We start from the raw sequence: 144179 nt of genomic DNA, 5'->3' as shown, positions 1-144179 counted from the left end.
ATAAATGGAGAGATATTCCATGTTCATGAATAGGAAGACTCAATATCGTCAAGATGTCGGTTCTTCCCAACTTGATCTGTAGATTCAGTGCAATCCCAATCAAAATCCCAGCAAAGTTATTTTGTGGATATCAACCAACTGATTCTAAAATTTATATAGGGAGGCAAAAGACCCAGAATAGCCAACACAATATTGAAAGAAAAGAACAAAGTTGGAGGACTGACACTACCTGACGTTAAGACAGTAATCAAGACAGTGTTTTATTGGCAAAAGAATAGACTGATAGATCAATAGAACAAAACAGAGAACCCAGAAATAGATCCACATAAATATAGTCAACTGATCTTTGATAAAGGAGCAAAGGTGATACAATGGAGAAATGATAGTCTTTTCAACAAATGGTTCTGCAACAACTGGACATCCACACGGAAAAAAAATGAATCTAGACACTTACACCTTGCACAAAAATTAACTCAAAATGGAACATAAACCTAAGTGTAAATGTAAAACTATAAAACACCTAGAAGATAACAGAGGAGAAAAATAGAGATGACATTGGTTATGGCAATGACTTCTTAAATACAATACCAAAGGTATGATTCATGAAAGAAATAATTGATAACCTGAACTTCATTAAAATTAAAAACATTTGCTCTGTAAAAGACTCTGTCAAGAGAATGAGAAGACAAGCCACAGAATGTTATAAAATATTTGCAAAAGGTAGCTGATAAAGAATTGTTATCCAGAATATACAAAGAACTCTTAAAACTCACTAATAAGAAAATGAACAACCCAATTAGAAAATGAGCAAAATATCTGAACAGACACTTCACCAAAAAAAGATACACAGATGGAAAATGAGCATATGAAAAGATGCTCAACATCATATGTCATCAAGGAATTGCAAATTAAAACAACGAGATATTATTAAACCTACTAGAACGGCAAAAATCCCAAACTCGAACTACACCAAATGCTGGTGAGGATGTGCAGCAGCAGGAACTCTTATTCATTGCTGGTGGGAATGCAAAATGGTATAGCCACTTTGGAAGACAGTTTGGCAGTTTCTTACAAAACTAAATATACTCTTACCATTAAATCCAGCAATCATGCTCCTTGGTATTTACGCAAATGAGTTGAAAACTTCTGTCCACACAAAAACCTGCACATGCACGTTTATAGCAGCTTTACTCATAATTGCCCAAACTACAAGCAACCAAGGTGTCCTTCATTAGGTGAATGGATACATAAATTGTGGTACATCCAGATAATGGAATATTATTGAGGGCTAAAAAGAAATGAGCTATCAAGCCATGAAAAGACAAGGAGGAAACTTAAATGCATATGACTAAATGAAAGAAGCCAATCTAAAAAGGTTACATACTGTATGATTCCAACTATATGACATTCTGGAAAAGGCAAAACTATAGAGACAGTAAAAAGTTCAGGGGTTGGGGGAGAGATGGATGACTAGGCAGAGCACAGAGGATTTTTAGGGCAGAGAAACTATTCTATATGATATTATAGCAGTAGATACATGTCATTATACATTTGTCAAAACCAACAGAATATACAATACCAAGAGTGAACCTTAATGTAAACTATGGACTTTAGCTGATAATGATGTATCAATGTAGGTTCATCAGTTGTATCAAATATACCACTGTGGTGTGGGATGTCAATAGTGGGGGAGGCTGTGTATACACGGGGGTGGGGGAAATATGGGAACACTTTGTACTCTCCTCTCAATTTTGCTGTGAACCTAAAACTGCTCTAAAAAAAATAAACTCTGTTTAACAACAAATGGAAAAACCAAAACATCAAACGAAGCAGGACATAAAATAGTATAGCATAACATGAACTTAGACTGGAGAAAAGGACATTAAAATGTTAATAATGACTATCTCTGGGTGGCGAAATTATTGATTATTTTAATTTTATATTTTATTTTGTCTTTCCGAATTTTCTATAAAGAATATGTATTATTTAGATAATCAGAAAAACAACAACAAAATTTATTTTTAAATAAGAGGAAATGAAAGAGCACAGACTTGAACTCAGGACTGAATTCAGTCAAGGCTCTACTCCTTAACAGCTATGTGATCTGGCAAGGCATTTAGCATTGCAAACCTGTTTCTGCGTCTGTAAAATGAGGACAATAAAACCTACACAATGGTTTGTGCGTGTGTGTGTGTGAAGATAAAACTATACAAGGGGGCCGGCCCCGTGGCTTGGTGGTTAAGTGCACGCACTCCGATGCTGGTGGCCCGGGTTCGGATCCCAGGCGTGCACCGAGGCACCACTTCTCCGTCCATCCTGAGGCCGAGTACCACATACAGCAACTAGAAGGATGTGCAGCTATGACATACAACTATCTACTGGGGCTTTGGGGGGGAAAAAATAAATAAATAAAATCTTTAAAAAAAATAAATAAAAATAAAACTATACAAGGAATATGAGTGTGCAAGGTGCCTAGAGGATGCTTCAATATGGATTAATTTCTGAGTGCTTTAAGGATGTCGATAGTTTCCAAGGAGACTTTGCTGGGCATACACAAAGCCTTTTGTTTATCTGTCTCCCCTTCCCAGCCCGAGATTCCTGCTGAAACAACCAACCAGGCCCACGGCAGCCCACCACCACATCCACCAAGGGACTCCATTTTGGAGCAGAGAAGGGAGTCCTGGAAAGGAAGCCACAGTAAACGTTTCCACTTTGAAACTTCAGAAAGTGCAAGGCTCTGAGCCTGGCTGATTTTTGTTCTTTTTCTCCCTCTGCTATCCTTTAAACATGTTTCTGTGCTTCCTGTCCCAGCCTGAGGGAGAAGCCAAGGGTATACGTCACCAGAAAATAGCTGCAGGGCCAGTCTTGAAGGAGGATTTGGATACAGAGTGGAACGGGCTTTTGACAGACAAGGAGGAGATGGTTGCCAGCGTGGGGCAGCAAGGAAGGGTGCCCAGAGCCACAGCGAGGACAGGAACAAAGGACTTAGTCTCCCAACAAGCCTGGGCCAAAGCAGGCGGAATTGGGGGGTCATGAGCGGGAAACAACCCGGCCACCTCCAGCCAAGAGTGAGGTGTGGAATGTGGAAGGATGGTGAACAGAATGTAACGAAGGGACTTTGGTTCTTATTCACATCCAGTGTTACTCTGAAGCATTCCAAACATGGCGGGAACAAAGCCTGCTTGGAATGGATTGTTATCTGAGGCCAGGGCAGGATGGAAGGGAGGGGGAGGCGCTCACAGTGGGGGTGATGGCTGACGGCTCAAGAGAGCATTCCAGCTTGGAGATAAGTGAAGGCGGAAGGTCAGGGATGATTCAATGGAAGTCCACAGAACTGCTCGTTTCACTCCTGATGTGGGTGAAATGAGATAAATCAGCAAGAACTTTCGATGCTACGCGGGCCCTTTCATAATGCTGGAATCGACCAGCTGCTGCCAGATTTCCATTAAAGACAGGTTCTCTTACTCTAAATTTTAATTTCAGAAAACTTGCTTGTTCTTTTTTCTCTAATTTTCATTGGCAAAATAGGGTTTTAAAAGGTAAAAAAAAAAAGCAGTAAAACTACCAATATCCCCCTTCAATTAGCTGATGGTCATGTTACTGGGGCTGATCCTGACAGGAATGTAGAAATAGATGACAACAAAATTCCATGGGTACCTTTTAATGATAAACTTGTCTCCCTTGTCCTTGTCACCTTACCTGCCTCCAGCCAAAGTCCCTTTTGTCCCATGGGCTCTTCCTGTGCTTTTGGGTACAAGCCATTTTTGGAGGGGAGATGAAGGAGGATGGTGGCGAATGCTACCCTCAGCATCACCCACAAACATTCACTGACTGCCGTGAAGGTATAAAGAGATAGGAGACTCATTCCTTGCTTTCAGTGACCTTATATTGTGCTCTGGAGAAATGTAAGAGTCTTTGACATTTTAAATGGATGGACCATGAGGTTATGGAGGACACCAAGAATAAACTCACTTTGAGATGTCCGAGAGGTGGGTGAGTTATTTCTGAGCCTACTGCATCATTCTGTTGCAGACTCTCTCTCCTTGACCTTCCAGGCTTACTATATTAACTCACTAAAATGTTGTTTTGAAGGAGCAAGCGGGGCCTTTGTACTTGCCGTTTCCTCTGTGATTGTGACCTTCCCCAGATCTCAGCCTTACTCCTCATCATCAGACTTTTGCTCGAATGTCATCTTCACAGTAACATCTTCTGTTATAGGTTGAATTGTGTCCCCACAAAAGATGTTGGAGTCCTAACCTCCAGTACCTATGAAGATGATCTTATTTGGAAATAAGGTGTTTGCAGATCAAGGTAAGATGAAGTCATTCATTAGGGTGGGCTCCTAATCCAATACGACTGGTGTTCTTATAGAAAGGGGAAATTTAAAAATAAAAAAATATATAAATTAAGAAAAGAGAAAGGGGAAATTTAGGCACAGAGACAGACACATACAAAGGAAAGATGATGTGAGGACACAGGGAGGAGATAGCCATCTACCATCCAAAGAACACCTGAGGTTACCAGGAACTCAGAGACAGACGTGGAACCAATTCTCCCTCACAGCCCTCAGAGGGAACAAACCCTGCTAACACCTTGATTTCAGACTTCTGTGAGACAATACATTTCTGTTATTTAAGCCACCCAGTTTGTGGTACTTTCTTACAGCAGTCCCAGGGAGCTATTACACCTTTCTTGACCCACACTATTTAAAATTGCACTCTCTATACCCCTTCTTTTCTACAGAGTACTGTCAAACAATATATATGTGGCTATTTGCTTATTTACTCACATATTTGTTTATAGTCTGTACCCCCCACTGGAATGTAAGCACTCTGAAGGAGAAGATTTTTGTATTTTCTTCATGGATTTCCAGCACCTAGCATCAGTCCTGCTTTTACACCTGTCAAACTGTAGGAGGCCCTCTCTGGCCCTCCTCCAGCCCTGTCCCACTCCACCAGGTGAGGAGTCTGTGGGGCCAAGTGGATGTGCCTTCTTGATGCAGGCGGCCCAACTTGGTCAGCACTTACTGACTGCTCACATTTCGTAATGAAAATGGTTTACTTTTTCGGTAGAGTTCCTAATAGAATCATTGAATGTTGAAAGCTGAAAGGAGTCCTCATTGATCATCATGTCGAAACCCCAATCATATTAGTTAGGAATCTTTTAGTTGCAGGTAACAGAAAATCTAACCCCAACTGGTTACACAATAAAGGCAATTCACTGGCTCATATAACTTAAAAGTCTGGATGTATTTTGGTTTTCAGGCAAACCTTGATCCCAGGCTTAATCATCTCAACAATGGTCCAGTTTATTGTCATGTCCTTCTCTGAGTTCTACGCTGCCTATTGTATCTCAAGGCCAGCTGCTCTGTTATCACAAGATGATTACCAGCAACTTGCATGGACTTATGCTTTTTCGTTTATGGCCAGGTAGAAAAGACCATCTCTGTAGGTCGCTTCCACAGAAGAGTGAGAAAGTTTCTTTCCTTGAAATCTCCAGCAAATGTCCTCTCATCTTGCATTTCATTGGCCTGGGGTAGGGTACTTGCCCATCTTTGACCCATCACTATGGCTAACAGGGTGACAGGATGTGATGACTGGTTTAAGACAAACAGGGTTTGTCCCTTGTGATAGTTAATTTGATGTGTCAACTGGACTGGGACATGAGGATCCCAGATATTTGGTTAAAACATTATTTTGAGTGTGTGTAAGGGTGTTTCTGGATGAGATTAACATTTGAATTGGTAGACTAAGTAAAGGAGATTGCTTCCCCAATGTAGATGGGCCTCATCCAATCTTTTGAAGGCCTGACTAGAACAAAAGGTAGGATAAGGAGGAATTTGCTCTCTCTGTCTGTTTTTGAGCTGGGACATCAGTTTCCTCCAGTACTCAGACTGGAAATTGAACCATCAGCTCTGCTGGTTCTCCAGCTTGCAGACAGCAGACTGTAGGACTTCTTAGCCTCCATAATAACACGAGCTAATTCTTTAAAATAAATCTCTTTACATATATATTAGTTCTGTTTCTCTGGAGAACCCTGACTAATACATACCCAGAGCCAGGAGTAGGGTGAGATTTTCCCAAAAGGCAGAGAATGCATAAGCAAGAAATGCATAACTGGGATTGAATGAAAATTGGGATTCTGTTATTAAAAGAAAAGAAGAACAAAAACTGGCATGAGAAAAAGAACAAGTGTCTGCTATACTTGAGTTTATCTTGTCTTTAGTGGCAGAGCCAGGTCTAGTACTTACATGTCTACACTCCTTACTACCTCTTATTATTTATTTCTTATAATGGACAACACACTGTGCTAGGTGCTGTGGTAAAATAATGCCTCAGAATGTCCAAGGAACCAGAAGTTTAGTATAAGATAGAAGGCATCCACAGACAGCTAGAGTGGAGGGTGGTGTATAATACATGCCATCAAAGAGAAATAAGTAAGGTGCTTTCCCTGTAGAAAAACTTGCCCCTGCAGACACGTGGCGCTTTCTTCCCTAGCAGAGTTGCACACCACTCTTGCACTGTGTGCTGGGAATCCTTCCCCCAGGGACTGTGGGTTTCACAGAAACAGCACATTGCACAATCTTTCCTTAAAGTTAATATGTAAGATGAACTAATATGGAGAAAATGCAAATCTCTTACACCCAGGACACTTACTACGTTCTTTAGAGGAACTAAAGGCTTAACTGAGTGGGGTATTATTCAAATTTCAGCTTTAAAATGTGCCCTTGAGCCTCCAGGAAATATTCATGAAATATTTTTCCCTACATGGGTTAATGTCTAGTGAGAACCTTTCTTCCTTCCTTAGTCCTAAAATAGTTTTCTTTTTTCAATCTTCCTGCTCAGTGCCAAAGAAGGGGCATAATTCTTTTGTCCTGAATTTAATGGATTATGTTTTTAACAATGCCAAGCCTAGTGCCTAGTGCATAATGGGTCCTCGATAAAGGCTAGTTGAACCTGAATCTATAGCTACAAACGATTATCATGCCTGTCTTCTCTTTAAGATATTCTGCTTGAGCAACACCTAATTTCAAAGACTTCCTGGCTGAAGGTTTCATTCCCTTGTGCTATTTAAATGGAAGTCACCATCCCCCATTGGGCTCATTGTCTTGGGTACCTAATATTATCATCCTCATCAAGAGTTGCAAGCTCAAACGCGACAGGGGCCAAGCAGGTAAACAAAATAGTAAAGCATGGTTGGCTTTCCATGGATTGTCTAATGCCAATCTTGACGTCATATTCATTAACTATTTTTCATCCCCCCAAACAGAGACAATTCAACACAACAATGAGAAATCACTGATTTATAGAAAATTTTATGGGGAGACAGGGCAGAGCATCTGAATACCAAGAGCAGAAATAATCAAATTCTCCATAATCCCCCAGAAGATCTTTTTCCATGCTCGTTACCTTACCTCTCTGCCTTCTCTTTCCTACATAGCCTCTATATGGATGTAGAAGATTCTGAAATAAAACAAAGACAGAACTTGACTTTGTGAGGTACAAGTGCCCATCTCTCTTTAGGTAGATTCCACTCATGAGGAATAAAGTGTGGTGAACACTCCGTATATCTACCATGATAGAAGGCAGAGACCAGGGGGGATGGGCTGCAATAGGCAGGTCACCCATCAGATATTTCCTCTTTCCAAGTGTGGAGTTTAGACGCGGAGTGAACCCTTTCGGTACAGGATGGAAGAAGTATTTGGGAGACTCCAGAATGGAAATTCTGCCCACCACAAAGTCCTTTTAGATTGATTTGCCTCAAGACAGTTATAAACCTCTAGTCCTCCAAAGACCATTAAATATTTGACTGACACAGAGTGGAGGCCTTTGCCTCACAGTAGAAGATGCAGTGTTAGCTTCCCCGAGAGAAGTTAAACTGGCTGAAGGCCTGAGGAGCATTCACTCTATGTGGCCAGACATTGTCCTTCATGGTAAGTCATGTCATTCAGAGATACCTTTTGGCTAAGAGCATCTAAAAACGATGATTAAAAAAATGTTTTAAAATCTTCATAAAAGCATCAATTACTGATCAAATAGAAAATAAATATCAGGCCAAAAACTAAGAGAAAGCAAAAATCTAGAAGTTAGCAGAACACCCTGAACTACATTAGTCCTGACAGTATTTGCCAAATTGGTCTGAGAAACTGAGCAGTGGTTTTCACAGACTCTCAGTGTGAGAGGGACAGACACTGAAGTCCAAGACTCTCTAAAGGTAAAGATTTAATGGAAGCCTCTACATTAAATGGGACTCTCAAAGGTGAAGCCACCTTCCTGTTTCCACCCCCAGGAAGTTTGAGGAAATTTAACTGGGCCAGGAGGAGCAAAGGAGAAAAACAAAATCCATGAGAAGTTATAATTACAAGCAGTTACTCCCATGGATTAAAAAAACATGGGTGGTCTAAGAAACCTTAAACCCCGACTGAAGTTTAAAGTTGTGCTAGACAGAAGGGTGTCTATGTGCCTAAAAGAAGCAAATGTAAATTCTCTTTGAAGAAGGCCGCCTTCATCTTAGGCCACAGAGTATCTCCACAAATAATTTCCTAAGGGCAGTGAGCAGCACATAATGAAAAATATCCAAGCACACAAGGAAACCAACAGAAGCAACAGAGAACCATGAAAAGACCCATGTAGACCTTAGATTATTGAATTAGTGGTTATAAATTATAAAACATTCATGCTTAGTGTTTAAATTATAAATTTAGAAATATCTGCAGGGAATGGTAAACTAGAAAAAGTGTCAATGGATTTAAAAAATAACTAAGTTTAAGTTTTAATCAAAATTAAAAACTAAGGGGATAAATTAGACACAGTTAAGGAAACAATTAGTGAAAGAGCAAAATAAACTTTTCTAAATGCAGCACAGAATCAAAAGATGGAAAATATGAAAGAAGGGTTGAGTGACATGCAAGATAACACTAAATAGGAATTCCAAAAGGAGGAGGAGAAAGAATTGGGCAAAGGCACTATTTGAAGACATAATAACTGAACATGTTCAGATACTTATCCAGAGATTTGGAAAATCCATCAAATCCCAAGCAGGGGAAATAAAACATACTTAGACAAATCATAGTGAAGTGTAGAAAACTAAAGATAAAGAGAAAAATCTTAAAGGCAGCCAGAAAAAAAGAGATAGAAAAGATTGCCTTTAAAGGAGCAGCAGTTAGACTGACAGCAGATTTTCAACAGCAAGTAATGGAAGCTAGAAAAACAGTGACGTGTCTTCAGTGTACTGAAAACATAACTCGCCAACAATCTAAAACTGTATATCCAGTGAAGAAAAATCTTTCAAGAATAAGGACAAAGTAAATAAATATTCCAGAGAAATATAAATTATTTCATCACTAACAAAAGCTCCTAAAGGAAATGCTAAAGCATATACTTGAGGCAGAAAAAAAGTGATCCTATATGGAATGTTTGGGATACAAAAAGAGTGAAGAGCAAAGAAACTGGCAAATGCAAGTGAACATTGACAATATAAAGTTGTAATTAATAATTTTGGGTTGTGTTTTAAAAGTCAATTGTTAAAATGTACTAAAAAAATCAATTCATAAGTAGGTAAGGGGGAAGGGAATTTAAGTATTCTAAGCTCTTTGTATTGCCTGGGAGGAGAGTAAAGATATTGATTAACTTAGACTTTGGTGGGTTAAGGACGCAACTTGGAATTTCTAGGGTAACCACCAAAAGAATAGAAAGAGTGTATAACTTCCAAATTAGTGTGTGTGTGGGAGATGGAATAACTTCAAACTCTCAGTTAAACCTAAAGAAGGACACAACTGTATAAGCGTCCCAGATTAAATTATTTCCATCTTGTTTTGAGATATGTTGGAGACATGAAGAGGAGACTGTCCGACTCAAATGATTTTGCCATAGGCCATATCTGTACTATCTGGCTGTCCACAAAGGGGAGAGACCTCGGACTCCAGCTGTACTAATCAGATTCTTTCACAGGAATTTGAAAACATGGACAGAGATGATAAGTAAGTAGGGCTGAAACACATGATAGCAGCAGCCCAGAAAAAATATCCATGAGCTCTGGCCTCTGAGGTCCCTGGAGGAGCCCTGGTCCCTGTCCCCCTGTCCTTCCCAAAGCCTAGCTGGTCAGCTTTTCCTTTGAGTCTATGAGCTGTCCCACGTGCTTCCAATACAGTCTACCACCAATCCCTTCCCCCACATCCTCCTTTTCTTTCTGGCTTAATTGGCCTTGATTTGCTTGAAACAAAAGAAACTTAACTAATGCCAAGAACCATTGTGGCTCATGCCAGAAGTATCTTCACTTTCTTACACAAAAATCCAAATGTTTGACATGGATGGTGAGGTTGTCTTCTTAGCAATAACTTAACCTGAAATGCAGCTGGGTTCTTTAATTTACATCAAATTCGCAAGATGAGGATCCCCAAGATGTAACCCAGATGGGTGGGCCTCCCATGGGGGAACTTGGATCTTTCTTTACACTCACTTTGAGGCCATTCTCACCACTTTGTCATATCCTCCAAAACACATCCAATACCACAACACGTTAAGGAGAAAATTGATGTTTTATTGAAGATTCTTCAGAGTCCGTGAAAGAGGGGTCACATCCCATACATATCACCAGGCAGAAACTTAATCCATTACCCCATCAGACATCTTTTCCCTTCCCACAGAAGAGCCCACCTCTGCCAGTTGCCTCTTCCCTCTTCTTTCTTTTCTCCCCCCCGACTTTAAAAATTCTCTTTGTTATCTTAAGAAAGTCAGCCTTTGCCCTCAGTTTGTATACTCCGTTCAGCAAACAAAAACCCTAGTAGTTAGCAGAACAGCATATCCCTTGGGGTTGGGGATCTTGCTTCCTTTTACACCCTATCTCATGTGTTCTTCCTCAATAAACTGTGAGTACCTCCAGGGTGGGAACTCTATAGCACTCCTAGCACTTGAATAGTGCCTGGCACAATAGGCTTTTCATAAAGAGTCATGGAATGAATTTCATACATCTTTGTACACCTCAGAGAGTCTAGAAATATGCATCGCATGAAATACGTGCTTGACAAATGGTTCTTGAATAGATGACTGCATCACCACTATTTAGGAGCATGTAAGAAGACTAAAGGTTGTGATACTGGACTAAGAACTACAATGTATTTAAAGTTAGAGGCAATCAATTAATAATGGGCATACTAATAGAATAGCTCATTAACTCAATTTATCTATTGATTAAACTACAGGCTGTAGTGCTCCATGCTAAGGGTGTGGGCCACACAAAAGAAAGTTTGGAATTGAGGAAAGCAGTCTAAATTTCCATTTCAAGATGGTTGGACAAGTAGATAAACCATGGGAAGGGCTTCATTCCTATGGATATATATCTTTTAAAAATCATTATTGGCTTAAACGTAAAATTCAGGCTGTGTTTATACAAGGCCAAAATATCTGTTCTAAGTAGAATTACCGTATAAAATACAGGACCACGGTTAATTTGAATTTCAGATAAACTACAAATAATCTTTTAGTATAAGTATGTCCTAAGTATTGTATGGGACATACTTATACTAAAAAGAATTCATTGCTTATCTCAAATTCAAATTTAACCAGGCATCTTATATTTTTATTTGCTATATCTGGCAACTCTAAATCTATGGAAAAAATATTCAGTGCATTGTCTAGATATTTGACCTGTGTGTCATCTGGATAAATTAATCTCCTTTTCGTATGGATGTTTGGCTACTGTGTAAAGTGTTAAAAGCCAACTTTCTCCTCTCCTTACATCTCTTCGCTCATTTCCTCCCTTAACCATAAGAGTTCAGTCGAAACAAAAGATTTTTCTTGCCACCCCCCCAAACTCTCAAGGACTCAAGGACCAGAGGTTCTGGGTAATTCAGTTGTTATTGACTTTCAGTGGAGGTGACATTGATAAAAGGGGTCAAAATGACTACTCTGGATATTAAAGATCTCAAAGTGTGAAAAAGCTCAAAGTGACAAAACCAACTCATCCTCGACATACTTTCCAATCTGAGTCACACAGCCCTGGCCATAAGGGACCATGCCAGAAAAGCCAGTCTTAAGGAATATGTTCATAATTTTTTATAACGAATAATGACCAATGTGGGCAAAAGAAACAAAGATGCTCTTCATATAGCAAATCCACAAATGCTGGCATTCAAAGTGTAGGATGGTGGAAGTGGAGGAAAGGAAATTGGTCAAAATACAGAGAAATCTGTACAACAAAAAGCTGTAATTGGGCTTGATGCCAATTTTTCATTGAGGGCCAGATATATATCCACGGAAACTTCATCAACCCATTTTAGTTGGAGGTAAGGCCTATTGAGGTTGGAAGAAAGCTTGATTTTAAAGGTCCTTTAAGAAAAAATCAATTTTATTGCCTTCAAGTATATATTCTAACTGGAATTAGATTGACCAAGGGTAACTATGAAAAATCCTGCTTTAATGAATAGGTAAGAATAAGGTATGTGATTAAAATGACAAAGAACCACCCTAAGCAGTGATTGACCTCTCATGATACTACAACATAATTCATATGAGTTGATATAAATATTAACAACACAGATTTGTTAGAAATTTATTAGATATAAGTGTGTTATAATGCTTGGGGTGCCTGCCTGGCTCATGCAGATTCCTCTTTTCTAAAAATGGATCCAGAACTCAGGAATGAGCTCCTAGTAGACTGAGTCATCCAATCCCCTGGCCATAGCTGATTGGTCCAGGGGCAGACACCTGACCCAGGCTGGACCAATCAGAGTACTTCTCTAAGATTTTTTTCACACTGAAACTTGAATCCAAGCCCTCTTTGGATGTAGAAACCTGGTATGTGAGACTTGGGAGTTCTTGGTGCCACCTGGAGGAATCTTGACTGCAACAGGAGAATGAATCCAACACGTAGAGAGAAGCAAAAACAGAGCGCATGTGTCCTGTTAAATTCCAGTTCCTAGTTCCATTTGTCACTGAGGCCCAGCTGTTCCCCTGTCCTTCCTACTGCTGTGTGAACTGCTGTTGTATTTATCTAATAAACTCTCTTTTTTACCTATGTTAGCTATGTTCCTGTCATTTGTAATAAAAACTTCCTGAATGGTCCAGCATTGTGTGTCACGTGCTGTGCTGTTGCTAGGAGGCATATAGAGATGTACAGAATAGGGCCCTTGTCCTTAAAGAACTTACAGTTTTGTGTGTCAACCATAATACAGGGTGGAAAGTTATAAATGCTGCCAGAGGATTCAAGAGCTAAAAGAAAGCAAAGGTGGGAGAAATCACTTCTAGGAGGAAGGTTTAGAGACAACCTCTTGTCTGAGAAGGCTTTTGAGCTTGCGTTTAAGGTAACATAAGATTTGGTCATGTGGCAATGATGGAGAAAAAGCCCTCAGGACAGAGAAAATAACATGAACAAAGATTGAGTGGCAGACAAAATGGGGTCTGTGTGGAAAGCAGCCATGCCCGGCAGGTCAAATTATTTAGCGGCAATGGGGAGACCTGAAGTTTTTTTTTTTGCTGAGGAAGTTTGCCCTGAACTAACTTCTGTTGCCAATCTTCCTCTTTTTGCTTGAGGAAGATTCACCCTGAGCAAACATCTGCGCCAATCTTCCTCTATTTTGTACGTGGGTTGCTGCCACAGCATGGCTTCCAATGAGTGGTGTAGATCTGTGCCCAGGAACCAAACCCAGGCCACCAAAGCAGAGCATGCTGAACTTAACCAGCCATGGGGCTGGCCCCAAGACCTGAAGACTTTTAAATAAGAGGAATGTGGTCTCTGGAATAATAAATCCAATAGTGGATTAGAATGGAGGAGAGAATGTGGTCGTGCAGTTAGGAGGTTATTACGTTGTTCCAAGCTGAAAGTGATAAATAGGAGAAGGCCAACAGGGAGTGGAGAGAAAATGAAGAAACTCCTTACTTCAGATAATCACAATATTTTCAGTCAAGAAGGACATCTCAAGAGCGGAGGACAGAGATGGACTGGGAACTGAAGGAGTGAAGTAAAGCCTGTGGTAGGCTCTGTGGAGCATCTGAGAAGGGTCAGAAGTGACTAAAGGACTGCCAAGGTCGACTGAAGTCTTCTCTGAGGTTAAATAATAATAACTAGAAGTAAAACCAGCACCCAGGCTCCTCAGTTGGTGGCCTCCCAGCAGAGGAGAGAAACTGGAAGTGCAGGTTACCCAGAGTAGGGACCTCATGAAGTCTGTGAAAGAGGAACACAGAGGGATGAAAGAACAGGGATGCTGGAGGGAGAACTTTATGGAAACAGTTGAGGCCAGGATCGGCCCAGCCAGGGGATGGCATGGCTTGAAAGTGGGAAGTCTCTAGCCTGGGTAAGGATGCAGGTAAAGTCAGGGAGACACTCAGAAAACAGTGAGAAGGAAAGTGATGGGATCGTTGGTTCGGTAGGATCCAGGGAAGGTGAGATCGTGCAGAACTGAAAGGAGAATTTCAGGGCTTCAGAGCGTGGGCCTGGAGCGGTTCTGTGTGATGATCTACTTGTGTCTTGATGACATAAAATCAGTGGAGATAAAGGTCTCTAGACATGCAGAAGCTGAGGAACTGTAAGAAATGGACATCTTACGGATGTTTCTAGAATGGGGAGGAGCAAGAGATTAGGACATCTGAAGAATATCTTAGAGAGTGGTAGGCAGGAAGAAGGACTGGGAAAGGTATGTAAACAGAATGGTGTGGACTTCCAGAGAGGTTACTGAGAGTTGATGATGGAAAAAACAGGCAGGAAAAGGAACTGGGGAACGAGGAATAAAGAGAGGCCCTTAATGGCATGCCAATTTGGAATGGGGAAGGTGGGGTGTAAGGTATGTGTGTGGAATGCTGTGCAAGGAGAGGAGGAAAGTGTCATCCTGCAGATAAAGTCAGATTTTGATTAAAGTGAGGTGATGAAAGGAGCATTTGAAGATTAAGGATATGGGATGGTTTATTTCCAAGAGATGACTGGTTTCCCCGGGTGCCCTGAGAAGAGCTCAGACTGAGCTCTACAGAAACAAGAATGCAGAAAAAAGATGAGCATGCTTGATAATTTTCCATAGTGAGTTTAATGAAGTGAGAGGTAGCTCGAGACTCACATTAATGATAAGAAAGCAGATATAGGAAGATGGATTCTCCCAAATTCTTTTAAAAAGATTGTTTTTACAAATGGGTACATATCTCCCTTCCCATCCTAGAGCCTTTTATCTGCTTTGCAAATCATGCGTGTGCGTACCTCTGCATGTGTGTGCATACGTGTGTATGTATGTATGTGTGTGCGTGTGCGATAACAAGGGCTCACCAGACCTTTGCTGTGTTTGGAGATAGGGGACCTGTATCCCCCTTTCCCATCACTGCAGTAGATGGATGCGTGTAAAAGATTCCACAGCAAATAGATGCTTCCCTGACTCTCTTATTCAGTCTTCTGGGGGAAAAAAAGGAATGCCAGGTCTGACCAGGTCTAAGAGCTGAAAGTGGAAGCAAAGGTTATCTGAGGGCCACGTTATGCGATAAGCCCATCTTCCCTTTATGGCTTCTTCTTTCCCAAAGCCTCACGGTCTAAAGATTATCACCCCCTTGTCTCCTCCCTGCAGCATGGATGTAAGATAACCCTGCTCCACTCATTTTCAATCCTACACGGCAGTGCTTTGGGCGCGGCCCCAGCTCCTGTGCCCCAGATGCAGGGAGTCCAATCTGGTGAAGGTGGAGTGCAACACACAGGGGAATTAGGCATGGGTCCCAGCACTGCACTCAGCGTCCAAGAAGGCGCCCCACTCTTCAGATCCCTCCCGGCATGTCACTAATGGAGCCTCAGCACAGTGTGATAATTAGGATCTCCAGTTTCATTACCCATTGGCTGTGTGACCTTTGGCAAGTCATTTGACTTCTCAGAGCCTGGGTATCCTCTCCTGGATCATGGGTATCACGGTCGTATATCTCATTTGTGGTGATTAATGGACATGGGGTACCTAATTAACATGGCGCCTGCCGCAGAGTTGAGTGGGTTGCTAATATTATTATTGTAGATTCAATAAGCTTTCAGTGGGAAGCAGGAGGAAGGCCGTGTGCATGGTGTCACCCAGTCCTTGAGTAGTACAAGGACAGAGATGTAGACCAGGAGCACCTGGGCAGCTGGGTGAGCCCACATCTGTGGAGAGGAAGAGGAGCCTCACAAACCCAGGGAGGTGGAGGACAAAGTCTTCAGGCATGCCCTGGGTTGCTCTGTGTTTCTATAACAAGGTCCCCCAGGGCTTCGCTGCTCAGAGTAGTGTGTGGACCAGAGCGCCAGCATCCCCTGGAAGATGGTTAGAAATACTGACTTCAGGCCCCACCCCGGGCCACTGGAGTCAGCATCCGCATTTTTAACATTTGTTCAGGCAATTCGTGTGCATGGTGGAGTTTGAGAAGCCCTGCTGTTGGGAGCTGAGGTGCTCTACTGACTTGATTTGCTTAATCAGCACAACCTCCCAACAAAGGTGGGGGGTGCTCACAACCTTCATGTTGCTTCTGGGGAGTGACTGAGAGGAGGTGATGGTCAAAGACGAAACCTCTAGGCTGGCCGCCCCTACTCAAATACATTCACTGGCCCCTCTCAGGGAAGGCCATTAATGTGGAAAAAGAGTGAGACAGATCTTTTCCAACACTCAGAGGTGTCTGGTGATTTTCGGCCTCAGAAAAGCATTTGCAAAACTTTAGGGAAGCAAATTAACGTAGTGCCAAGAGCAAAGTCATTGTTGCCTAGGCCAGCCCCATACAGGCTGTGTTTGCCAAGCGCCTAGTGCCCTCCTCGCAAGTGAGTGTGTGTGTGTGTAAACAATCCTCTCCCATAACACGCATGGTCAGGAAAAAGTCTGCTTTTTTCATAAACAGATCCAATATGCCTGCATCAAAGGGAATACTATTTTATTAAGACCTCTTCTGAGGGTCCAAAAACCTCTCCCTCCAAAGATGGGTAAGGGATTTCTCTTTCTTGTGAAACATAACTGGTCTCCAGGTCCAGCTCTCCTTCTCTCTTTGTCCTGTCCACAAGAGATTTTCCTCCTGTTGTTATTTTTTAGCAGCAAATGTAAGTTTCCAGTTAACAGAGTCAGTGCTTAGGTCCTTCACTGAACATTGCACAAGCAACACAGACCTCTGGCTGCCCCATAACCAAACAGGACAGGGGACACCAGAGTGTTCCAGCACAAGCATAACCCCAGCCCGAGTCCTCCTGAATGCCCCTTCAGGCAGCACAGCTTTGTCCTGGAGTCCTGGCGGGGCCCCTGAGCCTGGGGCCAGCCCTGTGGCTGTCAGCAGAGACCCCCTGTCTGTCAGCACTCCTCTGGGATCTGTCCCGTTTTAGTCAGGAATGTTCCTCAGATAAAGAACTGAGCGGAATGCAGGCTCTCCATCGATGTTACCCAAGGACGTCGGATCTTTATCATGTGGTGGGCAAGGTCAGGCATGCGACTCGGACTGCTCAGTGTGAAACCTGAAAACAGTGATGACACTGAACTCACGGAACCGAATTGCAGGAAAAGAATGTGCCAATGGTGCTTTCTCCAGGATACCTTTGACCTGGAACTGCAAACAACCACTTATTTCCATGCCTGGCTCCTCCTATGAGAATGACCCCAGAGGACTGCAGGTTACTTAACAGTTATATTTAGCAAGTCATGGAAGGGACTAGCCAGTTCCAGCCGACTAGCCTTCCTTCAGAGGCCTGGATTCCTTTGTCTTCTCCCTTTGCCTCGCCTCCCAGGCCTTCTGCTGGCTGACTCTTAACCCCTTCGTGCCTCCAGGATTCCCCTGCTGGCCTCAAATGTCGGCAGAACAGATAGAAGGTGAGGGATGCCACCCAAGTGTGGCGTTTGCACAGCCTGAAATTCTGCTTGACAAACTTCTCTCTTGGAGCCTGTATATTTTTTGTCATCCAGTGTTTCTTAATAAAATTATGCAAGTACCCTTGGGAAGGGAAATGACTTTAAGCTTTTCATTTATCAGCTCACAAACTCTGAAGAAGCCACGTCAGTCCTGGCTTTGGAGAGAGGGCTGACTGGAGATGGAAGGAGCCGACTTCTGGTGAAAACGGGAAGATTGATTACTCCCCCAAATCCACTAAAATGGAGCAAAGGAATGAAAAAGGGCATAAATCCACAAGGACAAAGTGAATGAAGAGAACACACAGGGGAGCACACATGACTTTGCCTCAGCTGTGAATAAAACCAAAGGTCATAATAATGGAAACCCTAAATGTTGATTTAATCAAAATTTGTGAGCGGGAGGAGGGGAAGAGCGTGGTAGGCAGTGCAGATGAAGACCTGGAGACCTTCATCTTCCATACTGGAGAGGCGGGAGTCAATGTCTAAAACTGAAAAATCAAGAAATAGCTAGGTAGGCTTGTATGTTAGAAATAACGGGGCCCGCCCGGTGGCGCAAGCGGTTAAGTGCCCGCGGTCCGCTTTGGCGGCCTGGGGATCCAGTTCGGATCCCAGGCGTGCACCAAGGCACTGCTTGTCAAGCCATGCTGTGGCGGCGTCCCATATAAAGTGCAGGAAGATGGGCATGGATGTTAGCCCAGGGGCCAGTCTTTCTCAGCAAAAAGAGGAGGATTGGCAGATGTTAGCTGAGGGCTGATCTTCCTCACAAAAAAAAAATTGGGCCGGCCCCGTGGCTTAGTGGTTAAGTGCACACGATCCGCTGCTGGTGGCCGGGGTTCGGATCCCGGGCGCGCACCGACTCACTGCTTCTCCGGCCATGCTGAGGCCACGTCCCACATACAGCAACTAGAAGGATGTGCAGCTATGACATACAACTATCTACTGGGGCTTTGGGGGGAAAATAAATAAATAAATAAAATTATAAAAAAAAAAGAAATAACGGAGTAAACATCAGAAAAAACAACTTAAAAGACGGGGAATTAGAAGTGCAGAGGAATGCAGCCAGGACTCTTGTTTTCCTTTCAAATTCCAGCACTTTTCAGTTTTTAAACGATGTCATGTGTTTTTTCATAAAAATAAGATTCAATTTAAAAAAATGAAAGAAATGAGAAGGGATAGAAGAGAAAGGCCTCCGATTTCAGGTTTCTACCCAGGGCTGCTCAGCTGGGCTGTTCGCAAGGCTGAGCCATTCAGAGCTCCACCACACCCTGGAGAGCAGAGCGGAAAGCCTGCCAGTGTTTTTCGGAAGAAGTTGACTGAAAAGATAGAATTCGCCTTTGTCCCAGTTTGGCTCGGAAGGGAGCAAACCTGCGGTGAATCCATAGGACTCTGAGCTGCAGTTCTGGGGCGAAAGAGCGCTTGCAAAAGACCAATTCCAGTGGAAGCATTTGCTTCCCAGGGATTTCTGGTTTCCTGTTCACTGACTCCACCCAGCAGGCAGACCTGTCTCCCGGTGACTCCTCCCCAGGGACTGCACCTGGGGACTCCGCCGGCGCCTGGCCGGCTTCAGTGGGAGGCTGAGTGAGTAGCACAGACGCGCTGAGCCTCGGTGGGGACCTGACGCGCCTCTCTCCTCGGGGGTCTGGGATCCTGGCCTGGGTGGGGGAGCCGGGCGTTGACTTTGGAAACCCAGCTTCCCCTTTCACGGCGCAGTCCTTCACTTGAATTCGCAGAAGCGCGTTAAAACCCGGGACCTGGCTGCTACGATCCCCAGCCTGTAATTCAGAAGCCGCTATGGCTCAGGGGCATCGAACTCACTTGGCACACATAATGCCCATGAGAAAAATAAATTGCAACACTGTGTATGGGCAAGCCTTGCAAAACGCATAAAATGAGAATAAAATATGAGATGGCATACAGCACTTGGTAAAGCCCCTGACATATAGGCAGCACTTAGTAAAATATCAGTTACTACTACGATAATAATCGGGATCACTTACTGATTGGCCAGGAAATGTGCTAGAAACTGTGATAAACTGACATTGTATTCTCTTACCACAACACACGCCTTTCATTTCTTAATTAATTAAAAAATAATTTAATCCATTGTTGAATGAGAAGTCCCTGGATTCCAGAGCTTTCAGATTTGTAATGTTGTATGTAAAACAAAGCCCTGCCCAAGCAAGCTGTAAAGGAGAGTTACTAACCTTCTCCAACCGTCTATCTTTGTCCTGCAGCCAACGGGGTGTGCTGGCTGCCAGTCCTTTAAGACAATATGATATTCTACCAGGTGAAGCTGTCACAATTTTGATAACCATTCCCCAAGTGCTAGATACTTGATTGTTTCTTACTTTTCGTGTTATTTATGATGCTGGATGAGTGTTTTTTCTCAAAAGCCTTTTTTGATATTTAAGATGATTTCCTTATGTTAGAGTCACTATAGCGAAACATTAAAGGGGACCGAAAATTTTAAAAGGCTCTTGAATTTTATTCCCTAAGAGTCATTTATAAATTGCATAATTTATAGTCTCACTGGGAGTATTCTCATTCTTGCTAACATTGAATTCTATCATTTAAAAAATAATTTTAATTATTTGAAAAATAAATATGGCATTTTCTTTTGACTTGTTTTTCTTAGCTGAGTGAGACTGAACATTTTCTTATATGCCTGCCAATTAGTTGTATGTCTATGTTTGTGATTTTTCTGCTTATATCTTTTTTTTTTTGTGAGGAAGTCTGGCCCTGGGCTAACATCTGTTACCAAGCTTCCTCTTTTTGCTGAGGAAGATCTGCCCTGAGCTAACACCTGTGCCCATCTTCCTCTATTTTGTACACGGGATGCCACCACAGCATGGCTTGATGAGCAGTGTGTAGGTCCACACCCGGGATTCGAAGCTGCGAACCCAGGACCGCTGAAGCAGAGTGCATGAACTTAACCACTATGCCATGGGGCCAGCCCCTCTGCTCATATCTTTAAAGCAATTGTGCCTATTTAGAACCAAATATGATAAATATAAATATTAATTACCCAGATCCTAAAACATCGCACTTTTAATTACTTGGAGTTTTTGCAATTTTTTGACTCCTTGGAGAAAGTGGTAGATCGTAGACTACCTGGATGAAGCTGACGGAAGTTATATTGAGTCAAAGAAGCCAGACACAGAAGAGCATATACCGTATGGTTCCATTCAAACAAGCTTAAAACAGGCGGAACTAACCTCTGGTGATAGAGCTCCAAGTAGTAGCTCCTTGACAGGAATATTGTTTGGGAGGGGGCAAGAGGAAGCATTCTGGGGGGCTGAAAATATTCCCTCCCTCCCTCTCTCTCTTTTTCTCTCTCCCTATACATACATATATACATACGTACATGCATGCACTCCCCCGCTGCCCCCCCATAAACTTACTTTTACAACTTCCAAGAAGCATCCTAAGGTCAAAACTCTAAGGATCCCACAGTAGCCCAAGGGGTTGGTGTTTCCACTGCAGAGTATGAGGAAGAGGCAGTAGACAGCCTCTTGGGTTTTTCCCCCTGTGTGAGAAACTAAGAGCAACAAAAGTCTGTTGTAACACAAAAGGGAAAAAAGCTCAATTTTCACGAGGCTCTGAACCAGGAAATATTATGAAGTCTACGATATTCCAGTGCTCGCTGACCACAGACAATGTAGAGCAAGGTCTGGAGCAAATGTTAAGTCAGAACAGACTAGAAACAGCTGGGAAGAGAGCTGGGAAGCTGGCTGTGCTGACATTTTGTCAGAGACCAGGGTGTCTGTGGAAGATCTCAGGTTGGTCTCCAAGGACCCCTCCTGAGAGGAAGCAGGCAAGATGCGGACACTCCTACAGGACACGAGAATGAAAGTTTAGAATAATGACGCCCTCGACCCTGCAAGATCCTCCATTAAAAGAAAAGATTCATTTTGCTGGATCTATGCAGGGCAAGTAATTTAAATACTTTAAGGCTTTTCATTGAAATCAAGGTTGACCTGAGCGTTTAGTAACCAGATGGCCAGAAGACACCCTTCCATAAGCATGTGGATCTCCAAGATCTGGGTCTATGTTCCCTCAACTGTCAACAGCGTAACCTTGAGCAGCTGCTTCACACCTGGGCCTTCTTACCTTCATGTGTAAAGTGAGGGGTTTGGACCAAATAATCTCTCAGATTTTTTCCATCCTTTCCCATTCTATAATTTTATGCAACACGTTCCTGGAGAGTATACAAAGACCAGGGTATGATGGGTACTGATGTTTTGTCCCAGGGACTGCAGTGTGTTTTATTACTATAATCCAAGTTGTTCTAAAACTCCTGCGTGGTGAAGGCAGGGACAAAACAATCCTGGCCACCAATGAGACATTTTTCTGGTGACCTCTAGTTTAACTCATTGTTGTTATTCTTTAAAAAGAAAAGCTGGAAGGGAGATTGCCATCCTTGGATTTGTTGAAAACTGTAGACCCTCTCCATAAACAAAAGCAAACATTCACATATTTCAAATTTTCCATAAAATATCAGCCATTCATTCATCCCCAGAGGTCTGTCTATGGAACCAGGTTAAAAACCCTTTGACCTGGTGACGGGCATTGGAATTTATTAATCTCAGGTTCTATCCTCAATTCCTGCTCTGTGTATCAATTAAAAGCCAGAAAACAATATTAAGTTTCACGATTCACACTGTCGATGAGTATTTAGAGATATTATTTTGTATACAGAAATTAAACACTGCTGTTTGGAGAATAAACTACCACATTGTTCCTGGGCAATATGAAAATAAGGATCAAAATCCTTAAAAATCTTTAAAAATTTTGACATTTGTCCCAATATTCCTTTTCTGGGGAATTTACCTTGAAGATAAATAATTATGGATGTGGCCAATGATTTAGCTACAAATAGTTTTATTTCTCCTTTAAAATCTTGATGAATTGGAAGTAATATATACATGTAAAAATAATAGATTGGTTAATGAAACTATGGGGTCTTCATATGACAGAATACTATGCAGTGATATAAAGTCATAATGAAGACTCTCAAAATGCTCTCTTTGGGGTCCCTTTAGATGGTGACTGGTGGGAGAGGGGGCAGAGGTAGAAGAACTAGGGAACATGTACACAGGGCTCTGCGCTCCAAAAACCTACTTTAATCAGATGAGGTTCACTGTCCTGTGCTTTAAATATTGTGAGTCTGCATAAGATTTTATTGGAAAAAGAAAGGATTTTGTAGCTAAAAAAGATTTTAAAAATACTAAGTCATAGACTATTTCACGATGTGGGAAAATGATATACTGATAAATGAAAAGGCAAGTCTTAAAACAGCATTATGAAATTCTAGCGAACTGAATTCAGCAGCATATTTAAAGAATTACACACCATGCAATTTATCCCTGGAATTCAAGGATGGTTCAACATATGGAGATCAATCAATGTTATACAACACATTAAAAGAATGAAGGAGGGCCGGCCCCGTGGCTTAGTGGTTAAGTGAGCGCGCTCCACTGCTGGCGACCCGGGTTCAGATCCCGGGCGTGCACCGACGCGCTGCTTCTCCGGCCATGCTGAGGCCGCGTCCCACATACAGCAACTAGAAGGATGTGCAGCTATGACACACAACTATCTACTGGGGCTTTGGGGGGAAAAAATAAATAAAAATAAAATCTTTAAAAGAATGAAGGAAAACACCCACATGATCATCTCCATTGATGGAGAAAAAGTATTTGACAAAATTCAACACCCTTTCATGATAAAAACACTCAGTCAACTAGGAATAAAGGGGAACTTCGTCAACATGATAAAGGCTATGTATGAAAAATCCAAAGCTAACATCATACTTAATGGTGGAAGACTGAAAGCTTTTCCCTCAACATCAGGAACAAGACAAGGGTGCCTGCTTTCACCACTTCTATTTAATGTAGTACTGGAAGGTCTAGCCAGAGCAATTAGGCAAGAAAAAGAAAAAAAAAACGTATTCAAATTGGAAAGGAAGAAGTAAAATTATTTGTGATTGCAGATGACATAATCTTACATGTAAAAAACCCTAAAGATCCCACCGAAAAACTTCATTAGAGCTGATTAACAAATTCAGCAAAGTTGCAAGATACAAGTTCAACATAAAATCAGTTGCATTTCTATATACTAGCAATGAACAATCTGGAAAGGAAGTTAAGAAAACAATTTCATTTACAATAGTATCAAAAAGAATAAAATACTTAGGAATAAATTTAACCAAGGCAACAAAAGATTTGTATACTGAAAACTACAAAGCATTGCTGAAAGAAATTAAAAAGATATAAATAAATAGAAACACATCCAGCGTTCATGGATTGGAAGACTTAATACTGTTAAGATGACAGTACTACCCAAAGCAATCTACACATTCAATGCAATCTCTATCAAACTCCCAATGATGTTTTTTGCAGAAAGAGTAAAGTCCATCCTAATATTTGTTTGAAATCTCAAGGGACCCCAAGAAGCCAAAACAATCTTGAAAAAGAGAACAAAGTTGGAAGACTCGTACTTCCTGATTTCAAAACTTACTGCAAAGCTACAGTAATCAAAACAGTGTGGTACTGGCATAAGACAGATATGTAGGTCAATGGAATAGAATTAGAGTCCAGAAATAAGCCCTCACATCTATGGCTAATTGATTTTCAACAGAAGTGCCAAGACCATTAAATGGGGAAAGGATAGTCTTTTCCATAAATTGTGCTGGGAAACTGGCTATCCACATACAAAAGAATGAAGTTGTACCCTACCTTATACCATATATAAAAATTAACTCAAAATGGATCAAAGACCTAAGCATAAGAGCTAAAACTATAAACTAAGAAGAAAACATAGGGGAAAATCTCCATGACATGGGATTTGGCAATGATTTCTTGGATACAACAGCAAAAGCACAGGCAACAATAACAACAAAATAGATAAATTGGAGTTCATTGAAATTAAAAACTTTTGTGCGTTAAAGGACAGTATCAAGAGAGTAAAAAGACAACCAACAGAATGGGAAAAAATACTTGCAAATCATATATCTGATGAGGGATTAATATCTTGACTATATAAAGAACTCCTACAACTCAACAACAAAAAATAGACAAATATTTCAAAAATGGGCAAAAAACTTGATATTTCTCTAAGCCAGAAAGAGAAAGACAAACACTGTATGATCTCACTCATATGTGGAATATAAACCAACACATGGACAGAGAAAACTGGACTGCAGTTACCCGGGCAGTGGGGGTGGGGGGTGGGCACAAGGGTTGAAGGGAGTCATATATGGGGTGATGGACAAACAAAAATGTACAACCCAAAATTTCACAATGTTAGAAACCATTAAAACATCAATAAAAAAAAAAAAAAAAAAAACTTGATATTTCTCCAAAGATGGTATACAAATGGTCTATTTGTACATGAAAAGATGCTAAACATCATTAGTCATTAGGGAGATGCAAATCAAAATCACAGTGAGATACCACTTCATATCCATTAGGATGGCTATTATTCAAAAAATGGAAAATAAGTGAGGATGTGGAGAAACTGGAACTCTTGTACATTGCTGGTGGGAATGTAAAATGGTGCAGCCACTGTGGAAAATACTTCAGTGGTTCCTCAAAAAGTTAAACATAGAATTACCATATGATCAATTTTATTCCTAGGTAAATACCCAAAATAACTGAAAGCAGGTACTCAAACACATACCTGTAAACCAGCATTATTCACAATAGCCAAAAGGTGGAAGCAACCCAAGTATCCATCAACTAATGAATGGATAAACAAAATATGATATATCTGTACAGCGGAGAATAGTATTCAGCCTTAAAAAAGAATTAAATTCTGACACATGCTACAACATGAACTTGCAGACGCAATGTTTAGTGAAAAGTCATACAGAAAAAGACAAATATTGTAAGATTCCACTTATATGAGGTACCTAAAATGTGCAGATTCATAGAGACAGAAAGTAGAATAGATGTTAACTGGGTCTGGGGTGATGGGGGAATGGGGAGTTAGTGTTTTGTGGTTACACATTTTTTGTTTGAGATGATGAAAAAGTTCTGGAAATAGTGGTAATAGTTGCATAACATTGTGAATGGAACTAATGCCACTTAATTGTATACTTAAAAATGATTAAAATGGTACATTTTATGTTATGTATATTTTACCACAATCAAAAAGGGTTATAAAATAGCATTGTGCAAAATAATTCTAAGTTAAAAAAATAAATATGCTTGGAGAAAAGACTGGAACAATTTGGTGCATCAAAATATTAGTAATAATTTTCTCTGGAGGTGAGACTATACTGGTTTTCATTTTGTTCTTTTCATTATTTTCCTACTTGACCTCAATGAACCCTTATGGCTTGGTGGTCACAACTTTTTAAATTATGAAATAGTTCATGTATACAAAAGAATACATTATATACGTGTAAGATGTAAAGATTAAAAAATATCACCAGACTTCTGCTTATGACTATGTTGGAGGACAGGAACCATTCTACCCTAAACAACTAAAAACACAGGGAGAAAATATATGGAAAACAAACAAACAAACAAACCAGTTTTCAGGCATTGGACAACTGACAGTGCATGGCAGTGATCTCTGGAAGAATATAAACTAATGAGATGAGCCCTAAAATCGCTTGCCTTATTACCTGGAGAGAATTTCCAGGCCATAGCGTAGGGTTGGACACAGCCTGAGCTGAGGAGACAGAATCGAGCATTTGGGGAGGCCAAGACAGATAGAATGCGCAGGGCAGAGTAGTGTAGAGGAGAGAGCGGCTTAGAGAGAGGGCTCTAGAGATTTGGAGATGGTCCTTTACATTTCTGCTGCATGCTAATCATGGGGGAACAGTACCTGAGGCTGGGGGCAGTTCTTTTCATTATTCTTACAACTTCTCTGCAAATTGGAAATAGTTTCAAAATAGACAGTTTTTTTTAAGTAAAGCAATGTTAAATGATATATCATGCTAACATTCATCAAAAGAAAGCCAGAGTGTCTATATTAATATCATACAAAGTAGATTTCAGAGCAAAGAATATCCCCAGAAATAAAGAGTATCGTTTTATAACGATAAAGGAGTCAATTCAACAAGTGTACATAACAGTCCTAATCATTTATGCATCTGTAGATATTTAAGTTGTTCCTATGTTCTCATATTATGAATTTGGAGGGTACAGAATTTTGTAAATGACCAAATTCACATGTATAATAAAAGGCAACTTTATTTTTCTGTAGATGAGTTTTGTGTCTCTCTTGAGTCTCCATTTTCTCTGATGTCAAGAGATAGTGTAATCAAGTCTAAATGTTTTCAGTCATTTCAGGTTTAAACTCAGCCATTTTACAACTTTTCTTCACTTTCCACCTCTACAGAGATGATTCTAAGTTCTGGGGTCTTATGATATTGCCATAAGGTAGATGTGGCAGTAGCATCTAGGCCTTCATTATGGGTCCATCCAGGTCACTGCTGAAGAGTACTGTTTCCCATCTGGTCTTGTTATCAGCATCTATCTTCCTGACATGCACTAAGATGTCCATATACAACCATGGTCTCTGGTGCTGGTCCACACACTCTCCACCCTCATTGTCATGACCACAGGCCATTGGTGCTGGAGAAAAATTGAAGGGTTACCTCAGACTGTTTCTGCCTAACCCTACCCCGTGGCTCCGAGGGTTCCAGTAGAAAGTGCGGCAAAAGACTCATCTACTCTTAGATTCCCCTAAATATATATGGAATTCTATTGTTGCTTGAGCATGAAAGAGGCAACAGAGTGCAAGGACCCCTTAAGAGATAAGTAGCACCTAATTCTTTTGTTGCCTTTCTAACTTCTTTCTCTAGCCTAAGAAATCCTTATCTGTCCTCCCAGGGGTTAAGGTAGTCCAATTCTACATCTATTCTCTTTTCAGTCTACTGTTTATGGCACAAGTTTTATGAACCAAACTTTTGGGACTAAAAACTCTGTCTCTCAAAATGTCTGTCACTTAAAATTTGGGTTTCCATTCTTTGTCCACAGAGTCCATGCATTTCAGGGGTGGGTCGTTGATTTAGTTTCCTACGGCTGCTGTAACAAATTACCACAAACTGAGTGGCTTAAAACAATACATCTATTATCTTACAGTTCTGGAGATCAGAAGTCCAACACAGGTCTCAGTGGGCTAAAGTCAAGGTGTTGGCAGGGCTGTGTTTCTTCTGGAGGCTCTAAGGGAGAATCCATTCCTTGCCTTTTGCAGCCTCTGGAGGCAGCCCACATTCATTGGCTTGTGGCCCTCTTCCTCCATCTCCCAAGCCAGCAGCATAGAGCTAAGACCTGCTCACGCTGCCATTTCTTCTGCCTCCTTCTTCCACTTGTAAGGATCCTTGTGATTATATTGGGCCCACCAAGATAATCTCTTGATCTCAAGATCAACTCATTAGCAAACTTAATTCCATCTGTAATTTTACTTCCCCTTTGCCATGTAATCTTACATGTTCATAGATTCCAGGAATTAGGACGTGGTGGGGGGGCATTATTCCGCCTACCATGGTCATGCCTAGCTTCAGCCAATTAGTACAATCCCTTCCCCTGGCTATAGTCTTTGGTATATAGCTATGGGCATATAGCCTAATCCTGGCATATAGTCATTGGTATAGTGATAGGCATACAGCCTGATCTCATCCAGAGTGAATGTCAACTCTAGCTAGGAATGCTAGGACAGGGCTCTCTGTCTTCTTCTAGACCTGTCCTGTCCAGTACGGTAGCCACTAGCCACAGTAGGCTATTGAGCGCTTGAAATGTGGGTACTGTGACTTGACAGATTCTGTAAGTATAAAATACACACTGAATTTTGAAGACTTAGCACAAAAGAAAATTAATGCAAAATATGTTATTAATTTTTAAATGATTACACATTGAGATAATATTTTGCCTATATTGGGTTAAATAGAATATATTATTAGAACTAATTTAATCCTTTTCTTCTTGTTTTTTAAAAATATGACTACAAGAAAATTTTAAGTCACACATAGGGCTTGCATTATATTTCTACTAGACAATGCTGTTCTAGATGGTGTAGTGAACAGATGTGAAGCCTGGAAATACTGTGGCAATTTTTGCGAGAATGTGGGAAGTCAGCTTTGGATGAAGCTGAAGGTGAAGAAGGCAAAACAGAGAGAGAAAGAAATTGGCTCCTTGATAACATCATTGGACCACTGTTTCAACCAACCTATATCCATCCAACCATAATCTTTCCAGTCTAACATCCTCACAGACTTTGTATCTCCTCTTCTTCAGGCCTCTAAGTCAACACTTTGCCAGGCTGTGCATCCCCTCCCCTTAGTCTCAAATATAATGTCTAAATAAATCTTTGAACAATTACAAATCTTTTTTTAAAAACTAGTGCTTTTTAAAATGATAAAGTACCACACATTCATCGTAGAGAGTTTGGTCAATACGGTAAAGTAGGAAGACAACATCCATAACCCTACCACTCAGAGATTGCCTCTATTAATGTTTATTCTTCCTAAGTTAAGCAAACATTCTATTCTGGAATGTATAATTTACATTGTGTTTAAGTCGAAAAGTACAACAATCATTACATCATCCAGTGAACAGCATCCAGAATGTGTTTGCTTGCAAGATTGAGCAGCGCAGAGGGGTGACTTCCCCCTTGCTTCTTCTGGCACCTTCTCAATTTCACAGTCCCTCTGTTCATCTGCAAGACTTTTGAGGATTTGAGGTCTTTTCCTCAGACTATGCCATTGCCAACTCATTCTCACAACATACGGCTGCCAGCTTCTTGAAGATGAAGCTTAGTGGCTTCCCTTGTCTTTCTGCCTTTCCTGGGCCCTCAGGCTGTTCAGCTTCGGTCTGTCTTTGACTTCTGCCATGTAGAATTCTATTCTTTGCTATAGGACTCCGCAAATTCATCATCAATATCAGCAGCTCAAGCTGTCTGTAAACTTCCTGTTATTGGTGCCTCCTTCCATCCAATGGCCTTAACACTGTGTCTGTTTGCACCTAAGCAAAGTTTAGGATGCCTTAGAAAACTGTAGATGATTTTTCAAATTTAGAATAAAGCTTTGCCAATAATAATACAGAAATCCCATTGGCACAGGGTGAGACTCTCACAATAACAGAAACAGCATGAGGCTGAAAGCAAAAGGCCCAGGGGAGCCGTCTCCTGCCGTGTGCTCTTGCTTGTAAGAAGTTGTCCAAGCCCAGAGAGCTTTGTGTCCCCAAACACGATGCAAAATTTTCTGTGTCTCTAAAGTTGTATTGTGCACCAGACTAACAGTGACCCAGTTTACGTTTTTTTTCTAGAGAGGCTTTCTTTACGGGGGTAGTGGCAGGGAAGAATCACAGATCTGAAATAAGGATATTCTAGGATGTTTTCTATTCAATTACATGTTATTTTTTACTAAAAATTTTAAATTACTGTTTAACAACTCGAGGTTATTTCACTCATAAATAAATTTAAGATTAAAGTTATTCTAAGACTTCATAAAGACTCTATATTACTTAAACAAAGGCAGTATTTGAAGTTAGAAGTGAGATTTTGCCAGAGTTTGATTGTATTATAGCCATAGCATAGGACTTCCTCAATCCCATGGCCCACACCTCCAAGGGACTTATATGCGGGGAAGAATGGCCAAATGGGAAAAAAAGCATGACTTGGTAATAGTTGGCCAAGCCCTCCATACTCCCAAATGTGGGTCATCCTCTGGGAAATGGATTGGAGAATGTGGCTTAGGCCAGGAAGACACAGTAGGACTCTCTGCTCTCTGCCCTCTTAAATTTGGGAAGGCTGTCTGCAGAGCAGGCTTAAGCTTGTTGACCTGCCCCATGGTAGGCAGAGAGGAGCAAGAACAGAGAGACTTGGCCAGGCTTGAGTGCTCAGTGACCTTGGCCCTTTCTGCTTATTATCTCAGGAGGCAGAAGTCAGACAGCGCATGAAGCTGCCTCGAGGATGAAGCCCCTGCAGGGGGTGCTCACCAGGGGAGCAGAAGGGATGAAGGGGAGCGCCGTGATGCTGCTGACCTTTAGGGTGGAGACGACAACTTCTACAATGTTTCACAATGAATCAGAAATTTCCCCTCCTGTTGCGTAAAGCAGAGGTAGGGAGGGGTCCTAGAGGGGCAGAAATGTGAGTTTGGGGGAGTCTCCTCTCTGGAAGGCAACACCCAGTCTAGCACTTCGTACTTAGGAGTGAACTAGCAGGTATTTGCTACTCATTTGACTGTTGTGATGGAATGAGCATCTTTATTCTTATTTATGATGGAGTTACCAAGTCGTACCTTCGTGTAATGCTTTATTGAGTGTTGCAATTTTTAAGCTATAAGATCTAATCTCTCCCTTCAAAGAGCTTGTAATCTCATTGAGACAATACATAAACGTAAAAAATTGTATACATAAAGATTTACATAAATGTTGAAGACACTAAGAAAAGATATAAAGCAGCCAATGGTTAACGGTCCAGTAAGTTATAAGGACAACACTTACTAAAGGCTTTCCAAAAAAGGATGCACCATTGTGAGCTAGGCTGGCCAGGAAAAGACCAGAGGAAACAAGATTTCAACTGGACCTTGGACCTTACAAGACAGCTATAAGTTAGGAAGGACAATGTTCCAAGAAGGTGTAGGCAAATATAGAACAGATCAAAGTAGATTTCAGAGACAGTGAATAAAATGGTTTGACCATAGAGTGAGTTCATTGTGGAAATTGTGGAAGGTATGATTGACAGGTTGTGTTGGCATCAGATTTTGAAGGAGTTTGAATGCCAGGCTAAGGAATTTGAATTTTATTTATAGGCAAGTGGAAGCCGCTTAAGGCTTCTAAGTAGAGTAATGATGAGATCAAAGTAAGGTTAAAATCAAGTCTTTGGAAAATAATGCTCAAAAATAATGATATGGTAGTGCTAGGACGGTTCTATTTTACAAACATTCTGCAATTATTTAATTTTTATAATTCAAAATTATAACCAGGTCTTTTCTTACTAAAAAGTATGAGTAATTTTCTTTTTGGTCTCTTTAGGTTATGTTTTCTCTTCCAGAACCTTCTTGGTTTTAGGCGTTTGGTTTTGATTACAATAAGTTGAGGTGTCAAACTAACTTGCTGTCCTGCTTGGGATTCCAGTCCAATGGAGTGTGGATATCCCCTCACCATAGGCATCACATCTCCACAGCACTTGGCTAGCCGTTCCCTTGGCATGAGCTTTCATGAGTTGTTCCTATAAAAACCCAATTAGAAAGCTTTCTATTTTCTTCCTTCATAATCTCATCAGAAGAAAGGAGCAGATGTTTTTTAATTCAGTTCATTTTTTCCCGCTAAACACATATAGAGGACTCATTGGCTTCTTACTGGACTGACTTCTCTGCATGGAGCACAAGTTTCCCTTATAAGATGCTCTGCTGGTGCCTTTCTTTCTCCTTAGCCCATCCTCAGCCTAACTTCTTTCATCCCCATAGGCTAATGGGAAAACATCCTCACAGACACACTCAGAAAGAATGTTTTACCAGCTGTCTGTGCTTACCTTAGCCCAGTCAGCTTGACACGTAAAATTAACCATCACACTACCTAACCTCTCTGAGTTAAGGTTCTTCACGTTTAACCAGGACTAAGACTTTCTCCATCATGGGGTACCTGTGAGGATCAAGGCAGATGATGAATGGTCCACAGTAGGGGCTCAGTGATGGTTGTTCCCTTTGCCTGCCCACGGTCCTGTTTCTGCCTTCTAACAACCGGGATTCCCAAATGATCCTCGTTACTTCGGTGAAAGCCTGAGGCTGCTTCATTCCTTTCTTGACTTCTCTTTAAGTGTACCTGCCTTGGACACCCATTGCTTCTGTGGTTTGTCCATTGCTTCTGAGGTGACCCAAGATGGAGGGATTGCTGGGCAGTAAACTCATCTATTTTCTTGTGTATCTCCTTCCCAGCTGAAAAGCATATATCTCCAGAAGATTTCTAATTGGTGTTCCTAACAGTACGAGTTCTAGGGCCTGGGAAGCTCCAAGGGAGAAGTATGAAATGGGACGTTAAGCAGGACTTTTCCTGCCAGACTGGAACTGTGGCTAAGGCTAAAAGCTGAGGACAAGAGGAGCTAATACTGAGAGAATTTGCCAATAACTGGGACCAGACACATTCCCCTAGAGTTTACCAGGAAGTGGTAGGACTGGCTCTGTTCCCATCACCGTCCCACCATGGATTCTATCAGAGAAGACTGGGGAGAGGTTCAGGGTTCATAAAGAGTGGTGATTCTCTCCCCACCCTCCAAGGGAAGGAGATGCTTCTGTTCTGTGAACCCAAGCAAAGAGAGGATACCCCTGACAGCACTACTCACAGGCAATAAAGGTGCCCGTGAGAAGCCCTGCTTTGGGCATCTCATTTCCCTGTTGGACATCGGCTTAGCTGGCCAACTTGCTGGCCGCTCCTGTGCTGGTATGAACAGGGATAAGGGAGTTGGAAAGAGACGGCTGGGCTCAGGGAAGGGGTGGCAGCTGCAGTCCCACGCTGGGAAGGGAGCGCCGCTGCCATCCACAGAGCTGTCGGTATTGTGGTGTGGCGGCTTTGCAATGTCAACTTGGCTGACCTGAACTAGGTTTCCCACACTCGTTTTCTTATATGTTTCTGGTTAGGGCTGGCCACAAGGGGAATTTGCACAAGATTTGGAAGACAGAAGTGGAGCAGCAGCCATGTCTACTCTTGGAAGGTCCAGGTAGGTCAGGCCCTGTCACAGCTCACACTGGTTTTTGTGGATCCAATGGCTCCATTGTTGGTGGGGAAGCAAACTGGCTAACGCTCAGCTCCCGTGGGACCTCGTCCTTCAGCTCTCCTGAGTCCCAGGCCAAGAGCGAGCATGGCTCTGTAGCCAGAGCAGCAGCTTCTCCAGCAGGTCATCCATGGCAACAGAGTCGGAGGCTTGGAGATGGGAGGGGGCTGATGTGGAGTCCAGTGAGAGGCAGACGTAGGTCCAGCTGCCCCCATCTCTCCCACTTTGCATTCGTCTCACCTTCCTCATCACCAGTCCTGTGACTTCGGGCACCAGACACAGGAGGAACAGCAGGACTGAGGCTGTTTTTACCAGTTCTCTCTGTTGAGTTAAATCTCGACGGTAAATCCCTTATTCTACATCATTCCCTATGGTTCTGCTTCTCCGGTTAGCACTGCCTGGTACATGTGGTTTCCCCCCAAAAGCAGTCCTGATACTTCTAGATTACATGGAGTAACTTGGTAGAGTAAAAAGACTACAGTTTTAGGAGTCAGATAGGCGTTCCAGTTTCATCTTTTCAACCAACTTGCTGTCTGACTTTGGTTTTGTCAATTAACCCTCCAAATCTCAGTTTCATTACTGGTTTAAATAAAGGGAGTTTGGATTAGGTGGTCTCTAAAGATGTTTCCAAGTGTAAACATATAAAGAAACATACGATACTAAAGTTTATTTTTAAGAGTGTCTGAACTCTTTGAAAGCAGTTGTGAAAATTAAATTGTAAGGGAACTATTACCAACTGGTTAATTCCAAACTTTATAACAATTCTCCTGCTACTCAGTCATGGTAAACACTTTTTGGGGCACATGCAAAACCCACAATTCCTCATTCTTTGGGAACTGCCCCTGGTGGCTTTGTTAATGTTGTATGACGACCTTCTCTCCGTGGCTATTGCTAGTTAGACCGGACACTCGGCCCAAGGAAGGCCCTAGAGTCTCCCTCCTAAGAATTGAGAACTGGGACCAGGAAACTGCCTGTCAGCCTCTGCTGGTGCCTCATCCTCTGGAAACGCTGGGGTGGCCATCTTCTCATAGTCCTCCATGAGGGCCACAAGAGGCAGGAAAAACGTGTCTGAATTGAGAAGGACACAGGAGAAGGAAGCACATGCTGAGCAAAGACAAGAACTAGAGGGAAAAAGTCCTGTTAGTTTCTGGTCCTAGCCTGGCTGCACTCCTGCCCCTTGCTGCCTTGAGACAACCTGTGATTTTATTTATTCCTCCTTTCTGTTTATGCCCGCCCACACTCATCTTTATCACGTGTCCCCAAAGAACTTTAACTGATAAGCCAGTAGGAAGATCTGTTTTTCTTGATAAAAACTAGTTAAAAACTGATTGCTTATTGATTCTTTATTATTATGCTTCTTCATCCCAAACAGAAATTTTGGTTTTGAAAAATTGCCTAGCTCTATTAGAAAATGGACATTCTTGAACTGCTAATAATATTATATTTGTCTGATGGCAAGAGTGAAAACAACTTCCTTAGCATCAGTCTCTCTATGGCAAACAAGCATTAACCCTCCAACTGAACATTCTCATACAAAAAATCAATGAGTCACCAGTCTCATGTTGCAGAGCTGGGCTTGGCACATAAAGGTGGGATTCAAGTCCCAATACTGCTGTTTACCCGCTGTGTGCCCTCGGATAAGAGTGTAATCTCTCTAACTTTCAAATACTCCATCTATTAAATAGAAACAATGCCTTTCACACAAAGTTGTTGTGATGGTTACATGAACTGCTATACGCCAAAGCACTTCATAGACCATCAAGCTCTTTATGAATGTGAATTCCGAATACTGAATATTTGAATGTCTGTGTTGAAATATAATGGAAAACACAAGTAAATGATGGAAGACAAAGGAAATACTGTCAGACAATGGGCTTCCAAGGGGAGGGCCGAAACCTCAATGGAAAATTCCCCTTCTCCTCAATTAATCTAAAATAAGAGCGACTATAATCACATAGTAATGAGTTCCTTCTTCACGTTTACACTGTGAGAGAAGTAATGTTGTTCTTTTTCATGATCCAATCATGTGAACATGGGCATGAACAGAAAACTGTAGCATACAGACTCAAAAACACGTTCCCATAGATTTAGCTTAATGAGATGTGGCTCGTCATCTATACATATAAACACTTCTGTGGATGGACATGACACCCTGTATATGGTGTACACATATTTACACAGATAGTGAGGATTCCGGAGTGACAGCCTGATTGGGGTACCTACCGGGAAATCAGACATGTTCAGGCTTGTCTGAAGGGCCAGGATGTGAGACCACCCAGGATCTATTTGTATGAGGGCCTGAGATGCCACATGCAAGGGACAATGATGGGACACGCTGGGACAGAGAGTAGACCCCCCCAAGAATAAGATCACCTGCCTTTGGGAAAAAAGAGATCTATTAAGTCCTCCTTGACCCAGACAAGCGTGCCTGAGAGGGAGAGGGGGCTGTATACACAAGCCCGCTGGAACTGGAACTGTAGGTTAGGGTGCAAGGGACAGCCAGTTCCCTACAGCACCAAGGTGCTGCACTGGTGTCACTCAGATGTCCTCAGTATCCCTCTCTTCTGACCAAGAGCTGAAAAGACAGCTATGTCTCTAGAGTCTATGTGGGCCAAATAAAGCAGTCAGAAAATACTGATGGAAGTCATTTCCTCCCCACTTCAATATGGTGCCTGATTATTAAAAGCTAATGAGGCCCATGAAAACAAGGCTGATTAGGAGCAGCTCCTGCTCATTGTGATCTGCCCCCAGCTCACTTTCCCTCTCATCTCCCCTTACTCTGTTTATCTGGCCCATGCTCATGGCAACTTCCTCCCCACCCAAGAGTGAGGCTGCTTGTACCCTCTAGAAAACCCCATGTGACTCAACTTGAATGCAGAGGTTCGCATTCGCTGTGCCACAGCATCCTGGTGTCCCGTGATGCCCTCACAAGGGTGATGTAGTCTTAAGGGCAGACAGGGCCATCCTTTAACACGTAAGTCATGTCACTTCTCTGCTCAAAACACTCAAATGGCTTCCAACTCACTCAGAGGAGAGTCTCTGCTACCTTCCTGTCCTCATCTCCTTCTCCTTCTCCTACCTGTAGGAGGGGATCCAGGGTTTGTGGGGCCTGAAGCCTGTACACTTTGGAGGGCTTTTTAAGAAATATCATACAAAATTATGTAGGAAAATGATTATTTACAATGAGAAAACAGATCACAACAGATTAAAAATCTCTCAAATCGGGCTGCCTCGTGGCCTAGTGGTTAAGTTTGGCATGCACAGCTTTGGCAGCCCAGGTTTGGTTCCCAGGCACAGACCTACACCACTCATGGGTGGCCAGGCTGTGGCGGTGAGCCACGTTTAAAATAGAGGAAGATTGGCGTAGATGTTAGCTCAGAGCAAATCTTCCTCAGCAAAAAAAACCCAAAAAAACAAAAAAATAACCCTCCCAACTCAATTTTCCCTTCACTGGATCTCGAAAATGCCAAATGTCAAATGTCCAACACCATTCAACTTGGGAGGAAGTGTAATGGAGGGGATTGAGGGGTGGAAGGAGACAGCAGTCCTAACCAATTGCAGTTGAAATATCTTATTTGTGTAAATTTTACAAAATGTATGACCATGTCAATATACCGCTAGGCTTCTCTCAGGCTTGAAGGGGGCCTGTGCAAGTGAGGGCTCCTGAAGCTTCGCAGCGAACCCACCTCTGCCTAGGCCCGTTCTTGTCTCCACTCCAGCCATATTGGCCTCCTTCGTATGAACACATCAAGTCGGTTTCCTTCTCAAGGCTTTGCCTTTGCTGTTCCCTCAGCCTGGAATTCTCTTCCCTCAGACATCTGAATGGTTTCCTTCAGGTCTCTGTTCAAATATCACTGTATCACAGAGTCCTTTGCAGACATTCTGTAAGAAAAATAACCTCCGCCATTTTCTATCCCTCTCACTCGGCTTTATTCCTCTCCCTGGCGTGTGTCAGCATCTGATATGATATCTACTTGTTTGCTGGCTGTCTCCCTGCTAGAATGTGAGAGCAGAGACTGTTTAGTTCACTACTTCATCCCCAGGACCTATCACAGTGCCAGGCACATAGTAAATGATCAGTAAATACTTGTTGAAGCAGCAAATATTTTCATAATTACAAGTAATACGTTGCAAGTATTTGTTGACTGCCTCTACTAGGTGGTACAATTCTTGAGAGCAGGGGACTTATTCATCTTTCTGTTTATTTATTCAACAAAAGTTTCTGAGCATTCCATGCGTCTTAGTCTGCTCGGGCTGCTATAACAAAATACCACAGACGAGGTCGCTTAAACAACAGAAATTTATTTTCTCACAGTTCTGGAGGCTGGAAGTCAAAGATCAACCAGCCATAAGGGTTGGCTTCTGGTGAGAGCTCTCTTTCTGGCATGCCGATGGCTGCTTTTTCACTGTGTCCTCACGTGGCCTTTCCTCCGTCTCTGTCTCCTGCTGTGTCTTCTCCTCTTCCTATAAGGGTACCAATCCCATCAGATCAGGCCCCCACACTTATAATTTCATCTATGACTTCAACCTTAATTACCTCCCTAAAGGCCCAATGTCCAAATATAGTCACATTGGGGGTTAGGGCTTCAACATATGAATTTTGGGGGGACAATTCAGTCCATAACAGCATATTAGGCAGTGGAGATGCAATGACAACCAAAATAGTCCTGACCCCCACCTGCAGGGAATCTGCAGCATATCCTACAAAGAGTAAAATTTTACAAAAATGTTCATAGGTTGGGGTTGCTGAAGATAGTCACAAAGCACCGTAGGGAGCAAGAGATATCAACAACAGCAACAATAATAATAGCTAAGATTTATTTTGCACTTCCTATGTGCCAAGCGCTGTTATAAACAACAGTGAGGTAGATACTATTATCCTCATTCTGCAGCTGAGGCACAGAGAAGATACAGTAGTCCCCCCCTTATCTGCAGGGGATGTGTTCCAAGACTCCCATTGGATGCCTGAAACAGTAGGTAGTACTGAACCCTATATATACTATGTTTTTCCTATACATACATATTTGAGGTGTGACAGCAAAACTAGCACAAATTTATTTTTCCTTCTTCACAATTTCACGGATAGAAGATACATTCTTACCGTAGATCTTCACAATGTCAGCATATGATTTTTTTTCTTTCCTTATTAAGTCAAGAACCTTCATCTTTACACTTTAAGGAAGCACTTTACAGCTTCAATTAAGTAAAATAACTGTTACTTGAATACAAGCACTGTGATACCACAACAGTTGATCTGATAATCGACGTGGCTGCTAAGTGACTTAACAGATGGGTAGGTATATAGTGTGGATCTGCTGGACAAAGGGATGATTCATGACCCAGGCAGGACGGAGCAGGACAGCAGGAGGTTTCATCACACTGCTCAGAACAGCCCCAAATTTAAAACTTATGAATTGCTTATTTTGGAATTTTCCATTTAATATTTTTGGACCACAGTAACTTAAACCACAGAAAGCAAAACCGTGGATAAGGGAGGAACTGTTGTACACACCATGCCAAGTTCACGCAACTACTACATGGCAGAGACAGGATTCAGACTAAGGCAGTCTAGTGCCATGCTCTTAACCATTGTGCTCTAGAAGGTCCGAGAACCACTCCATCCCCTTCACCTCACAGCTGAAGACCACATCTTTCATTTTCACATCCCTTAGCTTACTTAATCTTTATAATAATACTAGTTGGTAGGTCATGTGACCCCATTTTATATGAGAAGAAATTGAGAGTAAGAAAGGGAAGACACTAGTGCAGGAAGCAATGGTTTTTCTTAGAGTGAATGGAGCCTATGGTTGACCTCCTTGGAATCCCTGATCTCAGGCTTGCATTTTGCCAGCTGTGAGGTCTTGAGCAAATTGCTCTGTCAGGGGTGTACTTTCCTGAGCCCAGGCTTGATATCTTAAAGCAGGGCCTCTCAACCTCAGCACTACTGATATTTGTGGGGGCTGTACTGTGTGTTTAGGATGTGTAGCAGCATCCCTAGTCTCTACCCACTAGATGCCAAGAGCATCCTCCTCCCCCTAGTTGTGATAACCAAAAATGTCTCCACACATTGACAAATGTCCCCTGGGGATAAAATTGCCCCTGGTTGAGAATCACCTTAGAGGCAGCCAGGAAGAGCCAGCAGTCATGGAAGCTCATCCCCAGGGACATGGCCATATGTAGAGATGAATCCCCTAGATCCTCGCAGCCCTGCAGCCCATCAAAGGCCTCCTTGATCTTCAAAGCAGGAATCCACACCGTGTGCTCAGTATATGTCTTATTAGCATGTAACATTATAAATATTTATACTGTGTTTTGCCATAGACCCCTGCATCAAGGGGATTGCCAACACACAGTGAAGAGCCTCTCCCTGCAGCTAGGAGGGAGGTGACGGATGGGCCTAGGCATGGAGTTCACAGAGCCAACGATGGGCTGAAGGTCTGGTCAAGCGGGTGGTTCCAGGGCCTGCCTGGCCTAGTAGGCTGGTATTGGGCCCCAGCGAGCCCCGTGTGCCTTCCTAGATAGTTAATTTGAAGACCTGGGTTCTAGTTCTGGTCTTGCCATCTGTCTTCATGAAGTCCTAGTTTGCTCTTCTGTAACTTAGGGTCAATTACACCTGCATACTTGCTCAGTTGAGATGAAGCAGGTAGGGGCTCTTTTAAACAAGTGTGTTGTATGTCAGCTATCAATATGAAAAGTATCTGCCCTTGTCCCACAGGCCTCCCGATTATTGCCAGGGATTGTGCCATAGAAACATTCTTTTTGTTTAAGGCACAGTCCAGAACTAATGTAAAATTGGTGCCAACTTCCTGGAACTCTGTCCCAACCTCCAGAATTCACTACCATTCAGCCCTGCCTTTACCAGCTAGCTGGTCTACCTGCCCACACATTTTCCGGGGACAAAATCCACCCGAGCCACATACCCTTCCAGAAGAAGGCCAGGAAAATCTGGAACTAGGTGTGGCTCCAGGGGCCTCCTGCCAGCCACAGCCTGCCCAGGTGATCAGCAGACTGTGGGCAGCCCTGATTGGCTCTACTTTGAACAACTGGGGAAACTAAAGAAATAGCACTGTCCATTTTTGAATGAGCACATGTGGCATGAACTTTATAGTGTTGCCTATGATTTCTGTAACCTTGAATTAATGAGAAATGGTTCTAAATACACTTCTTACCTCTCTATATTTCATATGGATGTTAAATTGCCACTTTAAATTTTAGTGTTCTTCTCAGAAATAATCAATAAAAAATCTGCCCTTCCTTCCTTTCTGTTGGAGATTCATTTTTCTTTTTGTAGAAAACCCCATCAACACTGCTTAAATATACCATTCAAAGATAGCTGGGGATGCCTCATTCAGTGTGCGGACTTACATTTAATTTTTTTTGTGTGTGAGGAAGATTAGCCCTGAGCTAACACCTGTTGCCAATCCTCCTCTTTTTGCTGAGGAAGATTGGCCCTGGGCTAACATCCAGGCCATCTTCCTGTACTTTACGTGGGACACCTGCCACAGCGAGGCTTGATGAGCAGTGTGTAAGTCCCCGCCCGGGATGCGAACCTGAGAACCCCGGGCCGCCAGAGGCGGAGCATGGGAACTTAACCACTACACCATCGGGCTGGCCCTACACTTAATTTTTTTAAGTTCATTTTTTAACTTAATTTTTGCTTCACCCTTGTCCTCCACTGTGCCTGGTATCGTGAAAGTCCAAACCATTTATGGTTCAATATCTCTAGAGACAAAAACGTCCAACTCCTGCCTTTTTTAACAAATTTTCTTCAGGATAACTTACTCCCAATTGGACAAGAAAATTTAAATTCTTGAAAGCAATGCTGAAAGGCGTAGAACAAGCCATAGGATAGAAGGCTGTACTGTGGGGTAAGACTCTTCCCTGTGGACTCAAAATTGTTGATTAAAAACTATGGGAAAAAAATCAATAAAACAAAATTAAAAAACAAACAAGCAAGCAGAACAGGCTGAAATGAATCAGAAATTTTCTAAGTCAAAAATTTGACAAAAACACTTAAAAGCACAAATCAATTTTAAGATTAGTTTTTAAGTTCACAAATTTTGACCTATTTGTTTAACCAAAACATCTGCTTCTATGAACTCTTCTTTGTCTTTCAAATAATACGCAATTCATACTATACATTGTTTATCACATTTAATGTTTCACTCCCTAGTTATTCACTGATTCTCCTCAGGGTCCCTGGCAAATTGTGAAGGAGCTCATCTTTGGCCTCGCTGACCTCTGCTCATTCATTCATTCATTCAACAAACATTTGTTGAGAGCCTGCTGTGCTTCAGACAATATACAAGGCAGTGTAGACCCAGACCAGGAAGAACTCATAATAAATGGAGAACAACAAATAACACACAGATAAGAGCTGTGGCAGAGAATTATGTATAATGTATTATGTGACTAAGCTGAGGAACCATAGACCTTCCATGAAGAGCATGGGGTGGTTTGGCCATCAGCTGAACTATTTTAAAATCTCCTCCGCCCATATCATCTGGCTCATTCATCTTCTCCATTACATGCTAACAAAAATAAAGCCTATTGTGCTTCCCATTAAAATAAAAATATGGGTGGGAGTTCTCTCATGAGCTGCATCCTTTTTCATACCCAAGGTCCTCCCAGGAGGAGCCTGTGACACAATGGAAGGTCACAGACTTTGGAACAAAAATTAGAATTTCCCGTCACTTAATTGCTATGGACCTTGGGCAAGTATAAATCACTTGACCTCTCTGGACCTTAGATTCCTCATCTGCAATAACGGATGATAATAACAACTATGTGGCAGGCTGCTCTCAGAATTAGCGACAATGTATATAAAATTACAGACTGTTACACTGATGGCTCCCAGTGAATCAGGTCCACTGGTATTCATGGTATTTATGCCCTTGGGTAGTCTCCTCCCACATTGACTCTGGGCTTGGCCTTGTGACTTGCTTGGCTAATGGGACATAACAGTGACACAAGCAGAAGCTTGATAAGCATTTGCACTTTGGGGCTTACCTTCTTGGAATCCAGATGCCATGTAAGGAAGTTTACCCTGTGTAAAAAGAGAGGTCCCAGTCTCCCCGCTATCCCTGCCAAGTGGAGACATCTTAGACCTTCCAGCTCCAGCCAACTCACCAGCTGAAGGCAGCTTCTTGAGTAGCCCAGGCAAGACCAGCAAAAGAACCACCCAGCCAAACCACAAAATCATGAGAAATAATAAATAGTTTTGTTTTAATCCACTAAGCTTTGGGATAGCTTGTTGAGCAGTAATGCAAAATAGGTAAATTCCTACTACTATGATCTGTTTTTACTGAGAATACTTCTGATATCAAATGTGTGGGAATTTTTCCCCACACCAACCAATTCTCCAACTCTTTAGACACCAACTGGGTTTCCTACAATTTAATTTGATTCTGACACTAACTACCTGGAGTTATCACATACCCTGCAGGCTAAGGTCTCAGTCCCAAAGACTGCCCCCATTTCAGAGGCCAATTACAAGTCTAGGCCTCCCGTACTTCTGACCAACCAGCTATAAAGTTGAGGTGGGGGTGTAACCATGGGCCCGTTTAGAGCCAGTTTGAAGAGATCTCATCTCTTGTCAACAAAGCGATTAAAGATTGTCTTTCAGAAAGTCTGCAAAGTCACATAGCCAGAGCATGCACAGAAGAAGAAATCTTGACCTGAAATGATCATGGAATGAAAGATCCTCCCCACCACGGAACAAAAGGACTGGGATACAACTGGAACTTACAAGTTGGACTCATCAGAAGTAAGGCGTCCCTCATTCAGGAAGATCGAGTGTTAAAATTATTTTCCCACCTTATCATAAATGTTTAGAACCCTGTCATAAATGTTTAAAACCTTTATGAACTTAATTATTACATAGGCATGATTGATTAAATCATTGGCCACTGGTGATTAACTCAATCTCCCCAGAGATCAGGAGTTGGGACTGAAAGTTCCCACTCTCTAATCACATGATTGGTTCCTCTGGCAATCAGCCCCTATCCTGAAGCTACCTAGGGACCCATCAAGAGTTACCTCATTAGCAGTAACTCAGGTATGGTTGAAAGGGGTTCATTACGAGTAACAAAAGGCACTCCTCTCACACTTATCACTCAGGAAATTCCAAGGGTTTTAGAAGCTCTTGCACCAGGAACCAGAGATAAAGACCAAATATATATTTCTTTTTATATCACAATATCACACTCATATTTTTAAAAAGTTATGTGTGTCTACTATGAGCCAAGCACTGTGCTAGGCTTTAGGGATACAGTGGTGAAAAAGACCAGTATAGGCCTTCCTCTCATGAAGCTCACATTCTAGTGGGGAAGACAGATCAAAAAAATAAATTAAATCATTGCACATTGTTTTGTGTACTATGAAGAACAAAATTTAGAAGGTGAGGCAGAGAATAACAGGGAATGATGTCTGCTCTCAATAAGGTGATCAGTGAAAACCTCTCTAAGGTGAAACTCAAGCAGAAACTTAAAAAATGAGACGGAGGTAGCCATGCAAAAAGTTATATAATAGGCCTTCAATAGGTGATATTTATTATTAATATACATATAAAATTATTGATATTTATTAATTACTTATGTACTTGAAACATAGTAGGAGCTCAATATATATTAGTTCTCTGCCCTTCCCCTTCCCCTGTATCACCATCAGTCAGGAAAATAGAAATCACATGAGGTATATAAACAGTGAGGATTTAATATAGAGAATTTGTTATGGGTGTTGGAAGGCTAAAAGAGCACAAAGGACCGCTGACATAACCTAGAGGGCTATGGGAAGCAAATAATACTTCTAGTGCTAGAATAACTAAAGGGAAGAGGTTGGGCTTTACCAAAACCTAGAAATGTGGAGGAGGGGCTCATGGAGAGAAACCATCACTCAGCTACTATTGACATTTCTGAGGGGGCTTGATGACTTTGGTTCTCAAGGAGCACCCAAAGTAGAGAACAGCTGGAACCAACTGCTGTTCCCAAAGCAAAGTGCTGCTGTTGGGGCAGTGTTGACTGGAACAGCAATTTATCAGAAAGAAGAAAGTCTCTTTTCCCCCTTCTACTACCTTTCAGTCTCCCTATAGTGCCCATTATTGGCAGAGCCTAGCAGGGAGCCAGCAGGCAAAGAAGACTGTGAAAGATACATTACAGAGTCCCAGGCCTAGCATAATAGAGAAGAGCATTCACAGGTAGATTTGGAGCTGAGAAACAACAGGCAAGGGACTAAGATTATCCAAGTCCATCCTAGTTAGCACTTGTTTTTTTCTAGCATGTGATCCAGTATTGCATTTGTCCTGAATATCTTTTTATTTTTTTAAGAAAGAATTTTTGTTTTTGAAAATAGTTTCTGAATATAACTGTTTTTTATGTATACCAGTATAAGAAAACTGTGACCAAATATGTATATCTAATACATAGAGTAATCACTGAAAAAGCTAATCAAAGAGATATACTAAAATACACAATAGTAAATAGAAAATGGAATTCTGAAAAATGTCCAAGTAATGGAAGTTAGGGGAAAAAATAGAAAAATGAAGCAGAGAGAACAAATAGAAAACAAAAAATAAAATAGCAGACACAAGCCCTAACATATCAATAATTACATTAAATGTAAGTGGTCTAAATTCACCCATTAAAAGACAAAATTTGGCAGAGAGCGTAAAAATGTTGAACTCAATAATGTCTACAAGAAACGTACTTCAAATATAATGATATAGGTTGGATGAAAGTAAAAGGATAGACAGGATATATCATGCAAACATTAATGAAAATGGAGCAGAAAAATAAAGACAGACAGTAACAAGTGTTGGTGAGGATGTGGAGAAATCAGAACCCTCATACATTGTTGGTGGGATTATAAAATGGTACATTCACATTGTGAAAACAATATGGCAGGTGATGTCAGCATCATGGCAGAGTAAGTTGTTCCTTTTGTCTCTCCCCTCTAAGTTACAACTAAACAGACATTCATTAACCAACAAAGGATTCCCTATGCAGGATGCCTGAGAGATCCATGCAGCGATCTGTGGGTGTGAAGGTGGGTGGACTGGATCCCTGGGAAGCAGTGGAACTAGGTGAACACACCCTCCCCCTCCTCAGCAGCAGCAAGCCAGGTCAAAGATCCTCACACAGTGGCCAGCGCAAGTGTAAGAGGAGGCAGGGGCAGCCCAGCCTGCATGCGAATGCTTTCATAGTGGTAGCCTGGCCCACAGGAGTGCCCACTGTGCCACAGTGGCCATGCTCATGGGAATGTTCCCCATTGAGTGGCAGTGGCTCTGCCCCCATGTAGGCACCCTTCCTGCCTAGTGCTGCAGCTCAGCTGAGCCACCAGAGAGCACAGTGATGACCTGCACAAGGGAAGGGGACTGTCCCACCTAGTGCAGCAGCTTAGCCAGTCCCCTGCCAAGCACAGAGGCCCCACCTACATGTGCATGCACAACCCATGGTGCAGCTGTGGCCAGCCCACCATTACATAGGACACCCCTACCGACACAACTACAGCAGACGGGGTGGGATCAGAAAACACAGCCCCCCCGCAAGCAGTGGCACGTGGAATCTGCAATCTGATACTACCACAAATGCACCAGCAAAGGATCAATTCATCAAACACCATGAAACACTACAGTAACACTTCAGAACAGAAGGAAAATGACAAGTCTCCAGAAACCATTCCTGAAGTTACAGAAATTTACAATCTAAATGACAGAGAATTCAGAATAGTTGTCATAAAGAAATTCAATGAGTTACAAGAAAACTCAGAAAGATAGTTAAATGAGCTCAGGAATAAAATTAATGAGCAGAAGGAATACTTCACCAAAGAGATTGAATCCCTTAAAAAACAACTATACAGAAGTTCTGGATATGAAGAACACAATTAATAAGATAAAAAATAGTCTAGAAACCATAAAAAATAGAGCTGGCCTTATGGAAGAGAAAATAAGTGACCTAGGAGACAGAAATCTAGAAATGCTTCAGGTGGAGGAGGAGACAGAAGGAAGATTTTTAAAAAATGAAGAAGTTCTTTGAGAAATATCCAACTCAATTAAGAAAAGCAACATAAGGATTATGGATATTCCAGAGGGAGAAAGGAACAGAGAGCTTGTTCAAAGAAATAATAGTTGAGAACTTCCCAAACCTGGGGAAAGAACTGGAATTACAAGCACATGAAGCCAACAGAACTCCTAATCACATCAATGCAAAAAGACCTTCTCTAAGGCATATACTACTAAAACTGGCAAAAGTCAATGACAAAGAAAAAGGGCAGCAAGGCAGAAGAAAACAACTTACAAAGGAACCCTTATCAGGCGTTAAGTGGATTTCTCAGCAGAAACCTTACAGGCTAGGAGAGAATGAAATGATATATTCAAAATACTGAAAGACAAAATCTTTCAGCCAGGAATATGCTATCCAGCAAAACTATCCTTCAGATGTGATGGAGAAATAAAAGCTTTCCCAGATAAACAAAAGCTGAGGGAGTTCATCACCACTAGACCTGCCTTACAAGAAACAATGAAGGAAGCCCTCCTACCTGAAACAAAAAGGCAAAGTTTTACAAAGCTTTAAGCAAGGAGATAATTAGACAGACAAAATAAGAAAATTGCAGCTCTCTATCAGAACAGGTTAGCAATCACTTAATTATAACATAAAAGATAAAGGGAAAGAAAGCATCATAAATAACTATAAACACTTCAATTTAGTCACAAACTCACAACACAAAAAAGAATAATTTGTGACAACAATAACTCAGAAGAGGAAGAAGAAAGGGATGGAACATGCTAAGAAGGGATATTCTTATATATGTAGTTATTATTTTAATAGAAGACAGTTCATATTTTAGTAATCTGAGCTTAGTATTATTTATTCCTTTGAGCTAGATTTTCTTTTGCTTAAGTATATAATTTTAGGGCCGACCCCGTGGCTCAGCGGTTAAGTGCACGCACTCCGCTGCTGGCAGCCCGGGTTCGGATCCCGGGCACGCACAGACGCACCGCTTCTCTGGCCATGCTGAGGCGGCGTCCCACATACAGCAACTAGAAGGATGTGCAGCTATGACATACAACTATCTACTGGGGCTTTGGGGGGAAAAAATAAATAAATAAAATCTTAAAAAAAAAAGTATATAATTTTATAATTATTTCAGGGACAGTATTAGAATGAGAAAAAATTTATAACTTGAAACTGTTTAAAAAACAGATATGCTACTTTACAAAGCAGATGCATTTATGGAACATATTCCTAGTAAGAATAATATAGTTATTAAAATTTCATATAAATTTATGAAGAACTCGGGGAAATTAACTAAGAGATCCCAAAATTGAAATCTGTAAATGTGGCTAACGTTTGGAGGTAAAGTCATAGCAAGTGTTTTGTTTAAAGTCTGTGCTGCCACTGTTAGAATAAACACCCTAGCTGGCCAAATGCGTCATTGTTCTCAACTTGTATGGCACTTTAAGAATTTCACATCTTGTCTTAACCTTTACTTGTTGTTGAATTATGACTGCTATTAATAACTTCTTATGGTTGACACTTACGATGTGTTAGGCACTGTGCTAGGTGCTTATCACATATTATCTATAGTCTTTACAAACCCATGAAATCCCATGAGGCAAGTATTGTCATACTAACATTACAGAGGAGGAGACTAAGACCTAGAAAGATTCAATTACTTGTCCACAGTCACTGCTAAGGAGTGGCAGAGCTGGGATGGGAAATCAATTGGCTTTTACACGGACCAGGTTCTGCCACAGTGTTGAGTTCAATATGATTGTTTAAATGACAATTTCCTCCTAATTTTAATTTCCACTATCATTTTATTATAAATATACTTATGCTATGAATTTATTAAATGAATAGTTAACTCAGTACAGTCTTAAAAATGAACAGAGGAGACAAACCTGATGTCCTAGAGTTAAAGTTCTGTGCGCTCCACTTTGGTCACTTGGGTTTGGTTCCCAGACGTGGAAGAACATCACTCGTCTATCCGTAGCCATGCTATCGTGGCGGCTCACATAGAGGAATCAGAAGGACCTAGAAACAGAACATACAGCTATATACTGAGGCTTGGGGAAGAAAAAAAAAGGGAGAGGAAGATAGGCAGCAGATGTTAGCTCAGAGCCAATCTTCCTCAGGAAAAAGAGAAGGATTGGCAATGGATGTTAGCTCAGGGCTAATCTTCCTCACAAAAAAGGAAAAACAAAAAAAACAACAAAAAAAACACACACATCACTGAACTGTACACTTTACAAGGGTGAATTTTATGGTACATGAATTACATCTCAATAAAGCTGTTTTTAAAAAAGGAAAGCAGGACTGGCTATATTAATATCAGATAAAGAAAAATTGAAAGCAAAATAATTACTAGGGATGGAGAGGAATAGAAAGACAGAAAGAGAAAAAGAAAGGAAGGGAGGGAGAGAGAGAGAGAAAGGGAAAGAGAAAAAGAAAGAAAGGAAGGAAGGAAGGAAGGAGAGAGAGAGAGAAAGAAAGAAAGAAAGAAAGGAAGAAAGAAAAGAAAGAAAAAGATAAAAAGAAAGAGGTATATTTGAAAATACTTCTGACTAGAACTGCTTTCTAGATGTACTGATATGGTAAAACTAATTTATCAGTCTATAAAAAATCATTTAAAACTATGATTTTAAGATTTTTTGCTCTTTTACATTCTCAAAAAAATTTGGGTTGGTTTCATTAATTTTCTTTATTGTTTTCCTAGTCTTTATTTCATTTATTTCTGCTCTAATCTTTATTATTTCCTTCCTTCTTCTTCCTTTGTGTCTAGTTAGCTCTTCTTTTTTTTTATTTCTTAAAGTGGAAGATTAGGTTATTGATTTGAGCTAGCAAGGAGATTGAATCAGTAATCAAAAACCTCTCAACAAACAAGTCCAGGATCAGATGGCTTCACTGGTGAATTCTACCAAACATTCAAAGAAGAATTAATACCAATTCTTCTCAAACTCTTCCAAAAAATAGAATAAGGAGAAACCCTTCCAAAAATATTTTATGGGGCCACCATTACCCTGATACCAAAATCAGACGCGAGATCTTTCCCTTTTTTAATATAGGCATTTACAGCTATCAGTTTCCCTCTAAACACTGCTTTAGCTTCATACCATAAGTTTTGGTATGTTGTGTCTTTGTTTTCATTCATCTCAAAGTATTTTCTAACTTTTCTTTTGATTCCTTCTTTGATCCATTTCTTGTTTAGGAGTGTGTTGTTTAATCTGTATGTATTTGTGAATGCTCCAACTTTCCTCCTGCTATTGATTTATAATTTCATTCCATCGTGGTCAGAGGACAAAAAGGTATATAGGTACCTGTACTGGTGTTCTTTATTTCTTTGTGTGGATTGGAATTACTGTTTAGTGTCCTCCCATTTCAACTTGAAGAACCTCCTCGAGAACTTCTTGTAAGGCGGGTTTGCTAACAATTCTTCTATTTTCATATATATATTTTTAAATCTGTGAATGTTTTCATTTTGCCTTCATTTTTAAAGGATAGCTTTGCTGAAAATAGAATTCTTGGATGAAAGTCTTTTTTTCCTCGGATGACAGCACTTTGAATGTCACTCCACTGCCTTCTGGTCTCCATAGTTTCTGATGAGAAATTGTTAATCTTATTGAGAATTCCTTGTATGTGATGAGCCACTTCTCTCTTGCCACTTTCAAGACTCTGTCTTTGGCTTTAGCTTTCAGTAGTTGGATTATGATGTGTCCAGGTGTTGATCTCTTTGAGTTTCTCCCACTTGGAGTTTGGCAACATTCTTAGATGTATAGATTTACGGGTTTTTTTGTCAAATTTGGGACATTTTTCGTCATTATTTCTTCTTCTTTATGCCCTTTTCTCTCTTTCCTCTTTTTTGGACTCCTATTATGTGTATGTTGGTATACTTGACACTGGCCCACAGGTCTCTGAGGCTTTGTTCATTTTTTTTCTTTCTGCTCCTCAGATTGGATTATCTCAATTCACCTATCTTCAAGGTTGCTGATTCTTCTGCCTGCTCAGATCTGCTGTTATGCCCCCTAGTGTGCCCCCTTTTTCATTTATGTTATTCTTTTCAACTTCAGAATATCTATTTGGTTCTTTTTTATAATTTCTACATCTTAAATTGATATTGTCCATTTGGTGAGACACTGTTCTCATACTTCCCATTAGTTGTTTAGACATGGTTTCCTTTAGTTCTTTGAACATATTTGTAATAGCTGATTTAAAATCTTTGTCTAGGGCCGGCCCCGTGGCTTAGTGGTTAAGTGCGCACGCTCCGCTGCTGGCGGCCCGGGTTCGGATCCCAGGTGCGCACTGACACACTGCTTCTCCGGCCATGCTGAGGCCGCGTCCCACATACAGCAACTAGAAGGATGTGCAACTATGACATACAACTATCTATTGGGGCTTTGGGGGGAAAATAAATAAATAAATAATATTTAAAAAATAAATAAATAAATAAAAATAAAATCTTTGTCTAGTAAATCTAAGGTCTGGATTTCCTAAGGGGCAATTTTGATTTACTGCTTTTTCCCCTATATATAGGCCATACTTTTCTGTTTCTTTCATGTCTCATAATTTTTTGCTGAAAACTGGACAATTTAAAGAATATAATTAGCAACTCTGGAAATCAGATTTCCACCTCTCCAGGGTTTGGGTTTGTTGCTGTTTCTGTTTTGCTATTTGTTTGTTTAGTGACTCTCCTGAACTAATTCTGTAAAGTCTGTATTTTTTGTCATGTGCGGCCACTGAATCTTCTGCTCACTGAGCTTAGTGGTCAGGTAGTGATTGGACAGATATTTCCTTAAATCTCCTGAACCAATAAATTTCCCAGCCTTTGCTGAGGGGTTCTGTGTGCATGTTGGGGCCCACCATCAATTCTCCAGCAGTTTACAACTGTGCCTTAGCTTTCACTTCCTGCTTGCACAGAGCCTCAAGTCAGCCCAAGTGAGAGATTAGGTCCTCCGATGTCTCCTGGACATGTGCACAGCCCTACACATGCCTGTGGCCTTCTAGATTCCTTTGAATATGTCAGACTTTTAAAAATCTCCTGAGAACATCTCATTCCACAGCTTTTCCTTTAAGGTTTGGTCAGCCTCTTGTTTGCCCCAACTGTTATCACTATCTTAAGCAGCTGTGATATTAAACAATTGCTGCTGATTGTTTTTGTTTAATGCCCCTGGAAAAAAGCTGTTCACATTGAGTGAGATCTGAATTGGGGAAATAAAGACCAGCCCTGCATTTCATGGTTTCCAGGGAGCTGCCAGACAAGTCAAATAAAGACAGTTCTCTGGGAGTGGGGCTTTTAGGAGATCTCCAAACCCATTCTGCCTCCCCCACTTGCTGTTAGGCTGCTACTGGTTTTCACAACTATAGCAGTTACAAAACTCTTGGTTTTCAAGACCATTGCAGAGCTGGAAAGAAGGGATGGGACTAGGGCAAGTTCAAATGCCATAAAGTGCACTATTCTTACCAAGATTTAGCTGTTTTTCTTAAATAAATGCCCTTAGGATTGTTGCAAGATTTTGTTTAATTTCCAAACTTGTGACAAAGTTGATTTTGACAAATTTTTCCAGTGTTCTTATTGCTTTTATGGAGGAGTGGATTTTCAGAGGTCCTTGCTCCACTATTTCAAAAGCTGAAGGCCATCATACCACTTTCTATGACCTAGTCTCATAAATCAGGTAGCATCACTTTGTTGAGGCAGTTACAGAGGCCTAGCCAGTTTCAAGTGAGAGGCCATAGATTCTGTCACATGATAGGGCAGTGTCAAGGCTCTGGAAAAGCATATGGGACTAGAAATGGGCCATTTTTGGAAAATATAATCTGCTACTTTTGCTATTTTGGAAAATCAAGCACCAAATCAGTTCTTGTAGTATTCAAGTCACCAGTTCAACACACTTGAATCAGTCTACATTTGTGCTATCACATTTATGGAGATGATTTTTCTAAGTGTAAATCTGCAAGTACATTGTCTTCTGAAGTTTCAGTGGCCAAGAATTTTTATATTAAACTACTTTTGATAAATTATTTTTCCTTTTATTTCCCTTTTATAATAGAATTAAGGCATTGCATTTTTATTCTGTATTAAGTTGATTGTTAAATTTAAAATTTTTTTATTGTGGTATTACTTAAGTATGGTAAAGTGCACAAATCTTCAGTGTACAGCTCAATGAATTTTGTTTTAAGTAGTAGTACTCATTTAATATTTCTCATAGTTGCTGTTAGTCAAGAATTCAGAAGCAGCTTGGTTGGGTGGTTCTGGCTCAGGGTTTCTCACGAGGTTGAATTCAGACAACAAGTGGGACTGCAGTCATTTGCAACCTTGACTGGGGCTAGAGGATTCACTTTCTTTTTTTTTTTCAGCTTTATTGAGGTGTAATTGGTACACAAAAACCTGAAAATAATTAATGTCTACAATTTGGTGAGAGGATTCACATTCAGTGTGGCTCATGTGGCTGGCAAGGTGGTGTTGACTTGTGGCTGGGGGCTTCAATTCCTCCCTCCAGGGACCTCTCCATGGGGCTGCGTGAGTGTCCTGACAACATGGTGGATGGATCTTCCCAGAGCAAATAATCTAAGAGACCAAGGCGGAATCTGCAAGACCATTTATGATCTAGCCTTGAAAGCCACATGCCATCGTTTCCACCATATTCTATTGGCCACACAGGACCAGCTTTAATTTACTGTGGGAGGAGACCACACAGGACATGAATATCAGGAGGCTAGGATTACTGGCGGTTGGCTACCACATTGCCCTATGGATGGATTCTATTCCTGGTTCCACAATTGTGCCAGTGTCACATCACCTCTTAACCTCCTGTGTCTTGAGTGTTGCATTGGTATTTTTCAACAGTCACCCCTGGCACCTCAGGGCTGTGCCTTCGTTAGCGTGTTCAAGAATTTTGAGAAAATTGTTTATAATTAGCCAAGCAGTAATCCCCACCACTGAGACAACTCTCAGGCTCATCTGCTTGCTCCTCTGGAGGTTTTTAAATAGACAGGAATGTATTAATAACATAGTACATTATCTGTCTGTTACAGTTTTGGCAAGGAACATGGGAAGATGATGTTTTTAAAGAAAAAAATAACATTTTTATTTTATTCTTAAATAACCACAATTACTTACTAATGGTATGTATGTGCCTGTTGGGCACCTCACAGTTCCTCAAACCATGGGATCAAATTAGACATTTCCATGTCTAATTTGACATGTTCCCTGTTGACTTTTGCACAGTACTTGCTTTTTATTTTTAAATAAAAGAAAAAACTGATGAACATTTTATTTGTTTTCAATTTTGTACCATTAGTAACAATATTCCAAAGAATGTCTCATACATATATTCTTGTCGTGCGTGGGAGTGTTTCTCAATTGTGTATTAGCCTTGGAATTGCTGGCTCTAGGGCATTTACATTTACAGTCTTAGAGGTAATACTGAATTGTTCTCTGTAGTCGTACTAATTTGTGCTCCTAACCAGCGTTTAAGAATTTCTCTTTTCTCCACATTCTTGCGAAATTGACTATTATTAAACTTCTCAATTTCTGCCAATCTGATGGGTGTGAAACACATCTCATTTTTTAAAAACTTGTAGTAAAATACACATAAAATAAAACTTACCTGGATCCCATTTTTAATTGAAATATTTATGGAGATAATTGTAGATTTACATAAAGTTATAAAAAATGAAACAAAGAGATCCTCTGTTCGACGAATTTTTATATACAAATATAGCCACGTAATCTCCACCCACATCAACACACAGAACATTTTCAACACCCCAGAAGGCTTCCTTGTGTTCCTTTCCAGTCAATACCCCATCAAAGGCAAATTATATCGATTTAAAATTTTATTTCATGACAATAATAAAAAGTGCATTTATTGTAAAAAGGGGGAGTTGGATCCGGGGAGGTTGAGAACCACTGTGTCTAGTAAGACTTTCTAAAGCTGATTGGTTAGCGGTACCAGGAGATGCACCGCCACCCTTTGCTTATTCCCATCACCTGTCCCAGCCTGTCACTCTGGCCCTGTACCTAGACAGGTGCCACGTCAAAATGGAATGATTAAGTATTTTTTGTTAATAATTGACGATAGTCTTAGAACTCCCCCCACCCCACGCTCTTTCTTATTCCTGCAGCCTTCTGTGTTTTTACTGGGAAAGGAGCAAGGGGAGGAGTGTGGGCAGCAGAGGATGCCATCTTTGAGCCCCCAGCGGCCCGTAGACGCCGTGAGACCACAGAGACAGTGACGCACAGGCTGACTGTGGCCCGGGCCAGGCCACGTTCTCGGTACTGTGGTTTATTAGGGGGTGGCCATTCTTGGCGGCAGGGAGAAGGGAACTAAGAGTTTCTGAGTGTGTACTCATAGCATCATGCACGGGAGCTCTGCTGGGTGCCTTGTGTCGATTTGCTCATTCGATTCTCACAACTACCCTCGTACGGCAGGTGTTTCTCTCGCCTTTCTCTGGGTGAAAAAGTGGAGCAGTTATTTTCAAGTCAAGCAGACAGGGGTTTACATCCCAGCTCTGCCAGTGAACCGACCACGCACGTGACCTCGGCCAGATCACCTGCCTTCTTCAAGAGAGGGTCCTTTCACATCTCACTGAGTTGTTTCTTGTCTCAAATTGGATAACATATGTGAGGGACTTTTATTCAACGAATGGGTATATGAAATATTGTCAATCATTTTTAAATATCTAAGACACATCTTGCTAGAGGCCTAGCAAGGGATTTTAGCTTCTGGACTCAATATGTGAGCAGAATCCCCCAATCCAGAAATGAACGCCTCTACAGATTGAAGCAACGTGGGGCAAACCTCAGCCGTATCCTCTTCCTTGCCCTCCTCTTCACCAACACAGCCTACACCACGAAGATAAACACTCTCTGCGGCGCAGAACTGCCTCACCCCGCAGCCCTACCTTGGTGGCCCATTGCAACTGGGGGGTGGGAAAGGCTGGGAGGGGGCTGCTGCTAAGTAGCATCTTAACATTCCAGCCTTTGCATATCACTGCCACACTTCTGGGCCCTGGGTGCTCCCTGCCTGTGTGGGTCACTTGTCAAGCTCTGATTAGGTGTCTCTGACGAGGAGAGAGCATGCCTGCAGGATAAATATTTGCAGAGCCAAAGCAGAGCAAAATGGTGAAACGAGCTTCGGGGCCTCCCTTTCTCTGTTCATGACTCCCCCTTCCTCCTCCTCTCTACCTACACTCGCTGTGTGCTCCCTGGTGGCCCTGGGGCCTCCTCTGCAACAGAGCACCCGAGTCAGAGGAGAATGTGCATGCTTACTCTATACCAGAGGACTTCAGTCTGGAACTCATTCCCTCAAGGGCCTGCTCAGCTCTCCAGTGGTTTGTGTCACTCTTTCGTCTGTGCCCTCAGCGCTTTCTCTTAATTACAGTGCTTATTTCACAGTGCATTCTTTTCTCCCACTTTAAGCAACTAGTCCTTAACCAGAGCCTCAAACTTTCATATTGCCCCTTTGAGTTCACTGATAAAGGCACTCCCTCTGGGCACGTGTACACCATTTGTTGCAGGACTTGCCTAGTGAAGTATGAACTGGGTTTCGGCATATGCTCCTTTCCTCACAGGCACTTTTGTGCAGTGCACAACTTGCACAGCTGTACAGGGAAACCCTGTTATCAGCTGCTGTGTTTTATTCATCTCTGCATCCCCCATCACCTACCATTCTGCCTGATATTAATGAATATTTGTTGATTGAATACATGTATACATGCATAAAAGGATGGATGAATTATATCTTCTCAGCAATGCTAGTGACTTACAGGCTAATAGGCAGCTACCTAAATTATAAATTTAGTATGAGCAGGGGCAATTATGCACACAGGATGTGTAGTATAGCTAAGACGGTGGGTGTAGACCACTCTTTGGAGAAGCTTGGTTGCAAAGGGGATTTGTGTGGAGATGACGTGTCAAGGGTGTGTGTGTGTTTTGTTTTGTTCTTATTGGAAATGACCTGTGCATGTTATGGAATCAACAGAAAGGATCCAGGAGCCAGAGGCTGAGAACAGGAGAGAGAAGGGGTAATGAACAGTTTTATGTTCTTGCTAAGGGCTCTCGGCCATGATTCATGCAGGAATGGAGGGCCTAGCTTTTGGCAGGAGGGACAGTGCCCCTGTCACAGCAAGAGGACAAGGAGAGGAGAGGGCAGGTTTCCACTTGGTGTTGAGAAGAAGAAGTGGCAATCACTGACTCAACTACTTCTATTTCTCTGCAAGGTAGGGGCAAGATCATCTACTGAGAGTGAGGGGATCTGAGGAGAGGAGAGTGGATTTGAAATTGTGCTTGTGAGAGTAAGAGAGTGAGTGGACCCCCAAAGCCTAGTAGTGTTACTCAGAAGGTCTAAGGGACCATTTGCAGAATGGAACTGATTTGGTTAGGGTCAAAGTCAAATCTGTCTCATATACGTGAATACAGTCTGAAGAAAAGGCACTACAAATGTAAAGATAGGGCCGGCCCTGTGGCTTAGCGGTTAAGTGCGTGTGCTCTGCTGCTGGCGGCCCGGGTTCGGATCCCGGGCACGTACCGCCGCACCGCTTCTCCAGCCATGCTGAGGCCGCGTCCCACATACAGCAACTAGAAAGATGTGCAGCTATGACATACAACTATCTACTGGGGCTTTGGGGGGAAAAAAATAAATAAATAAAATCTTCAAAAAAAAAACAAAAAAGAAATTTAAAGATAAGTACAAATCAGTCCTTGCTCTCCAGGGCTCACAGTCTACTGGAAAGTTTCAAGGACATGAGTTGTAGGGTAAGAATTAGGTCTGGCTGGGAGTAACAGAGAAGCCCCAAACAACGGTGACTTAAGCAAAGTAGAAGGTTACTTTTCTCTCAAAAATAATACATGTAGTAGCCCAGAGCTAGTGTGGCACAGCATGGTGTTGTGAACCAGGACTTCTCTCTTGTTGCTCTAATGCATGGCTTTCATTCCCAAGACATCTCGTGGTCTCAGATGGCTGCCATATCTCCAGCCATTATATTGTTATTCCAACCAGTAGGAATGTGGAAGAGACGAAGAAGCGGAAAGGGTTCATGCCACCAGTCTTTTATGAAGGTTTCTCGGAAGCTACCACACATCACTCCTGTTTGCTTCTCACTGGCCAGAACTTAATCACTCGGCTGCACCTAGCAGTAAGGGAGCCTGGTAAATGTCAGCTCTATTCCATTTGGCCATGTGCCAAACACAAAACTTAGGGGAGGGGAATTTAACTACTAAGGAAGAGAAAAAGAACAGAAATTTGATATAACTAGCAGTCTCTTCCACATGGGTAAACAGGTGAATACGGTGCAGTGATACAGCCTGAGAACCAAGTGCAGAAAAAGGAGAGGTCAGGGGCCCGCTGGGGGTGTCGTGGTTAAGTTCAGCGTGCTTCGCTTCAGTGGCCCAGCATTGGCGGGTTGGGATCCCAGGCGCGGACCCACATCACTCATCAAGCCACGCCGTGGTGGCGACCCATGTGCAAAATAGAGGAAGATGGGCACAGATGTTAGCTCAGGGCGAATCTTCCTCGCAAAAAAAAAAAAAAAAAAAAAAAAGGATAATTGAACTTCATCAGAGTTAAAAAAAGGAAAAGAAAAGAAAAGGGAGACGTCGGCTCAAACTGAAGAGGTTGAGAAAAGCTTCGCGGAGGAGTTCAAGTTGGGGATCTTTGGTGCAATTTACAGAAGCCACCTTGGGGTAGACAGCTAATTATTCCTCCATGTCCCTTCTCTCCTTCTTCCATAGAATAGAGTTTCTGCTGGAAATGTGGCTACCTAGCTAAGGCCCATGAGTCGAAGTGTTGTGTGCTGTTTCTGGGTCTTGCCCTTAAAAATCCTGGGCATATGCCTTCCTGGTATCTTCTTCCCTCCTCGTGGCTAGAATGCAGGTTTAGTGCTGGGAGCCAGCTTTGAGAGAGAAGGGCAAACTCTAGGAGATGGCTGAGAAACAGGACAGGAGCCTGGGTCCCTGGATGTCTAGTGCAGCAGAGCCCCCCAGCCTCCCTAGGCAGCCTGCCCACCAAGAAATAAACTACCTTACTTGAGCTACATTTGGGGGTCTATGGAAGGAACGGGAACTAGGAATTGGACAGCGGGCGGAAATCCAAGAAATGCCTTCCCTGACTCTCATCCCCGCTCTGCTCTGCATACCAGCTTCCGCCTGCTGGCCTCTGCAGGCCGACTTTGTCCGACTCTGCATTCACATGGCTCTTAGGGCCGCCCCACAGCTTCCGCGTGTATTTGTTATAGTTCCAGCCATGAGTAGGGATGGACTGGAGGTTTCGGTCCCACTTTCAAATTCCAAGGAGGGAGGATCTGATTGGCTTGTCCTGGGTCAGGTGTTTATCTCTGGAGCTGTCAGCTCACTGTCTCGTGAGTGAGACAGTGGGGTCAGATACGACACACTGGCTCCCTGCAGCCCACCCACATGGAGTGGCAGCGAGTTTGGGGACCTGTGTGTTGCTCTTGTACCGGGAAGTTTCCCCAAAGCATCTGCTCTGCAGGGCAAATCCACGTTCCTTAGTTTGGAGTGTAAAGCTTAGCACAATCTGATTCCACTCCGTTTCTCCAGTTTCTCTCCTGCCTTCCTTCTCCATACTCATATCTGCTCCTTATAACAAATGTATGACTGTGTCTGGCCCCACCATGACTGCAGGCCTCTACACATGCTGTTCACGTTCTGGAATGTTCTTCCTCCTTTCCCAACTGGCCAGCTTATACACATGGCTCAAGATGCCAACTCAAATGTCATAGCCTCATGAGTAGAAAATAAACTTGGTTCTAAGTTTCACTTCACTGGAATTTTATCAACTCAATTGTCATTGTGATAATACTGATAGCCTGTAATATATGTCTCACGAATATAAAATGTGCATAGTAAGCTGCTATAGGACATTCTATTCACCTCAAATTTCTATGAATGGGCATTTCTAAACCCTGACAGTGCAATTACAATTGATAGCAATGCTAGAAGATACGAAATTGTTTCATGAATCAATTAAAAGTAAAGTTAGATTGTGTGAAAAAGAGATGCTTTCTGACCAGGCTGCTAGTTGCAACTTATGACTACTAGGTAGGCACACCACTGCCCAGCTGAAGACCACATTTCCCAGCACCCTGGCAGATAGACGCGGCCGCATGAATAGGTCCATGCCCTAGAATGTGGATAGATGGGTAAACTGAGCTTCCACGGAAAGTTTTTAAGAAGGCAAAAAGCACTTCGCCTTCTCAGGCTTCTCGGAATCGTGTTCGTTGGCGGCACCTACTGGCAAATTGAAACACTGCAGCCTCATTCGGGCTATAAGTTCAGACAGGAGATCAGGGAAGCAGTTGTTAACATATTGTAAGTTACAGATTGACAATGCAAATGACAATGTGATAAATAACAATTTGGAAGTACTCTGGGCCAATCACTGTGGTGGGTGCTGTAGGGGGGTTGCAGCAAACTGTAGACGTGGCTCCTGCTGTGGCGGTTTTAGGTTTTGTTTTTTTACAGGTACGTTTCTGTCCTTTGATCTTGATAAGCTATAAAATGCCTCTCCCATCCTCTCCCTCTTCCTGTGATTCTTTCTTGTCCATTTGCATCGACTTATGGTTTTCTCATTTCTACTAAAGGAGTTTGTCACCATGGCAATGTTAAGTTATTTGAGCCAACTTGTGGCTTTGATCAAAAAAAAAAAAAAAGGAACAACCACCAAAAAAACAAAACAAAACAAAAACCTCACGTTATCATGAAAAATTAGCAGTCTTCTCCGATGAGATGGGGCAGCAGAGCTCTTTGGCTGGGCCCACGGGGAAATTTTTCTCCGTTCTCAGTTTTGAGAGAAGATGTTCTATTCCTAAAGGCCAGTCTGATCATACCTCAGGACCCTGTGTGGCCCCTGCAAGGATAGTTTGCCCATTAGCTTTGCACTCCAGGGGACTTAGAGAAAATTTCTGGCCCCTTTCTAGCAACTGTATAAGACTGTGCTTTTCACTGTGCCAATACTATATCTCAGTTTTTTATCTTTATGTTTTTGTAAGACACCTGAAATCTCTAATACAACATATGACTAAACATTAGATGAATGACCCAGATAAAAATCTCCTAGGGGATGACAGAAAGGGGAGATCGAAGTGAGCGAGGGCCCTTAGGAAAAGGTCTGTACATGGAGGAGGGAAGTGGGGGACTTGATTAAGCCTTGGAGGGTAAACAGTACAGGGTGGGCTCCTTCCCATTCCTATCAATTCTGTCACCTTTTCCATATAACTCTGCTCCTAACCTCTGGAAATGACAAAAGGACTATCTTTTGAGTTGTCTTTCAAAATACCTGGTGAACTTTCCTGGTAACTAGCCACCTCCGCCCACCCCAGAGTCAGTCTAACGGGCACCAGCATTCCTCCTCCAGGCGTCACGCCGTCAGGAAGCCCAATTGTGTGAATGTCTGAAATAAAGATACGTGCACCCCTATGTCCATTGCAGCATTATTCACAATAGCTAAGACATGGAAGCAACCTAAGTATCCACTGATGGATGAATAGATAAAGAAGATGTGGTATATATATACAATGGAATATTACTCAGCCATAAAAAAGAATCTTGCCATTTGTGATAACATGGATGGACCTAGAGGGTATTATGCTAAGTGAAATAAGTCAGACAGAGGAAGACAAATACCATACGATTTCACTTGTACATGGAATCTAAAAAGCGAAACAAACAAACAAAACAGAAACAGACTCACAAATACAGAGAACAAACTGGTGCTTACCAGACCGGGGAGGGGTTGGGGGTGGGTGAAATACGCGATGGGGATCAAGCACTACAAACTTCCAGTTATAAAATAAATAAGTTACAGGGATGCAATGTACGGCATAGGGAATAGAGTCAATAATATTGTAATAACTTTGTATGGTGACAGGTGGTAACTAGACTCATCACGGTGATCATTTTGTAAGGTATATAAATACTGAAGCACTAGGATGCACACCTGAAACTAATAGGATATTGTATGTCAATTATACTTCAATAAAAAATAAATGAGGTGGTAATAAATGAATGTGAATCAGAAATAAAATAAAGGCACTCAGACTGCTGGAAGCAGGAGGGCGGCCTTCACTGCCTAGATCATGCAGAGCTTTTCGAGGGACGAGGGGGCTCCTACAATGAATTAAGTCACAAATAGCAGGCAGGTGCGGCGGGAAGGGGCAGGAGTTTTCCGCCCAAGTGTTGAAATCTGTTTTGATAGCCACACATCTCTGGGCACTGAAAGGGTACTTTGCTGATTCTTTGCTTTCAGCCACTAGACAAGGGGCAGAAGGAGATGCTGGCACTTGTTTGTGAGGCCAGGCTCTCAGACATGGCGGTAACTAAGGCTGGAATGAAGTCTTCAAAGTAAATGTCCAGCTCCTTTTGCATAGGCCCAGACTGTTCCCAGCAGGCAGGTGGGCAGGGCTCGCTGGGGTCCGATGCTGCTTCACCAGATCGGCCAGGCCCTCAGCCGGACACGGGCTCTGTGAACTCTATGCCTGGGCCGGGCCCTCACCTCCCTCCCAGCTGCAGCGAGAGGCTCATCACTGCCATGTTGGCAATGACGTGATGCAGGGGACTGTGGCAGAACCGAGCACAATATTTAGAATGACCAGGAATGAGAATGACCAATTACGGACTGGAGCAAAGTGTATATATCTGCCCTGAGGCCAGGTGAGCAGTGAGGTTGGGAAGGATAGCAGGGGTTTGGGGTCGAGGAGGAGGCCCCTTTGGCTTACCAAGGGCTCGGAGCAATAAGGCTGCAGGGCTCAGAGGGCTGTGAGTCTGCATCCAATCATGGCGTTACCTGGGTGGGCCTCCATAGCTCCTACCTCACCCGAATGGAGACTCAGTGTCGGGCTGGTGGTGGGAGAGAATCAGACCTGAGTGTGAGGCTGCTGGTGTGGTGTATGTGTGTGTGTTTATATTGGAACGATGTGTTTACTCTTAGCCCAGGAAAACTTTCCGGTGCCTTGTTGGGGGAAAGGACTGAGAGGAGGGAGGTTTATTTAAACAGTTGGATGTAAATACAAAAAAATGAGGAGGGGGGATTATTTCCATGTCTATGGCTCCTTGAGGAATGGACAAGAACTCTTTCTCGTCCATCACAGAGGTTCATCCAAATGACCCCTGGGGAGGGGTGCATGTGAGCATGTGGGGCGTCATGTGGAAGAGTTGGTCACTAAAGAAAGGGAAGGAAAGTTCCTATAAATAGAGCTGAAATAACTGCCCAGGAGGAGTGGGGCAGGTTTAGGAAAGCTGGGTGACCTCCCAAGTCAGGGCAGAGTGCACACTGGATGGCCGTGGAGAAGTGAGGGGGAGAGAGAGGAGAGGAAGGGGCCAAGGTCAGAACAGCCGACCCCATATTCCCAGACCCCACCACACTTCCTGAGATGTGCATCTGCCCTCTCTAAAGAACATTATTGGAGAAACTGAATATGGACTATATATTGGATAATATTATTGTATCAATGTCAAGTGTCTTGGGCATGACAATGGTATTGTGGTTATGTAGGAGAATGTCTTTGTTCTTAGGAGCACATGCTGAAGTATTTAGATATCTGCAACATTCAAGGGGTTCAGTAAACAGAAAGAAAAAGAAACTGAAAGAAAGCAAATGTGGCTAAACGTTAATAATTGGTGGATCTAGGTCAAGGGTATATGGAGGTTCATTGTACTATCTTTCAGCTCTTCTGTAGGCTTGAAATTTTAAAAAATAGTGTTAGGGGAAACAAATTACTGGTGCATGATGACACGAATGAATCAACATGCTGATTAAAAAAGAAACCAGGCACAAAAGAGTACACAATGTATGACTGCATTTATTTGAAATTCTAGAACACAGGAAAGTTTATGGTGCAAAGATATCAGAGCAGTGGTTGTCTGAGCGTGTGTGTGCACGTGCGCGCATGTGCATGCATGTGCTGGGTGGGTGGATTGATTGGGAAGGATCATGAAGGGACTTTTTAATATTTCTATGGGCTTTGGGTTAGGCAGGCATGAGGCATTATTCAAAACTGGGTAAATGTACACGTAAGATTTGTGCATTTAATGATATGTAAAATTTATATCAAAAGAAAAAAATGATTAAAATGGAGTCAGGGGAAAATGTTGAGTAAAGGTAGAGTAGGCTTGTCTTGGATTTCTGACCTCTGTAGAATAACTCTCAGGATCTCCCCCAGGTTCCCAACATGGCTAGGCATATTTTGAATGCTTCACTTGCAGGGTTCAGAATGAATACATTGTTGCTCAGGTTTTCGAAGTTCCTAGCCCCAGAGTTGGTCTCTGAGCACTCAGTCAGCCGTGGATCCAACGCAGCAGCCACACTCACAGCCTACTCAGCTCCGTGTAGAGTGTGTCTGCCAGCTTCCAAGATGGCGCCCAGTGATCCTCACCTCCTGGTTTTGTAGCCCCTCCCACACTGAATAGGGCCAACCTGTGTAACCAGTAGGATATTGTGGAAATGATATAGTGTGTGACTTCTGAGACCAGGTCATAAAAGACATTGCAATATCTACCCTGCTCTCTCTTGGATCACTTGCTTTGGGGGAAGCCAACCCTATGGAGGAGTCCACTTGGCAAGGAACTGAGGCCTCCTGCCAACAGCCAGCACCAGTTTGTCAGACGTGTGAGCGAGCCTTTTGGGAAGCGGATCCTCCAGTCCCAGTCAATCCTTCACACGACTGCAGCCTTGGCTGACATCTTGACTGCAACCTCATGAGAGATTCCAAGCCAGGATTATCCTGCTAGTTCACTCCCGAATTCCTTATCCACAGAAACTCTGAGGTAATAAATGTTTATCACTGTGTTAAGCCACTAGGTTTTGAGGTTACGTGGCAATAGATAACTAACACAGAAAGTGGCGCTGGGAACTTCAGAGAACAAGAAGGCGCCTCTCGGCAGGTGTGGCCTGCCTTCCTGTGGTTCACCGCAGGAGCCCTCCCTTCTGCCCACAAACCTCCCCCTCCCTCCTTGGTTTTCATTCACAGCAGCCCAGGGAGAGCCTGAGAAGTATTTTCTCTTGCCATTCTGACCCCATAGTTGTACTAAAAGTCATTCAACTTCAAGACTCTGCTCTCTAGCACATCCCCACCCTACCCCCACCCCAGCTGCCTGAGAGGAATTTATCCCTCACCACACACTCACCTCAGGACACCATGATACCTCATAGCACCGTAAAGACAATTACTTCTCGGACCTGAGAGGTCCCCAGGTCTCACACACTGAGAAGTGATTGCCAACATCTCACATTTTCCTCACCAACCCCTAGCCTCTCATCTGAGGAGAATCTCTCCATCCACAATCAGGTTTTGTGACAGACGCAACACCCCTCTTGTAAAGGAAATTTTATAAAAATGTTTTCTTTATATAGCTAATACGAGCTTATTTTAGAAAAATTGGAAAATACATTCAGCAATTACCAAGAGTTTTTTTTGTGTGCGTGCGTGTGTTCTCAAAGGAAATTCACTATAAATAATTTAAAAGAAGTGAAATGTTGAAGTAATTTATTTTGTCATAGCCGAAGCTCTGAAATCAACATACTTTCAACCTGGAGGCCTTGTGTAACGAAGACATATTCTGGCAAACAACAACTTAAATCTTCTAGAAATGATATGGACACAGATAAAAGGGGGGAAAGTGATTTTTGTGGTCTTCTTTCTGTCTGACGGGAAAGAAATGGCCATAGGTGGGAAGGATCGAAGAGAAGGGAAATGGCATGAAACACCTGCACTCTGATTGGGCCTGTGCTCTGGCACCTGTGATCTCTGTGGTCGCCTCCAGATACTTCACTGCTCCTCACAGTGAGAACCATTGTCCCCTCCCCCACACAAGTGCCAGAGCTCTGCTCAGACCCAAGTCCCTCTGAGGCCACAGCCTATTCTATTTAGTTTCCCAGGGCTGCCGTAACAACATACCACCAACTGGGTGGCTTAAAACAACAGAAATTTATTCTCTCACCATTCTGGAGACTAGAAGTGCAAAATCAAGGTGTCGGGAAGACTGATTCCTTCTTAGGGGCTCTGAAGAAGCATCTGTTCCATGCCTCTCTCCTGGCTTCTGGTGGTTGCCAGCAATCCTTGGCCTTCCTTGGCTTGTAGATCCAGTCTCTGTCTCTATCTTCACATGGTGTTCTCCTCTCCGCGTCTTCACATGGCCTTCTTATAAGGACACCAATCATTGGATTTAGGGCCCACTCTAATCTAGGATGACCTCATCTTACAGAATTACATCTACAAAGACCCTATTTTGAAATAAGGTCCCATTCTGAGGTTCCAGGTGGATTTGAATTTGGGGGGGACACTATTCAATCCAGTACACCAAGGTTCAAGCATTCCACATTTTAGCTATCAAAATGACAATACCTGGGTTATCCTCAGTGGATTATAAATCCCTACATCATGAGAAATAAAGGCAGGGGAGAGATCAAGAAAAGAAAGGCTTTAAACTTGTGAACTCTGCTGAAACACATTTGACTAAACAAGTTTTCCGGAGGTCCCAGGAGAGCATGGATGAAGGTTTTGCTGTCTTCCTTGTTGCTTGGAGAAAGCAGAGGAGCAGTTCTTTTCAGGAGGAAACATTCTAAGACGTAGGTAAGGAAAGAAAATCTGGAAACATAAGGGCTGGATCACAGCTAAATCAGGCAAGAAAACCGTGCAATGAATATTATGCAAGCTATGAAATTGTCTTTACAAAGTTTTTAAGGACATGGAAAAATGCTTATGCTGTAACGCTAAACAAAAAAGCTAGGATTCAAAATTGCATTTGCAGCATGAGCTCAACTATGCAATAAAGAGGAAACACTTCCAGAAAACGAGGCTGGTGCCAACTATGAGGTGGGGAGCTGGAAGCAGAGGGCTATTGCCTTTTATTTTACACACTTCCGTATTGTCTGAATTTGTTCCCCAGTGATCACGTAGCACCTTTTAAAAATAAACTTTAAATTTGAGAATAGTTTTAGATGTACAAAAAAGTTGCAAAGATAATGCAGAGAATTCCCATATATCAGGTATCTAGTTTCCCCTCTTGTTAACATCTTACATTTGTGACAACCAATGAACCAATATCGATACATTATTATTAACCAATGTATACTCTTCTGTGGGATTTTTACAGTTTTTATCTAATGTCGTCTTTCTGTTCCAGGATCCCATCCAGGATACCCCATGACGTTTAGTGATCATATCTCCTTAGGCTCCTCTAGACTGTGACGATTTCTCAGATTTCCCTTGTTTTTGATGACCTTGATAGTTTTGAGGAGTTCTGGTCAGATATTTTGTAGAATGTCTCTCAATTTGTGTTTGTCTGATGTTTTCCTCATGATTGGACTGGAGTTATGAGTTTTTGGGAAAAAGACCACAGACGTTAAGCGCCCTTCTCATCACATCATATCAAGAGATATATTACTGTTTAAATGAAACACATACAATAAAATACATTTTAAATAAGGATTATGCTAGAAAAATAACAGTGAGTGTGGATTATGAGAGTTTTCTTAATATTTTTCTTTATAGTCTTCTATAAAAAGCATAAAATATATTTTATAATTAGAAAAATTAACAAAAAACTCCTACTGTAAATACCCAGGAAGGGCTGCAGGGGCGCTTGGCTGTGGGGACAAGGGAGGGAGGGAGGAGTCTGGCGCGGGAACAGAAAGTGTCAGCCTGATGGGGAACACACCAGGCCTGGCTGCGTGCTGAGAGCAGTCAAGATTACTAATGGCAGGACAGAAAGTAACAACAACAAAAGGAGATCGAGGGCCCAGGGCCGGAGCTGGGAAGACAGCGCTAATGAGAACATTGAGAAGCATTCCAGGCGAAAGGGTAACCCAAAAATGTAAGCAAGCCTGGAGCTGAGATTAGTTATAGCCAAATAAGTCATGCAGGATTCAGAGGGCGCAGGCAGCCGGGTGGAAGCTCGGGCACCTCCCCGTCTCTGAATCCGGCGACGTCATGCTTTGTATAAATACTGACTTTTTAGGGAAGACAGAGAGGAGCCTCTCTCTTTTTCCACTGCAGGGATTAAGAAAAGTTTATTGATTTTTAAACAAGCTGTTTCTAATCAGGGCTTATTTTAGATCTAATAAAGCTGCTATTATTATTTTTTTAATTGGGTGCAGACAAGGGAATTCAATGTCAATCTATGGGTAAACTATTTTTCATTGCTTTGGAAGATGTTACGTTGAAACCAAGATTATAGGTCACATGCGAGCCTCAGGGCACTGGTCCCACAAGGATATGTGACCAGTATGTGGCGCCAGCTCTTGGTCTGGCATTAAAATGGCTGAGTGGATGGGTTGGTGTCCATATAATGGGGTAAATGACCATCACTTCCAGGGAACGCATTCTTTCAGTCATGATTGGCAAACTTCTACTCATCCTTCAAGACCCAAATCAAGTGTTCTGTGAGTCTTCTCACATTCTCTCAGGCATCACAGTGGCTTTGTCCTCTGCTTTCACTATATAATGCTGTAGTTATTTTAATCATTGCATTTATTGCATTGTACTAAATCATTAGTTTGTGGTTCTGCTCCCCCAGTAGACTGTGAGGCTTAGAGAGAAGAGCTGGTAACTTATTCTCGTTTTGTATTCTTTTCTCTTCCAAAGTAGCTCAGTTACTAGAATATAGCAGGCACGCAGATGCATTTTTTTCCTGAGTAATAGACTAGCTATGCTTCTGTGGATCCGGTTTGCCTAGATCCACCTTCATATGTGTATATAGCCAATTCTTGATTGACTAAATTTATGAGGGTTAGTTGTTGGGTACTTCCTGTGGGCTTAAGTTCTGTCCTAGGATATATAAGGGTTATAAAAGAACTCTGGGATGTCATCTTGCTGCTGTGTAGCCCTTAATTTTTAAACAGATTCAATAGAGGAAAATATTGTACAATCAGAGAACAATAGGAGAGTATGTAACTATAGAAATGTAATTCTAAGTCAAGTGGCCCAATGCGTGGTAAAGGTAGCTCATGGTATAGGATTGAGGAGGAGAAGGAACCATAGGGTTGATGTCATTGGGGAGGGCCTTGGGCTGAGGCATGGAAGATGAAGACAGTTAGCCAGATGGAAGAAATGAGGGAGCATGCTTCAGACCCACAGAGCAGCTGCCAAGGTGGGACTGAGCGCCAGGGGGAGCAGACCATGAGGAAACCAGCCTGGAGCTTTCCATAGATTTTGGACTCCTTGGGGTGAAGGCCTGGGGTGATGTCATGGGCCACTGCTGACTGACCAAAAGGCCGGGTGCTGAAACCACAAGCGGGGCGTGAACCAGGTCAAAGTGGGGTGAGGGATGCAGCATCTGTGAGCAAGCAGGGGGAGACCTCAGAGGCAGCAGCTGAATAACCAAAGGGGCTGGATCCAGGGGCCATGGGGAACTGGGGGATCTGGCAGCGCAGGCCCCAGAGCCCCAGGACGCCGTGGAATGCTGTGGGTTGATGCGTCCCCACTCACTCACCTGTATTTCTTCTCCTCTCTCCGAGAGAGATTTCTGCTCCCTAAAGCACTTACAGGCCCAAGGCCATTCCTGAGGACAAGAAGGGGCAGCAGGAAAGGAGGGATGGATTAGGAGAAACCCAGAAAGGAGAAATAATTCTCACTGGAGGGGATGAAGGCAGCAGCGTGACACTTGGAAAAGGCTTTGGTGACAGCTGCGGTGGTGCTACCTGCCAGCGCCGTGCCCGTGGGCGAGCTGCCTGATCTCTCTGGGCCCTAACCTCGTTTGTAAGACCAGGACGCCCATCTGCACCTTGCAGTTGTTGTTAGGACATAAAGCGTATGAGGCACTTTTGGTTGCAAGAAATCCAGACTCACCGAGATCACCTCAAGTATGCAGAGGGTCATAGCCAAGTTCATTGCAAACATCTGTGTGGTGGGTAGGAGGACTAGATCTCAGGGCGGCCCCTCCCAGCCTCATGGCGCCGGAGGGCAGACACCTCTGGGACTCACTCAGAGAGCCCTGGAAGTGGGCCTGGGATCCAGAGCACTCTGGCGGCTGGGGCACCTCTCTGTCACTCAGGAGAGGCTCATTGGTTGCCTCTCTGCCGTTCATTCACCAAATCTATCTTGAGTACCTACTGCGTGCCAGGTACAGCGTGGGTGCCGGAGACGCTGCATTCCCACAACTCGATTGGTCTCTGCCTCTCTTTGTGTCTTTTGGCTTCTGCTCCCTGTTCTTACTGCTCAGCTCTCTATTTATGCATTAGTCAGTATTCTTTATTTGCAAGTTACTGAAACCCAGCTCAAAGTAGCTTAAGGAAAGGGAGCTATTGGTGGCTCATACTATAAACAAACCATGGGAAGGCGGGGGTAGGGGGAGGGAGAGGGAGGCAGGGGAGAGTGAGCAGTCCTCAGGGTTGCCTGGGTGCAGCTCACCGGAGAGCAGGCCGGGATGTAAAGGGAGCTGCAGATTTCCTCCGAACAGATAACGCTTAGGCTGCTGTGGTGGGAAGACACGACACAGGAATCGGGATTCCTTTTTTTTTTAACGTTATCTTTTCTCTGGATAGTTTTTTTCCCCAGTTTTATTGATATATAATTGACAAATAAAAATTAGATATATTTAGGTTGTACAATGTCATTTTTTTAAGGTGTACAACATGGTAATTTAATATACATATACAGTATGAAATGATTACCACAATCAAGTTAATTAGCACATTCATCACCTCACATGGTTACCTTTTTTTTTTATGATGAGAACACAAGATTTACTTTCTCAGCAAATTTCAAGTATATAATATAGCGTTATTAACTATAATCACCATGCTGTACAGTAGATCCCCAGAACTTTTTCACCTTATAACTGGAAGTTTGTATCCTTTGACCAAATCTCCCCATTTCCCCCACCCCCCAGCCCCTGGTGACCACCATTCTGCTCTCTGGTTCTAGGAGTTCGACTTTTTTAGAGTCCACATATAAGAGAGATCATACAGCATTTGTCTTTCTGTGTCTGGCTTATTTTACTGAGTGTAATGACCTCCAGGTTCATCTACGTTGTCACAAATGGCAGGATTTCCTTCTTTTTTATGGCTGAATAATATTCCATTGTATGTATACCACATTTTCTTTATCCATTCATCCATTGACAGAGGATTCCTTTTTCTACTCCCGGATCTGCTACTTATTAACTGCACGATAGCATTTATAACATTGCTAAGGCTTCATCTGTTACATAGGCATAAAAACCACCTTTCTTTCTACCTCACAGGTTATTCTGAGAAACAAGTGAGCCAGTGTTTATGAAAGTGATTTGGAGTCTGCAAAGTGCCATATAAATACTGAGTGATATGATTATTATAAAAATATCTACATGTTGGGGCCAGCCCCATGGCCTAGTGGTTAATTTTGGTGCGCTCCGCTTCAGTGGCCTGGGTTCGGTTCCTGGGCACAGACCTATACCACTTGTCAGTGGCCGTGCTGTGGTGGTGACCCACATACAAAATAGAGGAAGACTGGCACAGATGTTATCAGGGTAAGTCTTCCTCAGCAAAAAAAAAAAAAAAAAAAAATCTACGTGTTAACTGTATATGCCATCTGCATGTTAGGTAGCTGTGCCTCTGCACAGAGACTTGTCTGGGAGGAAAAAAGTTGACCAACATTGACGACTGATAATTCAATCTATTCAAATTCAGCAGGATGTGTGGCTTCCACCCTATATGCCCAACTCTTTCTGCACCAACTGCTCACAGCCAGGACCATTGACTTCACAGCTTCCCTCCGTCATGCAGGTTCCTGGGCCAGTGCTCAGGCAGGGAGTAATTAAAGAGTTTAAGCACCTCCCCATTCCAGTGGGGTTTAGGGATCTTGGGCCCCTAGCTGACCCCCAGGTTCCCATCTTGGTCCCAGCTGCACTTGGCTACCAATCCCAAGAGTGGAGTGGGGGTGTCCAGAGCCTCAGGAGAAGCCCAGGGCTTCAACACCGCGGGACAGGGCTTCTGTGTGGTTCTCGCTCGCACTCTTCTCGGGAGCTGGAATTCTGGACAAGCCATCTAAGAGTCAGACTCGGGATCACTGACGCCTGAGTTTCCCAGGCTGCTTCCCCCTCTCCAGGGGGGAACTTGCTGCCACCTGGAACCTAGATGAGGTTTGAGAGCTGACCCTCTGTTAGTGGCCAGACACGTCTTCCCTCTCCTGTTCCACATGGTGGGCCGAACCTAGATGCCCTCCTCCCCACCTGCCCTGTTTTGCCAAGGAAAAGTGCTGCCTATGGGCCAGTCTTGGGTTGTAACAAGTTGCTTTACTAATTTGCCTTTTGTCTACACTTACATTCAGATGTGACCTCCCCCATTATACCTCCCCAAATGGCCAAACCCCTCACTATTTTGATAGTGTTCTGCTCTAATTTGGAATCTCTGCTCTCATTTCAAATTTACTGAGGACCTACATAACAACAATAATAATAAAGAGCAACTGTTTACAGACCACATCTATGTGCCCAGCACCGAGCTGAGAGCTCGACACCCTCCCTGTGAGGTCTGTGTTATTTTCCTCTTTCCAGGTGCGGACACTGAGACTCAAGAGGATCCCCCAGTGTGGCTGGTGTGTGATAGAATCGGGATTCCGACCAGAGCTGTCTGGTCCCAGAGCCTGTGCTGGTGACTGTGACGTGACACAGGTGAGTGGAATACGCCAGCATGTAGACTGCCACGGAACAAACAGAAATCCAGCTGAGTTCCCGCAATTTACATAGGTAGTGTCACGTACTGTTGAAGGTTTTATTAAGTTTCCGGTTACATGTTATTTTTTTCCCTGTGGAAAATCCAAAGGGCCGGTGTCCCATTCTATCCTACCTTCTTCAATGCTTTGCTGTTCCTACTGAAAGTGTTCTGCTAGGAGCCATGAGAAATACAAAGAATAATCAGACGTATTTTCTGCCTTTGAAGGGTTTTAATATAGGAGATAAATGGGAGATGAAACAAGGGCTGCATGAAGCTTTAAGCAAGTTTCTTTGCTGTTTCCTTTTGGCTGCCTAGGAGTGGCATCAACTTAGTTTATTCTGCTGAATATCTCAAATTGGAGAAAGGCCTTGAACTCAATGGCTAATGGCTAAGTTTTAGGAATACAACTTTTTTGTGTGTTTTAAGGGGCAAGGATAAGACTTGAAGGGTGGGGTGATGCTATTACTGTCAATTACCATGGGAGGTTGCAATCTGCCCTCACCCAGAGATTTGGAGAGGAGAATAAATTGTAGATTTGGTCACTGTGGAAGCCATTCCATTTCCCAGTCCCTCTGGCCTACCTTGGAATTATTGTTGGGTTCAGTTTAGCAAACCTTTATTGATGGCCCACCATGAACTAGATAGTGTGTGAGGAAGGGTGGGGTGTTGAAAGTTGCAAAGGGCATGGTCTTTGACCTGGAAGGATTTATCGTTGAGATAGAAGGACGGATTTGTCAGTAAAAGCTAGTCAGTTCAGTGACAGAGGTCTGGATAAGGTACTATGAGAACCCAGAGAAGGGGCTTTAGCCCAGTCTTGGAGTGTGCTGTTGTACGGAGTGTGTGTGTGTGTGTGTGTGTGTGTGTATGTGTGTGTCTGACTGTCTCTGTGTATGTCTGTGTGTCTACACATGTGTCTGAATGTGTGTCTGTGTGTGTATGTGTGTGTGTGTCTATGTGTATGTCAGACTATCTGTGTATATTTAGAGTGTGTGTCTGTGTCTGTGTGTTTCAGTGTGTGTATCTTCCTTGAAGACGAGATGCCTGATGTAAATCTTGAAAGGAGATTCCAAGAAAAGAGAAGGGCATGAACAAGCACACAGAGGCAACAGATGACATGCAGAGACCCATAAACTGGGATATGAGGTTGGGAGGTCAGGAGACAAGGCTGAAGGATCAGGCAGGGGTTAGGACGGGGAGGCCCATGGATGTTGGCTGAAGCACTTGGGTTAATCCTGTATTAAAACGGGGCCCTGGGAAGCAGGGAAAAGACATGGTTAGATTAGCCCACGGGAGACACCACTCTGGTGGCAGCCTGGAGACCAGAGTGATGGTGGGCAAGGGTGATGGTGGGTCACTGAGGTTAGTCACCAGGGAAGACAATTAGGAGAGAGGCAATCAGGGCCTGAATTCCAGCAGGGGAGAAAGCGATGGAGAGGAAAAGTTTCCACACCATCCTGCTATCCCCAAACCCAACTGACATTGCCATCTCCTCTTCACAGCCTTCTCTCTTCTCCACCCCTTGCCAGCCTTTCCCTTAGCAACTCCCCAGCCTTCCAGATGATCCAGCCTTCTGACAGGCTTTCCTTAAATAACTGGGAAGAAGGAAGTCAGGAGGAGGGGAAGAGACCCCATCAGAGTTGGCAGAAACAGTGCTCGTGATGCACCCCCACTCCAAGCATCCTTATCTGACCACCATGGGGTTTCATTTACTCTTTGAAGTTTATTTAGTCCAGTTACTTCTCTATCAGCCTGACTGAATTGTACACTTAGACATGGATGAAGGGGTTAAGTTATGGGATAGGGGTTCTAACTCTGGGACGTTTTACAGCACCGTTTCTTTTTTCCTTTTAATGGGAACAAATTTGCCTCCTCCCTCCTTCCCCCACCTCCCCTGCCACGATCCAGGTTGTCCAAGTGCAGACTGTCACCACTTGAGGGGAGGCTTCTGTTACCTCAGGAACAGGCTTCCACCGGGAGAGTTTCCTCATAAGAGCTTATTCTTTGCTTCTAGAAGTCATTTCAATAAATATCCATCAGATTAGATTCTCATTTAAACAGTATCTGTTGTGGGGAGAGGAGATAATTAAAGTGTAATGAGACTGTTAGGAAATGAATCTGTGACTTTCCAGTTTTCTCTTCCCAGTGAAATCAAAACCAACAGGCATTTTTGAGTACCTGCCCTGTCAATGCATCGCACTAGGGAGTGGGGTTGATATGTGGTTGAGTAAGATGAGGAACAGCCCAGTCCTGTCCTCCAGGAGGTAGGTCCAAGGGCCCATGGGAGCACAGGGGAGAGCAGGACTCTGCCCAAGGGAGTCAGAGGGGCTTGTGTCTGAACTGGGTTTTTAAATGGTAAGTGGGTGTTTGACAGGCAGACACGAGGGCATTCCAAGCTGAGGAGACAGCGTGACCAATGCATGGTGACCTGGGAGGGAATGGTGTGCTGGGGACCTGGGTGCCTGGGCAGTGACTGGGGAGGCAGCTGCTGAGGTCGCCTGAGGGCTGACTTCGAAGGCCGTGGCGCACCAGGGGCCGGAGTTGGGCTTTACTTAAAAGCAATTGAAGTCATCAAATGTGTGTTGGCATGATGCATTTGTGTTTTAGGAGTTAACCGACAGACTAGAGAGAGGGGAGTGATGAAAATTAATCCGGAAGCTGTTAGAGGATAAAGATGACGAAGTCTGCTTTAGGCATTGGGATGGAGAGAAACGGACTATGTGAAGAGACATTTAGGATGCAGAATGAGCTGAGCTGGGTACTGATGGTATAGCAAGGAGGAAAGTATGATAGAACATTTGCTAGTTTGGAAAATAGGAGCCTACCATGCCCTGTGCCAGGACACCTGAGTGGAGGTAACACTTTTATAAACTGCTTTCCAGTATCATCTCAGGTGAATCTAAGGATGGACTTGCCTAAGGATTTGGCAGAAGGCAAAAAAGAAGAGCTAAAGGAAGGCATATGAAGGCATATTATAAAGGAAGGCATATTCTTTGTGCCCAGATGGAATTTTCTAGTTTTTCTAAGGTCTGCAGTTGTGCTCTTGGTGCCAAGCATTGTCTGCTGTATAACGTGGGACTCTCACTGCAGACTCCCACACGAGGCATTTCTGGGAGACTCGTTGTTGAATGAAAGTGCACACCGAATGCAACGCTAGAAGGCCATCAAGGTAGAGCTCTCTAGAAGGCAGCTGGAGCTTGGATATCAGGAGATAGTCTGGTTGGAAATCCGGGCTGCAAATAAATAGCATACTGGAGGCAGTTGAAGCCAGGGGTGTGGGTAAAATCCCCTGAGGAGGGCCCAGGGCAGAAACCCAAGGAACATCAGCCTCTGGGGAGCAACTGGGAGGGGTGGCAGTGGAAACTGAGGCACAAAGAGGACAAGGAGAGAGCAGAGGCTGATTGGCCAGGCTGGCTAAGGGGCGAGGAAAGCCAGGTGAAGCCTCTGGGAGGAAGACAGGCACAGTGGGTGCAAAGAGGAAGGGCGGGGCAGGGAGGAGGGCAGGAGGTGGTGTGTTGGCCTAGGTGATGCTGGGGCACGTTGCAAGGGAGGCAGTCACATCTGGACTGTGTGCCCCGTGCACTAACTTCTCTCAGTCCAGGCCCAGCTTAGTTTGCTCTTGGCCCATAATTCACGGCTCTAAGAGATGCCGCCGTCTTGACCTTTTGGAACTCAGGCCTCTGGGATCAGAGATAAAGCCAGAAAGGTCTTATTACCTCCCTTCACTCATCTCTGGGATAAGAGCTTCTGGACCACTGGGCCAACGCCACTCTTTCTTGTTTTGCGCTGAGAAAAAATATCAGCGTAGATACCATGCAGAGATATTTCCGAGTGTGTCTTTGATCTTGTGGTAGGAACATTCCAGGAGAAAAACAAGAAAAAAACTTCTTAAGAATCCGCTGCTCGTTGGCTGAGAGATTGGGTGTCGGGCTGATTGATGAAGGTCACAATGCACAGCAGTTAGGGGAAAAAAGCCCTCTCCTTTCTATCAGAGGAACCGCACGGCATGTTCTAATCCCGGCAAGCCAGGGATTGCTATCTTCATGGGTAAGCACCTCTAACAACTACCATGTGTCAGCTGGAAATTCTGCTTTAGCAAAGAAATAAACAACGATATGTAATCATAGTGCCATAAAGAGTTTGTGTACCTCTGTTCACATCACAGGTGGAATCACGTCTATTAGAATTCTACCTAGGTGCAAAGAAATAGACTTTTTAATACACGTATAAAGTTTTGTAATCATCTCTGAAGATTTTTAGTGTGGGAATGTGAGGGGACTGGGTTGGAGAATTTAACAACGATACAAAGTCTCTACAAGTCAAATTGTTCTCTCACTTTTTCTGCTTTTCATAATCAGTGCAACTACACATAGATAATATAACTAATATATTTATAATATATATAACTTATATATATATAATATAATTAGTACAACTATTAATGCTTATTTCTTTGGTTAAATAAAAATTCCAAATTTTTATTATTGGATGGGAGGTAGATTTTAAAGGTTCTTAATGAATGAAGCAAGATAGGGTAGTTATTAGCCTGAGATAAATCCAAGAAAATTACATTCATTTTGGTGGTTTGGGACTAAGTGCAGATTTTTCAAGAAAAAGTAAACAGGCATTTAACCCACAAATTTTCTTTTTAGAAAATTAGTGTTTTCTATTTGATTAATGATGGAAATTGACCCTGTCCAATTTCCCTTCCTTTCCCTTCTTATCAATTCAGAAAATGGAATATATTCCCTCTGCTGTTTCTCCCCTCGCCCCAAATTTTCTTAATCTCCTTAAGACAGAGCTGCTAAATAATAATAGTTTGTTATGGTTTCTGATAAAATGAGGAGAACTGGATAATCATAGAGATTGAGCGGACATTGAATATGATCGAAGGATGGAGGCTGCACATATGGGGAGATCTGTGGGGTTTCATTTTGACAATTTTATTGTGACAGCTCATTCCCCTCTTTAAAAAAATATTTTCTGGACCAAACTTGAACCACTGGGGTCATTTTTGTTCTGGATGCTTTTTGGTTCTCATTCATTCATTTATTGAGTGCCTACCGTGCACTGTGCTAGGATACCTGAGTGGAGGTCATGCTTTTGTAAGCTGCCTTCTGGTTTCATTTCAGGTAAATCAAAAAATGGAATCGCCCAAGGATTTGGCAGAAGGCAAAAAGGAGGAGCTAAAAGGGAGCGTATAAGGGGAGACTTGCCTTTGTGCCCAGATGGAATCCTGTTAGTTTTGTCTAAGGTCTACAGTGGCCCCACTGGTGCCAACCACTGCCTGCTGTGTAAAGCGGGACGCTCGCTCCAGGCCCCCACACCTGTGGCATTTCTGGGAGACTCTCAGGGACGGCAACGGGCGCTTCTGGCCATACAAGTTGGTACTTGAGGGCAGCAAATCTCAGATCCGGATGAGGGGTAAGAGGAAAATCCTGTTTGGTTAGATTCTCCAGTCTCTCTGACCTGCACTAGAAATATTTTTTGAGAGTCTTCTGGTTGAAACCTTCCATTATATGTGATGAGAACAATGTGACTTACTCTTTTTTCTTATTTGTCATGGTTACCAAGAATCACAGAGACATTTTTCAGACCAAAATATTGGGGACCTTATTCCCTCCAAATTTTCCAGTCAGATGAAAGAGCTAACCATATGGCAAAAGCACATTGCTAGTTTAATCATTCTTTTTTATTTCCTGGAACACAAGGCTCAAATGATCCTGAGAGGAAGAGTGAGCTCACACACAGCCCAATAGCGCTCAGTGCCAGACTGTTCTGGAAGATTCCCATCCAACGGCATCTTGTTCCAAAAATATTTTAAAGCCTTAAAAATGGAAGTAGTGGGGCCGGTCCCGTGGCTTAGTGGTTAAGTGCACGCGCTCTGCTACTGGTGGCCCGGGTTCGGATCCCGGGCAAAGCGGCGTCCCACATACAGCAACTAGAAGGATGTGCAACTATGACGTACAACTATCTACTGAGGCTTTGGGGAGAAAAAGGGAAAAAAAGAAGGAGGAGGATTGGCAATAGATGTTAGCTCAGGGCCGATCTTCCTCAGCAAAAAGAGGATTGGCATGGATGTTAGCTCAGGGCTGATCTTCCTCACAAAAAAAAAAAAAAAAGGAAGTAGCTGGAACTTCATGTGGTAAAATAACATGGGTACTTGAGAAGAGAAATGTAATATTGTTTACAATTATAATATCAGTTACCATGTATTAGCCCTTTCTATGGTCCATGTTTTCAAATAACTGCTTTGTACACCTGCTCTTGAAGCCAAATCTGATGATCAATCACAGTCGGGCGCTAGTTCCCAGGGTTAGCACACTGCTTCTCCTCATTTTCCTGCTCGCTATCTTCATTTCTACTTTGCTAATCTTAACGGATACACATTCTTTATTTAACCCACTTCAAATCTCTTTTGGAAAGAGGCAGCATTCCAATTAGTGAAATACGTTTTGGAATGATTTTCTAAAAGAGTGATAAATTGTGAAGGCTTTAGTTTGTCTTAAATTCTAGAGAATCGAAGGTTTACTCAGGAGGAAGACAACAGCCATTCTTGTTAAATTATTCTGCTAATGTTGACTTTGGAAAACAGTGGTATATTATGCAAACAAAACTGATAACCCTTGATTTCGGCTCTTGGGGCAAAGGCCTTTCCTTACTAATTACTTATTACTTACTAATTACTTATTAATTACTAAGTATTGCCTGGCAGGGCTTCCGGAGGGAGGCGTCGTCAATTCCACACCTGCCCACGGATCACAAGGGGCATGTGGGGTGGGCTGTCTTCTAGAATGAAGTCTAACTCACTCTCCTTTTCAATATAAATAATGTGTATTCATACACATGTAATCTTTACATCTGTACTTTATGAACAATTTATATATGTGTGTGCATATAAATATAGCATATATGTGATCACTTCTTTAAGCTGTTTCATTTCTCCCTGAGTGGCCCTCCATAATTACTCATATTGTGCAAAATTATATTGTGCAAAATATTTATGCACAGTAACCTAATTGAAAGATAAACTATTCAAAGACAATTTAGATTTCCAGAGAAGAGGACAGTTGCCCATTGACGAGGACTCCTGCCCTCAGCAAGCTGGTTTGGAGGGTGCTGTCAGAAATCTGAGAGCGACAACTAACACCTTCACTCAAGGGCGGGAAAGCCACCTCCAGCTGGCAGCTCACTCCCATCACTGGGGTGGTGTGAAGTCGGGATGGACGCTCCTTCTGGGGCTGGTACCCCGTTATCTATCCCAGTCACACTGCCTTCGGGAGAGGCTTTTGGAAGGCGGGGAGGGGACATCAGTTTAGGTCATTGCTCAGAAATCAGTGTTGTTGACTCAAAGATCCTCTCATGAATTTCCAGGTGCCTTCCAAGCAAGGTTTAACGGAAACAAAACAACAAAGCAAGTGGTCCTTAGAATCTGAAGGGGAAGGCAGTTCACTGTCGCTAAATGGAAGCTTTGTTATTAAAAGAGCCCTTATCTGGTAAGGCTCTGAGGTAAAACCAATTAAGTCCTGACTTGCTGTTCCAGTGTTTTCATGTTGTGCTTTTGGTGAGTTCTTACTTTGACCTAGTGGAAGTAAGAGTGGGAGGGAGGGATGGACCTTAAAGTGGTGGAAGGATTTTTACTTCTTCTGTGTTTTGTCTTTGTGTGTTTACACTGGGGCTTTAGTTACGCAAAAATATGGATAGGAAAAACATTAGTAGAAAATATACTAAAATGGTATCAGTGGGTGTCTCTTTATGTTGGGGTTGTGAATGTGTTTCCTTTTTTCTTTTTCCCAAATTTTATGTACTGAATGAGACATATTTATAACAAAACTGAAATCTGGAAAAAAAATCCTAGCCCTGCTTTGCAATTTACACCACACATTTTGTTTGAAAATTCCACGAAATGTAAGTCTTCAACCTTGGAAGTATGTGTCACCTGGGAAGGTTTTAAATTTTTCAGAGACCATGAGGTCTGGCATGGGGTGCTGATGCACAGCCAACGTTGAGGACCGGTGAGTTGATGGTTTCCACAGACTTTCTCACTAATCTGGTATAACCCTCTTGTGAGGATGGCAAACAGGACTCCAGACCAGAATCACTGAAGCTGAAGGGAGTGTCTGCAGCCGCTGTTGTGAATAGTGGATAATGGAATGTGGGTCTCCTGGGTGCGTCCATCTGAGTAGGATTCCCCACTGAGGTTTCCATGTCACTTATTAGTTTACTGGATACTGGAAAATAGTCAAAGTTAATTCACAAAGCAATATTCATTTAAATTCATTTTTTAAAACAAGCATAGATCTCACGGCATTCTTGGATATGGAAGAGGGTTTGTGAAATAAGATATACATGGGATACTGCAGGTTGGGATTCACCTCTTCAGACAATTGATATCAATCAGTAGATCAAGTGTGACAACTTTTAAGCTAGATATTCAAGACTATATCTGTTTTGAACTAATGTGTCTGGGTGGGTGGATGGTGGTGATGGTGGCCAGGATCCAAAACCGCAATGTGGGAAGCGACACAAATCCCTCAAGGCTTGGTTTGCAATAAAGATAAAAGGCTAGATCAACATAATGGAGATTTTTATCTAAAAGTAAGATCATGTTACCACACAAAGGGCAAGATCTGCTTGCCACGAGACAAAAGCCAATCATCAAGAGGCAAGATGGTGGAAAAGAAAGGGCAGTTTATTACAGCTTGCCAGCAAGGGGGAAGATGGCTGACTAATGTCTCAAAGAACCTCTTACAGAACAAAGACTACAAGCTAGTTATATAGAGGGCTGGTCTCCAAGTGGGGGAGGCATCTGGTCCCAGAGTGGGGGCATCCATCTGATCACTGGGTGGAGCCATGTGGTCCCAGGGTGGGGGCATCCATCTGGTCTTAGTTCCTGGCAGTCTTTTGTTTTACTTGATACGCATCAGAGACTGGAGCAACGTCCTATACCCTGATCTTTCAATTGTCATTGATGATGGCCATCAGCATAGACTCTCTGCCTGGGGGTCATCACGTTCCTAAGGAACTCAAAAGAACAAAGTTATCAACTTATAGCAGCTGGGAGGGGCGGCAAAGTCCAGAGTTAGTCATAGGTCATTCCAAGTCACAATATGGTTTCCCCTCTACAATATGGCTTCCCTTATGTCAACCCCGTATTAAGCAGGTATTAATCGTTGTTTAAATAAAGGCTTCTCTGTTAATTATCATCTCCATAGGAAATGAGAGTACTTTCAGGTTCTAGAGACTCATATAAATGAAGATTTCCTGAAATTCAGGTGTACAGACAAGCAAATTCATTTTCAGTTGAGTGGAGCAGCAGACACAGATGGAGTGTCTCTCAGCCTCTGCTCCTCTTTCCTGAGAGTTGGCCCTGCTCAGACCCAGGGGCAGCAGTCACGCTTGCTCTACAGGATGTTGCCTTCCCTGCTACAGTTGATGGGACGAGCAGTGGGACCAGCAGAGTCTCAATCCTGAGAGTTTTGAACTGGACTGTGAGAGGCTATTTAGCGTTCCTGCAGGTCAGCGAACAGAGGACGTGTAAACTAGGGAGTGAGGGCAACCGCGTTGGGTCACCTGCATGCTTGAGCAGTGAGGGCTGGTTTAGCTGAGAGACCAATGGAGCGGACAACACAGAGAGAACTCCAGCGAGGGAAGCGGGCTGCTGGCTTCCTGGGCAGTCCTCTGTGGGTCCCAGCTACACTTGATGTCCCTGGATTCCATTAGCCACCTCAAGAGCCTTCCATGAAGGCCTTTTGGCTTAAACTGGTTTGAAGTGGTGTCTTTACCTTGTGCCCCAAAAAGCCTGGACTAGAAACAATGGTAACCAAGGCAAAATGCATGACTTAACCAGTAATTAACATTGAGAAAGAAATGTAAATGGAAGCAAACATTAAGAATGTATTAGTCATTTTTCCCGGTTGAAAGTTTTAAAGCAGTCATTCTTAGCTTTTCGAGGGTGGCAGGGATTACAATTCTTTAAGAAGCTGTGGAGTTATGGACCCTCTCTTCAGAAAAAAACAGATTTTGCACATAATCCATGGACCACAGGATAAGTACTGAGGTAAAATTAGCGTTTTGATTTGAGCCTTAACGTATTTACATATATGCCTGTTATTCTCATTATATCTCCCATATAGATTATAGGCTTCTTTCTAAAGGGTAAGATCATTGTGTCTGTGTAAATTTACTTTAGTTCCTTTACCTGATGGCTCAATTAGTATTATTAAATGAAGTTATTATTATCTGTTACATTAGGGGATATGTATTTTATCAAAATACTTCTTTATTATTTATTAAAGTACTTTTTTTTATTATTAAAATAATTTTTGAATGCAAATCATGATCTGTGCCCTAAACTTTATAAATGTCCTGTTAAGGTGGATTAAGGATACTTCACATTGAAATTTAATGCTCTCTTCTGTAGGCTACTCTTTTGTACCTCTATTGAACTTGTAATTTCTCAAAGGGCCCAAGTAGCTGTCAAAGTCAGACTGTATTTGAATCCAGTCTCTACTACTCACCATATAACCTCGGGCAAGTTATTTAGCCCTTTGAGACTAAGTTTCCTCACTGGCAAATGAGGTCAATAGTAGTACCTAATTGTAAGGTTTTTCTAAGGTTTTAGTAAGATAATCCATTTAAAGCACTTAGCAAAATGCCTAGCACAAGGTAAGTAACCACTAAATGTTAATTTATCATCTAGATGAATCGACATAGAAAATTAGTCATAGAAAACTAGATTGTTAACTTGCTTCTGTTGAAAGGCCTTTTCTCCTGACTTGTCCTGCATCCTTATGCTCATAGAGTAAGGGCCAGATTGGGTCAGGGTCAAGGTCCGTTCAAAGCTTTGCTCCTCTGTGGACCTCCCTCTCTCTCTCAGCCAGAGCAGGTGGCCTCTTCAGGGTTCCCTGGGTATCCTCAACGCTGAATTGGAATTGTTACCGATGCCCTGGGTTCTTGTTCTTCCCAGGACAGAAATCAAGAGAGACAACAAGTGAGAGTAAAGAGGATGAAAAGTTTATTAGCTTGTGCACAAGGGAGCCAAGCCAGGGAGAGAAAGAGGAGGCGATGGCTCCCCAAATAGTTTTACTAGGGGGGCTTTTTATGGGGCTGGGGCAAGGGGAGTGTCCTTTGTCACAGCATGCAGAGGTGGGGTTGTTCTTGCGCTGTGCTATTGCACATCGCGTTACTACATGCGTCGCATGTGTCATCAGCATGCTAGCTCTCCACCCTGGGTATGATTTTTACTGCAGTAATGAGGGAAAAGTCACTTTCAGGCAACTCCGGGGTGCTAAGGCGCATGTGTGAGCCTGGGACAGTCCCGAGGCTGCAGAATGTGGATCTTGGTGGTCTCTATCTGAGTCTCCTATCTTGCCGATTGGTTAGGGGCCTTATTTTATTAGGTCAGGGGCCTTGCGGTTTCAGAAGACTCTATCTCATTAGGCTGGTTCCTGTCTCAGATTCAGCTGTGCAGTGGGGCTCCCTCTCTAGAGTGTAGGGGCTCTGAAGACAGGGACTGTATTATTCTCCTCTGCATCCCGTAACACAATTTGTTGAACAAATACCTGAATAAAGAAGCGAAGAGCCAGTAGTGAAAGGAGATTTCGGCCCTTTCTCTCTCGTTAATCAGATCCTGAGGGAGAGCATAGAAGAGGTTACACAAGTGGAAGAGTTTGGTATGAGAATAAAAAAGATCCTACAAACTAGGGAAGGGAAAGACTGATTGTTCTGTAGCCATGGTAACAACGAGCCATCAGAACTCGTTTGAAATCTGTTCAAGCTGTCCGTGACAACTAGCTGCAGCGAACATGCTTTTGCAAACCAACCAGTTGGTGTCAGCTCTTATGAAAATCAGCCAATAAGAATGGATCTACTCCAATAAAAATGCCTCCGAGCACAATAGGTCTCACCTCAGCAACCACACTTTACAGATGATGTCAACCCACTCACACCTCTGAAAGTCCACCAATCCATGAATTCCACATTTCTCAACAACCCTACGTGAGGTCAGCAGTCTGCTCTGCTCTTGGAGACCAGGCCTGACCAGCGTATTTCTCCCTTACTAGAGCCAGCAATAAATTCAGTTTTGTCCTTTTATTTCAGATGTTGAGAGATAGTCTCATCATTCTTTGACAGTTCTGACATAGAAATTTTTTTGTATTGAGATAAATTTCACATAACAAAATTCACCATTTTAGAGTGTACAATTCAGTGATATTTAGTATATTCACAGTGTTGTGCAACCATCATCCCTATTTAATTCCAGAGTATTTCCTTTACCTCAAAAGGAAACCCTGTACATCCCAATTGCCCCTTCTCTTCATCACCTGTCAACCACTAATCTACTTTCTGTCTCTATAGATTTGCCTATTCGGGACAGATCATATGAGTGGAATACAATATGTGGCCTTTTGGGTCTGCCTTCTTTTACTTAGCATGTTTCAAGGTTCATCCATGTTGTGGGATGTATCCACACTTCACTTCTTTTTATGGCCAAACAATATTCCATTGTATGGACATACTACATATTTTTTATCCCTTCATCTGTTAATGGATACTTGGATTGTTTCTACCTTTTGACTATTGTGAATAATGCAGCTATGAACATTGGTATACAAATATCTGTGAGTACCTGTTTTCAATTCTTTTATTTGGGAATCACCAAACTGTCTTCCATGGTGGCTGCATCATTTTACTTCCTACCAGCAATGAACAAGGGTTCCAATTTCTCTGTATCCTTGCCAACATGCTATTTTCTGGATTTTTTTTTTTTTGGTATTGTAGCCATTCTAGTGGGTGTGAAGTGGTATCTCATGGTTTTGATTTCCATTTCCCTGATGCTCAATGACTAATGTGTTGAGAAATCTTTTTATGTGCTTATTGGCCACTTGTGTATCTTCTTTGGAGAAATGTCTATTCAACTTATTTGCCTACTTTTTAATTGGGTTGTGTGTGTTTTTTTTCTTGTTCAATTGCAGAATCTCTTTATCTCATCTAGATATTAAACACTTATCAGATATATGATTTGCAAATATGTCTCCCATTTTGTGGGTTGTCTTTTCACTCTCCTGATAGCATCCTTTGAGGCAAAAAAGTCTTTAATTTTGATGATTTTTTTTTCTTTTGTTGCCTATACTTCTAGCGTCATATCTAAGAAACCACTGCCAAATCCAAGGTCATGAAGATTTGCCCCTATGTTTTCTCCTACAAGTTTTATAGTTCTTAAATTTAGATCTTTGATCTACTTTGAATTAATTTTTGTATATAATGTAAGGTAAGGGTCCAGCTTCATTCTTTTGCACATGGCTATCCAACTTTCTCAGCACCATTTGTTGAAAAGACTGTCCTTTCCCATTATATAGTCTCGGCAACCTTGTTGAAAATCAATTGACCATAGATATAAGAGTTTATCTTGGGGCTCTCTAGTCTATTCCATTGGTCTATATGTGTATCCTTATGCCAGTACCACACTGGTTTGATTACTGTAGCTTTGAAGTAAGTTTGAAAATCAGGAAGTGTGGGGGCCAGCCTGGTGGCATGGCGGTTAAGTTCACATGTTCTGCTTTGGCAGACGGGGGTTCACTGGTTTGGATCCTGGGCGCAGACCTACTCACCGTTCATCGAGCCATGCTGAGGCAGCATCCCATATAGAAGAGCTACAACTCTACAACTATGATATACAACTATATACTGGGGCTTTGGGGAGAAAAAAGAAAAAGAGGAAGATTGGCGACAGGTGTTAGCACAGGTCCAATCTTCCTAAAAATAAAAAATCAGGAAGCATGAGTCCTCCAGCTTTATTCTTCTTTTTCAAGATTGTTTGGGCTATTTGGGGGGGGGGGTGTCCCTTAAGATTCCATATAAATTTTAGGACAGGCTTTCCTATTTGCAAAAAATTCTATTGAGATTTTGATAGAGATTGCATTGAATGTGTACAGTTAGTATTCTCATCTTAACAATATTAAGCCTTCCAATCCATGGACTTGGGATGTCTTTCCATTTATTTAGGTCTTCTTTTTTTTTTTTTTTTCTTTTTTTTTTAAAGATTTTATTTATTCATTTTTTTCCCCCCAAAGCCGCAGTAGATAGTTGTATGTCATAGGTTCACATCCTTCTAGTTGCTGTACGTGGGACTCGGCCTTGCGTTGGACGGAGGAGTGGTGCCTCGGGGCGCGCCCGGGATCCGAACCCGGGCCGCCAGCATCAGAGCGCGCGCACTTAACCGCTAAGCCACAGAGCCGGCCCTATTTAGGTCTTCTTTAATTTGTTTCAGCAATGTTTTGTAGTTTCCAGTGTACAAGTGTTGCACCTCCATGGTTAAATTTGTTCCAAAATATTTTATTCTTTTTGATGCTATTTTAAATGGAATTGCTTTTTAAATTTCCTTTCAGATTGTTTATTGTTAGTGTATAAAAATGCAACTGATTTTTTGTGCCGACTTTGTGTCCTGCAACTTTGCTGACTTCATTTATCAGTGCTAACAGGTTGGGTTTTTTTTTTTCTGGTGAATTCTTTAAGGTTTTCTACATATAAGATTATTTCATCTATGAATAGAGATACTGCTACTTCTTCCTTTCCAATTTGGATGCCTTTTATTTCTTTTTCTTGCCTATTTACTCTGGCTAGGACTTTCAGTACTATGTTGAATCAAAGTGGTGGAAGTTGCCATCTTTGTCTTGCTCTTGATGCTAGGTGACAAGCTTTAGTCTTTCCTCATTAAGTATGAGGTTAGCCGTGGGTTTCTCATACATGGCTTTTATCATGCTGAGGAAGGTCCCTTATATCCCTATTTTATTGAATACTTTTATAATGAAAGGGGGTTGGATTTTGTCGAATGCCTTTTCTACATTACTTGAGATGATCATGAGTTTTTTTCCTTTATTCTATTAACGTGGTGTATTCCATTGATTTATTATTATTACAATAAATTATTACAATATTGTTTTCATATGTTGAAATACCCTTGCATTCATGGCAACTACTCTTGCAAATCTCACTTGGTCATGATGTGTAATCCTTTTAATATGCTGCTGAATTAGGTTTGCTAGTATTTTGTTGAGGATTTTGCATCATTATTCATAAGGGATCTGGGTCTGTAGTTTTCCTTTTTGTTGTGTCTTTGGTTGGCTTTGGTGTCAAGCTAATGCTGGCCTCTTAGAATGAGTTAGGAAGTGTTCCTTTCTTTTCAATTTTTGGGAAAAGTTTGAGGATTGGTGTTAATTCTTTAAATGTTTGGTAGAATTCACAAGGAAAGCCATCTGGTTCCAGGCTTTTCTTTCTTGGGAGATATTAAATTACTGATTCAATCTTCTTTGTTGTTATAAGTCTATTCAGATTTTCTATTTCTTCTTGAGTCAATTTTGGTAGTATGTCTTTCTAGGAATTTGTTGATTTTATTGAGGTTATCCAACTTGTTGGCATACCATTATTTGTACTATTCTTTTATAATCCTTATTTCTGTGGAATCAATAATAATGTTACCATTTTCATTTCTGATTTTAGTAATTTGAGTCTTCTTTTTTTCTTAGTCAATCTAGTGAAAGGTTTGTCAATTTTGTTGGTCTTTTCAAGGAACCAACTTTTGGTTTTGTTGCACCTCTTTATTGCTGTACTATTCTCTATTTGGTTTATCTCCACTCTAATCTTTATTATTTCCTTCCTTTTGCTGGCCTTGGTTTAGTTTGCTCTTCTTTTTCTAGTTACTTAAGGTAGAAGGTTATGCTATTAGTTTGACATCTTTCTTCATTTTTAATGTAGGCATTTATAGCTATAAATTTTACTCTTAGCACTGCTTTTGCTGCATCCCATACGTTTTGGTATGTGGTGTTTTTGTTTTTATTTGTCTCAATGTATTTTCTAATTTCCCTTGTGTGACGTTTTTTGACCCATTGATTGTTTAAGAGTGTGTTGTGTTTAATTTTTATATATTTGTGAATTGTTCAATACATTGTTCTGCTGATTTCCTTCATTCTTTTTCCTTTAGCTCATTGAGGATATTTAAGACAGTAGAGTTAACACTTTTGACTAGTAAGTCCAGTGTCTGGGATTCCTCAGGAATGGTTTCTGTCAAAGTCTTTTTTTTTCCTGTGAATATGCTATACTGTTCTGTTTCTTTTTATGCTTTATAATTTTCTGTGGAGAACTTGACATTTTGAGTATTATAATGTGGTAACTCTGGAAATCAGTTTCTCCTCCTCCTCAGTGAGTACTGAATTTTTGCTTGCTGAGGGCTGCAGCCATCTGCTTGTTTAGTGACTGTTCCAAGCTATTTTTGCAAAATGTGTATTCCTAGTTAGTTGTGTGTAGTCACTGAAATTTCTGTTCAGTTATCTATGCAGTCAGCTAGTGACCTGACAAAGATTTCTTAAGTGTTTGGCTCCAAAATGGAAAAAAAAAAAAAAAAGTGGTTTGTCACTTTAAATCCTCTAATAGATGCCACCAGGGGAAGCCACTGCAGCCCAAGAAGACTGAATCCAAAGCAAGCAATTGCCATGGTCCATCAGATAACTGCCAGCACAACCAAAAGGTACAATCCAAAAAATTTTGGAGGACACGGTCCTTTCTGCCTGTCCTGGTACCAATCACCTGCTCCATGAACGTGGACTTCTATCCTAATAGGCACAGCGGTGCTAAGAAATGGGAGATGGTAACTGATTTGCACATATAATTACCAAAGATTGGCAGCTTCTCCCTTCATCAAACACTCACTACCCTGGTTGTTATAAGTGTCCGTCCAGATTCCAGACTTCTGAAACAGTCGATTCTGATCAATTTTCCAGTTTAATGGTTCTTTCAGTAGATGGACTGACCCCTAGATCCTCCTACTCTGCCATTTTGCATGACATCATTTCTTTTTGATCTATTTTGAGTTAATTTTTGTATATAGTGCACATGCTTTTATTTTATAAATCTAAGATTGATGCCAGCTCAATGCAGAGTTGACATGGGCAAAGCCATGTTGTGGAGAAGAGACCATATTGTAACTTTGGATGACCTCTGACTAACTTTGGACTTTGTGGCCCCTCCCAGCTGCTATAAGTTGATAACTTTGTTCTTTTGAGTTCCTTAGGAATGTGATGATCCCCGGGCAGAGTCTATGCTGATAGCCATCATCAATGACAACTGAAAGATCAGGGTATAGGGCGTTGCTCCAGCCTCTGAAGCATATCAAGTAAAACAAAAGACTGCCAGGAACTAAGACCAGATGGATGCCCTCACCCTGAGACCCGATGCCTCCCCGACTCGGAGACCAGCCCTCTATCTAACTGGCCTGTAGTCTTTGTTCTGAGAGATGGTTCTCTGAGACATTAGACAGCCATCTTCCCTCTTGCTAGCAAGCTGTAATAAACTGCCCTTTCTTTTCCACCATCTTGCCTCCTGACGATTGGCTTTTGTCTTGTGGCAAGCAGATTGTGCCCTTTGTGCGGTAAGAAAATGATTTGAGTAAAGATTCTTCCAGCAAGTTTCCCTGCTCCTTTGACTATAACCAGCATAGGAATTCTCAGGCTGTAGAAATATATTAATATAGCAGGGTAGAGAGAGAAATTGAGTTTATAATTGAGCAAAAAGCCAGAATACTAATGCACTATAATACACTTATCAGAGATGATGTTAGTGCTAATAGACAAGTCTCAGAAACCAAGCTTGGGTTTGGGAAATTCTCCTCTGAGTTCCACACTCATATATTTTATTACCCATATCAAAATCTAGTTTGGGACAAATTTAGAGGAATCACATTTCTCAATTTCAAAATTTACTACAAGCTACAATAATCCAAGATAGTGTGGTTCTGGCATAAAGATAAACATATAGATTAATGGAATAAAATTAAGAGTTCAGAAATAAACTCATACATCTATGGTGAACTGAATTTTGACAAGGGTGCCAAGACAACTTAATAGGGGAAAGAATAATATTTTCAACCAAGAATAATCTTTTGCAGGGATATCCACATGCAAAAGAATGAAGTTGGACTCCTACCTCACACCATATATAAAATTAATTCAAGATGGATCATAGACCTAAATGTAAGAGCTAAAACTATAAAATCCTTGGAAGGAAATGTAAATTTTCGTTACCTTGGATTAGGTAATGGTTTCTTAGATATGACATTGAAAACAAACAACAAAAGAAAAAAATACATACATTGGATGGACTTCATCAAAATTAAATACTTTGGTGTTTCAAAGGATACTGTATTAGCTTGGTAGGGTAGCTGTAACAAAGTACCACAAACTGTGTGGCTCAAACAACAGAAATTTATTGTCTCACAGTTCTGGAGGCTAGAAGTCTGAAATCAAGGTTTCAGCAGGGTTGATTCCATCTGAAGTCCATGAGGAAAGGTTCTGTTCCAGGCCTCATTCCTTAGCTTGTAGATGGCTGTCTTCTCCCTGTGTTTCTTTATATCATCTTCCCTCTATGCCTATCTGCCTGTGTTCAAATTTCTCCATTTTATAAGGACTCCAGTCATACTGGAATAGGGCCTACTCTAATGACCTCATTTTAACTTTATTACTTCTATGAAGGCTCTATCTACAAATAAGAATACATTCTAAGGTTCTAACACATTCTGACTGGGGGTTAAGACTCCAACATACCTATTTTGGGGGGGACACAATTCAATCCATAACACATATTAGGAAAATAAAAAGATAACCCCCAAAATGGGAGAAATTATTTGCAAATCATGTCTCATAAGGGTCTAGTATCCAGAAAAGTTATATAAATAAATCCTATAACTCAACAATAAAAAGACAACCCAATAAAACATGGGCAAAGGATATGAGTAGACATTTCTCCAAAGAAAATATACAAATGATGAATAAGCACACGAAAATATGCTCAACATCATTAGCCATCATATAAATACAAATTAAAACCACAAGATACCACTTCATACCCACTAGGATGGCTAAAATAAAAAAGACAGATATTAACAAGTGTTAGTGAGGATGTGGAAAAATTGGAATCCCCATTCACTGCTGGTGGGAATGTAAAATGGTGCAACCACTTTGGAAAACAGTTTGGCAGTTCCTCAAAAAGTTAAACATAGAGTTACCATGTGACCCAGCAATTCCACTCCTAGGTATACACTAAGAGAAATAAAAACTTGTTCCCACAAAAAACTTGTACATGAAGGCTTATGCCAACATTATTAATAGCAAAAAAAAAAAAAAAAAAAAGTGGAAACAACTCAAATGTCCACCAAATGATGACTAGATAAACAAAATGAGGTATATCCATAGAATGGAATATAATTCAGCCATAAAAAGGAATGAAGTACTGATACATGCTACAACATATATGAACCTTGAAAACGTTATGCTAAGTGAAAGAAGCCAGTCACAAAAGACCACATATTGTATGATTCCATTTATATGAAACATCTGAAATAGTCTCCATAGAGACTGAAAGTAGATTAGTACTTGCCAGGGGTTAGGAGGAAGGAGGAATGAGGAATGGCTACTAATGGGTATGGGGTTTTCTTTTTGGAGTGATGAAAATGTTAAAAAAAAAAATTAGTAACGATGATTGTGTAACTCTGTGACTGTATTAAAAACCACATAATTATATACTTTAAAAGGATAAATTATATCTCAAGCTGCTATAGAAAAATCTAAATTGGATCTCTCAAAGACATCTAAAACCCAATGTGTCCAACATCAAACTCTTGCTCTTCAGTGTCAAACCTTGACCTCCTCCTGTGCTCTTAGTGAGTGGACTACCATCCATCTACTGAGACAAGATAGAAACCCCTAGGTCATGCTTGGTACTCTGTCTCTCCCTTCCCCTGATATGTAGTCCACCCCTGAATCTTATCAATTTTGCCTCCTAAATATCTCTAATTTTTCCACTTGTCCATATCTTTATTGATACATCCCAAAGCCACCATCATCTCTTGTTAACCAAGCCTCTTATCTGGCCTCCTTATCCATCCAGTCTTGCCTCTCTTAAATTTGCCATCCATGCTGCAGCTGGCAGTGCTGGATTGCTCAATAGGCAGACCAGGCACGTGCTAACTACATCAGCAAAGCAGGTCTCCAAAAAATTGAGGCAAAATTTCTTGGAAAATTTTGGTATTCTGTATCAGTTAGGATACAAAATTTATGTAAGTAACAAAAAACCCAGGTCACACTTGCTGAGACAGTGAGAAAATGTATTATCTCACCTAACAAGTCCAGAATTAGGTAGGCTCCAAGGTTAAGTTCAACTATGTCTTGAAGCACCTATATTTTTTCTGTCTTTCCATTCTGCTGCCTCCGCTCATGGTGGTAAGGTGGCTGCCAGCAGCAAACTGGCACCATGTTCTCCTATTCACATCCAGTGGGAGAAGGCAAATCTCCTTCCCCGACGATAAATTCTTCCCTTAGCTTGTATTCGGCGAATTTAAATTATAGGCACTCCTGTGGACCAGGGAAAAGGCCAAACACTCGCTGCCATGGACTGATTTAAGGTTTACCTGCAGAATGGGTGGACAGCTGAACAAAATTTGAGGATCTGCTGAGAAGGGGGAAGAGAGGGATGGATGCTTGCCCTTGATCTAATATGGCTCCTCTGTTACGCAAAGCTTGAAATACAGGGAAGGGGCCCTCATATACTGCAGAAAGAGGAAGGTAACTTCAGCAAAGTGTCCTTTACAGCATGAGTCTTCCTCCTTCATATTTCTATATTCAAAACTCAAATGCACTTGATTTTCTGTCGTCTGATACAAGCAAAATTTAATAATTTATCTATAATTCGGTAAAGAGCTTTCTAATTTTTCTTATTGCATTATGACAATGTTAGAATGTAAAGACTATTGTATGGATCGGGTGTGGGTCATTCTTTTTCCAATTAAAAAATGTATTGAGCATGATGGCAGAGGTTCCATAACTACAGGGGTAAATACCAAGTCACAGTCTTCCTTTTGGGCGCTAAGCATCTAAGCCATACAGATCAACATCTACAATTGTGCCAGCCAGCCTTAAGTGAAAAGGCCAAAGTAAAAATATATTTTAGGCACAGTTACAGGATAAGTTGAAAGGCCTGAAACCATTCTTTCAGCTAGTAGGCTTAGACACATTATAGGTAATTAAGATATAAAAATCTGCTATATTAAAAATCAAGCACATCTAACTCAGAGATAAGGGACTTTATATAATCTTTGTAAAAAAGAGGTTATTCCTTTGAAAGTGTACATAAGTCATTAGCAAGCTGAGGTCCAGGAAATTCATTTCCCTGTAGCCATGTATGGTTGGCAGTTCCTGGAATTATACCATGGAAGCTCTCTTGCCCTATGTAGTCAGGATCTGTAGTCGGTCAAAGAGAAAAGTCAGTTAACTTGGGGAATCACAAAATTATAGTAAATATCCTTAAAACTTTATTTTTAATTTAAAACATATACAAGTCCATTCATCTATCACTCCTTTGATTATCAGGCTAAGGCCTTTTCTTTAAGTGGGGTCTACTCACTGTGGCTCCACATAAGACATCCATTAACACAGCAAGTAGCATTGTCAATTTTAGTTTCAGTGGAGTGAGGACTGGAGACACTTGTGGAGAAAAGTGAGGGCAGAATTCATCTAGATTTTTACAACTCTGTCGTCCACCCAAACTTTCACATTTGTTTTGCCCACACCTAATTCCACAGCATTTTTTTTCTTGATAAAGACCTGTCTTTATCAGGTCTTTTCCAAGCATTCAACTTATTTTCATAGAGATTACAACTCTTCACACTCATATCTGTTTGATTTTGGTAATATTGAGTTAAATTATGTAATTATTAAGTACAATTTGCATAAACAAGTTTGGGAACGAATGACTGACTTTTGAAAGCACACAACTCAATTAGAGAAGTGCTTAGCCCATCAGAGACTAGCCTATTTACTAGTTGTAAAAATCGGGTGGGCCTTGAGCATCGGGCATATTTTTCACAGAGAATAGAGACTGGTTCAACGATCTGAACCATAGGAAAGCTGAATTGGTTTAAGAAATGAAAAATCTAAATTCAGAGACTTAGCGCTCAAACTCACATGAAGTTAGTGCTGAAACTCTTTTGAGAGGAATGCCAGCAAAGAAGATTTAACCAAACCTTTCTTTGCCAGGTATCTAGGAGGACCAGCAATGCTTCTCTGCGGGAGGACACAATGCCTGAAACTCCATTTGGCTGTGTTTAGTGTCACTGGGTCTACTCCTGGTGAATGCTCTGAAATATTAAAATATATCTCCCTTTGAAGGAGGCAGGAAAAGAACTGTTCCTAGTTTATGTTTAATAAAGTACTGAAGTCTAAAGTAGTCTTAATAGGGGTCAGATTACTAAGGATAATAAAACTCTCCAAGAGAAACCATTTGTGAAGCAATAGGGGAAAAACTATCCTGTTTCCTGGTGCCCTCTTGTGATAAAACAGCAGGTCTACAGTGGGGATTATAAAGCTCTGAGATTAAAGGATCGTCCTTCACCTTCATTAATGGTTGGACTGCACACTAAGAATCAGCCACCAAAATGATAAAAGTGGTGGTGCTTGAGGGTGGGCCATGGAATGAGAAATATTTCCTCCTCACTCCCTAAGTTGTGTAAAATGAAATTATATTACTTTCATAAGTAAAAACAACAAAAACACAATTTACCACCACAGTTAATTAGTAAAGAATTAGTAATTCACTAGTAACTTATTAGTAATTCACAATTTACTAGGAACTAATAGTAAGTTAATAAGAAGACAGCATTTACAGAAGATTCTCAGACGAAGATCTTTGATGATGTCGTGTGCCGTGCCCATTAATAGATAGCAGCCCTTCCTAAAGCCACTTCCCCACGGTGTGGAGCCCCTAAGAGATGCTGACAGTGCCCCAGGGTGGAACCCAGGTGTAAATGGATGTGTGGGTACGCTGGTGGCTTTAGAACGTGAATATGGATTCCTGGATGCCTCCATCAAAAGGTGGAGCCTAGTCCCCGCCCCGAGTATGCGACGGACTTAGTGACTGGATTCCAACAAATAAAATGAAGTGGAAGTGACGGTGTGCAACTTTAGAAACTAGGTCTTTCCTTGCTTGGATGTGAGGGAAGCTGAAGGAAGCCCACTGCCATGGCGTGAGGACGCTCAGCAGCCCTGCGGAGAGGCTCGAGCAGTGCGGAACAGAGGCCTCGTGCCAACTGCGCCGCGAGGCCGTCATCTTGGAGGCGTATCCTCCAGCTCCACGCCAGCTTCAGAGGACTGCAGGTCTCGCTGCTGCCTGAGTGAAACCTCATCAAGGACCCTACGCCAGAGCCCCCAGCTGAGCCATCCCCAGAATGGACCTGCAGAAACCATGTAAGATAATAAATGTGCATTGTTTTAAGCTGCTATATTTTGGGGGTAATTTCCTACACAGCATAGGTAACTACTGCAGTGGGTGTATGGATGAAGTGAAGAAGAGAGCAAAGAACCCTTTCTAGATCCGATGCTATTCAATTGGTGAAAATCCATCACCTTGACCTAAGAGCTATGGCCAAATTGCAGTAAGATACTGTGATAAAATGGTTTCCTCCTTTTCTCTGCCCAGCTGCTACTTTTTGTGTCACAAGCATGGCAGGGTTTGTCCCACCATTTAGCATAATTGCCCAGAATATCTGTGATGAAATTTGAGAGCAATACTGTTACTAGGAGAAGGCTGGTAGCCTGGCTATGGAGAAGCCGCCAAGAGTGAAGTTTGCGATAAACTGTTTGGCCTTTGGTTCTTTGTCCTGAAGGGTCAGAAACTGTATTTTATCAGAATATTCAGAACTTGTAGACTAAATTGACAGACTCAGGGAATAACTATACAAACTAAATTCACATGAGACGGATGTATCAGTCAGAAAGTTTCTCTAAATGTACTACGTGCGGAATGGAATTCTGGCTCTCATCCAGAGTTCCTCCTTTTCCTGAATGATAGCTTGCAGGCCATATTAGCAATCAAAAGGTGGTTCAGTTAAGCTTGCAATTAGAGCCAAAAGTGGCATGTCTCAAGGTATGTTCTTCCCAAGCCACAGCAAGTCTTGATAAACTGATACTCCCTGAAGTAGAGGACACTTTGGGTCACTGACGGTCACATCTCTTGGATTCAGTACCTCCTCTCTGTGGTAACACTGTATACACACTGTCATATTTTGTTTCTCCGAAGTCTTGGTAGGTTTCTGTTCACATTTTCTTTCCTCAAATGAGTTAACATCAACTAAAAACCACAGTGTACCTGGGAAACATTGAGGCTCGTCTCACCACATGTTAATTTAATTAGTTTAATCTCTGAGGGTGTCTTATTACCAAGTCCTTGGGAGGAATCTCACTGTTGTCTTCACACTACCTGTACTGTTCAGACCAGAGGACATTTATTAGCATATCAGAGCTTGTCCAGAGATAATATTTTAGAACTGGCACAGCATTTCAAAGGCGGTTTTGTAATTTCTCATCTTTTATCTAGAAAATGAAAAATGAATAAATAGAAGTTATCAAAAATAGGGCATTTATGTGATGTTCTCCTTTTTCAATCCACTATATGCAATAGAACAGTTTGCTAACTTGAGTCATGAGTATTCTTACCAAAATCAAGTCATTCAAATTTGGAACAAAGGCTGATGTGTACTTGGTCAGTTTCAGAAATTCAAAAGTAGTTTTTTTTTTTGCTGAGGAAGATTCGCCCTGAGCTAACATCTGTGCCAATCTCCCTTTATTTCGTCTGTGGGTCACCGCCATAGCATGGCCACCAATGAGTGGTGCAGGTCTGCACCCCGGAACCAATCCCAGGCCACCAAAGCAGAGTGCTCTGAACTTAACCACTAGGCCACGGGGCCAGCCCCTCAAAAGTAGTTTTTACTATCCACAATTAAATTTCAAGAGAAAATATTTTAGTATTTAATGTCTTAGTATTAATCAACATTGCTTAATTCAAAAGTTGAAAAGTATGTTCCATTCAACGTATGCACTTAAATTATTTACAAAACTTGGAATTACAATAAAATCCTCAATATTCTGCCCATTATGTAATTAGATAAACAGAATTATATCAGGTTAATAATTAGTGATTAGTAATATGCCAAAATAACTTCATAAATTTATAAATATATCAAAATCTCTTTTAGTTTCACTGTCCTCAGAAACCAGGAATACCACTCAGTGGTCATTTATTTGTCATTTTCATCAGACGGCATTCTTTTTGACTTTGTAGTCTCCTGAATACTTCTTTCCCTGGTTACTTTTGTGTTAGGAAGAAGAACAAAAATTTTTCTCTTGGAAAGAAGTCTAAATTAATTCAGTAGCTGCTGAAATTTCACCTGATACTTTAAATAGCTACAAATCCACAAAAAGATAAACACATTAGCTTTACTATAGCTAGTACACAATAAAAATTAAAAGAGCTATTTTGGGAAAGTTAATGCAAGTAGAAAAACCAATTCAAGTATGTTCACTAAAAGTACTGTCATCAACATTTTTATTTAGTTTAGTATATGTTGGAATATAAATACATAACAATATGCCCTTTCTTATCATGGGTAGTCTTCTATATAACTAAAATTTGTAGCCAACATTTTAAATAACAAAAGAAAAGTAAACTAAATCTGAAAATTATCAGGAGAAAGAATATAGGAAAATAATACACTGTATATAAATTATAGAGGATAGTTACAATGACAATCCATTACTTCTCTACCTAATTCAATTTTACAGAATAAAGTCAACATGTATTATTCTGTGAACTGCTAAGAGTGCATAAACACTGTGGCCCCTTCAAAAGACAGTGGTCAAAGACAAATGTTATCTTGACGTCATACATTGTTCTTAGTTCTTAACTGGAGTTGAGCTTCCTTTCATAGTCTTCTTTAGGTGGTGGTAGTTTGGCAAGATTTTCATCAGGAAATCCAGCTGTAGTGTCTGGGGCTACAAAGATAAGATAATTAAGAATTAACCAGCAGACGGCTGGCCCCGTGGCTTAGCAGTTAAGTGCACGCGCTCTGCTACTGGCAGCCCGGGTTCGGATCCTGGGCACGCACTGACACACGGCTTCTCCGGCCATGCTGAGGCCGTGTCCCACATACAGCAACTAGAAGGATGTGCAGCTATGACATACAACTATCTACTGGGGCTTTGGGGGAAAAATAAACAAATAAAAAAGATTAAAAAAAAAAAAAGAATTGACCAGCAGAAAGCAAAGAGTACCAGGTAGAAATGATTATCACTACATTGTGGAATTACAGGTGATTTTCACCAACTTATTTTAGCTTACCTTTTTTTTTTTTTTTAATTTACAATGAACATATATTAAGTTTGGTAATAAGAAGCCAAAATATTTTATATATAAAATCATATATGATTCAAGTTTTCAACCTTACTTTTGTAGATTTCACCCTGGCTTCTAAAAAGTTAAACAGTTCCAATTACAGAAGACAACATAAGTAAAATACTCAGAGTACACTGCTTTCCACACGACCTCACAGCACACAGCTGTGATACGCATCTGATCTTCATTCTCATATACCAGCTTTGCCCAAACTTCCCTCATTGCAAAACTTGCTTAGGGTAGTAAAAAATATGGATTTTTAGACTCTTGCCCTAGACGCTCTGATTCAGTAAGTCTTAGGAATCCTTTTTTTTAATAAGGACCTCTATGTGATCCTTATCATCAGTGAAATTTGGAAAACGGTGTTGCATACTACTATGTATGAAACTTCAGATACTCCTGCTCACTTAATTCTAACCTCCCTTTCCCCACTCCAGCTTCATTTCTCTCTCTTCAATCATTTTTGTTGTTGTGCAGAAAGTTAGTGAAAAAATACTGGATTTGTTCTTATTTCCTTTTTAGTCTATAGAAGTAATACTTGCTTATAATAATAATAGCAAAAGCCAACATTACAGAAATAGAATAACCCAGAAAGAACTGGAGTTTTAATTTCTGACAAAATATGGCTAAGAATCAGAGGCAAAGTGATAAATGTCTTAAAAAATATTTTCTTTTAGGAGAGAAGGGAAGGAGGCTGGGTAACTTCAGAAAAACATTTAGTATGCCAAGCAATGAGGCTCAAAACTTCAATCAGAATGTCTTCTGTCCAAAGGAAGCCCCAAATGCCCTATCTTATTCATCTCCTTCTCCAAAATGAAACTCCTAATACCGACTCTTCATTATTCTTGGTTATTAGGAGGGGATAATTTCTCATAAACCAGGAAAATATCCAAACATGTTTGCATATTCACATAGCTGTGTTTATTTTCAAGCCAACTTTGTTAGTATAGACAGACCCCAGTTGGCTGTCCAGTATAAATTTGGTAGGGTCATTCCTTACCCTCGAAGACTGATATTTTAGGAGTGAATCAATATAGTTCATAAGGTTTGGTGATGCATCTTCAGTGAAAACCCATAACACCAGGAGTAACATCTCTGGATTTTCTTTTCCCATAATCAATTTGTCATTGTCATCTTTGTATATATTTTTATTTATTTATTTATTTATTTTGGTGAGGAAGATTGGCTCTGAGCTAACAACTGTGCTCATCTCCCTCTATTTTCTATATGGGACGCTGCCACAAGATGGCTTGATGAGCGGTGTGTAGGTCTGCACCTGGGATCTGAGCCTGCGAACCCTGGGCCGCTGAATCAGAGCGCACCAACTTAACCACTACGCCATCAGGCCGGCCTCTACATATTTTTGATATAAATTCTAGTTTTAGGAATGTGTCTCTGATGTTTTACTTTAATCATTTGCTTTTTAAATAGCAAACTTGCTGCCCCATTAAAACAATTATGTGGTATTTTGGGAAAATAAGCAGCCCTAGAAAGAACTCTTTTTCAAGTGAGGTTCTAAGTACGTACCTGTGGTCGCTCAGTCTGCACCCGACGAAGGCAGTCTGCACCATAGATCACTGTATTCTCAGGGATGACTTCAAATGTATTCAGGTTGCAACAAGCCCCAATGATGCAACCGCTTGTCAATATTACATTTCTGCCTACATATGCTGCAGCAAAAACATAGAAAGAACTGCAATTTAAGACATCAAATGATTAGAACACTTTTTTTCTGAGATGATTTAAATATAAACATGCAAACTGGCCTTAAGAAAAAAATTAAAGAAAATACTTCAGTTTAGAGTTTGTTTTGGTCCACATAACGACATTTCGGTCAATGATGGACCGCATGTAGGATGATAGTTCCATAAGATTAGTACCATATAGCCTAGGTATGTAGTAGGCTATACCATCAAGGTTTGTGTAGATACACTCTGTGCCACTCACACAGCAACAAAATCGCCTAAAGATGCATTTCTCTGAATGTATCCCTGTCATTAAGTGATGTATGACTGTACAGCATAGAGGCAGGCACCAGATGAGTATTAGATGGATTCAAAACAGAGCTCTGCTGCTGGCTGGCTGTGTGACCTTGGGAAAGTCACGTAAATTCTCTGAGAAAGTTTATCTCTAAGATGGAGAGACCATCCTGTTTCACAGTTTGCTGTAAGGAACAAATGAGATAGTAAAGTGCTGAGCACAGTTTGACACATAGTAAGTATATAATAAACAGGAAATGACAATGATAATAATAATAATAATTGGTAATCCAAATTAAAACAAAAACTATTAAGTAGATTAACAAAAAGTCTAATTTTATTATTTAGAAAAGGAAGCATTTTCTTTCATGCCAAAAACCATTATTTTAAATTAGTCTCATCGTTCAGGTTCTTTCCGGACCTTAGTGGGACAAGCTCTTGGAGCTGCTTCCCAGTGGTGGTGACTTTCCATGACCCTCTGCCTAGCCCCACTTACGATCAGTAGCTTCCATTTCTTTCTGACTGGCTAGGGTAAGGTAGTCCTGAAATTTAAGAAAGCAAAGTGCTGGGTAAACTGATTTTTCTTTCTTTAACTCTACAATAACATTAATCAACTAAATTATCACTGACACTAGTTTTCAGTAGAAATATTTTTTAAATCTTTCATCTGAATTTTATGGTTTAATTCAATTCTTTTTTTTTTTGGTGAGGAAGATCAGCCCTGAGCTAACATCTGCCAGTCCTCCTCTTTTTGCTGAGGATTGGCCCTGGGCTAACATCCGTGCCCATCTTCCTCTACTTTATACGGGACGGCGCCACAGCATGGGTTGACAAGTGGTGCCTTAGTGTGCGCATGAGATCCGAACCCCGGGCCGCCGCAGCGGAGCGTGTGCACTCAACCACTATGCCACTGGGCTGGCCCCTAATTCAATTCTGATTTAAATGTACACAGCTGAATTTTTAATTTAATGTATTAAACACATAACTAAATTAGGTTCCTTAAAAGCAAAGAATTAGTCTCACAGCTATTTTAGTCCACTTCCAGCCACGCCTTCCCTCCAACCACATCACTCTGCCATAATTTGTACTTAGGTAGTTTTCCAGGACACCACAAAGAGAGAGGAGGTAATCACTCTTCACAACAAAATTCCAAACACAGCTTACCTTTTGATTCAATAACATTATTATCTCCCATTTTCATGGCTTGGGAATCTGTAAGCCAGAGGTAAGGAAACAGTAAATATGTTCATCTTTTTTCTCTACTAATTTACTATGCCTTCATCCTGCACCGGGGCAGTGGACAGAGACATGGGAAGGCCACGCAGGCTCAGCCTGGCCAGAACTCCATACAGGGCAGTTGGAAAGTAAAGTTTTAATCTTTAAATATAAATATCTCTAAGTATAAATAATGACTTCTATGTTTTTCAAAGAAATGAGCACCTTATATCCCAAGTTGACAGTAATATATTTTCACAATTGTTTTATGAAAATTAAAACTACCTATCACTAAATCACTTAAAGATAACACTGTTAATGGTTTGATATACCTTCATGTAAATATATATAATTCTCTTTATATAACTGGGAATCAAACTGCATAAACTTTTGCATCTCACTTTATTCGGGTCACTTAAATTTGCAAGCATTATTCTGTACCATTAAAATCTTTAAAAATATAATTTTTTTTTTTTTTTGAGTAAGATCGGCCCTGAGCTAGCATCTGCCAATCCTCCTCTTTTTTTTTTGCTGAGGAAGACTGGCCCTGGGCTAACATCCATGCCCAACTTCCTCCACTTTATATGGGACGCCGCCATAGCATGGCTTGCCAAGCGGTGCGTCGGTGCACGCCCAGGATCTGAACTGGCGAACCCCAGGCCGCCGCAGCGGAGCGTGCACACTTAACCGCTTGCACCACCGGGCTGGCCCCCATAAAAATATAATTTTAAATGACTGTGCTTAATAATCCTAATAGTCGTGCTCGCTTCGGCAGCACATATACTAAAATTGGAACGATACAGAGAAGATTAGCATGGCCCCTGCGCAAGGATGACACGCAAATTCGTGAAGCGTTCCATATTTTTATGTGTGTGGTGATGGGTTGTAATTAGTATTTTGGTGGTGAACATGATGTAGTCCATGCAGAAATAGAAGTACAATGATGTACACCTGAAATTTTTACAATGTTATAAACCAATGTTACTGCAATAAACAAAAAATTAAAAAAAAAAAAATAGTCCTAATAGTCCATTTTACGCTTGTAGTTTATTTAAATATTTTGCTATCATTAAACATTTAGATTTTTCCCTCCAAGTATTTTCTATTATAAAATGTTTTGCTGACAGCATGAAAAGATGTTGTTATCTTTTTAGAGCACAAAATCAAGCAAAAGAACTGGTGATACTCTAGGGGAAGAAAAACAAAGAATGAAATATTTTCATCCCCATCCACCATTTCCTTGCATCAGACAACATACTGTCAACCTAAAACTACAGAAATCAAATGGATAGAACTGTGGTTCTTAAGTCAGGATAGAAGCCAGGATTACTCTGTTTCTGTGTCTACTGCCACTCATTGCTACCTGTCAACAAGTTGTAGCAACAGGAGCAAGACGGCACCTAAAGATGTGTGTGTGTGCGTGTGCACACACGAGCACGCACGTGCACACGCCCCTGAAAACAGCATGCTTCCTTTACTCTATTGGGTTATCCAATGGAAGAAAGGGGGTAATTTTTTTGAGGTACTGAAAATAAGTCGTTTCAAAGAGCTGGATGGCCTGGTTCTAAAAATGTAATTTATATATTTTATTTATATATTTGTATTTTATGTAATATATTTGATAGGTAAACTATGACAACTTCCATGGAGGAGATTTGGATACTAAAAGAGAGCTGGGAATGATTTGTCTTAAATTATTGTAAAGGATACAACAGCCAACTTCAAACACATTATTGGTGCCAATGATCATAGGTTTGGGTTCTGGATCTTCAGCATCAGGGGTGATATTATCAGGATGACTATAAAAGGAAGAGATAGATGGTCAAAAAGTCAATAATGCAATAAGAAATTCTCCTGTTTTAAAATCTGGGCTCTTTCAATTTTACTTCCATGAAGCTTAAAATATGTAACCATGTAAGTAATTTCTTAATCCAAGTGACTTATTTATCCTCTATGCTGGAGAAGACTTGATTCTGAGTTGAAAAAGAACTACTGAGATGTAAAGAAGTCCTAGGTGTGTACAGAAGGTCAGCCTTCCTTTGCTTATTTTTTAAACTCAAAGCCCAGAGGGCCTTTCCCAGGACAAAGTAAAAAAAGATGTTGGCTATGACTTTTAGCTTGTTAAACTAGAAACAAAATCATGCTCAACTTGAAAATTTTCCATTCTTAATAATCAATCATTTGAGATTGTGAAACATAAACAGATATTCACATAAAATAATTATTTTATGCTGTAACATAGTTAGTTGAAGTATTTGGAACATAAAATGTTTGTGGTCTAAGAGGAGGAAGCCATTTTAAAATGGTATTTTATCTCTGACAGTTGAGTTACTGCAGAATATAGCTATTGTTAATTGACTTACACTAAAGGTGCCAAAACATATTTTAAAAAGAAAGTGCTTAATATAGTAAGAAACTCCCAGATTCTAAGTAAGCATTAAGACAAATCAATCTCTTTATCACAGTTAAATATTTTCCCAAGGTCTTTCTTACAAATTCCATACATTGTTGCTATAAATTAGGTATAAGCTTGAATTTCCTGCCAAATTTTTATCTAGAAAGCTTTACAAATGCTTATGAAAATTTCATAGGTATTACAGTCCAGTTCACTAAGATCATGTACATGTTCTAATATTTTATTATTTTTTTAATCTTTAAAGTTTAAAAATTGCCACTAGGACTCCCAATTTTTCAAATACAATTCTGGGTGTACCCCTACAAAGCATATGAAAATATATATCAGAGTTAAGTTCATGTGCCTGGGCATGAGTAATAATAACATGTCAGCCAGAACCAAGAAATCCAACCAGAGACTCTCTTCAGGGAGGTCAGCACAGCCCTTGAACGTTGGAGGTACTCAGGAAACGTCTGCTTAAGGAACAGAAGAGGTAGTGACCCGTGAAGGAAAGATTATCAGACTGAGCGTCAGAGATTCTAGTCCGCCACCAACGAGCTAGCTCACCTTGGACAAGGCTCCTCACCCATCTGGTCTTTGGTTTCCTCATTCACAAATCACTTGTGTTGAAAAAGATCCTTAATGTTGAATCCTTAATGTAACTTAATGAAAAAGATCTCTAGTTCTAAAATAGTGGGCTTTCCAGATGTCAGTTGTAAAAGGTTCCCATAAATAGCTGAAATTAATAAAAACACTCTGTGGTCCTTAGTTCAGAGAATCTATAAGAGTCTTACTCACGCATTTATGATAAGTGCCTGTTCTTCTATTAGGTTACCTTCGCCAATCACTATGGGCCCGGCTTCTGCAATAATTCGTGCCTTAGGGTGGATCACTGTCCTAGGTCCTGTTAAAAGTATAGTGAAAAGAAATTATTGGTAGACGCTTCCAACAGGAGGGTAGGAGGTGACCGAGGGGCTGAGGCTGTTGGGAAGAACACCTTCTAAAGTACGTGCCAGACACCACACTAGGCACTTTACCAACGTTATCTCCTCGGCTGTTATCAGCAGCAGTTAGTGCCAGCTCTCAAGCCACGGTGAGTGGAGACAGCACAGGCTCTGGAGCCAGACAGCCCCGGCTCACTCTCTATTTTGAAGCCTCTGTTATCTCAGTGGTGAAATGGGGGTGGTGATAATATCAGTCTTGCAGGGTTGTCATAGGATTAAATGAGATAATGTTTGTAGACACAGTATTCTGGCACATAGTTGGCAATAAAAATTAATTCCCTTCCTAGACATGTATATGGTGACTGACAAACAGTAATGTACAACCATAATTTCACAATGTTATAAACTATTAAGACATCAATCAAAAAAAATTAATTCCCTTCCTTTCCCTCAGAAAGGTAAGGCTCTCTTTGCTTACGACGCTGGTGCTTTCAATGCTAGTGAACCCAAAACACTTCCTTATGCTAGTGTACTACAGGATCAGTCTTTTTATTAAGTGATTAAGAGGAAATATGGGCAGGATGGGAGTCAGAAAACATGGAAACTAACCTTAGCTTTGTTACTTTGTCACTGAGCCTAACCATGAGCCTAACCATTGGGAGTAGGCAGAGCTTCTGCTGACTGGTCTAGGATATGATTTTAACCAGTTAAAGGTTGAAAAAGGTAAAGGGAGGCAGTGGAAGGAGCCATGTGATTATTGGAGTCCTAAGACTCTGATCCAGGGAGACCTGTGGCAGTGACCCCAGTCTCAAATCGCAGGGAGCAGGAAGGGGTCTCCTCGCATCCACTTCACGGTCAGGGTGGTGGAGGCGCCGCACTGCCCAAGCTGGGACCTTGATTCTGGAATGCCAACACACTCCCTCCCCCGGCTTTTATTTACCCAAGGGCCTAGTATTTTGCTGATAATGAAACCACTGATGAGAAAACTAACCTCATTTTAGCCTCTCCCTCCAACACCACCCACCCAGCCCCAATACCGAGGCTATTCTGATTGGTAAACAAGGGGACAGGAAAGTAACTGACTCTGAAAGTAAGAGAGGGTGGGCAGAGGTGTTGACAGAGGTAGGGAGGGAGTCAGGAGATGACAGTGTCCACGAAATTCAGTATTCAATTGTATAAATTGTTAATTTATTCAATAATCATTATCTGCTTGTGACAGGCAAGATGCAGTGCTGTATGTTATAGGGAAACAAAAAGGAATACATGCTATTTTTGCCCTTTTGAGCTCGTTTATCTTAAGAACTAGAACTACTTAACCCACTCAGTCACAAATGTATTAAATAAGGAGGTGTTCCCAGTGCCCAGAGAATTGGAAGGAACCTCAGTGCAGCCTATTTTCTTCCTAACAATGAAGAGCTGGAGACGGATAGAGGGCGGCGCCCAAGACAGGATGCACAGACAAAGGACAGAGTCTGCTAAGAAACAACATGCGAGTGGCTGTTATTTCTGTCACCTTTGGCTCCCCAAATCCTCAGCTGCTGAAGTTAAATTTCCCTGGCAAATTCTCCTATTAAGGAGAGGAGATTTCAGGATAGAAGACGGATCCCTGCGAGGCTTCTCAAGATGACCATGACTGTGAACACGTGGGTCTTTTTTCTTTGTTAAAAAAATACACACACAAACCTTTATAAAAGGAACACATGCTCATCACAAAAAATCCAAACAAAGCAAAAAGTGAAAGATCCTCCCCTCACGCTAATCTCATTCCCTAGTGGTAACTGTTCTTAGAAGTTTAGAGTATATTATTCCAGACTTAAGTACTACTGTACACTTAAGATCTGTAAATATCACTGTATATAAAATATATTTCATTAGAAAGTTAAAAAATAAATTCAACATGAAGGAGAAAAAAATACAGATTACAAGCACATACTTTTTTTTAAAACCAAGGAATAGTACTTATTATTCTGCAATTTTCTTTTCTCATCTAATAAGTCACGGTGATTTTCCCATATAAGTACATCCAGCTAGCTATTCTTTTTAATGGCTGAATAGTATTTCACTTCATATTGATATACCATAATTTATTTAACAAATCCCTTAATAATGGGCATTTAGATGTTACCACTTTTGGGGGAGAAAACAGCTAAACAATGCTGAAACAAACACTGGATTCCCTTGAAGTGAGAAATTTCTTACAGGTCTTCCAGCTACGTGAACCAATTTAAATCTGTAGTTTGCACAATACCATATTTACATTTTGCTTCAAAATATTCTATGATAAAGGGACACAACCTCTCTACTTTAGGTTCTTTGTAATTAAAGCCCCAGCTAGCACCACACCCCTTTTCTAGAAAGTCTAGACTCTGGCCTCTATTAGTTAAAGGCTATGCGCTTATTCTCTCAAATGCCTCAGTTTTCTCATCTATAAAAAGATGAGATCTATAACAACCTGCCTCATTGGGTTGAAGTGTGGATTATATGAAATAATGTTTGAAAGGGCCATCAGGGGGTCTGGCCCATAGTTCTTAAAAATGGGAGGTTCACCAGTATCTGACACTAAGAGCTAACAAATAACTTCGTCATAGTAAGCAAAGTAACTCCTTCCGATCTGAGAAACAGAAGAAAAGGGTCTGCTTTACTTCTCTGCTCAGGTATCAGGGTAATATCCCCTTCTAACTGAGGGGGAAATTCCACACCTTCTGGTAAGATAGTAAAAAAGATTAATAAATATATTTTCCATACTAGCATTAAAAATCTTAGGAGGAAGAGATCATGGCTGCAGTAGAAAGCAGATCCCTTGCCCCTACTAGCTACGTAGCCCCCAGAGGCACTAGACCTTCCGCTGGTCCTCAAGCTGTAGCTTTTGACTACAAGCAGACTTGCTAGAAGCTACCTGAGAATAGACTAATAACACAAAGGTACCCACTGGGACCTGTGTTTCTTTAAAAGTTGCTCTAAAGTGTAGCTTTGCAAAGAATTCACTTTTCATTTTTCCCTTTCAAAAATGATATAATACATGTTAATTATACAAAAAACAGATAAACAGAAATTTAAAAAAATTAAACTAACCCCAAGTCCCATGTCTTTTTACACAATATTTCAAAGTAATGCCTGGGCTATTTTAACTAGATGTTTTATTATTGTTATTATTTTTATCATTATTAATGAGTTAGTAAATAACTGGAAAACTCCTGGCGAGGAATCTGAGGGCCTTGCCCTGGCATATACAGCATTATCACCAGCTTCCGTGAGACCTGTGTTTCAGACGCCAGCTCCACCTAGTGGCAGCATTGCCAAACTACAAGTCCTGGTATTTCAGGGCTGCAATTACGTAAAAAGTGCAAGTATCAACTTTGAGTGTGGAGTGACAGCAAATGTCCCCGGCAACAATAATCTGAATAGTTCCCCTAAACCTCTTGCAGGTCTTTTCCGGGCAGAGACTAGAGAGGTCAGTATACACGAACTTCAGTATATGTGGCTGCTAAGACTTTGGTTTGTACTAACAACGAAGTAGCAGAAAGAGAAATTAAGAGTGCAATCCCATTTACAATTGCAACAAAAAGAATAAAATACCTAGGAATAAACTTAACCAAAGAGGTGAAAGATCTGTACACTGAAAACTATAAAACATTTCTGAAAGAAACTGAAGAAGACACAAAGAAATGGAAAGATATTCCGTGCTCTTGGATTGGAAGAATTAACATAAAGATGTCCATACTTCCTAAAGCAATCTATAGATTCAATGCAATCCCTATCAAAGTTCCAACAACATTTTTCACAGAAATAGAACAAAGAATTCTAAAATTTATATGGAACAACAAAAGACCCCGAATAGCTAAAGGAATCCTGAAAAAAAAGAACAAAGCTGGAGGTATCACACTCCCTGATTTCAAAATATACTACAAAGCTATAGTAACCAAAACAGCATGGTACTGGCACAAAAACAGACACACAGATCAATGGAATAGAAAGGAAAGCTCAGAAATAAACCCACACATCTATGGACAGCTAATCTTTGACAAAGGAGCCAAGAACATACAATGGGGAAAAGAAAGTCTCTTCAACAAATGGTGCTGGGAAAACTGGATAGCCATATGCAAAAAAATGAAAGTAGACCCTTACCTTACACCATACACAAAAATTAACTCCAAATGGATTAAAGACTTGAATGTAAGACCTGAAACTATGAAACTTCTAGAAGAAAACATAGGCAGTACGCTCTTCAACATCGGTCTTAGCAACATCTTTTCAAGCACCATGTCTGACCAGGCAAGAGAAACAATAGAAAAAATAAACAAATGGGACTACATCAAACTAAAAAGCTTCTGCACAGCAAAGGAAACCATCAACAAAACGAAAAGACAACCTAACAATTGGGAGAAGATATTTGCAAATCATACATCTGATAAGGGCTTAATCTCCAAAATATATAAAGAACTCATGCATCTCAACAAAAAAACTAACAACCCAATTAAAAAATGGGCAAAAGACCTGAACAGACATTTCTCCAAAGAAGATATACAGATGGCCAACAGACACATGAAAAGATGTTCAAAATCACTATCAGGGAAATGCAAATCAAAACTACAATGAGATATCACCTCACGCCCGTCAGAATGGCTATAATTAACAAGACAGGAAACAACATGTGTGGGAGAGGATGTGGACAGAAGGGAACTCTCATACACTGCTGGTGGGAGTGCAAACTGGTGCAGCCACTATGGAAAACAGTATGCAGATTCCTCAAAAAATCAAGGATAGAACTACCATATGATCCAGCTATTCCACTGCTGGGTATTTATCCAAAGAACTTGAAAACACCAATTTGTAAAGGTACATGCACCCCTGTGTTCATTGCAGCGTTATTCACAATAGCCAAGACTTGGAAGCAACCTAAGTGCCCATCAAGGGACAAATGGATAAAGAAGATGTGGTATATATACACAATGGAATACTACTCAGCCATAAGAAACGATGAAATCCAGGCATTTGTGAAAACATGGATGGACATTGAGGGTATAATGCAAAGTGAAATGTCAGAGGGAGAAGGTCAAATACCATATGATTTCCTTCATTAAGTAGTAGATAATAACAACAATAAACAAACACATAGAGACAGAGATTGGATTGGTGGTTACCAGAGGGGAAGGGGGGAGGGTGAAAGGGATAATTCGGTACATGTGTGTGGTGATGGGTTGTAATTAGTATTTTGGTGGTGAACATGATGTAATCTATGCAGAAATAGAAGTATAATGATGTACACCTGAAATTTTTACAATGTTATAAACCAATGTTACTGCAATAAACAAAAAATTAAAAAAATAAAATAAAATAAAATAATGATGATGAGAAAAAAAAAAAAAGACTTTGGTTTGTGAACTTCCTAAAGAATGTCCTGCCTCAGGTGAGGGAAGCGCACAGCGCGGCTTTGTCTGCACGGTTGGTGCTGGAGGTCAGCACAGGGAGCCGGGCCACCGAGCACTACGCCAAGACCCGGGCAGCAACAGCACACTGAACCGTGGGCACAGTGTGTTCCATGCTTTTCTGCATGCAAGAGGCACTTTTACAGAGAATGGGTCTGAATTCAAGCCAAGTTTTAGGGTCTCAGGGTTAAAATGCTTTAAAAATAAAAATCTGTCACCATGGAAAGTTTTTTTAAAAAGGCTGTTGTGAACTTCTTGGAGCTCTTTCTGGCAGGGTAGTTTGTATATTTTCTTACCAAATGTGCTGAAACTCTGTTTGGCTTATCTCCTTGTTTGGATAAATGTGTCTAGATTTGGAGCTGCCTTACTGGCTGATGACTAATTTTTCTAAACGGTTGGCTGGCCTTGATACAACATAGCCAGAAAGACATTCCTTGCATCAAATTTCCATTCCCCTCATTAGGTAAAGGACATTTTTCCTGTCTATCTTTGCCACAGACAGCAATCATTGTGTACATTTTCATTTGTCAATAAACAGTTCAAAAAGCCACAAGCTCTCTTTTGAAAATTAAAACAATTCATTTGACCCGTAAGCTGAAGTATCTGTAAGAACTGCTTTATATTTGATTAATTTCTCAAGTCTGCCTTATTGAAAAGATTTCCACAATAAAAGGGAAGCTTTTGATTTATATTAAAAACTCTAATGGAGAGAAAGACAGAATAAGGGGGACAAAGTGCTTCCATCATAAAGCTTTTCCATTGTGCCTTCACATTTGACGTCCCAACCAAGCCCTGTCCTACCACCAGGAGGCTGCCTTTCACCCTATAATAGGACCCCGGTGCTTAGAGGTACCTTTCTGAAATGTTTTCCAGCTTTCAAAACAAAATTTACAGGAAATACTGCACGGCCCAAGAATCAAGGCAGCCTAATTAAAAACAGGCTTGATACTATGAAACCTTATTTACCCAAATTATAATTAACAAGAGAGTTGTTATTTTTCCCAAGGTCTGTTTCCCAGCAGCCTCTAATGAAAGGGGCCAGGCTTCAGCAGAGCCTCAAGTCATAGGGTTTCTGGGTAAGGACAATACTTCAAAGCTTCAGACTAGTTTCTTTGATAAACCAAATATCTAATTTTCTAGGAAAATGGAAGATTAGGTTTAAAATTCTACTTCATTAAAACAAAGCAAAGGAAAAATTACTTTCTTCCCAAAATATTTCAGAATGGAATAATCTGGTAAGAGTATAACCAATTAGGGGATGGAAAGTTATGCATAACATCCTGAAAAATCTATTAATTAAACTACACTTCAGTTTATTGCTACTTAACCCAGAAAACAGAGCTCATTAAGTGCTCAAATCTCCATATCCATAGCATAACAGAAAAAGTTTTTAATTATTCCAGTAAATTAAGCAAAACCAAAAACAATAAAAACCATAAATTGAAAATTAAAACATGGTGGGGAGAGTGAGTTTTAATGATAATTTATCTCTACTCTGCTTTGACTTAACTTTATATCTCCCAGCAGCTTTCTAATCTGATGTATTATATCAGAAAAATGAATTAATAGTAGCCAAAAGATTAGAGCTATTTCATAAGAAATGTAACAATGATAGAAATGACTATCTAAATACCAATTCTGGAAAATTTCCATTTTTATACATACAATTAGAAATAAGAAACACACATAATGAAAATGAGATAAGAATTGTGGAAGACAAAACACTGGGTAACTATATCACTTCTGAATCTTTTCCTTAATTTTTAAAATTGAGATGTTTCTGTAAAGTATCTGAGCAAATTTTGTTTTAAAAAACTGGGTCAAAAATAAACATAGCAAATATTAACTTAGATCCATTCTATGATAAACTTCAAACTGCTAATTTTTTTTTTTTTTTTTTTTTGTGAGATCAGCCCTGAGCTAACATCTGCCAATCCTCCTCTTTTTTTGCTGAGGAAAACCGGCCCTGGGCTAACATCCGTGCCCATTTTCCTCCACTCTACATGGGACACCGCCACAGCACAGCTTGCCAAGCGGTGCATCGGTGCATGCCTGGATATGAACCGGCAAACCCGGGGCCGCTGCAGCGGAGCGTGCGCACTTAACCGCTTGCGCCACGGGGCTGGCCCCTCAAACTGCTAATTTTTAAAAAATTATTACCACTTCTTTTTTCTTTTTGCTGAGGCAGATTAGCCCTGAGCTGACATCTGTTGCCAGTCTTCCTCCACTTTATATGTGTGTCGCCGCCACAGCATGGCTGACGACTAGTGTAGGTCTGCACCTGGGATCTGAATCCACGAAACTGGGCTGCTGAAGCAGGGCGTGCTGAACTTAACCACTAGGCCATGTGGCGGGCCGCTTATTACCACTTCTTATGCTATAATCCATCATTGAAAATCTGTGCTGAACTGTCATTTTATATTTTAACCATCAGAGCTGTGCACTATCAGCTAGTGGTCAAAAACTATACAGAAAGTAGACTTAAATACTGTACATCCTTACATAATGTCAACATTTAGGGAAGGCTGGAGGATAACAGGGTAAAGAAAGTGGAGGAGCACAGAGTAATGCAAGACAGAGGGAGAAACAGGACAGTGAGTGCTGACTCCAGACACCCCCACGCCCCAATCCAATACAGTGGTTGACCTCTCCTTTTCACAGGATAAAGCCTTTACGGCTATTCTGGAAGGGCTTCAGCAAGTAACAGGTGTTACTTCAAATCTGAAATGAACACACACAGTGTATACCTGTATGTACATCTATGCTTGTAGAGATATCTATACTATCTATTTATCTGTTATATAGTAGATGTTGTATACTTTTGTTTAAAATGGGGAGAAAATAACAACAATAAACAAACACATAGAGACAGAGATTGGATTGGTGGTTACCAGAGGGGAAGTGGGGAGGGAGGAGGGTGAAAGGGATAATTCAGCACATGTGTGTGGTGATGGGTTGTAATTAGTATTTGGGTGGTGAACCTGATGTAATCTATGCAGAAATAGAAGTATAATGATGTACACCTGAAATTTATACAATGTTATAAACCAATGTTACTGCAATAAACAAAAAATTTTTTTAAAAAAGTTAAAAAAATAAATAAATAAAATGGGGAGAAAGTAGAAATGAAAAGGGAAAGTTTATATAATTAGCTACATTATGTTAGTCTAACTTTTCTTCTAATTATAGAATAACTTGTGAGCTAATATTAGATGTTATTCCTTAAATCACGATGAAACCATAAAAACACCAGAATAAAAATAATGCAGAAGAGCATTTTGATAAACATGTGGCTGTCATAATTTCTCCTCAGAAAAAGTTTGCAAGCGGTTTAAGAGTTAAGGAAGAGTTAACATACCACTGAAAAGAAACACAGTCACCTTCTAAACTTTGAAACAGTCAATTTAAAAAAATTAAATAAATCCAACCTGGCCAATTCCTAATGATGTTCCATAATACTGGCACAATCTTCATCAGTTTTATAAGACATGATGCCTAAATTGGTGGGGGGCTTAGACTTCCTAAAATTTATAATTTTTTTTTCTATTAGCAATTCTGTTAGTATAAAGGAACAAGGCATATTTTCTCTCTGAAAATGTACTTTATTCACTGAGAGCTCTACTCTGGTAACATGCAGCTGCTAGTAAGGACGGGCTCATGTTAATAAAGCACAAGGGCACCATATCCAGGGAAAACATATGTAAAGGAACGAGTGACTAAAATGTGAGTTTGGGGGAACTTAATCATATTCATATAAGCAAGTTGCCATATGTTAAACTGTTCATTTGATTTAAATGTTGGACCTCACTGCTAGCAAGACTACACCGATAAGATTTAACAGTGCAATTAGCCAACATTTATTGAGTGCTTATTACGTCTTAGGTATTGGGCAATGACTTTCACAAACATTCTTATTTAATCCTTCAAAAACCTATGAGGTAGGCACTCCCATTTTGCATGTGACAGAAACTGCTAATTGCCACCAGATATCCATTCTTCCCTTTTCCTTGTCACAGAACCCTGTCTTACTGGGGGCACCAATGCACCCAGTTCAGACTACGTCTCCTAGCCTTCCCTGGCAGCTAGATGGGTCCATGAGACTAAGTCCAAGGCATCAGACACACAAAGGATTGTGCGGAACTTTCAGGAAAACTATTTAAAGGGAGCTACTCAACTGGGAGGTGCACCCTTTTGTCTCCACTCCTCCCCTTTCTTATCCAAGACCACTCTTGGTGCTCTAACCATCCCATCCAGGCCTGCAAGGCTGGAGCTCCTGGACACTCAACTGACCAGCCCTGAACTGCCTACCTCTAGACTTTTTATGTAAGAGAATAAAAATAAAAAGGTGGTATGTTTAAGCCACCCCTACATGCAAGTGAACCTAATCCTGATACACCCAATTATACAGATGGGGAAAATGGAGGTTAGTGAGGTTAAATATTATGTCCAAGGTAACCCAGCAGGTAAAAAGCAAGGATGCTAACCCAGGTCTGTCAGACTCCATGGTCCATACTCTTAATAACTATCCAGTAGAATGCAAGCTCCACAAAGGCAGTACCTTCATCTGCTGTGTTCACTGGTGTGTGCTATGCACAGTGCCTGACACATAGTAGGTATGCAATAAATGAATGACTTCATTATACTGCCTCATTAGTTTATCAGATAGGAGTTTAAAAATAGACTTCACTATACTAAATTCTCTTAGAAATATTAAACACTTATGGAAGAAATACATTGTTTTGTCAATAACATTAAGACATCAGTGAAACAAACATAGAAGATAATAATTAATTGTAAAGCACTGAAACAAATTAAATCACATCACTTCTTGAGAAACAACACTAATAAACAATGTTCTTACCTATAGTTACATCACCCCTGATTTCACTTTCGACACAGACAACTGCTCCAGGAGCAATCTTCACACTGTATAGGAAGAAAAAGGTAACACTCATCATGGGTAAGGTTTAAAAATATTGCTATAGAAGCTATCCTGCCACTGCAGTGAGTAAAAGGTTAAAAAAAATTGATGAAAAATGAAAAGTAAATTGTAAGAGGGCAAGGTTTAATATATTATAAACTTCTCAGGTGGCATACTATCCACTGCAAAAATCTTATACGATGCTTTATTAAAATGCTTGAGAAGAAAAGAGGCGTTGGATTCTTTTAACACCAGCATTTTTTTTTTTTTTTTTGGTGAGGAAGATCAGCCCTGAGCTAACATCTGATGCCAATCCTCCTCTTTTTTCTGAGCAAGACTGGCCCTAAGCTAATATCCGTGCCCATCTTCCTCTACTTTATATGGGACGCCGCCACAGCATGGCTCGAGAAGCAGTGCGTCGGTGCACACCCGGGATCCAAACTGGTGAACCCCAGGGCCATCGCAGAGGAGAGTGCGCACTTAACCGCTTGTGCCACTGGGCCCGCCCCACCAGCATTGTTTTTAAATAGCAAATAGAAAACAACCTAGATATCCATTAGTAGGGGGCTGGTTAATAAACTGTGGTACACTATGGACTAATATATAGTCATAAAAAAGAATGAATAATCCTTTATGTAAAAGCTTGGGAATGGTCTCCAAGCTATACCGTTAAGTCAAAAAAGCAAAGCCAGAAGATGGACGTATATAATATGCCACTATTTTTCTAAAAAGGAGGAAAAAAAATGTATACTCAAAATAAACAGCAAGGTAATAGTAGTATAGAAATCAATGTAGAAATTTAAAATTCATAAATATTTCTATTTATTCTCTCTATAGAAAACTGCTTATCAAGTGATATAAATTGTAGTGCAAATTGTTCAAAATCAATAATTTCCAAATTATTGATGCTTTTTGATATTCTGCTGTGATCTTTTGACATAGCTGAATCTAGCTAAATGCTGCCTTAGCCATGAGCTGACGTGAACAACTGCACCAAATGACTTCCCCATTAAGTTGATAATCACTAGATAACTTGTTCTCATTAAGTAAAAAATTTTTCGTAGTAGTAATGGTATTATCACGGTGTTAAAATATGCAATTTTATTAAGCCCTAGTCAAATAAATTAGGCTTTATAAAATGCCTTTTGTTTTAGACCCTATTTCCCACTCCAATTTTCCATTCCCTCAGCCTCCCTCTATGATTTTCTTAATGAAAAGAGTATTATCTAACATTTAATTTGTCAAGGACAAGTGAGGATAGGAGCGATTCACAAGCGCCCCTGTCTTCAGTTTTACGCCTAAGGGAGAGGCCCCACGCAGTCCGTGTCACAATCAGCATACTTCTCCGTGAAGCAGGAAATAATTAAATTCACCACTAGACCAACTAAAATGTGGTCCAAACATCTCCGTGTGGACTCCACTGCACCTCGGAGTGCTGGGGCGGAGGGGGAGCAGGCAGCCGGGAGGAGAAAGCTAAGCCAAAGAGCTAACTATTAAAATAACAAGTCAACAATACCTTCATCTCCACTGTACACTACTATATACTGTACATAATATTCATAGGAGATCTATTCCTCTTTAGCTTATGAAAAAAGATCGCAGTTACCTGCCTAAATGAAGAAAAGCCTAAACTTTAATTTATGGCACCAGAAACAATGATTGTCGGTTTTTTCAAAAAGAGTCAGCAGAGGGTGCTCAACACCGCTGCTTCTGGAAACAGTGTAACTAGCTTTTTTCTCATCCAAGCCCTTCCTCTCCGCCAACAGTGCCTAGCAATGAGACTGCTGGAGAAGCCAGAGTCCCTGTTCTCACACGTTTGCAAAGGAGCCTGTCCAAGCCGGGCAGAACGGCTCCAACAGTTCTAGTCCCGGCGCGGCCCCGTTTTTGACAAGCGACGGTGCATCAGTTTATACAAACACACAGCGCCCATGACAGGCAGGAAGGGACTGGGGTGTGGCCAGCACTAACGTGGGGGTCCCGGCGCACAGGGCAGAGAATGCAGCTCCCAGCCGTCGGTGGAAGCAAGCGCAGCAGAATGGAAGGATGCGGGGGACCCTCTGGGTACCGAGAAGGGGGCGAGGCCATTCTCTCCTCGGAGCTCCGCCCGGAGACCCCTTCCGCGCAGGCGCCTTGGGGAGGAGGGCTGGCGAGGTGACGTTGGGACGAAGAACAAAAGCCATCCAGGCACCGATTCCGCAACCCTTCCCAGGCCTTCCTAACCCCACTCCATCGCCTCCTCCCTCAGCGGACGCCAGGTCTGGGCCTTAGGAACCATCTAGGCCGAGCGCCCGGGATAAGATACCATCTAAGTCCCCACCACTGGCGACCAGGAACAGGCTCCACCCCAGCGGAGAGTGGAGAATAGGGTTTTCTCAAACAGCAGACGCACCTCTTTTGAGTCTTCTCCGCCATGGTTTGGCTCCGTCTGCAATTGGAGCCGAGATCGACACAACCGCCTGGGTAAAGCGATGATCTCTACAAGCGATTGGAGAGCCTGGCCGGATTGGGAGGAGGCGGGGCCTGCCCGCGGGGGCGGGGCCGGAGGGCGGGGCCGGCGCGGGCTCGCGGTGGCTCCTCTGCCCGGGTGGGCAGGATTGTGCAAGGCGGCGGTGGGTGGCCGCCGGCTGATAGCGCGGCACAGGGATCGAAAACTCGGATTTAAAACAGCTGTTTAGTCCAATCCAACGCACATTATTAGGACCTCATTATACCTACCGTTCATTTTCAGCCTCCTTTCTGGTCCCTACTCCTTAAGATTCCTCCTGCTAGGCCCCGGGCCCTTTTCCCCATTCAGTATGAACTCATCTCTTCCTGGGTGAGCGCATCATTCCCATAAATGAAGTACCCTCTATCTGCTGGCTTTCTCAGGTTAATATCTCTAGTTCTGTCCTCTTTGCCAAGCTTCATCCCTGAATCTTCGATTGCCTACTTGACATCTCCCCTTGGGTGTGGTGGGGCCCAGGACAGGCCACCTCAAAATGTTCCACAGTGGCATATTGATTATTTTGAGTTAAAGTTACTTAAAAAGCAGAAAGGGCTTTCTGACTCTCCTCTCTCAGTTCCCCCTGAAAGCAGGAAATACATCTCCCATGTGAAAGGTGCTCTCCCTGCATCCTTGTCACCAGAGCTAGGGGATTCAAGGCTGAGAAATCTGAATAAACAAACCGTGCTAATTTACTACCTCAAGCCTAAACTCTGCTTAAATTCCTCACTAGTTACATACCCCAAACTTAAGTTTCTTTATCCTGTCAATTTTTTCACAAATTTATGTTTCTTTGTGCAAAAGATATATATACTGCCTGTTTTGTTCACTCTCTGAGCATCGTTTCTTTATGGTCTCCAATACGTATGTATTAAACTGGGTTTTTCTTCTGTTAATCGGGTCTTGTGTCAATTTTACTGTTAGTCCAACCACAAGAACACAAGAGGGGAGGAAAGGGGATTTTCCCCTGCCCTGACAGGTGCCTCAAAGTCTTATCAAACCTAAAACGTCCAGAACGGAGCTTCCGATTTACCCTCCCGCCCTCTCTCCATCTCAGTAAAGGAATCCACCATTCACCCAGCTGCTCAAGCCAGAAACTCAAGAGTCATCCTCGGCGCTCCTCACCTCCGTGTATAGTTCACAGGCAAGTTCTGCTGGTGCTGCATCTGGAGTCTCGTTCTTCCACTTTGCATCGTTTGCTCTCCCACCTCTCTAATCTCATCTCAGCTGCTGTCCCTCCCCTGCTGTCTGCTCCTTCCACCCTTGGCCTCTAAAATCATGCCCCCATCCCCGCCCCCCACCCCCCATCCCCCATCCAAGCCATTCTCCTGTAGCCAAAATCATCCTTTAAAAACCAAATCCAGTTATTTTACTTCCCATTCCTTTTATTTATTTATTTATTTTTATAATTTTATTTATTTATTTTTTCCCCTCAAAGCCCCAATAGATAGTTGTATGTCATAGTTGCACATCCTTCTAGTTGCTGCATGTGGGACGCAGCCTCAGCATGGCCAGAGAAGCTGTGCGTTGGTGTGCGCCCAGGATCCGAACCCGGGCCGCCAGCAGCGGAGCGCGCGCACTTAACCGCTAAGCCACAGGGCCGGCCCTCCCATTCCTTTTAAAATCCAAACTCTTTTTCATAACCTATCTCTGGGCTAGATCCAGCCCCTGCCTACTTTTCTCTAATTTTATGTTCGTCTTCCTCTTGCTCCAATCACCCTTGCATTCTCCGAGAAGCCAAGCTGACTCTCAGCCCCAAACCGCTTCCACTTGCGCACATGCCTCCCCCACCACCTGTGAAAGTCTCAGGTGTCACATACTCTGTATCAGTTAGGGTTCAACCTGAGAAACAGAACCACTAGGAGATAGATATTAAGAGGTTTATTGCAAAGAGTTGGCTCACATGATTGTGGGGGCTGGCTAGGCAGGTCAGAAGTCTGTAGGGCAGGCTGGATCTGGCATGCATGGAGTGAAGCTGCTGTTTTATCGAATTTTTCTTCGGGGAAGCTGCAGCTCTACTCTTAAGACCTTTTAACTGATCGAATCAGGTCCACCCAGATTATCTGGGATAATCTCCCTTCCTTAAAACCAACTGGTTATGGACTTTAGTCACATCTATAAAATACCTTCACAACATGACCTAGATGGGCGTTTGACTGAATAACTGGGAACTGTAGCCTAGGTAAGTTGATACAAAAAACTGACCATCACACTCAGAGAAACCCTCTCTGACCACCCAGTCAGAAACAGGTCACTCTTGCTGTACTGTTGGTGTTCTTCATGGGGTGAGGATGGCATCCATGACCAGCTGTGCTTATTTATTTCACTGTCTCCCCCAAAGACTAAGCTCCATAAAAGTAAGGCCAGATGAATTTGTCCCTACTCTTTACTCAGCTCTGACACCAGTTCCTGACACATAGTTGATACTCAAAAAGAAGTTTTGAATCAATGTGTGGATGAATTTAGAACATTCTGTTGTCCCCAAGCACGTAAACACCTATCCATTTTCAAGCAATGTCTGTCTAAATTAATTCGAAAGACTTCCACGGCGTGTGCGTTAGGGTTCTCCAGAGAAACAGAACCAATGGGAGATATATACATGTACATGTACACATAGTTATTTTAAGGAATTGGCTCATGTGATTATGGGGGCTGGCAATTCTGAAATTTGTAGAAGTAGACCCACAGCCTAGAAATTCAGGAAAGTGTTGGTGTTGCAGTCTCAAGTCCAAAATCTGCAGGCTGGAAACTCAGCCAGGGTTTCTGTGTTACAATGTTGAGGTGGAATTGCTTCTTCCTTGAGAAACCTCAGTCTCTGCTCTTAAGGCCTTCAACTGATTGGATGAGACCCATCCACATTTTGTATGGTAATCTGTTTTACTCAAGTCTACTGATTTAAATGTTAATCTTATCTAAAAAAAAATACCTTCACAGCAACATCTAGACTGGTATTTGACAAAACAATGGGGCAGCATAGCCTAACCGAGTTGACACAAAATTAACCATCACTGTGTGCTTATAAGGAGGACCATTTTGTCAACATTAGGTATAGTATCTAGGGCCTATAAGCTTTTCAGGGACCTAAAAAATGTTTGAGACCTGAAAATAAAATGTACAGATTCCAAAATAAACAAGTGGGACTTTATCAGATTAAAGAGCTTCTACAAGGCAAATGAAACCAGGATCAAAATGAATAGGGAACCCACCAGCTGGGAAAAAATATTTGCAAACCATATATCTGACAACGGATTAATCTCCATAATATATACAGAACTCACACAACTGAATAACAAAAAAACAAACAACCCAATCAAAAAATGGGCAGAGGAAATGAACAGACACTTCTCCAAAGAAAATGTACAGATGGCCAATAGGCACATGAAAAGATGCTCAACATCACTAATCATCAGGGAAAAGCAAATCAAAACCACACTAAGATATCATCTTACACTTGTTAGACTGGCTATAATCACCAAGACAAAAAGCAACAAATGCTGGAGAGGCTGTGGAGAAACAGGAACCCTAATCCACTGCTGGTGGGAATGCAAACTGGTGCAGCCTCTATGAAAAATGGTATGGAGAGTCCTCAAAAAATTAAAAATAGAAATACCTTATGATCCAGCTTTCCCACTACTGGGTATCTACCCAATGAACCTGAAATCAACAATCCAAAGAGGCTTATGCACCCCTATGTTCATCGCAGCATTATTCACTATAGCCAAGACATGGAAGCAACCTAAGTGTCCCTCGACTGATGATTGGATAAAGAAGCTGTGGTATATATATACCATGGAATACTACTCAGCCATAAAAAAAGACAAAATCATCCCATTTGCAACAACATGGATGGACCTGGAGGGTATTATGTTAAGTGAAATAAGCCAGAAAGAGGGAGACAAACAGTGCATGATTTCACTTATATGTGGAAGATGAACCAACACACAGACAGATAGAACTGTTTGGTGGTTACCAGGGACTAGGGGGGTGGGGGGTGGGCATAAGGGGTGGAGGGGTGCACTTATATGGTGACTGATAAACAATAATGTACAACAAAGATTTCACAATAAAAAAAATGTACAGATTCCAAAATGCAAAAATAAAAGTACAAGTATGAATTAATAAATATATAATCAATGACAAAAAGCATAAATTTTTTTCTAACAAATTAACTGCAACTTAATTCTTCTGTACCTAACAATTATATTTAATGGGGGATGTGGCTGTATTTTAATATGTTTAATATGATGTGAGCTTATTCATTGCTTAGGGAGCTCTCTCCTCCCCATTAATTGTCCTACTGTTTGTCTACGTCTTTGTGCTTTCTGTGGCCCGGGATAAGCTATCCATCTGTTTGGAAACTTCCTTCTAGAGCCAATTTAAGCATTTCTACTTCTCTATTTCTCTTGCTTTTTAAAAATCCCCTATCTCTGCGATGATTGCTTCTTTATTTATCCACTACAGTACACCCGTGGTATACTGTACTTATAGTTCTTTGATGAAAGTATTTGTTGCCATTGCCATCTCTCTAGTGGATTGAGCACTACCTGAGGGCAGGGGCCATGTCTTATACAGCCTTATATTCCTAGTGCTTGGCACAGGTCTATCATAAAATGGTAGCCCAACAATGCTCATAATTTTTATTATTCAATAGTTTTACCTTCAACTACATTCAGCCAACCACCTTCATACTGCATGCTTTTACAAACTTTGTCTAATCCTTGCAACAATTCTGTTGAGACAGGCATTATTGTATCTAAGTTTAAGATGAAGCAGCTTGGTCTCAGAGAAGTGAAGTGATTTGCTCAGAGTTCCCCACTTAACAGGAGACTTTCTTTCAGGTTTTCTCTTCTGTGCAGAGCCGTGTCTCACTGAGAGGTGGTCCTTGCCCCTACGATGCCTTTGTATCAGGCTGTACTCTCCCGCCCTTAATTTAAGGCTGCTTGCTCTCGCACATGTCTTTGGAGATGAAAACCAGCTGGTCAGAGACAGCGCTATGATGCGCGGGGCTCAGTAGATGGACTCTACCAGCTAAGAGATGGCCTGTTGTTCTTGTCTTGCCTCTAGGCAGTGTGTCCTGTATTTCTTGCCCACACTCCAAAGAAAAGCTTCTCTTAAGCATTTCCTCTCCACACTTTTGCTTCCTTGAAACCTTTTTAACTTTAACAAGTATTTACTGAGTACCTAGTATGTGTCCAGCGCCTTTCTCTGTGCCTGGAGATACAGCAATAAACAGAGAAAGTCCCTCCCTTGTAGACCTCACATTATAGCAGGGGACAGGCAATAGACACACGGGGAAATAGATACATAAGGAGTGGTGACAGGTACCATGAAAAAAAAAAAGAGGTAGCACAAGGAGGACAGTGGTGGTTGGGAGGGGGAATCTTCTTCCTTTTTGAGAACCAGCCTCCTTTCTTCATGCTCATTCTTGGTCCCCCTCCCCAGTCCAGTGAATTGTCCCTCCACAACGGGAAAATGAGATGTTTCATTAACTTAGTGAAGAAAATATGACAGCCAGATGACTGGAAAGGCAAATAACATGGTACGTAAAGTAAACAAAGCCAGAACTTCTGAAAGCAGTGTTTTTCCTACGTTATTAACTAATATAACATCAAAATGCGTTTTGGTTTCTATAGTGCAGTTCCCTTTATCAGAAAGCCAACTTTTATGCTGCTTATCTCCAGGGCTTGTTTGCCTTTTGCTCACCCGGTCCTTCCTAAACGGTATAAAAAGATCAAAGGGAGCCTGATTGAGGTTTCTCTTGCAGGAAGGCACGAGTTACGGTCCCTGGAAAGGACAGTATCTTTTGTTCCAGTTCATGATGGATGGGCTTCCGCTGTTCTTCCTCCATCCTGTATCACTTTATCAAGGGGCTGCTTTTCCTTTTGCACTTCTGTTTAATTATCTTTGCACTATGGATTCATTTTCCATTCACACCAGGTAGGTTTGATGGCTAATTTTGCTCTTAAATCTATGAATACCATCATAGGCCAAAAAGCACAAATCGGAGTGCAGATGTGAATATTAAATACTAATTACGCTGGTTGTTTTAAAGTTATTATCATTGCCACTGACTATTGATTGCTGGATCACGAATATCTCTAATAGAGTGACATGGAACTGGAAATTGACAGCATGTCTGCCTTGACTCAAAGTTTGGTAGATTTACATTAAATGGGAAAAGGATAAAAATAAACTCTGGGGAGAAATAAATGTTGAGATGGTACTGGAATTCCCCAAATGGATACATCTATACACCCACCATATGTCCTAGATGTTCTTGAACAGCCCTGGTTTCATGGAATTTTATCATTATCAATAAAATTAAATTTTATTAAATATATAACTGAGATTTTTAAAATGCCTTTGTATGATTTCTCAGACAAATGAAATAAGTCAAAATAAATTTTGTTAGGTTAGCTATATCTCATTATGGGGCTCAAAAATTTTTGTCACTAGAGATTTGATGACTTGATTGAAATCAATTTTTTTTATAGCTAATAAAATGGCTATATTAGAGACAGTTCCTATTTTTAAACAAAGTTTGGTGGAATATCCTTTTGTGATGTGAAAATCCATTGCCAAAGGGCTGCCCCCTTATAATTCCCTTATCTTGGAAATTAGGATTTTTATATATTGGGGATTCTGAAGTAAAATCTAGCTGTGTCTAACCTTCAGTTAGGGGGCTGGCCCTGTGGCATAGTGGTTAAGTTCACATGCTCTACTTCAGTGGCCCGGTGTTTGTGGGTTTGGATCCCGGGTGGGGACCCACACACCGCTCCTCAAGCCATGCCGTGGTGGGGTCCCACATGTAAAAAATGGAGGAAGACTGGCACAGATGTTAGCTCAGGGACAATCTTCCTCACCAAAAAAAAACAAATTCAGTTAAGATGGCTGAGTTTGATTAAACTATGGTATGTTACTACATGTTCACAACTGGTTGACAGCCTTTAGCTTCATTTAGGAGATGGGGGTGGCAGTTGTAAACAAGTTTCCTATCGAGAAAGAATCACAAACAATAAAGCAAAACAAGTGCAAAAATAAGGGTTCATTCCCATGGATTAAGATTGCTGGCTTTAGAATCAGCCTAGATAGTCCTGGGTCCCTTACTTCTCGAGTGTCCTTGTGTATGTGAATAAACTCTCTCCAAGTTTATCTGTAAAATGGAAATAATTATGCCTATCTCATGGGGTTATTTTAAGGATTAAATATCTTTCTTATAAATGGATTATTAGCACAATGCCCAGAATAAAATAAGCATCCATAACCATGCATCCTACATTGTACATGAATACACATTTTAATGTTTACAAATCCCCAGGGCAGTTGCCTCTGGCTGGAGGGTTGCTTCAGGCTTCCACTTCTGCTGTTTAAGGAGTAAGTGTTCCCCCTTATTTACCCATGGCAGGGAAGCGAAGGCCTGGACCACAGAGTTGATTGGGGTGGCTGGCTCAAAGAGAAGCACAGGAATGTCCCAGAGCCTGTGTAATAGAGCTTCTCACACTGAGGCGCCTCCCAGTCTCCCCAGGAAAGTAATTCTTGCCAACGTGTGCACATCACTATACCTCAGAGCCATGATATATGCCTGCCTTGTGACGGCCGAGAGGGCGTAGACCTCTTTGACTCAATTTTCCTGTCCCGGAGACCCTGTTTCACATCTTCTCTGACCTCTTTGTTCAGATTTATTAATTTGGCACCAGTTAAAAAAACCAACACACAAACCTCCATATGCTCTGTAGAGAAGACCCGAGTCCTCATGATGTGAAATCTCCCAGGTCTCTGCAGATCCTCAGGGCATCTACTGGTTTTCAAGGGAGGCAGGCTCCATAAACCACTTCACTGATGTGGGTATTTTACAATGTTAATAAAAACACTAACTCATACGATCTTCAAGTGCAGTAGAGAGGATTAAGGGCAGATGTAAAGATTTTCTAATTGAGTTTTCAAACACTTACTGAAGGGACGCATTGAGTCTCCTTTCTCTCTCTTACTCTCTGGAGTGGTCCAGGGCAGTACAACCCTGTGAAAAGGAGAGAGACTCATCTTGATGAGACGATGTCTGGAGAGCTCTCCTGGATCCTCGACACTAGGTTCATATGACTTTTCAGTCAGGTCGCATATCACTAGGTTTTTAAGCTGTCCCTAACTAGGAAGCCTTCCAGACCTGTCACCCACAGGATCATTAGGGACAGATGTTGTGCCTGTTGGAATGGCGGATATTAAAGAGAGGTTTCCAGGGTGACGAAAGCAGGAATCAAGATTTGTCTCCTGAGGAGGTCATTTACAAATGGACTCTGGCTGTCTCTTTGTCCCATGGTTCTATCCTTCAGAAGAACAAAAGGAAGACTCTGGAGTGATAACAGTATGACATCTTTAGACGTTATGTGGCGACTACCTTGATTGGGTTACCCAGAGTGACATCTGAAGTGACTCGTTTGTCACACTGTTCTAAGTCAGTCTCCCAGGTTGTCTTTTTCTTCCAGGTACCTCTTTCTCCTGGCTGGAGGAGGCGTCCTGGCCTTGGCTGCTTTGGGTCCCTTCGCTGTGCTTGTCTTCATCCCTGCTCTGTGCGCCGTGGTTCTGATCTATGCCTTCAGCCCACAGGAAGTCCACAGGTGGACTTTCTGCTTCCAGATGAGCTGGCAGACGCTGTGTCACCTGGGTCTGCACTATACTGAGTATTATCTGCAAGAACCCCCTTCCACGAGGTAAAGCTCCCAGCTCATTTGGTTGTACTGAGCTGACCCAGGGATTGCTTACACCGTGGTGGTAGCAGAGAGAAGCCGGGTGTGGAGTTTGAATCAGGATTTCTCCACATGTGAGCAGTGTGACCTTGAGCAAGTCATTTAACCTCTCTCAGCCTCAATTTCTTTTCCTGGAAAAAAAATGTGTGTGTGTGTGTGTATAACAATACATATCTGGCAAGGCTCTTAGGTTAGAGATAATGAATATAAATCTAATTATATGACTGCTAATAACCACCACGTGTTGCCTGTGTAGCACAGTGTCTGGCACTGAGCTGTAATTATCATTGTGCCTGAGAAGGGGCTGGACCAGGAGTCCCAGGGCCACAGCTGAGGCCTGCCTGGAAGTGACTAGTTTGCTCACCTCAGTGTGGGTGGTTCAGACACAGACAGCAGCCTCCCCTCCACTTCAGCAGGAGAGGGAAGGTATAAATCTACTGTAAACCTTTGCTGCCTTCCCATGGCACCTGCCATGCAGGAGTTTTACTTTCATTGAGACTCAGCTGTTCCATCCCCTTTGGAAAAAGGATAGTCAGCCAATGTAGGAAAAAAAAATCAGACGCTAATTACAGTCTAGAGAAGTGTTTTCATGGGTCAGCGAGATCACCAAGATTAGGGGGAAACGGGTATCTCTGTGATCTTGAGGCCTGTTGTTCCTGGCTTTCTCTGTTATCACAGCTGGCATGGGTCCATGGTCACTCAGAGAACTGGGGCTGTGGCCTGTCGTGGTGGGTCACCTGGTTCTAGCCTGCCATTGCTTCACTCACTTTGCCTTTCTAACCACACCCAGAATCCTTTTCTTTATTCTGACTATTTTCACCAAAGGCTTCAGGGCTTGCTTCTCTGAAGAAAGGGCAAGATGGCAGGTGGGTAGGGAGTGGGGAGAACTGACTTGGACGAATTAGGATTTCAGTAGGAAGCTGGGACCTGACAGGGGCTGGAGGAGCAGGTTGAACAGGATCTGGCTTCATGGGAGGAAGGCTGAGGCAGAGCTGAAATGGGAAGATGTGTTAGTTTGCTCCAGCTGTCATAACAAAGTACCGCGGACCAGGTAGCTTAAACAACAGAAATTTACTTCCTCTGGAGGCTGGACGTCCAAGATCAAGATGCTGGCAGGTTCAGTTTCTTCTGTGGTCTCTCCCCTTGGCTTGTAGATGGCATTCCTGAGTGTAGAGTATGTCACTGTAATTTTCATTGATTTTCTCCACAATAATTTTGCCAGCTGGCTCTTCTCTCCTCTGTGGTGGTGAAGCAGGAACAGTTTAGACGATTGATTAAGAACACACCCCAAATTGCTAATGACTCAGCTCACGCCCTGAACCCCTAGCTTGACTCACCGTTCCTCAGTGCAAATCTCAAAGCCTGCAGAACCTTAGAGTTAAGGGATTGGTTCATATTTAAATTCTTCAACTTCCTATAATTTCTTTACTACAGTTTTTGTTTCTTCTATGGCAAATTTCTCCCAGGTCCTAATTTTTTTTTTTTTTTTTTGTGAGGAGATCAGCCCTGTGCTAACATCTGCCAATCCTCCTCTTTTTTTGCTGAAGAAGACTGGCCCTGGGCTAACATCATGCCCATCTTCCTCCACTTTATATGGGACGCCACCACAGCATGGCTTGCCAAGCAGTGCGTCGGTGCGCGCCCGGGATCCGAACCGGTGAACCCCGGGCCGCCACAGTGGAGCGTGTGCCACTGGGCCGGCCCTCCCAGGTCCTAATCTTTATAAGCCATTCTTAGAAATGTTATCATCAGTATTTCCCCACAATGTTCCTTGTCATTCTTTCATTTGCCTCTCTGACTAATGATTAATTTCCCCATTTGCCTTTTGATCCTGCCCATAGTAGCCTGTGGTTTTGAATTAATCCGAGTCTTTGTGGGGGTGCTGCAGGCCATGAGATTAATCTTAATTGTTCAGAGCCACCCATTTGCTGTGGGGTCATGTGTGAGGGACTGGAATGGGATAAAATAAATATGGAGTGTTTTTACATTAAAAAAAATCTTTTTCAGGTTCTGCCTCACTCTTTCTTCCCTCATGCTCCTGACCCAGAGGGTCACGTCCCTCTCTCTGGACATTTGTGAAGGGAAAGTGGCAGCAGCATCAGGAGGCATGAGGAGCAGGAGCTCTTTGTCTGAGCATCTGTGTAAGGCACTGCCCTATTTCAGCTACTTGCTCTTTTTTCCTGCTCTCCTAGGAGGCCCTCTGTGTTCCTTCCAGAGATTTCAGGCTCGTGTTCAAGTGTCCAGCAATTTGTGTCCCAGGCACTCTTTCAGGGCTCTGACCTGGAGGGGTCTGCAGATTCTGGGACTAGAGTGCCTAAAGGTGGTCATGAGGGCGGTGGTGAGTGCAGGAGCGGGACTGACCGACTGCTGGCATCTCCAGTGTGTCTACGTCATGTGGTCCACAGCTGGGCTCTTCAAACTCACCTACTACTCCCACTGGATCCTGGACGACTCCCTTCTGCATGCAGCGGGCTTCGGATCTGAGTTTGGGCAGAGCCCTGGTGAGGAGGGATACATTCCTGATGCGGACATCTGGACACTGGAAACGACCCACAGGATTTCCCTGTTCGCGAGAAAGTGGAACCAAAGCACAGCCCGGTGGCTGAGACGCCTCATTTTCCAGCACGGCAGGGCCTGGCCGTTGCTGCAGACATTCGCCTTCTCTGCCTGGTGGCATGGACTCCATCCGGGACAGGTGTTTGGTTTCCTCTGCTGGGCTGTGATGGTGGAGGCTGACTACCTGATTCACACCTTTTTTGCCAAACTGTTTATCAGATCCTGGCCGATGAGGCTGCTCTACAGAACTCTCACCTGGGCCCACACCCAGCTCATCATTGCCTATATAATGCTGGCCGTGGAGCTCAGGAGCCTCTCCTCTCTCTGGCTGCTGTGTAATTCTTACAACAGTGTCTTTCCCCTGGTGTACTGTATTTTGCTTTTTCTATTAGCAAAGAGAAAGCACAAATTTCACTGACATCTTTCCCTGGCCTTCAACTTACACATCCATGAAACAGAGTTTAGAAAGTGCCAGAAGGTGCGTTGATGATGTGTATGTTTGAACTTTTCCATAATAAAAGTGTTTTCCAAGTACTGGAGGTATATACCTGATGACTTGCCATAGAAATTTGTGTATCTAGTTTGACAAGCTATTATACTGGTACTGAGGATTCAAAAAAGACAAAGACATGGTTTCTTCCCTTAGGGTTTACAGTTTAGGTGTGGAAGCAAAGTTTAAGTAAAGTGATACATAAAAACAATGTACTGTGATCCAAATGGCAAACGGTTTATACATGGACATCAAAAACTGAGTGTCCAATTGGTCCCCTTGATCCTGGAATGTGAGTTTAGCAAGACAAAAACGACAACAAAACAAAACCTAGATCATATTATCATATTGGTTTGTTACATGAACTAGAGACTCATCCCTATCCACAATTTGAAAAGTTTGCCCTAAAAATGGAAAGACTGATATTATCTCAGAGATATGTTAATAAACTGAAAATCAAGCTAAGACTTGATAACCACTTACATAACTGTTAAATAAAAAACTGACTCATGTAATATGTCACATGAAGAGACCAATAACAAAAAGTAACCACTTTTAGTACAAATTTGAGGGTCTGGTTCCTTTTTCTTGGCATATCCTAAATAACTCCTTCTGTTTCTTTCTCTGTTAGGACTTAAAATACACCAAGAGAAAGATATCAGGAAGCAATGTCATAGTGAAGCAATGTCACTTAACTAGCACTGTCACATCTGCAGGCCACCTGGACTATTATGTAACTACTATTTTTCTTTAAATCAACTTTAACTCAACTTACTTTTAAAAACTTACCCTCTTTCTAAGCAATTGCATTGGTAAAAATTTGGTTTGGTGTACTAATTACATTTTATTCTAGTACTCACTAAAAGAAACATATACTTGTTTATACGAAAAATGTTTATCTGTGTCCTGCTTAAAATCATCTGCTTACCCCGGGGTTACATCTGTCCCACCACAGGAAGCATTGTATAAGTAACTAAGCTTCCAAACCAATCATTTTCATCCTTCTCAAAGTATAAAGGTGCAAATAAGCTTTTAATCTTTGAAACCTGACAAAGATAATACCAAGTTAGAGGTTACAGATCATTTAGAAAGTTATAAGTCAATATTGTTCATTAAGACAGACAGACAGCCCAATCTCAGCACACAGAATGTAACATCACCAGCAGCGAGGGCCTTCATGAGCAGATGGCACGAATTTGCAGTGGTCTTAACCAGCACAGTTCTGTACTTCCTCTCACCACTCTCAATAGCCTAGAGCAGACCACATGGACAAACGGGGTTTCCCAGGGTTGTGGACAATCAAGGGGGAAACAAGAGATAGCTGAGGCAGTGTTAAAGGACTCTAAGACCATTACAAACATGTCACTGAAATGATGATCCTTAGAATTCAACCTGGAGAGGCAAATGGGGTGATGGTGGTGGTGTTATAAGTTGGAAGAAAATTTAACCGCTACAGCATTATTTATTATAGGAAAAAAATGTTCAATTAGGAGAATTATTAAGCAAAATAAGCAATTATTAAGCAATTAAGCAAATGATAGACTATTACAGAACTGTTAAAAATGAGTGCTTTTTATAGAGGTGTTTCTGGGGAGCTGGCTACATGGATGTATGTATTCAGTTTATGAAAATCCTTCAAACTGTACACTTAACATATGCGCAAGTTTCTGTATATGTTGCACTTCAATAATTTTTTCGAGTGCTTTAAATGATTAGGGAAATGATTACAAGAGGATGTTCAATTTTTTTTTTTTTTAAGAGGATGTTCAATTTAAAAAAGAAGTTGGTTAATAAAGTCTTTTAAAGTGCAGTTCGGTCTCTAAATCTATCTCCCCATTGACAGCCAGGGGACATTTCTGCTCCTTTGAGTGGTTAAACCAGGACGTCTACTGCCTTCCCTTTCTATTTGCATCCTATAGGAAGGGTTTCATTCAGCTGGGCAGTATAAAGCACAATGTGATTTGAGGGAATTAATGGAAGGAAATAAGTCAGAGCCAGAGATGTGGACGGGGGAGCCATCTGCACAGAAGAGATCCTGGGATCCACGAAGGGCAGAGAACAGAGAGAGCGTGTCGTCTAGTCCTCGTTTCCTTTGTTAGGACTGAACTTGCAGTTTCTGATTCCTGCTGCAGTTGCTCCCTGAGCAACTGGCAACTTGAGTTTCCTTCAGTTGCTGATTTCTGTCACTCCCAAGAGCCTGTCCGTTGCCTCCCAAATTCCCTTTGACACATGACTGGTAACCTCTCTTATAATAAATCTCATGGCTCTGACCTGGCTTCCAGAACTGGATTTGATGTTTTCCTTCCCTTGTTTGATCTAGAAGTGGCCCCCAGGCCACCCCTGCTTTCTGTTTTGTTCTGGCCTGTTTGTTGGCCCAAGCAGGACAGCATTTTGACAAATCACGCTTATTCTCTACAAATGCAAGGAAGGGGCCAGCAAGCTGTCCTGTAGGCAGCAGCCCTGGACAAGTGAATTAGATTCTGTGGGCCAAGTACTAGAGCTAAGTAACCCACAGCATCAGGCCCCAGGGGGCACACACCTCCTGACCCCTGGCCTCCCACCTCTTATCAGCCAAATTACTCTGATGGGTTTGGTAGGAGCCCTTACAGATCCCCCAGGGGACTTCATCCAGTTGTTTGACAGTCTTCTGTGAGATTCTGGTGATTAAGAAATCCTTACAAATGGGATAAGCCGTGATAACTGAGACGCTCAGGTTTGCTGCAAAAGTGCGGGTAGGGAGGATCATGTATACTTAGTCCACTGGACACACGTGTCATAGCTCCTGGCAGTGTTTATGAGATAATCAACAGGCCTTCTTGATTAACTGGAAGTGCTGCAACGAATGACTGGGAACAAGGTGGCTACAGCATTTCCAAGAGATCCTGAGGCTGACAGAGTGACTCATGTCTGCAATATATTCTGTGAAGACTGGATTGTTATTGTTAAAATGTTTTCTTTTTTTAAGAATTTATCTACTTCTACGAGAAAAAGGAACTGCTTAGCAGTACAAAAAACTGGTAAGAAACATAGTAATCATAGCTAACAGTTAACAATCACCATCACCGTGAGCCCTCTGCATGTCACATTTAAACTTACAACCACCTTATGAAGTAAGTACTATTATCCTCAGTTTACAGATGTGGAAATGAGACACAGAGAGGTTAAATAACTCACTTGAGGTTACACAGCTAGTATAAGGAAGAGCTAGAAGTCCAAGTCTGACTCCAGAGCCCAGAGTGTAACCACTATGCCAAGATGTGTGCTACAATGTCAACCCTCAAGGAATTTATAAAGGAGTTATAAGTGTCACAGTCTCAATTGTATTGCTTTGTTTGGTAAAGGTTTTAAACAAGGCAAATGATGGTAACAAATGGATATGATGAACCAGTAGTTTATTTATTTATTTATTATTATTTTTTTTAATTTATTTTTCCCCCAAAGCTCCAGTAGATAGTTGTGTGTTATAGCTGCACGTCCTTCTAGTTGCTGTATGTAGGACGCGGCCTCAGCATGGCCGGAGAAGCAGTGCCTCGGTGCGTGCCCGGGATCCAAACCCAGGCAGCCAGTAGCAGAGTGCACGCACTTAACCGCTAAGCCACGGGGCCAGCCCCGAACCAGTAGTTTAGACATGTGGTCTAGACCTTAGCTATTTTTTTTTCACAATCCCTCACTACTTCTTCACCCCCCCACCACCCTTACATGGACAATCAAAAACTTGGTAGCCACCCCTGACTCCTCTCTTCTTCCCACACAGCTCATCAGCAAATCTGCTTGGTCATTCCTTTAAAATATACCCTAAATCTCAGCACCTCTCACATCTCCACTGTATCTGGGATCCAGAGATCAGGGTGTCACAATCAAGAAGCTCCGCCTACCACTGCTGCTGCCCCAACTACTTCCTGAGGGTCAGGAAGGAAGCTGAAGGACCAGTACCAGAACACTGCTCCAGAGAAACACTCCCCTCTCTATGACCCTGCCTGCCAGCAGAAGACTGGCCAGAGCAGAACAGGAAATGTCCCTCCGCCTCACTTTTGCTTCCCAAATCTCTTCCTCCTGCGAACTCCCACAGTTCCCTTTTGGTATGTATAGCAACCAGCTTCCTTGGATACATTCTTGTGTCTTTGTCTTCTTACTAGATTGCTAGTTCAGAGAGGTACCATGTGTTCTCATTTTTTTCTATTCCTCGACAGTACCTAGAATGCTGTCGTGTAGTGTATACCTGCCACTGGGAACAAAGAACTTTTCTAGATGGAAAGCTTGAACCAAACGTGGAGTTTCAGCATAAGTATCTCAGTGACACAGCCGAGGTGGAGTACAGAGGTGTGAACACCAGACCATTTCTACCTAATTAGTTGGACACTGCTCGGTATCTAGAAGGGTTTTCTTTTTTTTTTCCTAAATAATATATTTTTTGAAGACACTGTTTTAAGCATTGGACTGTGAAAATATCACTAGGCCATTTATGCCTGCAAATGACAAACGTCATTTCTAGTATGGAGTATGGCTCAAAACCAACTTTGTTTAATCCTTAGGAGATGTAGGGGAATCAGAATTTACCACCCCAATATGTCTCTTCGGCTTGATATTTTTAAGACTCAGAAAGAATCTTTGACCTCCCCAACTAACTGCCTAAAAGAATTCAAGATAGACGGCCTGTTGCAGGAAGGAGCTAATACCACAGATAACTATAGTATAATATAAACTAGGTGTGGTAGACAGGGAGGAACCTCGAAGGCCCATTTGATCAAAGTCCTCTCCATGTCTCATCGTCTTTTATTTATTTACCAAACATTTGCTTTTCCATCTCCATGTGAATTGCCTTCCTCCCCTCTGAAGACCCAAACCACTACCTCCAACATCCTCCTTTGTCTTTGGCTGAAGATGGTATTTAAGGTGATGATGGCTTCAGCCATTTTGGTGAGTTACTCAGTTTGCCTGGGTTTCTCCCATGTATACATGTTATTAAATTTGTTTGATTTTTTCCTGTTATTCTGTCTCATCTCAATTTAATTCTTAGACCAGCCAGAAGAACCTAGAGGGTAGAGGAATATTTCTTTCTCCCCTACAAGACTAATACTCTCTTCACTGCTATACACATAACTAGGTTTTAGAGCTGATCTTACCTATGTTTTGGAAGTTGATTTAGACCATGACAAAAACAAATTAAAATTCATCCATCTTAGTTTAATCCTAGGAAGTTATTCAATCATGAACACTTTTAGAAACAATTCTCAAATGTTCTATGTAAGTATACCTAGCTTTCAGGAAAACATCTGTCCTATTATGGGGAGGTTCACAAATCTACACAAGTTCACTGACTTTTATGTCTTAGCTATATTTACATAATATCAGACAAGAAATTGATCTGCTAAGAGAAGATATTTCTGATATTAAATGCCAGACAAACTATAAATCAAGATAATTAAATTATTAAGTAGTAATGTTCTTACAAACACATATGGAAATACTCATGTTAATTCTATAATATTTTATTCTATTTGATGTTTTCTGTGGTTGTAAACTGCAATAAAGTTTCTCCTTCATAGTATTAGCCATTCTACTGGCTCCCAAAATAAAACATCCCTGATTTCTCCCTATTAGTACTGCCCCGAAACACAAACAAGAAAACAGAATGATCATTGAAAAAGGAATGTCTCATGGTCATAATTTCTCATTTGTGGAAACATTTTTTGATTTTCTCTGTTTTATTCTTTCCAACTGGAATGTGCAAGCGTCACAATTAATACTTGAATTGTGACTACAGTGTATAGTCCTAAACCCAAGGGATGAATTCAAATAATATTCAAGAGACTGGAAGCAAAATATATGGTGCAAAGTTTCCTGTAAAAATAAACTGTAAAACTGTCTTCATCTCCAGACTGCTTTTAGTTAAAAACAAATGGAGAAGAGAGATGTAAGATCTTAGAAATCAGATAAAGGCCCACGAGTGTCTTAAGCTGGGAATAACTCCCACGTGCAGGTGCAGAGAATGGCACTTTTCAGCTTTTGCTGCTGCACAGTAACACCTCCCGGCTGGCGCCCCCTCACCACCTCCCACTTTCTCGTACAGTTAAGAACGGCAGTTTTTTTCAAATGCCTTTTCAGCAGGAAGAATACTCATCACAAAGCATTTCATTTGTATAAGAGGTGGGAGACAGCCTCATTAAGTCCACTGACGTTGTACTGTGTACAGAACTAGTAACAGTTGATTCAGTCAGCTTGTCTACCTCATTTTTTCTTTCACAACTTTCCATTCTTACTAATATACTATAGACTAGAAAATTAGAAACAAAAGAAGTCAAGAAGTTCTAGGAACAAACAGTTGTAAGAAAAGCCAGCAAAAACACAATTCCAGAAAAACACAGGTCTGGGGCCATTTAAAATAGGGGAAACCCTAAATTACCAAGGAAGAATTCTAAGAAAGTACAAAAGTATATGATCTATTTAATACTTTCGTTAAAATAAAACAAATGTTAGCTCTTTTTTGAGCTAAGCTTCAGTTATCTGGAATATTTATTTTACAGGATATGTTCTCTTCCCTGGGAATTCCAGAAAATTAGGAGGTCTGTAACAAAATAAGAGCTCCCTAACCTTCACTGAGAGAAAAGACAATACAGGCTTATATGGAAGAAATATGCATTTGAATTTCCCACCAATTTTATGCATCATAAAGCAAACCTGAGATCTAAAACATACCTATCACTTAACAGTAGTGTTGCAGGCTGCTTTTTAAATTTGATACCATGACTTAAAAGTTACCTGAAACTTATGAATCTAGTCACATTCAATATAAATATTCTAGAGTTTACTTTAGAAATCTGGATTATTTTCACAATGCCCAAAAAATCACATTAAAGCAGACACTTAGAACCTATGATCTGAACGTTTATTTTTTGCTAAGGAAGATTCACCCTGAGCTAACATCTGTTGCCAATCTTCCTCTATTTGGTACGTGAGCTGCTGCCACAGCATGGCCACTGACAATGGTGTAGGTCTGCGCCTGGGAACCAAACTGGGGCCGCCAAAGCGGAGCGTGCCGAACTTAACCAGTAGGCCACTGGGGCTGGCTATGAACTTTTTAAAGTATATAATGAGATTATAATCAAAACAATTTGGGACAAGATTCATGTTTGATAAAAGAGAACAGTACCTTTCTCTGTTCACATTGCAAATGGTAATAAATATATAATAAAACATGCAGTCATAAAAAAGTTCTAAAAATTTAAGAACAAATACGACCTTGACATTAGATCATCAGTAGTCTTCTTATGTCAACAAAACCTTCTTTGGCTGTTTTTGTAAAAGTTTAGGTAAAAATTCTACTTCCTCAGATTACTAATCCTTTTACTATAGCTCAAAATCATAGGGCTTCATTGTAATATTTATTACTATGGTTCCAATTTTATCTTGAAAACTTCTGCAAGTCCAACATTATAACTAATGTCATACTTGCTTTATATCATATTATTAAAATGGAAAATGCACTTCAGGAACTGAAGTGTATAGTATATTTTCATTTCAAAAACACTCACAAACTAAAATAGATATTTAAAATCTTTATTGTTTCATCATCAAAAGTCTTTCCATGGAAGAATGGCAATGCAGTATCAGTGCATATTCTATGGAAAATTCATACTTCAAGTAACTAGCCTAGAAATCAGAGACAGCAGTATGTCAAGCTAGTGTGCAGGGTCAAAGACACAATGCTGCCAATGCAATCAGTATACAGAAAGAATATGCAGTTGTTAGAAAAAGAGTCTATGGCCAAGTGAATAAACCAGTAGCAGTGCACTGCACTGACATTCTAGAACAGAAAATGGGGAAGGACCCGAGAATGTACTTGCTGCAAAAAAGAATTGAGTAGATCACAGGCACTGAGTTCCCAACTATATCGCCAGCTAATTCATGTGTATCCGTCCCTTCCTCTTTAAGTCTACAACACTGTAACACTGCCAGCCATTTTCAGCCTAAGGTGTAAAGGGGACAGGCACAAGCGGATATTTCATTCTGCTTCTCATCTCACAGCTAAAAGTAACAACTTGGGTTTGGCAATAAAACGTGTGGCCTTTAGGCATCTTTAGTAAAAAGCTGAATGAACCCAAAATTTGTTCCCATTTTCTTTAGAAATAAACTTTATAAAACAACAAAAGATAGCTGTCATGATTACTCAGTTTTGACCAAAGGCAAAACAATTTTTATGTTAAGTATACTGAATAAACATACAAATATCCTTCACAAAATACTGTCAGACCAACTTGAACGTTTTCATAACTAGCTCCTGAAAAGGTACTGATAATTGAGATGCAAATGACCACTACACTTTGATCATGCCTGGTTACTGGGAATTTTCTGGTCAGGTTTGTGTCTGAAGCTGCTATATAGCTGGATTTGGCTACTTTGCATTAATTCACACAATAAATGCCATTTAAAAGGAATCAGTAGATCTATCATGATGAAATAAAAAATCAAAACACTTGAGAGGTATACATGAAACTTGTCTTAAATATTTTTAAATTACATATGATATAACCTTAGAGAATAAGAACTAACATTACCATGGTCTAAATCTTAAATTGTTAATGCATGAATTATCTGTAAGACTAACAAGTCACTTGTTAATCATGTCAAGGCCTCGCGGGGCAGGGGGCGCTCTGCATGTATGGCATAGCAATTATTTTCCAGGTGAGTTAAACACCTCTAATTTAAAATGTTATTAAACTATATTTGAAAAGTTATTTTACTTAATATATACAACATATAAAATAAGTTAAAGGGAGGAAGCAGGGAAAGGCTTTCTGGTATACATGATGCAAACATACAACCTTCCCTCATCAGCAGTAGTTCCATGTACGTCCATTTTACCCATGGTAAAACATGAAAGGCTGACAGAAGAATCACAAATTTCACTTACAAATAGAAACAGGAGTCAAAAAATGGAATTTAAACGTCGTTTCTTCCCACAATGCAACTCACTCTAACTATAATAAACATAAATAAAAACCATATCTCAAAAATCTGTTTTTATACCCTTACCTTTAACAATAAATTCTCCTAACAACTGAGAAGAAAAGCACTTCTTTATAGCAATTCCACAAAATAATTTTCAATTCACAAAACACCCGCTTACTGGCAAAACCAGCAACCCTTATGGAGGGCACGGGCATTAAGACTTGGCCCTTCTGAGGTATAGATGCAGCTAGATTTGCAAAGAGTATAGAGTCTATAAGGTGTGCCAACGGCCGGCATGTCTGCATAAAATTGGGAGTGATGTCATCCTGACTGATTGAAAACTTATTTTTATAACTTTCTGTAATAATGGAGGCTAAATAATTTTAAGAGAAAAGATGTCCTTTAGCCCAGTAATAGCCAGCAGAAATCCAATTCCTAACCAATGCAAATGGTTACTACATTTAAAAAATATTTGACATTGCATATTGATTTAAAAAAAAATGAACAGGGAAAACACATAAATATTTAAATTCAGCAGGACACCACAAAAAGCATACTATAGTTAAGTGTGAAATCAGTCAAGCTTTTCCAAAAGAGAAAATCCTTTTAATCCTTCAGCAAGTCTCTGTGAAAATAGTATGCTTACAATAAAAGTGAGAAGGGAGCACCTAGAATACCCCCAGGAGGCTTGCTATACCACTCAGCGTGACTGCCCCATCTCTGGTGAGCATGGATGGCCAACGAATGACAACAAGTCCACTTGACAAGAGTTCAGTAATTCATTTCACCACTGCTGCCAGCTGAAGTCGTCATTGCTTCCAAAGACCAAGAAAAAGCCCAGTATAGTTGCAAAGATGACTGTGTTTCCTGTGAGAACAAGTGCACAAGCTCCCCACTCAATCTAGGGAAATAAGATATAAACAATTGGTTAATAGACATATGAACAACAACAAGAAAATGAAAAGCAAATCAAGGCTCTATGTATGACAATCATGATCTAAAACAAACAAGACTTGCAGTAGTAACTTTCATACTATTGAACACGCAATGGCATTTCTATATTGCTGTGTTTACTTATCTCTGGTTCCTTTGAAAAGACAGAAAGTCATAGAAGGCGATAATTATTCAAAAGCAAGCTTGACTTCTGGGCTATGAGGCAGCATAAAATTCTACAATCTTCTGTTTATAAAGAAATTTGCTGACTCTTCCTTAGTGAATCTCAAATTTTACCTAGAGAGCAGATTAAATTTAAAGAATCAGAGATAAAAACACACTTGTGTACGTTCTTTTAAAGGGGCAAGAGGAACAGTTGCCCTCTCCATGTGGAAGGGTGGCCAGCCCCTGTCCTCTCTGCCTTCCCTACTGCCCCGGGGATGGAGGAGTGAATCTGACCAGTGAGGCTGTGGGGGAAGAACCCTGTATACGTAGTCCAGCCTCTTCTTCTCTTTCGCACTTTCCCACCTGAAAAGATCACGAGATCTCCTCGGGTCTTCCATGTTTTAAGTTGTATGGGGCAGGTCTGCGGCTCCTCAGCACCAGGTGAGCTGCCATGCCCAATTCTGAGAGCAAAGTATTGGCAAGCCAACGGTTGCTGCAGACCCCAGCCATGCTCTCCAACATCAATTTTATCAGTTAACACCAACAAAAGCAAGATTTTTATCTTTATCCTCTAGGTTCCTATGCCTCTCATCTCTTTTTCATGTCATTTAACAAAAACTTTTTCCTGAGAAAAATTCAACACAGTCTAATGTAAAATCATTAATAGAAGAACGTATTCACTTACTAGATGTGCTCTGGCAAATACAATAGGGAGTCCAAAAGCTGAGACAACAATGCCTGTTGTAAGAAATATGGCAAGTTCCTTACAAGCATTACTCATAGCATCGGTATCATCCACTAGTCTTCTCGCTATGCAGTATGGGATAGGTGAAAGGATGTAAAAAAACAGAACAAAGAGGGGCCAGTATTGGCTAGAAAAAGAAAAATAAGTTAATGTAGTTTTTGCTACGTCATTTTCTTACACATAAAATATGTTTTTTAAAACTAAGGACCAAAGGAATAGTGCAAGGTACAAAACATGATACAGTTTTAAAATAAGCTATAATCTGAACACTGAAAAGAGAAACATTTAGAGTCACAGTATTCCTCAAGTCAACTATGACACAATGATTAAATATTTCTTATATTAAAAGAAAATGTTTTATACAGTTGGAATCAAGGCCCAAAATCAAAAATATTTTTCATTTTAGCTTATAAATAAAGACACAAATGGAAAATGGGAATATTAACACAGTAATTTTTTTCTTTTTTTTTTGGGCTGAGGAAGATTCACCCTGAGCTAACATCTGTGCCAATCTTCCTCTATTTTCTATGTGGGTCACCACCACAGCATAGCCGCCAACAAGTGGTGTAGGTCTGCATCTGGCAACCGAACCCAGAGCGCCGAAGTGGAGCACGCTGAACTTAACCACGCCACAGGGCCAGCCCCAACACAGTAATTTTTAAAATTGAAGATTAATGCCTTTGTCATATCTTTAAAATTTAAGATTCATGCCTTTCCCACTTCTAATGTATGATATCCTGTTTTAGCATAAAGCTGGAACACCCCCAAACTTTCCTTAGGTCCTTAGGAACTCCCAAAATACTGAAACCAAAATGTAGAAAACGAACTGAAAGTATCATTGAAGACTTTCAGTCAGAATATAAAATTTATCACAATAAAAATAGATGGCTTTTAGCCAATAGTCTAGCTACTGTATTGTGCCAATGTCACTTCCTGGTTTTGATAATATAACTACAATTATGTAAGATACTACCACTGGGGGAAGCTGTGTGAAGGGTACAGGGGACCTCTCTGTACCATTTTTGCAACTTCTTGAGAGTCTGTAACCATTTCAAGATAAAAAGTTAAAAGGAAATAGATGGCCTTTATTTTTGTTTGTTTGTTTTTTTGGTGAGGAAGACTGGCCCTGAACTAACATCTGTTGCCAATCCTCCTCTTTTTGCTGAGGAAGATTGGCTCTGAGCTAACATCTGTGCCCAGCTTCCTCTATTTTGTACTTGGGATGCTGCCACAGCATGGCTTGGTGAGTGGTGTGTTGGTCCGCACCTGGGATTCGAACCTGTGAAGCCCAGGCCACTGAAGTAGAGTGCACAAACTTAACCACTACACCACTGGGCCAGTCCCCTAAATGGCCTTTAAAACTGCTATAAAAAAAAATACACATCATAGTGGAGATTATCTTGTACTTAGAGGCTTATAATAACCAAAGATTTATCTATAAGTTTTTCCTAAATGTTCTGAGAATAAAACATTTTAAATGAATATATGCTTAAGAAAAAAATTTCAAACGCTATAAAAGCACAAAAAATGAAAACTCAAAGTTGCCCATGCCTCCCCTGCTTTCTCTTTCCCACTCTCCTATCGAGCTTCTTGTGGATCCCTCCACATTTCCGTATAAACTTTAAAAACACGAATGGGGCCGGCCCTGTGGCTTAGCGGTTAAGTGCGCGTGCTCTGCTGCTGGCGGCCCGGGTTCGGATCCTGGGCGCGCACTGACGCACCGCTCCTCTGGCCATGCTGAGGCCGTGTCCCACATACAGCAACTAGAAGGATGTGCAGTTACGACATACAACTATCTACTGGGGCTTTGGGGGAAGAAAATAAAATAAATAAAATTAAAAAAAAAAAAACAAAAAACCACGAATGAATCACTGCACTTTATTTAACAACACATCTTGAACATCTTTACATATTAGCTCTTCCTCATTCTTTTTAAGACTGCCTAGTATTTCCATTGAGGGATGTACCACAATTTAACCATTTTTCTTTTCATACATCTTTAGGATGCTTCCAGATTTTTTTTGGTTATTATAAACAAGGCTGCCATGAACATCCACTCTCCCCCCACTACACCTATCTTTGCAAACATCTATCAGTAGATTTGTATGAGATTCTAAGAAGTGGAAGGGCTAATTCAAAGAATATATACATTTTGAGAGCTACAAACTAACTGGCTCCAAGAAGACCGCACCTACTTACATTTCTACCCACAGGACATGACAGTGCCTGTCTGCCCGTATCGTTTACCTTTGCCAATGGATTTCATTTAATTTTGAGAGAGGATGAGTATATTTTCATATGCTTATTAGCAATTTTCAGTGCTTCTTTCATATTTGTTGTTCATTTTTCTATCGAGTTGTCTATATTTTTATTACTAATTTACCCTATCAATTTTTAAAAGCTCTTTCTATCCTAAGGAAATGAACTGCTTACATGACTTTTTTTCTTAGTCAACTGTCTCTTGACTCTGCTTATGGTACTTTCTGCTGAAAAGACACTTTTAATTTTCTTGTATTTAATTTTATCAATAGGTGCTCAAAATTGAGCAGCAGTGCTGGGCTACTGTGTTGCTATCTTGCCTTTACAGCCAAGGAGCAACAGCCCAAAGTCTTTTTTGCACCTAGTATCCTAAAAGACTTTACAAACAAATTTTAAGTGAAGACTTTTAAAAAGGTTTGTCCTTGGTAAATGAACATTTGGCAGAATTACTTCTACAGTAGAAGCTTTAATTTTTAAAAATTTTTAAAGCTTTATATATAAATTTTACCCATAAACACTCAAAAAGACAAAAAATTTACATACTTGTATATTGGAAGGGCACATCCAAGCATCAAAAACATCAGCCCAATTGCTCCTCCAAAGGACAAACTAATCAGAGCTGCAAAGTAAATAAAAAGTCAAACAGAAATACCAATTAAACTAAATTAATATTATTTTTATTAATATTATATTAGCAGTCTGAACATTACCTTTTGATCCCAGAAGCAAAAAGCAAAACAAAACAAAGCACAAAAACCAATGTATTAAAAGTGAGTTATCTTCAAAAGTGTAAGTTACCTAGTCTCAGTATAAGTCTTTTATGGCACCTTCAAGGCAAAATAAGGCAACACTGATTTTCGAAGCCCTAACCTACTGCTAGCACAGCACACATTCCCTAATTACTAGTTCTATTTCTAACGAGCATCCTAGCCCACAAGATCAATGCTCCTCCAGGTACTGGTATTATATTTACACCACAGATCATTGCAGTTTTGAAAAGCAGGATGTTGAGAAACTGCATTGTCAGCTTTACTGGAATTCTTTATAAGCCTCATCCTGTGGGAAAACCGCTCCTGATCAGCTCCTGGTTCTTGTACATACACGCCCAACATGCACAACACTGGTAAGAAAAAAATGTCCACCAGTGAATAATTTTGATTGATTAACTTTGTTGCAGATCTTTAAACAGTTTGCAAAACTATAGCTGGGTTTCCTCCCCTAACATCCTACACATTAGAAATCCTGCAGGATAACGCGTACAGATCCTTCTGTGCTATCACTATTTTAAGACATTATCACAAGCAACAGATGCATTCTATAGGTGGAATAAAGTTTCTACAGGTGAAATATAGTTTCTAAAGTTGAAATATAGCTTCTAAGGTTACACACACACATACTTATACAAAGCATTATATTTTATAAAGTGTTTTCACTTATATCAGTGAGTAGAAACAATTTTCTTTTTTTTGGTGAGAAAGATTCGCTCTGAGCTACATCTGTGCCAATCTTCCTCTATTTTATATGTGGGATGCCGCCACAGCATG

General features: G+C 41.4%; 3 protein-coding genes, 1 long non-coding RNA gene and 1 other non-coding gene across 6 annotated transcripts in view; 3 read left to right on the top strand and 2 right to left on the bottom strand.

The window, feature by feature from the left end:
• The first annotated feature begins 82114 nt into the window (after positions 1 to 82114).
• LOC147913344 (uncharacterized) lies at positions 82115 to 89617 on the top strand. The gene is made up of 3 exons (XR_015548833.1): positions 82115 to 82224; positions 88596 to 88689; positions 89233 to 89617. It is a non-coding gene; the product is annotated as an uncharacterized LOC147913344 (long non-coding RNA).
• A 6768-nt stretch (positions 89618 to 96385) lies between these two features.
• On the bottom strand, positions 96386 to 117789 carry DCTN6 (dynactin subunit 6). 2 transcript variants are annotated; one of them, XM_087418476.1, is made up of 8 exons: positions 117705 to 117789; positions 115256 to 115320; positions 104823 to 104928; positions 103340 to 103428; positions 101579 to 101626; positions 99963 to 100105; positions 97930 to 98035; positions 96386 to 96577 (listed from the first exon to the last, which is right to left on the bottom strand). In XM_087418476.1, the coding sequence occupies exons 1-7, from the start codon at positions 117725 to 117727 to the stop codon at positions 97937 to 97939; spliced, it is 573 nt and encodes a 190-aa protein (XP_087274602.1). In that variant the 5' UTR covers positions 117728 to 117789; the 3' UTR covers positions 96386 to 96577; positions 97930 to 97936. The 2 variants fall into 2 exon arrangements, with proteins under 2 accessions (XP_087274602.1, XP_004428874.2); XM_004428817.3 differs by lacking the exon at positions 96386 to 96577 and having other exon boundaries at positions 97573 to 98035.
• On the top strand, positions 102389 to 102495 carry LOC147913343 (U6 spliceosomal RNA). The gene has a single exon (XR_015548891.1). It is a non-coding gene; the product is annotated as a U6 spliceosomal RNA (small nuclear RNA).
• A 5826-nt stretch (positions 117790 to 123615) lies between the features above and the next one.
• Positions 123616 to 129560, top strand: MBOAT4 (membrane bound ghrelin O-acyltransferase MBOAT4). Its single transcript, XM_004428816.3, has 3 exons — positions 123616 to 123734; positions 126278 to 126502; positions 128546 to 129560. The coding sequence occupies exons 1-3, from the start codon at positions 123616 to 123618 to the stop codon at positions 129510 to 129512; spliced, it is 1311 nt and encodes a 436-aa protein (XP_004428873.2). The 3' UTR covers positions 129513 to 129560.
• Positions 129561 to 137125: 7565 nt separating this feature from the next.
• LEPROTL1 (leptin receptor overlapping transcript like 1) overlaps positions 137126 to 144179 on the bottom strand; it is an 11636-nt gene continuing 4582 nt past the window's right edge. The window contains exons 2-4 of the mRNA XM_004428815.3: positions 143179 to 143254; positions 140317 to 140503; positions 137126 to 139434 (exon numbers count right to left, since the gene is read on the bottom strand). Of these exons, the coding sequence (XP_004428872.1) occupies positions 139318 to 139434; positions 140317 to 140503; positions 143179 to 143254 (380 nt within the window). The 3' untranslated portion in view covers positions 137126 to 139317. The remainder of the gene's footprint in view (positions 139435 to 140316; positions 140504 to 143178; positions 143255 to 144179) is intronic.

The sequence above is a fragment of the Ceratotherium simum genome, chromosome 28 (genome assembly GCF_057802395.1).
Source record: "Ceratotherium simum simum isolate JZ-2026a chromosome 28, ASM5780239v1, whole genome shotgun sequence".
Lineage (NCBI taxonomy): Eukaryota > Metazoa > Chordata > Mammalia > Perissodactyla > Rhinocerotidae > Ceratotherium > Ceratotherium simum.
This window is presented reverse-complemented; position numbering and strand designations above follow the sequence as displayed.

What these genes read in the sequence shown, in the direction of transcription:
- DCTN6 (XM_087418476.1), bottom strand. Translation starts at nt 117,727, where the DNA reads ATGGCGGAGAAGACTCAAAAGAG. An exon ending in CAGGGGTGATGTAACTATAG is followed by an intron (nt 104,929 to 115,255) that starts GTAAGAACATTG and finishes TACTTTTAACAG; the next exon opens with GACCTAGGACAGTGATCCAC. An exon ending in CAGGCACTTATCATAAATGC is followed by an intron (nt 103,429 to 104,822) that starts GTGAGTAAGACT and finishes TTCCTTTTATAG; the next exon opens with TCATCCTGATAATATCACCC.
- MBOAT4 (XM_004428816.3), top strand. Translation starts at nt 123,616, where the DNA reads ATGGATGGGCTTCCGCTGTTCTTCCTCCATCCTGTATCACTTTATCAA. An exon ending in TCATTTTCCATTCACACCAG is followed by an intron (nt 123,735 to 126,277) that starts GTAGGTTTGATG and finishes TTTTTCTTCCAG; the next exon opens with GTACCTCTTTCTCCTGGCTG. An exon ending in CAAGAACCCCCTTCCACGAG is followed by an intron (nt 126,503 to 128,545) that starts GTAAAGCTCCCA and finishes AATCTTTTTCAG; the next exon opens with GTTCTGCCTCACTCTTTCTT.